Consider the following 144,179-nt stretch of genomic DNA (forward strand, 5'->3'; position numbering starts at 1 on the left):
TAGTCCATCTGCTTCAAAGTAATTAGTTCTCCCTAGGCCTAGCCCTGACTCCTTTTTCTTTTCCCTTATCTTTCCAAGGGAGCTACATTCATTGTACATCTTCAGCAAAATGAAATGGAGAACACATAGAAAGATAACAGAGAGGTAGGAGTTCAGGGGAAGCAAGAAGGGAGCTACCTGTCTCCTACCCTGCCTCCTGTGCTGTGCTGGTCTAAGCCCTGCGGGTAGGATAGAGAGAAGAGACAAGGCCAGGATCTAGGCCATCTCTACCACACTGGTGGCTTTTCAAGGACAAAAGCATTATTTTAATATTTTCTATTTCCACCATGCCTGCTGGCATGGATTCAATAAACATTTGATAAAGGGAAAAGAGAGGCAGAAGGCAAGATATATTAGCACTGAAATTACTTCATTGTATAAAAGAAAATTTCCCCAAACCTTTCCATGTCTTCATTTCAAAGGAATCTCCTCCTTTTCTAGTTATTTATTGCTCTTTCTTCCCTCAGGCTCTGAGGAAAATGTGTTAGTCTGTCAGTTCAAGAGCAATCCCTCCACCTTTGCCCTTGACCCTAGACTCTCCTGGGTTCTTCAGAATATAGATTCAGTAATCATCTTTCCAATAGTAATCTTCCTGACTCCTGGTTGCAGCCCTTCTCTGATTCTTTACTGATTGTTTTTGCTCAATCTGCTCATCTCACCTGCTACCTGCTACACACACACACACACACACACACACACACACACACACACACACACACTCCTAGACCAACACCTTCAGATTTTTATAATAGCCATTTACCTGCTTGCTTTTGCTGCCATTTGTTGTCTTTACTGCCTTGTTTGGTATTCACTCATATTCATCCATTAACTGAAAATTCATCTGCTGAAGGTCACCAGTGACCAATTTCCAAATCTATTAGGCACTTTTAGTATTTGATCTTACAAAATTCACAATAGCATGGGGCACTGATGGACATCACCCCATTTCTGGAACTTTCCTCAGCTGTCAACTATGAAACTGATCTCTGCTGTTTCTTTTGTGCCTATTTCTGCCAATACATGGCAATGTAGCAAAGTGATTTTTGTGAGCAGAGACTCCCCTCTCCCCACTACATTTTAAAGGGAATTAATACTGCCCTATCTCTGGGCAGGATCTCCCTATTTTGATATCTGAGCTATGTTGCTTTATTCAAAGAAGATTACTGACCACCCAATGTCATATCCAATAAAGAATGGTGGTGAGATCTAACCATGGGGAATCTGTGTCTGAAGGAACCAGGGCTCTGAAACCTGGAGGAAAAAGAGGTGTCATGAGGGACTAGAGAGAAAGGAACCTTTGGGTTCCAGCAGCTCCAAACCAGCAAGTGAACCACTGAACAGAACCAGTGCCAAGGAAAGTTTGGTCTCATTGTAGAAGAGAACTTCTAACACCTAGAAGCCATAGAACAGTTGGAAAGGGAGCCACATAAGGCCAGAATCCCAATAGCCTATATAACATTCTTATGTGAATTACAAAAATGTACTGACACAATGGCACCCAAGCTTTATCCATTGGCTGCTGTGGGTAGGTAGGTGCCCTATGCACAGCAAAGCCTGCACTGTCTCTTGTAGAAGGCACTCAACTTTCTGTCCCTGAAAGCATTCAGCTAGAGACTAAGTGGTAATCTGGTTTAGTTTTATAGAGAATGTCTCTTGTATTCCTGCTTATAATGTTCTTATCCTTATTATGAATATGTGTTAGAGACAGAGGGAAGATAAGATAAAGGGAGGAAAATGGAATTGTGGGAACAGAAAGGAGAGGAAGATGAGTGGGGAGAGAGAGATAGAGAGAGATTAATCTTTTACTCAAATCACATAGATGGTCACTGCTTTGTGAGCAAGTCATTTCTAGCAGTGTCTGCCACAGAATCTTAATCCCTGGACTTGCTTTTCCTGTCTTGCTTGCTACTTGAGTATTTGAGTCCCAATCATGTTCAAGGTGGCCAAAACCCGGCCTAGGCCAGTGATTTTCAACCTGGTTACACAGTGAAATCAACTGAAGAGTTCTCAAAAGCAAAAATATATACCTAAGGTTGAAACCTTTTTGTTTAAGGTCCAGTCGTGGGGCCTGAACTCTGGATCTGGGCGCTGTCCCTCAGCTCTTCAGCACAAGGCTAGCACTCTACCACTTGAGCCACAGCGCCACTTCTGGCTTTTTTCTTTTTTGCTTATGTGGTGCTGAGGATTCGAACCCAGGGCCTCATGCATGCAAGGCAAGCACTCTACCACTGAGCCACCTTCCCAGCCCAATTGAAACCTTTTGATGTGAAACCCAGACATCTACATTTTTTTTGGAGGGGGTGGTGGTCCAGTCGTGAGGCCTGAACTCTGGGCCTGGGCACTGTCCCTCAGCTCTTCAGCTCAAGGCTAGCACTCTACCACTTGAGCCACAGCACCACTTCCAGCTTTTTTCTTTTTGCTTATGTGGTGCTGAGGAATTGAACCCAGGGCCTCAGGCATGCAAGGCAAGCGCTCTACCACTGAGCCACCTTCCCAGCCCTGACATCTACATTTTTTTAAACTTCCTAGTCATTAAAACTTTAATTACTTCCTGGGTATTTATTATCAGTTTCAAGAGTCATTGGTTTAAGCCAGCCATGAGTACTCTTTCCATTTCACTTCCATTTCACTTCATTTCTCTATACCTGAAAGAAGCTGTATAAACTAGCAAATGGAGAACTGCTGGGAGGTTTCTGGAAATATATACATACATACATATATATATATATATATATATATACACACACACATATATATTATATATAATTTCTTTTATTTAAAAAGTAGCAGGCTGGGTGCCTGTGGCTCACGCCTGTAATCCTAGCTACTCAGGAGGCTGAGATCTGAGGATCGCAGTTCAAAGCCAGCCCTGGCAGGAAAGACCATGAGCTTCCTATCTCCAATAAACCACTAGGAAACCAGAGGTAGCACTGTAGCTCAAGTGGTAGAGTGCTTGCCTTGAGCTGAAGAGCTCAGGGACAGTGCCCAGGCCCAGAGTTCAAGCCCCATGACGGACAAAAAAAAAAAAAAAAAGTAGCAGATTTGTCTTTCTGGTCGTGAGACTGCCTTTTTTTTTTTTTTTAACCTGGTATGAGTGTGGACAAGCAGTCTGAATGCAATTGGTCTAAGCCTAATCACCAGCAAACCTCACACCAAAAGCTGAAAACAGACGAGTTCTAAAAAATGAGCCTCAAAATAACAGCAAAGACTGTAAATGGAAAGATGGAAAGGGCTTGAACTTTCAAACCAGAGGAGCGTCTACAGCATTGGCCTCCTGACACTTTCAGGCTTGTTTCCATGAGGAAACTGAATCTTTTTTTTTTTTTTAAGCCAATGCGAATTGAATTTTCTATCCTCAACTAAAAGCAATTCATTTGAGTATTTGATCTTTTTATGCATAATGCTATTATGACTTTTTAAAATCTCCTTGGAAACAAAAGAAGTATAGCCTAATAGTTCAGGCTAAAAATGTGCAGTGGATTTGAGATAAACTTGTTTTTTTTAAAAAAAAATTGCTATTATTATTGTGTGTGTGTGTGTGTGTGTGTGTGTGTGCACGTGCACATGCACGCCAGCCCTGGGACTGGTCTCAAGGCCTGGATGCTGTCCCTGAGCTTTTTTGCTAGAGGCTAGAGACTCTACCACTAGAGCCTCAACACCACTTCCAGGTGTTTTGTGTGTGTGTGTGTGTGTGTGTGTGTGTGTTGTTGTTGTTGTTGTTGTTTGTTTGAGTAGTTAATTGGAGATAAGAGTCTCACAGACTTTCCTGCCTGAGCTGGCTTGGAACCTCGATTCTCAGATCTCAGCCTCTTGAATAGCAAGGGTAACAGACATGAGTCACTGATGCCTGGCTTATTCTTTTTTTTTCACTTTTATGTTTTTTATTGTAAAAATACTGTTCAGGGGGGTTACAGTTACATGAGCAAGGTAATGAGTACATTTCTTATCAAGCATTGTTACCTCCTCCTTTGTTTTTCCCCCACCATCCCTTCCCTCTCACCTCCACAAGTAGACTTCCCCCTCCCTCCACCTAAATTGCAAAGTTTGTTTTTCAACACAGTGTCTTGTATATCTCATTGTTACAATGGGTCAACCTGTATCCCTATTTAAGCATTTTGTTTTTTCCCTTCCCCTCACCAAATTAGAAAAGTATATATACAAGATGATGGATCATGAAAATGTGTACATCTATATCTAGATAGAGATATAGAGATATATCAATATCTAAATATAGATACACAAAATGGAATTCTATGCCTCCATCAGAAAGAATGACATTGCCCAATTTGTTTGGAAATGGAAAGACTTGGAAAAAATTATCTTAAATGAAGTAGGCCAAGTCCAAAGAAACAGAGGTCCTATGATTTCCCTTATTTGCAATAACTAATATATGTCTGGGATAAGCAGAAAAGGTCAAAAGCTATGTGCATATGATCAGATACGATAATGTTAAACAAAATTAACCCCAAGATAGGAACACAAGTGGTTTTTTCTTTCTTGCCTGGCTTATTCTTACTTAAATATTTGTACTAGGTTGCTAGGACTGCTATACCAATGTGCAAAAGACTAGGTGGCTTAGACAACAGAAATTTGTTTCCTCAAAGGCCTGGAGACTAGAAGTTTGCTATTTCCTGAGGCCTTACACTTTGTAGATGGCTGTCTTCTGATACCATCATGTGGTTGTAACTCTGTGTGTGTCTATATCCTAAACTCCTTAAAGAATGCATAGAAGTTAATATTGATTGCTTTCAGGGATTAGGATGCTTAGGAGATCTTTATTCTGTTTACCACAAATATTCAGTGTCCCAGATACTGTAAACTCTGTAGGTTAAAAACAAAACAAAACAATGGTATCTACATCAGAACCCTCTTCTTCCCAATAATTACCTAGATCCAAAACAAGATGCATACCCTTTCTCATCTAGAAATGTTGCCCCAGTATAGATGAGTGTGAGAGTCAAAGAAATGTTAATAGCCCTTTGGGAACTTCTGTGTAGTTCCCTGAATTCTTATCTTTCCTGTAATGGAGAAAGTAAGGTTGAATCTCAGGAGGCCTTACACCAGGATGGAAATAATGCCCAATTCCTGCCATTTTCCCCCCCTCCAGTCCTTGGCCCTCAACTCAGGGGCTGGGCACTGTCTCTGAGCTTCTTTTGCTAAAGGCTAGCACTTTACCACTTGAGCCACAGCACCACTTCCGGCTTTTTCTGTTTATGTGGTCCTGAGGAATGGAACTCAGGGCTTTATGCATGTTAGGCATGCATATCTAAGCCACCTAGGCCACATTCCCAGCCCCCTGCAGGCAGTTTTTATCTAGGGTTCAGAATCTCATAGTGTGTTCTACTCTCATCATTTATTTTCCAAAAAGCAATCTGGCCTCTTATATGTCCGTTTTCCCTAAGACTGGCATATGAGAAGTTGGAAGTGGTTCTTCATTGGCTTGTTACTTTCTTTCTTTTTTTTTTTGTAGGTCGTGGGGCTGGAACTCTGGGCTTGGGCGCTGTCCCTACGCCTTTCATCTCAAGGCGAGCACCCTACCACTTGAGCCATAGCACCATTTCCGGTTTTCTAGTGGTTTATTGGAGATAAAAGTCTCATGGACTTTCTTGTCCAGGCTGGCTTTGAACCATGATCAGCCTCCTGAGTAGCAAGGATTACAGATGTGAGCCACCAGAACCCAGCTAGGTTTATTACTTTCTAAAATTCAGTCAGAGGAATGGCAATCTTTTTTTTTTTTTTGGTCCGTGTGTGAGGCTTAAACTCTGGGCCTGGGCACTGTCCCTCAGCTTTTCAGCTCAATGCAAGTGCTCTACCACTTGAGCCATAGCACCACTTCCATTTTTTGGTGGTTAATTGGAGATAAGAGTCTCACAGACTATCCTGCCTGGGCTGGCTTTGAACTGCGATCTTCAGATCTCAGCCTCCGAGTAGTTAGGATTACAGGCATGAGCCACTGGTGCCCAGTGGCTGAGTGACCATGTCTTACTTAGGGAGATAACTAATGTTTTACTACATTTTTAACAACATAATTGCACAATGTACACAATTCTACAATTGTAGAATTGCAATGGCCATTTCTGGATGTGTGTTATGACATATAGTTATGTAATACATTTTAAGCCAAAACACATTTTTCCGAAGGGGTAAAATTCACATTGTTTTATATAATTCTTATAGGGTGAATTCTGCAGAAGGTAAATCTATCAAGTGATTTCTGTTTATCTTTTAATCCAAATTATGGCAGAAATGTTAAATCATTTTTATTTTCTCTTAAACCTTCCATATTATTGTTAGTGATAAGTCTAGTATTCAGAGGTTTAGAAATATTCAACTTCAAAATACATGGAATCATCAACTTGAATGACAGGAATAAGCCTTCAGAAGCACAGACTTTTATTCAAATGCAAGATGACATAACATTTTATTATATATTCAATTCTATTATAATATAATTACTACTGTCATCACAATTTGTTGAAATTTTATCCTCAACTAATTGATGTTATGTCATTGACAACACTAAGCTAATACATAACACATTAGTTATTATTTTAGAGCAAAACAGTGCTTTCTTTGAAGAAGGATAGTTTTAATTTCAAATTCCTGCTTTGCCACATACTATCTATGGCCTCAGTTTACTCCAACCTTGTGAGGATAGAAATACTTATCTTGTAGAACTGTGCATAATATACAATTATGTTCAGCAAGTGTCTGGTACAGTACCTGATATATAATATCACTAAATAGTTGCTATGGATATTACAATCTTGTTATTAATAGTCTTACTGCTTACTGACTGTTGGAAATCAATTTCTTTATGGAGACTGAACATAGCTGAACATCAATAGTGGATTTTTTTTAAGATAAAATCTTCTGTCTAATCATCAGGCCAGTCTGAATTACCATTCGTACTTTACAAATACAAAGTAAACTGTATAAAAGAAAAAAATGCTCTAATTTATTCCCTCAAAGTATGCTTCCATACTTGATAGGATTTCTTGGAAAGATTAAGAGATTACATTTTTCATTTGACTTACTTCCTATAAAATTTCATACAGGATAAAAGGAGGGGATTACTGAGCAGTCAGTGCTGTTTCTGTCTTACCTACTACTTGCACTAAATCCTTGTTGGTATCATTAACTATAGTGGTACCATTCACCATGCTGCTAGCCAGGCAAATTCTGTGCCTGGGGCTTAGAAAATGGTAGTTGAATTTTTCTATGAGGTGAAATTTTTACGCTTATAGAAGAAGGACTTTGAAACCAGCCACAACATAAAATAAGTATGTTATGTAACCAGGACCCAGGCTGAACTGTGCATGTTTTTGTCCATAATATATTGTTTTAGAACAACTCAAAAAGTCTGAAGAATAGTTGGGATCCAAGCAATCCAATTCAGATGGGATTTCAAAAGACTTCCAACGTGGGCAGTGTTTATCTGAGAATATAAATGAAAAGAACATGATCCTGTTACCATGGAGCTTGTTATACATGGGCTTAGAACTTTGTTTTTTCCTCCCTGAAAACATGTGAAGTGGACCACATAGATACAGGGAAAGTAAGGTTTGAAGAATTAAAGCAATGTGCTTCAGGACAATGGTGACGATAGCACTGGACTCAGATGAGTCAGATTTCAAAGGCTGGACTTTCTCCATTGAACATTTTTGCCAGAGGAAGGCCTTTAGGTACAAAGTACCCTGGGAAGGGCAATGTCCACTCAACTCAATACGTTGGAAACTAAGCATCATTTACATGCTAAACTCTGTGTTCAGTCTAAAGAAAATTAAGAAGTGGTTACTCCACAGTATGAGTTTACAATCGAGAAAAGATGTAGACCAAATTACCTCCATTTTCCCCTTCATCTGTAGAAAGAATTAAAATGTTCAATTTTCCCCCATAAATAAAAGATGATTAAGTCTTTCAACCCGCGCTTCAGTGGAGAGGAGACTTCTTAATGATTGTTTTCTAACGTGTCACCTTTTCTTCAAATCTAGAATTTCTCAAACTGGAAAGTAGAAAAATGGTCAAACACATGAGCTGACAATTTATAATATAGTAGAAATGATAAACATAAAAAATATGTGCTCAGAATTATCAGTAATCTGAGAAAATCGATAGATAATATTTTGCATGTTGGGGGAAAGTTTAATAATGCTAATATTGAGGGAACTGGGGGGGTCATAGAGAAACCCTCAAACATGGGTGGTAGGAATATAGACTGGACAGCTCCTTGATATAAAATTTGAAATACTCATATTATATGAATTAACAATGTATCTCCCAAGACTCACTATGAAAAATGTAAAAGATCAAGTGTAAAAAGAAAAAATGTTTGCAACCTGCAGAACAGGCAAAGAACTATATTATCTGAGATGAGAGAATGCAATAGAATGCAATAGAAAAATCGTATGCTTTGCAATTCATTGCAAAAAATAGGAAGGTAAATGAAACCAAGCAATCATAATCAGAGATGTAAAATAAAAAAAAACACAATTAGAAATTTAGACTAGACATAGCAAATGACAAACATATAAAAATAAAAAGTCCAAGTAATGTCAATGTTAGAAAGGATGAAGAAAAGTGAACAGTCACATAAATCTGTACAACTCTGGAAAATGGTATGGTAAACATTGCCTGTTAAAGTCTCACAACAAAACCTGACTCTGGGTCAGTCCTTTCCTCCTCTAGCACATGTGCAACTAACAGGCAGATATGTCCTAGAATGTTTATAACTATTTGTTGAGAAGACCTAAAAGTGGAAACAGTACAGATGAATATCAAGAGTAGAAAGGTTAAATAAGTCAGCACGTCTTTTTTTTTTTTTTACAATAGGGTTAGAAAATAGAACACACTTGAACTACACTGCATCAACATTTGATGAATCCATATTATGTTGAGAGAAGCCAGTCAATGGAAAAATACAGTATTAATTCCACTTAAATAGCATTGCACCACTTTGGAAATTTGGACATGAAAGCAAAGGAAATCTTGTAAAAAAGGAGGGGTGGGGGATTTCTGGTGGTGATTACTTATAGAGCAAGAAAGAGAAGACAATGGTGCTGAGATTGTTCTGTTTCTTAACAAGGTACTAATTGCCCAGGTTATTATTCTATATGTTCTTCTTGTTCATATCATTACTAAAGATGGGCATGTTTCATACACTTCAGTATACGTAGCATGTTTCATAATAAAATGATTTTCACCATCTCTACAGCCAGGCCACTCATTTAGAGTTCAGTGTAAGCAATCTGCATTGAGATTCACACACACAAATGAGACAGGCCATTTCGAAGGGAAAAGAAACACTAAGAACCCCAGAGTAGGAGACTAGAAAGAGGCTCATGGGGACGGTTCAAGGTCCCCTTCTCAGAAGGCAACAACTGTTTTCCAGAGACTCTGGGCTGAGTCCCGTTCTGCCTCTGTCATGGACAAATCTCTAATCCTCAGTGTCTTCGTGAGGGTTCTGTAAAGTGCACTGTGAAATTCAAAGAGGAGGAGTCACAGGAAATAATAGTAATTGTTTTACAGTTGGGGAAACTGAGGTCGTAGTGACTCGACCACCGTCACCGCTTTGGAACTCAGAGCGGCTTTGTTCCTCAGCCCCGCGTCCTGATTCCCAGGCCGTCCAAGCTATTCTCTCTTCCACAGGACTTCGAGGCTTAGTTTGATGTCACAGAAGAACCACCCCGCCCCCATCCCGCCACGGTGGAACCACGCCCCCTCTGGCCCTCAAGCCCCGCCCAGCTTCCGCCGAGCCCCGCCCCGGCCTCTCGCCCCCGCGTGCTTCCGGCCCCTCCCCTCCTGGCTGCTATGACAACGAGTCCGGGCCCCGCGCTCAGCTGCTACTCGGGCGGGACCCAGGCTGGACCGCGGGCCCCGGCCTGGGGGCCACAGCTGCCACCGGCGCCGCCACCTTGTGTCTTCCCCATCCCCGCCCCTCCCCGAGTCTCCCCGCCTCACTCGGGCCCGTGGCCGGGGTCCCTCCCCGCCACCTCACCCCGCGCAGATGCCGAAGGTGAAGGCGTTGCAATGCGCCCTGGCGCTGGAGATCCGCTCTGTGAGTACCGGTCGGGCCTCCCGCCCCGGAACAGCTTCCTCTGGGACCGTCTCTTCTCCAGGGGGTACCTGAAAACTCGGGGTCCCTCACCCGCAGGTGTCCGTCACCGTCGGAACCAGTGGCTTCCGAGGAGCCATGGCGCCCGTCGCCACGTCGGGGCCTGCTCCCCGCCACGTCGCGCACCCCTCCGCGCCGGGCCCCGGCCTCCCCCCAGACTCCAGTGTGGTTGCTGTTCACTGATCTCTCCAGAGCTGCCCTTCTGGAGGGTGGGGGGCGGCGGGGTTCTCCTTAAACTCCTCCGCTGTGATTTTCGAGCTCCCCTGGCCCGGGTGTGAGGCCTGGTGGCATTTCCGTCCAAGTCACAAAGTGCAAGCCAGTTGGGACCGAGCCTCCCAGCCTCCAGGGAGGGGGTGAGGCCCTTTTTCCTTAGCATACAGTCCCCACCCACAACAACTGAAATGTGGCATCACCCCAGCAGTACTTTGCAATCCCCTTCCAGGAGAAACCGCGTTCCTTAGAAACCATTTCACTACCCCTCCCCCCCACACCACCCCGTGCCCCCCAGCCCCCCATCCCTCTGACTTTTAAGAGGGGGATTGGGATTCCTCCACATCCTTCCAATCAGTGCACAGAAATTCCGCTCAGCTTTTAGAGGAAATGTTCTCACTCTCCAAACTTGTAATGCCAACCATTCTCTCCAGACTGGTTTAAGAGAATCCTTTCCCAGCCTCTTGGTGGAAATACAGCTGAGGCTCTGCATTGCTGTGAGGACTCCATCATCCTGGATAATCAAAGCACTTCCAAGGAGTATTGAACTCCTTCCCCTCTTTATTTTCCTCTTTGGACGAAAGTTCCACAATGGAGGAAATCCCCTCTCCCAAATCCCCCTCTGGAAGCCCTCTCTCCCCAGCCCCCTTCTGGATCTCCCAGAGGATGCTTACAGGCCCATTCTCACTGGTCAGTCCTGGACCTCCCCCAGGAGCCCTCAGCATTTCCTTCCGGCTGCCATGCAGGCCAGGCTTTTGTGTCCATTTAACCCTGGTTTTCATCATCCCTCTCTTCCTGGGTGGTACTCCTTACTAGCTAAGCAAACCACCTTGGAGATCACAAAACTGGTTTAGGGCTTTAAGGAGCAGAACCTTGGGTGGAGCAGAGTATGGGACAAAGGGTGAATAGTTTCTAGGAACTCTTGGTTTCTGGGCAATCCTGCAGCGATTTTAATTGGAGACACTGTAGTCTTGGCTTGAAGTGTTTGTATCACAAGCTGGCTTTGATAACGTTTTGTAAAGTAGGATTAGTCTGTTAAAAGAATACACACAACTTCCTAAACCTCTACTCCCAGGACTTGGGGAAACAGTTCCCCAGATCCGCTTTCCTAGACTGTTATTGGCTGCTTCTTCCTCCCCTGTTAGCCAGTGGGGCTTGGCTTATTCTGCTGAGCACCACTCCCCTTCCCTGGCCAGAACTGTAACTTGCTAAAAGGAAGTATTCTGTTATAATTGATTGTCGCCTAAGGAGCCAGAGACACGCATTTTATTTCGTTATGTTGCACACAGAAAGTGAATAATTGCATACTGGAGCTTTGTTATTCATCAGTTAAAGAAAACTATGCAGAAGGAAATACTCCTTTTCTTTTTTTTCTTTAATAAACACTTGAGTTGCAGAGTTTTAGTGTTCTGAAAAATCTTAGAAGTCACCACGTTTCATCCCTTCTACAAGTGACACAGTAGAGCTGTGCCATGACTATTTGTCAAGGGTTACATAAGTGTTTTGGAGCAAATCTGTAACAGATGCTAAGTTTTCTAACTGTCAAAGGCCTTCTCAATGGCTCTGATAGGAGGAACAAAAGATCATTACTAGTCTTACAAGTTAAAGAAGCCTGATTAATTTGACTCTGATTGAATAGGGGAGATTTATGGCCAGGGAGATATCTATTTATCTGTCTTTCTATCTGTGCATAGATAGACAGATAGATAGATAGATATGCACATTTTTTAAAACGTCTTTCAACTTCACATATATACAAACCATTGTGCACTTGGCTTTCTTCTCTTCATTTAATACGTCCTGGAGATATTGTCATTGGAAATTAGCATCTTTTCTCCTTGACTTTTCAAATTAAAAAAATAAATCAACATTTTCAGACATGCAAGTAGTTGGGAGAATAATTTTGTGAATAACTCATATGATGTACATACATGAAGTTGGCTTATCTTTACACACATATTCATATATACATGAATATGTACAGATATTTATATTTGTCTATATGAGTGTTTATGTACAAATAAATATTTTTGATGAAAAATTGAAAGTAAATTGTTAACATCACAGGGTTCAGCTTTTTTCAAGACATCATTAATGTTAAGAATATTATTGTGCATAAGATAACATAAAATATACTTTCCTTTTTCCTTCCTTTTTGTGCTAGATATTGAACATAGGCCCTCAGGCATTTTAGGCAACCCTGATACTTAAACCACACCCCCATCCCTAGCTCTTTTGTTTGTGGTTTATTTTTAGTTAGTGTATTAGGACTTTGTCTTTGACTTTGTGACTTGGAATTCTTCATTGGGATGCCCCTGATTTTCAAGTAGCTGGGATTATAGGAACTCACTATCACTCCTGGCTATTAGTGATAATTTCTTATTATAAAGTCCATACTTGGATTTTTCAAGTTGTCATGTAAATGATTTTTATAATTCATCAAATCAAGATCCAATCAAGGTTTCCATACTGAAATTGTTAGCTCTTTTTAGTCCATTTTAATAGACACCAACTTTTTTCATTTCAATATCGTTCCTTTTTTCCCTTCTTATGTATTTTGAAAAATTCATATGTTCATGTCACCATTACCAAAGTCAAGACTTAGAATGTTTCTGCTCTACAAATTTCCCTTGTGTTCCCTTACAAATCCTATGTAAAAGGAAGTACCATTCTAGTATATTGGAGGGATATAATATACTTTGGTTGGCTCATCTTGTTTTTGAGATTCTGTTATATGGGAATTCAATTTCGAGGTACAAAGAAGCCACATTTTAAGAAGTCAAATTGGGAGTCTTTATTAGACAGGCAGTGACTGCAGCGGACACATGGCCCCAGAAAACTTGCAGCCTTGAATACACTAACACTGTAAGAAAACTGAGCCATAAGAGTAGTAAAGCAAAGACAAAGCAGAAAAACAATACCAATAAACCAGATCAACTCCAATGGAGAGCCAAAGAGGGATGCCTTGGTGACCTGAGGAGAGTCAGGAGACATGAGGCATGGTGTGCAATGGTGGCTGAGTTGGTTGAGGCCTACATAGGGTCATGGTCACAGGGGGCAGAGTCACAGGGAGCTTGAGAGTCTTTCCAGTTTATGGCACAGAATGGGCAGGTCCAGTAACATATTGTCCAAGTTCCTGCCCTTGCCTCTAGGAACTTAGGCACCACCATCACCCCCATCACCTAGGAGTAAGACTTCACCTTCATCCACCAAGAAGAACAGATAGCTAAGCTCAGTATCCATATATATATATATGGATATATATATATATATATAATATTTATTTATCAGTGGTTTGTTTCTTTAAACTTTGGAGTAGTTTATTTACATGTTTGTTTACTCATTCTATCTCTGTCTTTCTAAAATCTACAAAAGTATTTATATATGTATATATTCGTAAGAAATTGTACTTTTTCTGGAATGATATGATATGCCTAATAACTTGCTTTTAAAGAGCATCTACAGGATTATATTTCACAATACTTACACATGTAATGTTTAATACGTATCTTTTATAGAAGGCATGTTGACTGCTTCATTTTTGACCTTTTTATTATTATTTTAATTTTCACAAGACTACTAGGGAAAATAATTTCCTCCCAGCAGTATGTTTTCTTTCATATACTATGACTGTTGGCCAACACCAAATGTATGGTATGCCCAAAGCTTTCATGCTTGCTATGTTTTCACCTTCATAACATGATGGTATTACCATATTGCACAAAGATCACTACTAATACAAGAAACTAGAGTTAAGCCAAATGCCTAGGCAATGCAACTGCCCAATTTTCCATACTATAATACTGCCAGTGTCAGGTTAATGTAGAATTCCCAGTGTTTCTTCTCTATATTCCCTTTACCTAACATAATTCAAATAATTATAGCATTGGAATATTCTTTCAGTCACTACTCATCTGAACACTTATTTATCTACAAGATCCTTATATGTTATGGTCTTTGTAAATTTACCTGAAGTCTATACTTTAAAAACTTGATTATAAAGTACTTCAGACTTGCATTTTAAAAATAAAATATTGCACATGTAAATGCCTTCTTTGTACCTTTTTCTGCCCCATTTTCCTTCCTCTTTTACTCCCTTGAGTTTATATAACCAGTATCCTAAAATTGTAATGCCTTTCTTCATTCAGGTTTTGTACAATGTGTGTGTGTGTGTGTGTGTGTGTGTGTGTGTGTGTGTGTGTGTGTGTGTGTGTGTGTGTGTGTGTGTTGTGTATGCCAGTGTGTTCACTTAAATGTTACACAAATGGTATCATGTTGTATATATGCTGTCAGTTTTGATTATTGGAAATTGTAATTCATTTCTTAAATTGTTCTATGCTGTTTTTATAATAGTGATTTAAATTTGTTTCCCTCTTAATGGACTTTTAAATACCAGTTATTTCCACTTGTTAATTTTACTATGTTTCAGTTACTGTTAAGCCTGGACACTGTGCTGTAAGGAACACTGGAAATTCTTTGGGTGACCTTGGTTTCTGATGGTGTTTTGGGGGTCCAATTGGTAATGTTCAGTAATGTACTTGATTTCTCATTGAGTATAGTAGCCCTGTCCTTATCAGTGGAGTAAATCTTCTAAGACACCCACCCTGCCCCCCAGTGGATGCCTTAAACTGAAGATGGTGACACATGCTATATAAATTAATAATTTTTTCATATTAACTAAACATTTGTCATGTACTGTAGCTAGAACTTTTGTAGTCTGGAGCATGAGTACAACATTTCTTACAGATTTCTTTTCCTTCACAATTTCACAGGTAGAAAGTTCATTCTTACCAGAGAGCTTAGCAACCTGATCATACTTTATTTTTTCCTTTCCTTATTAACTCAAGAACTTTAACACTTCATTTAAAGGAAGCATGTTTATGGCTTCTCTGTGTATTTTTCTTGCTAACATCAGTACTTTTGAACTTTGGAGTAAAAATTAATTTAAAAAATAATTTCTTGAAACAGGTACCACTATGCCTTGACAGCTAATCTGATAACCAAGAAGTCTGCTAAGTGATTAATGTGTGGGTAGTGCATACAGCATAGATACTCTAGACACAGGGGTCAGTCACATCATGCAATGGATGGGAAACATGGTGATATTTCATTATGTTGCTTAGAAGGGCATGTAATACAAAGTTTGAGTTGTTTATTTATGAAATTTTTCCATTTAATATTTTTGAACAGTAGTTAACAATGGATAATAGAAACCACAGAAAGTAAAACTACAGATGGGGGCTACGTATAGAGGTGAAAAACATGTTTATTAGAGAATAATAACTGATAATTATTTTGTTTTTGAAAGACTTTTTAAGACAGTGAATATTTCAGGAATTACCATTAAACTTAAGGAAAAATATACTTTGTTTTACTTAGAACTCTCTTAAAAGTTTCTTTTTTTTTCTTGAAAATCATGGTACTAGTGCCAGCACTGCTTGTGTTGTTTGAGTTGCTTATATGTGACACCTTCATCCCACATTTGACATTCTGAGATTGTGAAAGCACATTGATGCTGTGCCTAGGTACAAATACATCTCTGATTAGTCCTACTCCAGAATTTACATGTATATATATATATATATATATATATATATATATATATATCATTATAAATTAGTTTCTCTTTCTTTTAGTTAGTACATTGGCTTATTTTTTTCAGTTGTGATTATAGGTAAAATGCATTTTTATATTCCTTGGGGGGAAAATAAGTGTACTCTGTTGCTGTATTGTAAATGTCAATTAGGTCAAATTACTAAGTGTTGTTTACATCATCTAAGTCTTTCACGATTATTTGATTGCTTGTTTTATCAATTACTGAGTATTTAAATTCAATTATATAGTTTTTGCTTCATTTTTTGACACTGTATAATTAGATGTGATTGCATTTAATTTTGTTACATCTTATCAATAATTTTTAATCAATCAGAAATGTGGCACTCCATCCTTGGTAATTTTTTTCTGAAATATACATTAGATCAAATTAAGATAGTCACTCCAGCTTTCCTATGATTAATGATTGTACAGTGTATACTTTAAATCATTTTATCTTTCATCTACTTTTTACATTGAGATGGAATTCACATGGTATAAAATCTACCACTTTAAAGTGGTAAATTTAGTAAAGTGTAAATTTAGTAATCTCAAAGTTGTGGTACAATAGCGTATCTAATTCTTCAACATTTTCATCACCTTGTGAAGAAAACCTATACCCATTGACAGTCATTACTTAGCCCTCCTCCTTCAAGCTCCTAGGGATCACTAAGATAATAGCCCATTGGGTCATCTCATGTAAGATAGAAATCACACACAGACTAATTCTGAAGCAAAAGCAGGCAAAGTTTACTGCAGACAAAAAGTACAATAGACTACTCCATAGGGAGAGTAAGTCTAGGTTGTAACTAAGAAGAAAACAGCAGCAGGCTACCTCCCAAAGCAGAGTAGCCCTGGGGTTGGGTGGTCTAGGTTTATAACCCTTCATATCCGCCTGTCTGGTGGTCCCATGTAGAAGTGGGGTGAGGGCCAGATATGTACAAAAGCTCATTTCCTCCTACATTACCTATCTCATGAACATCTTAAATCCCTATCCAATGACATACATCCTATTGTGATAATGAAGCAAAAGTTATTTTTCGGTGGGACGTTCTTGCACAGATACTCTTAACTTCTGGAAAGTTCTGATTAGCTGAAGTGAGACTTGCCCTTCTCCCCCTTATTCTTCACTCTCAGGGAATGGGTAATTGTCCCATTTGTTTATGGCTTGGGCCAGAATAGATACCTTTTGTAGTTTTCTGGTTCTGACTTTCCTCAGGTCTTTGTCACATTCTTCCTGCCTATTACATAATGTCATAATTATATCTTAGGAGTTTTGACTCTTCTGTATATTTCTTTTTTTTTTTTTTTTTTTTTGTCGGTCGTGGGGCTTGAACTCTGGGCCTGGGCGCTGTCCCTCAGCTCTTCAGCTCAAGGCGAGCGCTCTACCACTTGAGCTACAGCGCCACTTCCGGTTTTCTGGTGGTTTATTGGAGATAGGAGTCTCACGGTCTCTCCTGCCCGGGCTGGCTTTGAACTGAGATCCTCAGATCTCAGCCTCCTGAGTAGCTAGGATTACAGGCGTGAGCCACCAGCGCCTGGCTCTTCTGTATATTTCTACAAATGGAATAATTTCTCACTTCTCTTAGCACAGTGGGTGTAAGGTTTTATTATTTATGTTGTGGCATGTTATCAGTGCTTTACTCATTTTGTAGGGGAATTTTTATTCATTCACTAGTTGATGAATATTTGGTTTTATCCACCTTTTGGATATTATAAATAATACTGCTATATCTGTGTATACATTTTTGTGAAGAAATGTGCTTTTGTTTTTTGTTTTGATTTTTGTTATGAGGCTTGAACTCAGAGCTCCTAGCTTGCTGAGCTGGCATTTTACTGTTTCCAGCACACCTCCAGTCTGGGTTTTCCTGGCTAATTAGATAGAATCTTGCAGACTTTGAACCGTAATATTCAGATCTCAGCCTCCCAAGTAGCTAGAAGTATGAGAATGAGTCACTAGCACTCAGTGATATATGCTTTTAATAATCTAGGGCATAGACATATACATTGTTGGATTTTATAACATTTTTGGAGGAATTGTTAAGCCTTTTCTATGTGGTTGTATCATTTTATATTTCATTGTATATTTCTGTCAGTAAAGTAAGAGTTCCAGCTTCTTATTTATGCTTACCTTTTTGATTAATCATCCTAATGAATGGAAAGAAGTATTTCATTTGTGGTTTTTATACAAGTATTCCTAACAAATGATGTTGACAATGCTTCCATGTACTTGTTGACCATTTTCTGGAAATATTCTTGTCTGTTTTTTCTTTATGTATTTTAGACTCTGTTTATACATGTTTTTAATTGCTGTCTTACATATGTTTCTAATTGTTACATAATTATAGCTTTTCTTTGTCATTAGTAATCTTTGTTTTAATACCTGTTTTGATATTAATATAGTCACCTGAGCTCTGTTTGGCTTATAGCTTACATACTATACATTTTCCCATTTTTGTTTTTTTACTGTCAACTGATTTGTGTCTTGGAATCTGAAGAGTGTCTCTTGCAGACAGCATATTGTTGAAAATATTTTTGTTTGTTTTTTAAAGGCATGCAAATATATTAATTTACAAATTGGGAAAATGACAGAGTGTAGTTACCTATTAGAGCCGCAGATGATGATTTTGGAGGAAACTCTGTGGAATTAGAGAACATACAATGGCTTGGAAAAAGTATTTTTCTGTCCTACAAAAAGAGATCATTTTGCAAATGATTCTCTTTGGGACTAGAATGGAGGCTAGTATATGACAAAGTCTGTCTAGGTGTTGACAGACTCAAGTCTTTCTTCCTGTGATGTGAATTTACAATTTGGGAAGAAAGAGAATGGACTAAAGGTAATTTTTACTTCTTTGGTGGATTTGAGCAAATAAGGAAAATTTGCAGAAAACATCTTCCTGCCCTACAAGGGTCAGAAACAAGGGAAGTTCACTGGGTCTTGAATCCAAGGTACGGTCTAAGGCCTTTTAATTTACTTTAAATCATTGCTCAGTGTGCCAAAAGAAAAAGCCCTACTTTATTTAGTGTTTACCTATTGCTTGATCCTTGTTGCTAGAAAGCATCTCTGTGAGTGAAAATCAGTAAGTATGACCTTTTGTGTCTACCTTCTCTTTCCTTTATACAGATAAAGAATAAAAGGAAATAGAAATGAAGTTTGGAGAAGTTGAGATTCCAAAATCAGTAGAGGCAGTATATGATTCAGTGCTTGTAGCAGACAAAAAGAATTATTTCCTAACTCTCACAGTAGTCTTTGGTGTCTTCAGACAAAAGGAAAACTAAGAGTTGGAATGAAGATGTCACATGATGTGTATAAATTATGGTTACAGAATAGATATTTCAGTAGATTCTGGATGGTGTGTCCACATTTCTCTGAAAAGAACTGGTCATGACTTTATTCCTAGGTTATTCTGATGTTGAGCTTCTTGTTTTTATTGCCTATGATTTCAGTTCGCTTCCTTTAGTTTTTTTTTATGTTATGAACTAAATCTGTCCTATTATTGGAACCATGTTCATTTTTGAGCCTGTTTCCCTTCCTTTTGTTTTGGTCTGTCATGGGGCCTGAACTCTGGGCCTGGCTGCTGTCCCTCAGCTCTTCAGCTCAAAGTTAGAGTTCTACCACTTGAGCCACAGTGTCACTTTTGGCTTTTTGTGCTTATATAGCGCTGAGGAATTGAACCCAGGGCCTTCATGCATGCAAGGCAAGCACTCTACCACTGAGCCACCTTCCCAGCCCCTTCTTAAGTCCAAGTTTTGGCTGTGGGCTCTTATTGAGCAAGATGTTCATCAGTACAGTTTCTCAGTACAGTTTATTGCCTTAGGGTGCTTTTGGCACCTGACATCATCTAATCCAGTTATGTTCCTATGTTCAATGTAAGCAATAAGAAGCTGTACCATGTTCTGTTTTGTTGTTTTCTGTGGGTTCAAGGACTTGAACTTAGGGCCTGGAAGCTGCACCTTAGCTTGAATTTTGTTCAAGGCTAGCACTTTACCACTTGGGCCACAGCTTCACTTCTGGCTTTTTGGGGCTTAATTGGAGATGAGTCTCACTGACTTTCCTGTCTTGACTGGCTTTGAACCACAGTTCTCAGATCTCAGCATCCTAAGTAGCAAGGATTACAGGCATGAGCCACTTGCACCCAACTTGGATAGTAGCTTTTAGTCCATTCTTACTATCTCTACCTTTGATTAGATGGTTTAATCAATTTAGCTGTAATACGTAACCACAAGGAGATTTATCTCTGTCATTTTGCATTTCTTCTTCCATTTCTTCTTTGGTGTTACCTAGTTTATATTGTTCTACTTCTTATTTCTTTTTCTATTTTTTTGTTTTTTATAAAAGTAGCTGATTTGCAGTTTGCATCTTAATTTATAAAAATGTTTGATTAATACCAACTTATGTTTGGTAACACACAAAATCTTTGCTTCTGCTTTTGTGATTATTTTTATTAAGGATTCCTTCTAGTTGATGAATATCTGTTCTTTGTGTTTCAAGACTTTTTTTATAGTTTTATATTTTGTATTATTGGATGTTTATATTGAGCATAATTAGGAGTTTTAAAATCTTATACATCTCAAATGGACTTATTTCTTTTGTTTTTAATAGATATTACTTCTTTTTAAAACAGTTTTAAAACTATTCCCACCCCCTTTCATCCTGTTATTTTTTAGGTAGATTCCCATGTTTGTGTCTGGGGCTGGCCTGAATCTATGATACTTTCATCTATAGCTGTCCATAAAATCAAGATTGCAGGTGTGAGCCACCTCATACAACTCATCTATTAATATTAATATTAATAATAATAATAATGAACACTATTTATTACCATACATTAGTTTTACCAAAGGGGTTTATTGTGACATTTCTACACATGTGTACAATGTATCCCAATCAAACTCCCCCATTATTTTCTGAAATTCTTTCTGGGCTATTTCTTCTCTATATATGGGATTACCATTATATTTACTTTTCTCTACTTGATGTCTTGTACACCTTCATTTTGGTTTCATTCCTTCCCTGCCCCTCAGAATGGGTAATTCTTTGATAGAGCATATCTGTTCTTGAGTGTTTCTAGTGAATTTTTAATTTTAGTTTGGCACTGGGCTCTAGAATTCAACTCTAGAATTTGTTTTGTTCTTTTCTTGAAGTATGATTTATATACTTTATTGATGTTATCTCCTTGACAAGACAATGATGAATTAATTTTCTTTAGGTCTTTTTTTTAAGACACATTTATTCAGGGTCATGATCAGACTATTATGTTTAGCAATCAACAGCATGGGTGCAAAAAAAAAAAAAAGAAAAAAGTCTACATTAAAACCCTTTTGTTGGAATTCTTTACACTTTCCACAGAACAGAAACTAAAATAACCTGTTATACAATTAGTCACAAATACAGTCCTTGAGTTCTTTTTGCTCATACACATGAGTATTGTCTAAAACATGCCTTCTTTGTAGCAGCTAGGCCCTGCCACCACTGTGCTTGGCTGAGTTCACAAATCTGTTGTAACCTGTAGCTTCCCTGTCACTTCTCTGGCTCTCCTCTCCTGCTAAGCTTTGTTTCCTAGCAGTAATTTAAACCTCCTTCCACTGCCATAGCTACTGGTGCTGCTGGGACTGCCATAGCCATCTGGGGTTTGGCAAAGTATTGGCCTCTACCACCATAGGGGTGAGAGCTTCTGCCCCCAGTTTCCTCCCTTCATGGGTCCAAAATTTGAAGACTGTTGTCGTTGCCAAAATCGTTGTAGCTTCTACCACCTCCAAAATTGCTACCGTCATTACAAAATCCATTGTAGCCATCCCCACTACTGCCATATCCACCACCACCACAGCTGCCACCAAAGCCATCTCGACCACTTAAGTTTCCTCCACGACCAAAATTGTCATTGCCATCAAAATCACCTCCACGACTGCCACCAAAGTTTCCAGAACCACTTAGACCTCTTTGGCTGGAAGAAGCACTAGTCATCTCTTGCTTTGATAGGGCTTTCCTTACTTCATAGTTGTGGCCACTCACAGTATGGTATTTCTGAATGACAATCTTGTCCACAGAGTCATGTTCAAAGTAATCTCGTAAGTGGTGTTCTTCTGTGCCTTTTTAATGCCACCAACAAAAATCTTCTTCACAGTTAAGTGGGCACCTGGTCTCTGAGAATCTTCTCTTGAGACAGCTCTTTTTGGTTCCACGACTCTTCCATCCACTTTGTGTGGTCTTGCATTCATAGTTGCATCTACTTCCTCCACAGTGGCACAAGTTACAAACCCAAAGCCCCTGGAGCGCTTGGTGTTGGGATCTCTCATTACCACACAGTTCAAGAGGATTCTCCATCGCTCAAAATGGCTCCTCAGACTTTCATTGACCCTCTGATGAAGAGCTTCCACAGCTGTTCAGGCTCCTTAGGAGACATGACTGCAAAAAAGGGGTGGGAAGAGTCCCTTGAGCCATGCTTCCTTGGTCGCATCCACGAAGAGAAAGGTTCTTTACGTCTTTGGCAAGAGTTCCTTTATTCATTTATACATAGTTATAATAGATTTTAAGTCTTTATCATTAAACTCAACTTCTGGATTCCTGTGCACTGGCCATGCTTCTTATTTCTTCTTGTATCTTTCGGTGGAAACTCGGCATTTAAAATAATACAGTAAAGAACTCTGAAAATCAGACGTCCCCCATATCCCATGTGTATCATTGTCTGTTATTGGTAGTGGTATTTCTTTTCTGTATAGTCATTTTTGAACTAGTTGTACAAATATATTCTTCGCCATGTCTGGCTACCAGTCTTTGCTCAGTTAACTTTATTGTCTTCAAGTCATATTTGTCACAAACCAGTTGACTGGAATACTGGAATACTGCTGTGCCCTGATAGAAATTGTGGGTAAGCAAGAAAAAGCTTTGCTCGTGATTCAGGGCACTTGATGGGGTGTTTTTTTGGTAAGCCATGGCAGTGGATGACAAGAGGCAGTGGTGCCTACTGTGAGGTGCTCCTCAGCGTCGCAGTTCTTGGGCCTCCCCAGTTGTGGCATCTGAAATTGACAGCTCTCTTGTGCCTCAGCCTCAGGACCTGAAGCAGGAAGTGTGTCAGCTCTTTCATGTCTCTGGCAAGGTCTCACAGAAGAAAGTGCCTTACATGGCTCACCCTGATCAGCTGATACCAGTTTTACTTTAGCTTCTTTTGCTGCCATCTCTGCTGCCATGGATTTTTTTTTTTTTGGCCGGTGGTGGGGCTTAAACTCTGGGCCTGGGCTCTGTCTCTGCGCTCTTCAGCTCAAGGCCAGTGCTCTATCACTTGAGGCACAGTGTCACTTCTGGTTTTCAGTGGCTTGTTGGAGATAAGAGTCTCATGGGCTTTCTTGCCTGGGCTGGCTTTGAACCAGGATCCTCATGTCTCAGCCTCCTGAGTAGCTAGAATTACAGGTGTGAGCCACTGGCTCCTGGCTTGCCATGGATTCTTGACTGTGGCTTATTGGCCTTCACTCCTCATGACAGTCTCCACTGTTGTGAGAGCTGCTTGTCACTTCCTGTTTTGTAAGGAGGGAGGCAGCTGCCTTGCCAACACCCTCACATGTGCAAGCTACAGGTTTTTCTCTTTCTGTTGTTGATATTACCAGCTCAGCCTCCTCACTATCCATGACAGTCAGAAGTAGGCAAGGAAGAATAGTTTAGAGAAGCCTTTATTGACACTGTTGCAACACAGATAATATCTTCTGGCTGTTCAGAAAGTGAACCGAACAGCCTGATTATGTAACCAAAAAAAAGGATTGTGGCAAGATTGTCTGCACTGAACATGACTTTCTTTCAGTTGGGCTTAACATTTCCTTAAAGGACACAACCCAAGTTGAATGCCAGTGCCTCGTGCCCTAATCCTAGCTCCTCTAGAGGTTGAGATTTTTTTTTTTAATTTTATTTTATTTTATTTGAGAACATACTGTACAGAGGGGCTACAATTACATGGGCAGGATAATGCATACATTTCTTACCAAGCATTGCAGCCTCCTCCTTTGTTTACCCTTCACCTCCCTTCCCAGCCTTCCCCCTCCTCCCACCCAATTATACCCCCCTCCCCCCCACACACCGACATTGTAAAGTTGGTTTTGACATGACATTTTGTACTTCTCATTGTTGCAACAGGTCCACCCGAATCCTTAAACGACTTGTTTGTCCCCATCTCCTCCACATGTTATACTGACATCAAATATAGTGAAAGCGGGGGTTACACTGTGGGGGAGGGACATACAAAGCAACAAAGAAATAATCTTATAAATGCGTTAGAAACACATGCATTAAAGAAACGAAAACATTAAAATAAATATTTAAGGGTTCATTTTCCTAACATCACATTATCTGACCTTTTCTGCTTGACTCATACCTATACTAGATATTGCAAATAAGGGAAACCATGGGACCTAGAGGGAAGGCCACCCCTCCCCCCCAGCACCGGTGATCTCCATCTTGGATACCGACAAAGCTCGGAGGAGCTGCTAGCTCCAGCTCAGGCCTTGGAGGCTGAGATTTGAGGATTGTGGTTTGAAGCCAAACCAGGCAGGAAGTAACCACCAAAGACCCAGTAGTGTTGCTGTGGCTCAAGTGGTAGAGCACTAGCTTTGAGCATAAAAGCTCAGAGGCAGGCCCCAGACCCTAAGTTCAGGCCCCAGATTGGCACAAATAGATACATAAAATAAAATAAATGCCCTGAACTATAGCTTTTGCTAAAGATCTCTGTGTACATTTGGGGGCATGCTTTTTGTGCCCCTGTAGGCAGTTGCCAAACTAGTCTCTACTTCCAACTTACCCAGAGCTTTAATATCAGCTAACAGTGGGAGCACACAGCTTTCTAGCTCATTTCTGGCTGTAAGAACAACTCTGAACATGTTTATAGCCTTTTAAATTACTGAGAATAGGACTTCAGTTAACCACCTTGCTTATTATTTTCTACTTTTCCTCTCCGATTTTAAATTCTTTCTTGCTTTCTGTAAAGCTGCTGAGGTTTTCTTTTTTAATAATGGAAGAATTTTTAGCAGTGTAGATGAGAAAAACATCTTGTTTCTAGCCTGTGTTAGAGATTGGAAAAGGACCCAGTACTCAGTGATCACAAATAGATTAGCTTTGTCCAATAGATGTATGCTCAGAGTCTCAAATTTGAACCAAAGATACAATTTGAAATTTTCTAGGCTTACATAAAAAGTTAAAAGAAGTAGAAGAAATTAATTTTAAATGATACCTTTTACTGAAATCAATATATTAAAAATACTGTAATTTAATAAATAATACAAATTTTTTGAGATATTTTACCTGCATTTTATACCACATCTTCAAAACTCAATATGTATTTTACATTTGTAGCCCACCTGAATTTGGACTAACCATAGCTGTTGGTCTCAGTGGATAGCAGCTACTGTATGGAATGGTAGATTTAGAGGGACTCTGATAGTTTTGTTCTTAATGGTTAGTAGTAAGAACTGGACCTGATGCACTAGGATTTGCTGAGAACCTCGATGTTTGTGATCAGTTGTGAACATAATGGGGGAAGGGTAGAAAATATGGTAAAATGTAAATAGTCAACAATATCTTAACTGCTATGTACAAGGGGCAGAAAGTCTTAGTCACTTGTTGAATGCAATAGTCAGATAAGATGGCAGATAATTTATTCTAGCAATAATGGTATTGAGTACTATTGATGAGTCAGGCAATGCTCTAAGCACTTCAGATATCTTCCTTAATATTATGGTTCATTCACTTTGTGATCTTAAGTTAGTAGATCACCTAAACTTCCTTGGGAGTATTTATTGTTTCTCTCTATAAAATATCTGGAGATGTACTAGACAATCTCTACCCTTCTTAATCATGAAAACCCATATCTTTGGATATAAATGATAAAGAAAATAGAATTTCTTTTTTCAGGGACTTTATAATCAAACAGAAAGTGAGGTATATTTATTTCATTGAAATGAATCTGGATAATAATCTCATCTTAAAAGAGTTGTAAAATATTGACCTGAGTAGCCTCAAACTTGATGTGTAGTACAAGCTGGTGTTGGACTTTTTAATCCTCCTGCTTCAGCCTTCTGAGTGCTGGAATTATAGGCACTTTTCATTATGCCCAGCTTCCATATATACTTCAATATGTTGTTAGGGGATCAGACATATTTTATTTATTTTTATTATTAGTGTAAAGGTAATGTACAAATGGGTTACAGTTACAGAAGTCAGGTAGTGAGTACATTTCTTTTTGAACAGTGTTTCCCATTCCAAGACATATTTTAATGTTACTATGTTGGACTCAAATTTTGGGAACCATTTAATATCCCATTAGGGTATTGACCATTGACAGTAGAATATGGCAGGGATTGAAGAAAGGGCTATGGATTACATAGAAAGTGCAGATTTTCTGCCTATGCTTTCTGTCAAATCATAATAAGGCAGTTAAGTACTATTTAATATTTAAAAGTACTATATTAAGCAAGACACTTTCAATTCACCAGGTTTGAATTTTTGTCATGTTGTGTTTGAATATATTACCTATGAATTTCTATTTAGGGTGATGAAGATCAGATTTGTCCTTTTCATCTGCAATTTTTTGTTCTCTAATATGATGTTGTATTTCTGCTGAGTGTTAGTTAATCCTTTATGATTAAATGATGCTGAATAACTTTATATCAGCAATTCAGCAAAATTGGAGCCTAAGACTGCTTAAAATGATTAATGTCTGTCCGAAGAACAAGTACATAGTGTTTCAAATGTGGAACAAATAACCCAATGGAAAAGTGTAGCTTTCTCAAAGGAATGGAAATTATCAAGGCATTTAAAGTAAATTCTATGAATAGTAGAATTCTCTCTTTCTCTCGCTCTTTGTATTTCCATTTGAGTGCCAGACTGCTCTTCTTATGTAATATTTGGCAAGTTATTTTGGTAGGAAAGTTCACAGAATTTTTATAAAGCAGTAATATCCACTTGATTTATTTCAGGTAACTTGTCCAGGAGTGGTGCTGAAAGACAAGGAGGACATCTACCTTAGCATCTGTGTGTTTGGCCAGTATAAAAAGACACAATGTGTCCCAGCCACTTTTCCACTGGTCTTCAATGCCAGAATGGTGTTTGAAAAGGTAAGTTCAAATATTGGACCAAGTATTAGCAAACAAACACAAAAGCCAAGTGACTCCAGTTTTTTAGTAAAAGCCAAACTTATCATTGGACAAATTTTTATGTAAACAAATTATTAGAAATTTGCTGGCTCCATGCTTTGGATTAATCCAAAATTGTAAATAGAGAAGTTTCAGAATAAATATGCATTATATTATGCATTGAATCAGTTGCCTTTTTCTTGGTAAATAAGCTTGTTTCTATCATTGTCTTAGTGGGCTTTATGTAAAGCAATTTACCTTGAATTCTGAATTACAATTTTCACACAAGAAAAGAAGACATTAAGAAGTAAGAGTATGTCACATCTTGTTTATGACTACCTTGTAGTTCTTGTTTCTGTCATACTTTTTCCTTTGTTTTCTACCCAAATTGTTGCTTTGGGAGTTATTAATTCACTTTCATCTTTCCTACCTATTTCCTACTCATAATTACCCAGTACCTTCTCTATACCATAGGACAGAGCACTATTTACAGCTGAAGACCTATGCTAAACAAGGAAAAATGTTCTCCATTTAGAGCTTGATAGGTGAATAAAGAGAATTAAAGATCAAGGAGGTTAGAGAGATTTTGAAGAATGGTCAGAGAAAACAGTAACACTTAAACAGAGCCTGAGTGAGGCTATCAATTATGTGAAGAGTCTAAGAGGAAGGCATTGAACGTAGAGGGATAGCAAATATAAAAGCCTTTATATTTGTTAGGAATAATCTTGCTGAATTAAGAGAACACCAAGAAGGCCAATATGATCATGGTAACTAATAAAGAAAAGAGTTCTAACAGACGGGGTTGGAGAGGAGGCAGAACCAGCTATAAAATTTATAGTAGCATTCCTTTTTGGCCACATCCCCACCAGCATCTGTTATTGTTAGTTTTCTTGATAATGGCCATTCTAACTAGGGGAGGTAAAATCTCAATGTTGTTTCAATTTGCATTTTTTTATGGCCAGAGATGTAGAATATCTATGTATCTATTGACTATTCTTATGTTGTCTTCTGAGAAGTCTCTCTTTAAGTCTTTAGCACACTTATTAATTGGGTTGTTGTTTCTTTGAGGAAGCACTCATACAGTGAGAACAAAGGAGGATATTCTTAGGAGAGGATCACAAACGCTCAACTGTGAGCGTATGATCATATAAAAAGATGCTTATTGAAATGAACTCCAAGAAATGGAAACGAGGGTTTTTTTTATTGTACTATTTGAAGTTCTTTTTCTTTTGTTTATTTTCATTTGTCACTTTTTTATTTCTGTATCCTTTGTCTTATATGTAAGTTTATCTGATTTGGGGAAGAAAAGAGGAAGCACAGAAATAGTGGGACAAAGAGTGAACCAATTCAGCAGTGATACTCACTAGACACTATGTTGGAAATGAACTATACAACTTGGGGGAGAGGGAAGTCGAAATGGGGAAAAACTGGGAGAGAATGAGGGAGAGGGTTGCACTGTTCAAAAAGAAAATATACTCATTACCTGATTTATATCATCTTTACAATAAAATTTAAAAAATAGTGATCATGGCATCATGGCATGCAGAGAGGAATGGACAGTTCTTGCTAACACCGTAAGTTTGGTTGGGAAAGGAACGATATTCAGGGAATGTGAGATTTCAGAAGAAAAGTCATTACATCTTCCTTTCCTTCCTTCTTCACTTATACCCCTTCCTTCTGCTCCCACATCAGGTGTTTCCTGAAGCAGTAGACCCTGGAGATGTGGTTGCACAGCTTGAGTGTAAGTTTTTAGCTTTTTAATTCTTTATTTTAAAAGATCTTAGAATTTATCAACTCTACATTATTTAATACTTGGTTGAATAAAAGTTCAAAAGGATATACTAGAACTTCAGAACTCTTGAGCTAAATTTTTTTATACTTCTTGAATTTCAAAATATACCTGGAAAGAATTTTTTTAAAAAATTACTGAAAAGTATTTATCTTTCTGTTGTGGTCTATGGAAAATAAGACTTATTTCAAATTTTATTAGGAAATATACTGTAGAAATGTTCTAAGGATAAAAATTCATGGTAGACAGGACTTTGCCCTGAAAATAAAACTAGGTCTTTAAGTCAAGTAGGTGAAAAATAGAAGATCAAAGTAATACTAATTTACAGTACCTATGTTTTTTTCATTTTTGTATTACTTTCATTATTTATAAATTACTTTAGGGAGATAAATTTTCAAGGCTTTGGATAACAGTAATGTCTTCAAAGTACTAGGAATCAGATACAAATGATACAACTACTTGTATCAGCAGTGGTGAAGTGTACTCTCCTTCCTGCTCTGTTGAAACTCTAGCAAAGTGGAAGCATGGAACCATGTGCTATACTAGAATCGAATCATGTAGGGAGGAAACAGGCCCATGGGGCTTTCAAGTTAGTGATGGATGTCTCCAGAGAATATTTTGAGGCAAATGCCACATCTAATTAGTTAAAGCTGTTCCGGCACCTGATAAAGCACTTTCATGGTAGCACACTAGGTAGGTTACCATGCGCAGATGTTAAGGAATATATGAATTTTAATATGCTCTGAGTATGTTATTCATTATGTGAGAAACCAGGTATCTCAGAGAAAAGACAGTAATTTATTTTCTTTTGAAATTTTTCTGTAAAAAGAAACAAAATGTGTTGTTTCCTATTTAATTTGAAATTTTAGAATTACAAGCAGAATGCTTAGTGGTTAGTGTTTGTTTCTTCATTTCCCTGATTCAGTTTTTCTCTTGGGTCTCTATGAAACAAGTGATAGTCTACTTTCTCTGCCATATCTTTAAATGATGATACTCTATCGTTTTACTCTCTCTGGCGTTTTTCATTCATTTCTGTTCTGTCTTTATATGACACTCTACAAAGACTTGACTTTATATATTACACATGATAGGTGATTACTCATGATTTTCACATCAGTTTTTATTTCAAACCTTTGTCATGAATTTGGAGGTCTCTCTTCATTTACTTCACTTCCCCTATCTTTCCATCTTTGTCTAGTAACTTTTTCTAATACTAAAAGAGCACTAAAAGTAGAGTGGTAGTCTCACATCATGTTCACCCTGGCTCACATAAAACAGGTTCTGGAAAGTTAGGTGTGGGGGTAGACACCTAAAATCCTGGCACACAAGGAAGGCTGAGTCAGGCAGATCATGAAGCCAAGGATAGCCTATGCTACATAGTGAGACCCTATTTTGAAAAAGTTATTGGGTTATTTTAAAGCAAACTTTGTCATTCTATTGCAAATACCTTTAACAGGTAAAGGCTTCATAAAATATTAAGCAATCACTTTAGTATCACAAAATTAAAAATTCCTTAATAAAATCAAATAGTCATTATTCAGATTACCTCAGTTGTTCCCCAAATGCCTTTTTAAAGATAGTTTCTTAAAATCACAACCCAGGCAAGATTTGAAACAAGTATTATGTATGACTATTTATCTCTTTAGTTGCCTTTCTGTAATAATGTCTCCTACTTTTTTGTTTGATTTTATTTTTTTGGTGCCAGTCCTTGTGCTTTGAACTAAAGGCTTAAGTGCTGTCCCTACACTCTTTTTTAAAATATTTTTTTATTTAAGTAGTTTTACAAAGCAGTTGGCATTGAACAGTTCATGAACACAATGCCTCTTGATCAATGTCACTCTCTCAACATTCTCACATGCCCCTTCCCTCACTTTTCTTAATTTTGAGGTTATCTATTGAATTTCTTTTGTCATTTAACAAAGCAGTTTGTGTATACAATATATCTTGATCTGTGCCAACCCTTCAACATCTTCACTACCCTTTCCTTATTTTTCTCGATTCTGTAGTATATATAACACATTGTTGAATGCATTCTACTCCCTTCTTCCATTCATTTTTCCACCCTTCTCTCCATACCCCACACCAACTCCTTGCAAGTACCTATTTCTTGGTACTTATTTTGTTGGGTTTTAACTTAGTCTTTCTAAAGAATTATACTATTTGAGCCAGGCGCTGGTGGCTCATGCCTATAATCCTAGCTACTCAGGAAACTGAGATCTGAGGATCACAGTTCAAAGCCAGCCCAGGCAGGAAACTCCGTGAAACTCTTATCTCCAATAAACCACCAGAAAAACCAGAAGTGGGGCTGTAGTTCAAGTGGTAGAACGTTTGCCTTGAGCTGAAGAGCTGAGGGACAGTGCTCAGGCACAGAGTTCCAGCCCCACGACCAAAAAAAAAAAAAAAAAAAAGAATTATACTATTTACACTCTTCACAAAGTCAATTATACTTTGCTCAGGATAGCACTCTACACTTGCGCCACAACTCTACTTCTAGCTTTTTGCTGGTTAATTGGAGATAAGAGTCTCCTAGACTTTCCTGCCCAAGATGCTGTCCTCAGATCTCAGCCTCCTGAGTAGCTAGAATTACAGGCATGGGGCACCAGATGCTAATTAGAAGATGCTAATTAGGCTTTTAAGTTTGCTTAGGTTCAATATTATTTTATTTTGTTGTTTGTAAATCATCCTTGACAGTTGGTGCCCTGTGCATAATGTGTCTTGTCAAGTGGTATAAAATGTGTGCTTATCTTTAGCATTGCTAAGATTGATGATTTAGTTTCAGGCATAAGCCTCGTTCCTGCATTATAAATTTCCAATAAACCTTTTTCCTAATAGCTTTAGCAACCCCTGAGAGCCATCTTTTCATTAGGGCCATCACAAAATGATTGTTTTTATAATATTGTCATTTTAAAATTTAGTAGCTGGAATTTTATAAAGGAAAATTTTATTATCTATATTTTGGTTCTCCTGAAATCTGTTACCTATAGAAAAGGCAGCATAAGTATGTCACTCCCTTTGGCCCTTCCTTTATTTCATAGCTTTAGTAAGGTATGATCTACATATCATAACATTTACCCATTGTAACTATAGATAAATGACTTTTAGAAAACATACCCAGTATTGAGCCATTGTAACTATCCAGGTCACAATATTTCTGTTATCCCAAAAATTCCCTTTATACCTATCTGCAGTTAGTCCTTATCTCCACTGATTTTTGTAAATTTCTATAGACTTGTATTTCCTAGAAAATTCATATAAAGGCTGCATATTATATACAGTATTTTCTCTCTGACTTCTATCATCTAAAGTAATGTATCTGAGGATCCTTCATATTATTCTATATGTTAACAATTCATTCTTTTGTTAATCACCAAATAGAACTATTTTGTAGAACATTTTTCTTTCATTGACTATTCAGTGGCTGTTTGGATTATTTGGTTTTTGTAAACAATGTTGATATAAATGTGTGGATGTTTGTGCTAGGTTGTATGCTGAATATATATTTAAAATTTTAAGAAGCTGCCAAAATGTTTTTTAAAGTTATTAATAGCATTTTACATTCAAACCAACAGTGCTTTTCTCCATCAGTCCCAGAACTTGATAATGTCATTCTCTTTTTAACAGTGCTTGCTAAGTCATTCATATATCTGATCTTGTAAATGTTTATTCACATCTTTTGCACATTCTTGAATTGGGTTATTTGTGTTCATAATAGGTTTTAAAGGTTTTTCTTTGTCATCTAAGTCCTATATGAAGAATATGTTTTATAAATATTTTCTGCCAGATTTTGGTTTGTCAAAATGATCATGTACTCCTTTATTTTACTAATATGGCTTAGCATACTGATATATATTCCAATATTAATCTTTAACTCCTGGGTAATGCTATATAATTCTTCTTATATTTTCCTGGTTTGTTTGATAAATTTTGCTAACGATTTTATGGTCTATAGTTTTGTAATTTGATTTTTATTGTTTTGTTATGTAGGCATTATTGGCCTCTAAGAAGAAATTGTATAGAATTTATATTACTTTTAAACATCTACTAGAATTCCCTTGTGAAGTGATCTGGGCCTGGGCTTTTCTCAGTGAGAAGATTTTAAATTACTATCTAATTTTTTTATGTCTTTCTCTTCTGAAGTTAGCTTAGATATTTATATATTTATATGAATTTGTTCAATTCCTCTAAGAAGTTTACTTGAAGTTGTTCATTTTATCTTATGTTTCTTTTAATTTTGTCAGGGTTAGTAATGATGTTCTTTCTTTCCAGATTTTGGTAATTTGTAGTTTTCTTGTGAATGGTTTAGTCTAAAGTTTTATCAAATTTGTTAATAATTTTTAAGAACCAAGTGTTTGTTTTGATTTTTCTGTTATTTTATTTGTATTTCCCTGATGTTTAATTTGATCTTTATTCTTCCTTCTACTTACTTGACATATAATTTAGTCTTTTCTAGCATCTTGACACAGAAGCCTAGATGAGTGCTTGTAGTTAGTGATTCCGTTTAAAAATGAATTTTTAAAGCTGTAAGTTTCTCTTTTCACTGATTATGCTGTATTTCATAAATATTGAGTCTTGTTTCCATTAATTTCTTTTTTTCTTTCCCCTTTTTTTCTTTCTTTCTTCCTGTGTCCTTCTATTTCCTTCCTTCCTTCTTCCTTCCCTTTCTCCTTCCCTCTCTTCCTCCCTCCCTCCCACCTGTCTGCCTGCCTGCCTTCCTTGTTTGTCAGTATCAGAGTTTGAACTCAGGGTTAGCTTTGCTCACTCGATAGCTTTCTACCACTTAAGCCACACATTCAGCTCAGCTTTTTTTTTTTTTTTTTTTTTTTTGATGGGTAGTTTCTGCCTGTGCTGGACTAGAACCTCAGCCTTTCACTTTTTCACATCTCAGCCTCCTGAGCAGTAAGGATTACAGACTTGAGTCACAGGCACCTGGTTTGTTGTCATTAATTTCAAGATGGCATTTTTTTCTTTTTTTAATGTTATTTCTTTGACCTTTGGATTACAAAATATGTATTTTATTTCCACACATTTGGGGGCTTCCTAGATTTCTTTCTAATGCCAATTCTGTTTCAATACTGTTGTGACATCAGAACATAATTTATAGAATTTCAGTTCTTTTAGATTTATTGATAATTATTTATATTCTACATTAAAGTCTGTGTTTGCAAATTGTCTAAGAATATATGACACAAAATGTACTTTTGTAACATTAGTGAGTTATTTCTTGTCAGTTTATAGTCATTTATCTCTTAATGACAGGGATACATCCTGAAGAACACAAGATAAATGTTTTCACATTATATGAACATCATAAAGCATGCTTACACAACCCTGTATGGTATAGCCTACCATACACCTAGGCTATAAGATAGCCTAGGCTTATAGCCTTCCAGGCTACACATTATTGCTCTGAATACTGTAGGCAACTGTGACACAATGTTAAGTACCTTAACATAGAAAACTCACAGTAAAAATAGTAGGGGATTGCGCCAAGCACTGTTGGCTCATGCCTATAACCCTAGCTACTCAAGAGGCTGAGATCTGAGGAGTGCAGTTCAAAGCCAACTCAGGCCAGAAACTCTGTGAGACTCATTTCCAATAAAGTTCTCAAAAAAACCCAAAAGTAGGGTTGTGGTTTAAGTGGTAGAGCTCTAGTCTTGAGCAAAAGCAGCTCAGGAACTGTACCCAAGGACTGGGACGTACACCCACCCCCCCCCCCCCCACACACACACGTACTAGGGGATTGGAATCTTTCATCTTAATTATAATCTAATATAACCAGTTTGTTTTTAGTTAAAATATTATTATATGGCATCTATATGTATCATTTATATCAGGGAAGCTGATAATATTCAAGTCTTTTCTAGTCTGACTTTATTTTTGAGTGAGGTTTATTTTATCAATCACTAGGAAATGGTTATCTACACTTATAACAATGATTATTCTTTTCCTTCTCCTTTTATATACGTCAAGTTTTGTATCATATTACATTCTGGGTAGCAATTTGTATCGCTAAGTCATTATTGAATTTAATCTTGATTATTCTGTAAAACTTCATTTGGCCTTTAAATATAGCCTTGGCCACTAGAAGGCTCAGAATAAATATTGCAGGGGGAAGGATTTGCTTGCAGGTAGTTCGCTTAGGAGCTTCAGGGAAATACATGTTAATATGTATGAAATATATTGTCAATTATATTTAAAGCTATAGTAGGGCAATTTATATAGAAGGCATTCTCTTGAAAAGATGTTTTAATACTTAATTTATCAAGATAAAATTAGACATGCGTAGACTATACCCTGAGCACCGTTTTTGGACAAGGAAGGCAATGAAAGTTTTCTACTTCATAAACTTTTCTATTAGCCTATTCATAACCTTTTTCTCTTCAGCTTTTCTTACTGAACATTTACAGACTTTTTCCACATGTACATACATACACATATACACATATTACACAAACTACCACAAGTTTACTCCCTGTTCATCTAGATAAACATGTGTCTTGGGTTTTCCACTATTTCTAGTCACTGCACAAATTTATCATCATATTCAGAAAGCCCATTTCTTACTAACACATGTAATGTGTAAACTAGCTTCTCTATTTGCCAGTACTTCAGTGTCTCATTACTTTAGTGTCTCATATCTTCTCTCTCTATATATATGGATATTTTGATAGCTAAAAGTTATTGCTATAGTTTGCCTGTTGAATGTCATGTGCTGGGGGTTTGGTCCCCATTGTGACACTATTAGAAGGAGGTGGAACCTTTTCAATCCTTAGGTCACTAGGCTGTGTGGCCTTGAAAGGGATTGTGGGACTTCTCATCCACTTTCTGGCTCATGAGATCACCACTGTTACATGCTACAAGCTTATGCCATACGTGCTGTCTTCACAAGAGGCCCAAAGAGCTGTGGCTGCCATCTTGAGTAGAACCTCAGAACTATGCGTCTTTTCCCTTTATGTCTTTAGAAGTTTAAGCTAACAAGTTGCTAATTGTTCTGCCAAAACAAAAGATATAAAAAGGATAATATGCAGGGCAGAAAGAGGTGAAGGGTGTTCCTGATTTTCTTTTTATCCCTCATGGTGTTATTTATTTTTTTATTTTGTCCTGTTAAAAATACTTTTCCTATTTTGTTCACAGCTGTATCTCTAGAGCATGTAACTGCACTTGGCACATAATAGGCCTTTGATATCTAAAGAGTTAAATAAAATATAAATGTATCATATAACTGCCTTTCATTACTATTTTCATGACTCTTGGAGCTATCCTGTTGAGAGGAACCTGTTTGTAGTGTTATAAGACTTTGATTAGGAACATACTTTGTGTTTGAGACTTTAAAATAGATAGGTATTCCGAACCCATTCCTTTAACATTTAGATAAAGAGGAGACACAATCATTATTTATGTAGCAGTAGATTAGTAGGTAGCCCAATAGGCTCCTTGCCTATAGGGAAAAGTGGCAGTTTCATTAGAGCCACTGATTTTTAGTTTTTATGAATTAATGCTTACCTGGTGTTTGGGATATTTAAAGTACTTTTAGGTGTGGATTTGAAGGTGAGAATAAGTCCTTCAAAGTCAATGAATGTGAGTATCTCTGACTCAATCTTCACAAGAACTTATAGGATTCAGGATTCATATTTTAAATCTACAAATACATTCTAACCAAGTTATTTTTTAAAATTTATGATACAAGCAATTTATTTTTAATTATGTTAGTGAACTTAAAAAATTGAAAATATATATTGTTCAACCAGAAATACCTCATACATTCCTTCAAATAACTAGAAATTTTTATGTAATACTTTGTACTTTGAATATATTCTTTAACATTATCAAAGACATATACATTTTAAATTTTAGTAGGTTCTCCTACATTGCTATAGCATTTTATACATCAAGTTTTTTGTTTTTGTTTTTGCTTTTTTTTTGCCAGTCGTGGGGCCTGAACTCTGGGTCTGGGCACTGCCCCTTAGCTCTTCTTGAGACACAGCACCACTTCTGGCTTTTTCTGCTTATGTGGTACTGAGGAATCGAACCCAGGGCCTCATGCATGCAAGGCAAGCACTCTACCACTGAGCCACCTTCCCAGCCCCACACCAAGTTATTTTATAAGCATGTAAATAGACATTTAGAGGAAATTATTATAGCAATTTTTCCTGCTGGTACAAAGGGTTAGCAATAGCTTGAGCCTGGGCACTGGTGGCTCACATTTGTAATCCTAGCTACTCAGAAGACTGAAATCTGAGGATCATGCCTTGAAGCCAGGCTGACTTGGAAAGCCTATTAGTTTGTCCAGTTAACCACCAAAAAAGCCAGAAGTAGAGCTGTGACTTAAAGTGGTAGAGCACTAGTCTTGAACAAAAAGAGTTCAGGGAAAGTGCTCAGGCCCAGAGTTCAAGCCCCATAACCACTACCACCACCACCATCACCACCACCAAAAAATACCCAACATTCTGGCCCTTTCTTTTAAGGTATTTCCTGAAGGTTTTTGATTTGGTATACTGTATACTAGTATTTCTGGAGTGTTGTAGTCTGTCTCTAGTTTGTAATTTACACTAAAAATTATCCATGTAAATGAGAGTTTTTATATAGGAAGGAAGATAATTGTCCCTAGTTATAAAGGGCAGCTTTGTTAAGATGAGATTAATTGCATTGTACAATCCAGTAAGGTGAAATTTGTATCAACTTAATCTTCAGTTTCCAGCAGCACTTGTTCTCAATAAAGCTTTTCCCTTAATAATTGAAGGCTTTCTCTCTGACGTTTTTTTTTATTGTGGTAAAATATAGGTAGCATAACATTTGCCATCTTAAATCATTTTAAGTATACACTTCACTAGTATTTAATACAGTGGTATTTAATACTGTGCAACAATTGACACCATAACTTTATAACTTTATAACTTTTCATCTGGTAGAACTGTAACTCTACACCCCTTAAATAATAACCTTATTTCTCCCTTCCTTATACCCCTGGCAACCACAATTCTGCTTTCTATCTCTATGATTCTGACATCGTGTCTCATATTGGTAGAATCATATGGTATTTGACCTTTTTTGACTGGTTTATTTTACAGAGCAGAATGTGAAGGACATTCTGAAGATTCATTTGTAACATATGTCAGACTTTTCTTCTTTTTAAAGAATGAATTATATTCCTTAGTGTATTTATAGCAGTTTTTGCCTATCTATTTGTCAGTGTTAATAAGGTTGCTTCTACCTTTTACCTATTACAGATAAATTGCTGTGAATATGGTGTGCAAACATCTGAGTGCCTCCTTTTGGCTCCTTTATGTATGTTCCCAGAAGCGGTATTGCCAGATCATATAGAAATTCTGTTTTTCATTTTTCAAGGCTATGTTGTAATGCATTTCTCTAGTTTCAGCTATATAGGAAGCAGAGGTAGGATCATGGTCCTGAGGCATCCTTAGTTCAAATCCTAGTACTATCACAATTTTTTCCCCCTTTTTCTTAGAAATTGCCATACTGTTTTCCATTGCAGCTTGCCATTTTACATTACCGTCAACTGCACACGTGACTATCTGGTCACCAGCCTTTGCTGTTTTTGGTTTTAAAATTTCATTAGTAAATATCCTAATGGATATGAGGGGTTATCTTATTTTTGTTTGACTCTTCATTCATTCCCCTAATCCTTAATGCAGTTGAGAATGTTTTTTTTTCTTTTTTACTACTTTATTGTTGTTTTAGAGGTGATATACAGGAGGGTTACCTTTATGTATGTCAAGTAATTAGTACATTTCCTTCCTGTTCCCCCATTCTCTTCCATTCCCTCCCTCCCATCTCGACCCTCTTGCTATATGGTCATTCTCAATGTCCAGTGTAGTCAGTGGGCTCTGCTGCTGCGGTTTTTCAACTGCTTTCCACAGTTTCTGTTCCCTTCCCCCATCTTCCCCAGATATGCACACATATACACTGTGCATTGGGTAAAGAATACAGATTCATCAGAAAATGAAAAGAGAAATTAAGAAAAGCTCCTTTGTTTCCTTATCCTTGGAGTTCAATTTTATATATACATTGTTTTATATACATATGAAGAGGTGTTTGGGTATTACAACTTGATGATTTTCTCTTAAGACTGTCCTCTTTTGTTCATACTGTATGTGATATCTAGAATTCTGAATAATCCCATTGTGTTTTATATCTAACTTCCACATATTGGGGAGAACATGTGCCATTTGTCTCTTTGATCTTGGCTTAACTTACCTGACATGATTTGATCCATCCATTTCCCTGTGAATGACATTATTTTACCCTTTCTAATGGCTATGTAAATTTTCATTGTACATAGATAGTATATTTTTCTCTATCCATTCAATTATTGTGGTGCATCTGGGCTGTATCCATATCTTGGCACTGTGAATTGAGTGGCAAGGAACATTGGTGGACAAGTGTCTTTTTCATATCCTGGTTCATGATGAGAATATTTTTTATGTGTTTATCAGAGATTTGAGTGTCTTCTTTTCAGAAATGTCTATCAAGTCCATTTTAAAATTGGACTCTTTTGTTTTTTCTTATGTTAGTTTTCTATACATTCTGAATATTAATCTCTTCAGATACATGTTTTGCAAATACTTCACTTTATCCTTTGTGTACTTTTTACTCTGTTGGTAATACCTTTTGGTGTAATTTTTTAAGCTTTATGCAGTCCAATTTTTCTAGATATTCCTTTGTTACCTCTACCTCTGATATCTTATCCAAGAAACCATTGTTAAATTCAAAGTCATATCAAACTTGTCCTATGTTTTCTTCTAAGATTTTGTACTTTTTGGTCTTACATTTAGAAATATACTGCTTACGGGGCTGGGAAGGTGGCTCAGTGGTAGAGTGCTTGCCTTGCATGCCTGAGGCCCTGGGTTCAATTCCTCAGCACCACATAAGCAAAAAGAAAAAAGCCGAAAGTGGCGCTGTGGCTCAAGTGGTAGAGCGCTAGCCTTGAGCTGAAGAGCTGAGGGACAGCGCCCAGGCCTAGAGTTCAGGCCCCACGACCGGACCCAAAAAAAAAAAAAAGAAAGAAAAAGAAAAGAAATATATACTGCTTACATTTAGAGCCCTGCTCAAATCCTGAGTCTGTATTTAGCTCCATGAACTGTCACTGGGTGATCTGCATAACTACACTCTACGTCAAGAAACAGAACACTGCTATAGCCACAAAGCCTCCCTTAGTCTATCTTGCAATCTACTTCCTCCCTGCTTTGCAAAATAGTTTTTACCCAAACAACTAGTTTTGTAGTTTACTTTGCCTCTTTTTGAATACTAAATAACTGGAATCATCTGTGTGCATTCTTTTTTTTTTTTTTTGGTCAGTCATGGGGCTTGAACTCTGGGCTTGGGCACTGTCTCTCAGCTCTTCAGCTCAAGGAGAGTGCTCTACCATTTGAGTCACAATATCACTTCCAGTTTTCTGGTGGTTTATTGGAGATAAGAGTCCTAGAGACTTTCTTTCCCGGGCTGGCTTTGAACCGAGATCCTCAGATCTCAGCCTCCTGAGTAGCTAGGATTACAGGCATGAGCCACCAGCGCCCGGCTATGTGTGCATTCTTTTTGTTCTGATTGTTTGCTCAGCTTTTTGAGAAATTAATTCATGTTGGAATTGTAATTTTTTCATGTTTTTGCTTTGTGGTATTGTATTTTGGAGATTATTTAAATTTAGTTATTCTATTATTTTCGGCAGGTCAATGATGGTTTAGAGATTTTGACCTTTTGCTATTTTGAATTATATTTGGCACATTTAGGATGAGCTTGTAGGATTCTGTATCTTAATAGAAATAACATGAGTAGATAATGTCAGGATGTTTTCCAACATTACCCCAAGAATATGTATTTTTATTATGTGGAAGTTCTGTTTTCCATAACCTACACCTGGCACAGCCAGAAGTTAAAATTTTAGTCATTATGATGGGTAAATAGTTGTTTTTTCTGACATTTTCTTAAAGACAAATGAGATATATACCTCTTTATATGTTGAACATGCTTTCTAGACTTTTTTCTCTTTAGTTGACAGTCTTATGCCCATTTTCTTTCTTCTTATAGCGCTGGGGTTTGAAAACACAGGGCCTCACATTTACTAGGCAAGTGCTATACCACTGAGCCATGCCTTACATCTGACCTTGAACTCAGGGCCTGGACCTTGTCCCTTAGCTTTTTTTTCCCCTCAAAACTATTTTTCTACCACTTGAGCCACAACTCCACTTCCAGTTCTTGGTGGCTAATTGAAGGTAAAAGTCTCATAGTCTTTTCTGCAAGTTGTCTTCCAACCACAATCTTTGTATCTCAGCTCCCTGATTAGCTAAGAGTGAGTCACTGGTGCTGGTAGGGATTTCTTTTCACTCATGTGCCTTCCTTTTGAAAAATGAAATCTGTGTCTGTGACCTGTCCATGCTGCTGTTTCTCAGGAGTCCATTCTTTTTATTGCTCTTTTATTGTATGGACAAACAACAATGCAGTCATCTTCCTATTGGTGATTTTTTTGTATTGTTAATGACTAAAACTACAGTGAATAGTCTTACCAATGTCTATTGATAGACTTATGTTCCCTGTTCCCCTCACATACTCTTAGGAGAATTCCTGGATCAAAGGGTAGGTGAATACAGTACTTAGTTTCAGTTGATGCTGTTCTGCAGTTTCCCCTAAATAACTCTGTCCTTTATAGTTATACCTGAGGATTATGCGTTGGATGAAAAAGTTGAACATTATATATTGGATGGAAGTTATATCAGAAGTTCCAGATCTACAGTTTCAACCAACTTCAGATCAAAATTGCATTTTAGAATTAATTACTTATATTTGAAACAGGCATAGATTCTTTTTCATGCTGTTATTCCCTAAAGAACAACTATTTACATGGTATTTACCTTGTATTGGTATTGAGAGTACTCTAGAGATGAAGTTTATATGTGGATGTATGTGGGATATCTGTAAAAACTGCAATTTTACATAAGGAACTTGAGTGTGGATATGGTATCATAGGGATTTATGGAACCAGGCCTCCAGGGATTCTAAAGGATGACTGTAATTGGACGCATAACAGCTTGTTCTTTTTCCAGATAGGCTCTATGCTTGCCAATTTATTTCCCTTTTTTAGCTTCCAGCAGTGCAACAGCTTCCATTGTGTCCATCCAATGTTAGACCTGAGCTGACTTGAAACTCAGTTTTTTATTGTTTGGTTCATACCTTTAGACAGACTCGGTTCACAATGAGGATGCTATATGCAGGCCTCTCCATTGTAGTAGACCCCACATCCACAGTTTGCTTCTAGGTCTGTGAGACATTGTACATTGGGTAAGATTTTTGAGTCTTTCAGATGCTTTTTCTAGAATTAGTAGATGTTCTTAAGGAACATGAACTCCAGCATCTGCCTCAACTATCCCTAGTTTTTTCCTGGATCTTAATTCCATAATTCTTCATTCTCTCTGTACAAGTAATTAAAAAGTTTCTCCAGATTTGCTTGGATTTCTCATTAGAATGTGTAATTGTCAATATAGAAACATAAATGTTTTCTCTATTATTAATTCTTCTGCCCTGATCCTTTCTTTGTACCTTTGTTCCCCTTCCTCCACCATTATGTCTGTTTAATTATTCTAATTTTCTCTTATTGGGCAGTTTTTATCATTCACATTACTTTTTTTTCAGTACACACGACCTTATAGGCAGAAACTCTACCACTTGAGTCAGGTTTTCAGCTCTCTTTTTCTTTAAAGAAGGGTTTTGTACTTTTTGTCCAAGGCCTGCCCCAGAACTCATTCTTCCTACCTATGTTTCCTACCTAACATTACAAATAAGAACTACAACAAGTAGCTTGTTTTTTAGGATGAGGTTTCACTAATTTTTGCCCAGTTTCCCCTTAAACCGCTATCTTCTTGATCACTGCCTCCATACTAGCTAGGGTTACAGACATGAGCCATGTTTCTTTTTATGTGTAAACTTGAATTTTTTATGTGTATGTTTCTTTTTATGTGTAAGCTTTGAATTGTTTTTCAAGACCAAGGATGTATCTTTGAGATGAAATTTTGATTATATTTAAGGAGGATAATTGCCATTTTTACTTTATTCTTCCTATTCAGACATGGAATCTATATTGATTTATTTAAACTTACATTCTTTCAATCTCATAAAATTCTGGGGTGTGTGTGTTTATATTTTTCATACTATTTAAACTATGTTTATTTCTAACTACTATGTTTCTTGTTGTTGTGGGGAATAAGATCCTCACATGATTTGTTTTCTCTTTTCATTTTTGTGATTGATGTATGGGACCATGACCAAAAGTACTGATTTCCTATCCAGTCATTTTACTGAACCTACTGATTTCCTATCCAGTCATTTTACTGAACCTTTATTTTGAACATTACATATTTTTCATGTGATTTAGATATGTTGAAATTTTTCTTTTCATTTTGATCATAAGATTAGCTTGTAACACTTCTGATTCTTGAAATTTAATGGTTTATTTCCTGATCATGGAGGTTAGGAGTCACATATAAAACTGAAATAGGGCTGGGTGCCAGTGGCTAGCTACTCAGGAGTCTGAGATCTTAGGATCATAGTTCAAAGCCATCCCAAACAGGAAAGTCGGTAAGATACCTATCTCCAATAAACCACCAGAAAACTGGAAGTGGCACTGTGGCCCAAGTGGTACAATGCTAGCCTTGAGCTGAAGAGCTTAGGGACAGCACCCAGGCCCAGAGTTCAAGCACCACAACTGACAAAAAAAGAAAAAGAAAAACTGATATGGTTGTTTAAAAAAGGTGCATTCTCTGTGTTGGTTCTGACCCTTGTGACTTTCTTTACAAATCTTATTTTTACTGTACATCAGATATTACATGAGAGCTGACATATAAGAGACTTTATTTTTTTGTCAGTTATGGGGCTTGAACACTGGGCCTGAATGCTGTCCCTCAGCTCTTCAGCTCAAGGCTAGCGCTCTACCACTTGAACCACTGTGCCACTTCGGTTTTTCTGAGTGGTTTATTGGAGATAAGAGTCTCATGGACTTTCCTGCCTGGGCTGGCTTTGAACTGTGAGCTTCAGATCTCAACCTCCTGAGTAGCTAAGATTACAGGCATGAGCCACCTGCGCCGGCACATATAGAGATTTTTAATAAGTGCCTATTCCTCAGTCAGAACTACAACTTGCTTCCTTGCTTTTTACTAGCTGATTTTTAGTTACTGCCAGACTCTTGTGACCTGGAAATTGGTGTCATCACAATTGCTTTTTTGGTCTTTTTATATCTTTGAGCACTTTCTGTCTAATTTCTAAAATTGGTATTCTGAACACATCATTCATTTTTTTATAGCAGATGTCCCCTTGTTTAAATTAAACTACTGCATTCCTGAAATGAAGGGACACTTTGCCTCACTGATTCACTGAAGGCTTAGTGGTGAGCATTACTTCACTTTATTTTAAAAGTCACCAAGTAGTTGTCCATCTTTATCTTTCTTCTATGTCTTAGAGGATGGGGTGTCCATATTCTGCCTACTTGTGCTCTTTATGCACCTCAGAACTATGCCCATGATGTACCACAGATTCTTTAGTGTCCCTTATTGCTACTTGTTTATAGCATGCCAGATGTTCGATGTTCTATTGTAGAAATACTGTTTTCATCACTGCCCCTACCACTATTGTAAAGGGAAGCTTCCACATCTTCCCTTTATTTTATAAATCACTGCTTTCTAGTTCCAATAGAGTTGTTAGTGAAAATAGCTTAGGATTTGGACGCAGTTATACCTTATTTCACCAAGTTATCATTTTTGGGTAACATTACCCTTTAGACTACGTTTCTTATCTGTAAAGTAAAGGCTAGGAATGTTTTGAGGATTTGTGTGAAGCTCATAGAAGCTCAATCCCAACTGCAGATGATACAGTTAAATGGTAGTAAGTAATGCATATCCTTTAAAAAAAACACTTTCTCCTTTTAGTCATGGTTTTCCACTAACCAAGGTTGCAAAATAAGCACCAAGAAAATACAGTGTAATATGTATGGAAAACTTAAGACATTGAGCTTATCCTAAGATTATGTTTAATTCACTTAATTTCTTCAGTCATACAACTGAGCTGTCTTAGCTGCTTATACTTAATTTGATTTAATGGAAGCTCAGGTATTTTCTTTTTTTTTAAATAAGTTTTTATTGTGAAAATACCGTACAGAGGGGTTACAGTTACATGAGTAAGGTAATGAGTACATTTCCTATCAAGTATTGTTGCCTCCTCCTTTGTTTTTTCCCTACCATCCCTTCCTTCCCCACCTCCCCAGCTACTTGTACATCTCATTGTTACAATGGGTCCACCTTTATCCCATTAAAGCATTTTGTTTTTTCCCTTCCCCTCCTCAATATAGAAAAATGTATATACAAGATGCAGGGCACCGGAATCAAATACAGTGAAAACAGGGGTTATACTGTGGGGCAGGAACATACCAAAGAAACAAAAAAAATATCACATAGTACATTATTAATACATTAAAAACAATAGCAAGAAAGACAAAACCATTTGTGTCCCTATATTGGGGTTCATTTCACTTAACATCATCTTATCTGGTCATATGTACATAGCTTTTGACCTTTTCTACTTGTTAAGGCTAGTGTTCTACCACTTGAGCCACAGCTCTGCTTCCAGCCTTTTGGCAGTTAATTGAAGATGGGAGTTTCATGGACTTTCCTTCCCAGGCTTTGAACCACAATCTTCATGTCTATCTCAGTCTCCTGAGTATTAGGATTAAAGGCAGGAGACACTTGTACCCAGCATGCAGCTTGGTTTTTTTTAAATATTAAGTAGTATTTCTATATTGATGGATGTGATTTGAAAATATTTAGTTTAGGAATTTATGTTTACTAAATAGATGGTCATTTTCCTTTCCTGTAAAGTCCTTAATCAGATTTTAATATTAAAATTTTCTTCTGTTGCTGCTTCTATTTCCTGTTATTTTTCAGGGTTTTTTATTCCTAATTATCAATTTCCCTGTATACTCAGTTGGTTTTGATTGAAAGACAAATTCAGAGTAGATCGAAGTCGTATGTGTGAAGTCATGTTTTCCTTCAGATGGGTTTGTCATTGTTTTAGCAGGTTGCTAGGGGACATTGGGAATTTTGAATTACCTAAATTCAAACAGAATTTGAGATATCTAAATTTGGGGCTTAATTTACAAATGGTTATCTATTGTTTTATTTTACCCTTTATTCTTAGGATTTATTATCAGTGAACCAAAACTATAACCTAGTCAGTTCATTAGTCTATTGACATTTATATCCAGATATCCCTTCCTTATCTTCCCAAGGCCAGAAAACCTCAGTTTTTACATGGGTTTTAGAAAATAGAGAGGGCATAATTTATGTTTATTTTTATACCTTTATTACAAAATATTTCAAATTGTTATTTTAAAATATTTATATATTATAAAATATAAATTAAAATGTATTACTAATAATGTGACATTAATAACATAATATATGATGACATGATATATTAATATATTATACATGATAATATATGTATTAGTAATGTATGATATATTATGTTTTATGAAACATTTGTATTATACCCAGCAGTACTTACCACTTTGATTAGGAAATAGGCATAATATATATTTATAGAAATATGTAATTGCTAAGGTACAGCCATGCACATAGATAATACACAGTGATTTGACTTTTAAAGTAACATTGTTATTTGTCATTAATTTTTCTTTCACTTTTCAGATGACACAGCAGTATTTGAGTTGATACAGCTAGTTCCACCAGGTACTGTATTACATGTTGATAAAGTAACAGACCTGGGATATCACTTTAAGAGGGAGCAAGTTTAGACCATTTTTAAGCATGAATTAGAAAAATGTTCTTCATCATCAATCAAATGGCAGTAGACCAAAATAATATATACTAAATGATTGACATAAATGACATTTGAACATATCTTTCTTGAACACATTGAATTAATAGTAGTAGTTGAAAGTGGAAAATAACCTGTTACCATTTTCAGATATTTGTGACAGCCATAAAATGGTTTTCAGTTTTTGAAATTTTTCTTAAACGATATATTTTTATTGATAAAGCAGGTAATGACCTATTTTTGAGTGGAGTGGGAGTGGAGACAACAGAACTTCTTACTTATGTGGTAAACACCTCAGATTTCGGTAGGAGGGAGTTAGGTCATTAAAATATAGTGGGTGGCTTTATTTCCACTCATTTTTGTGATTATAGAAAAAAATTTGCCCTAATCAAATCCTTATTTTATGTGACAGTTGGAAACTTATTATTTACTAAATGCTAACAACTGGACCATGTGAATATTATGTGTCTTTATAATTCAGTTAGCCACATATTTTAGAAAATAACTTTTTTTATTTGAAAATATCTCTATTTTTAACACATGATTTTACATTTATTTTATTAGTGACAGGAAAAATGAGAGATAGAAAAAGCATAAGGATGGGAATTAGATGGGAATTTAGATATGTAAATGTTTATATCTTTACAAATGTCTTTATTTTTTAAAAAGTTATTTTTTCCCTTGGAACTCATAGTATTTACTAAGTTTCCATGAGTATCCTCATTCTCTAAATGCAGGGGACAGGTAGAGTGACTAATATGTAGCATACATGTGAAAATGAAAATGTGTTATCATATTAAATATATACATATTTTAATTTTCCTTTCATAGAAGATAAACATGCTCCTGAAGCAGGTTTTCAAATAAGGCATCAGGCAATATATATACATTATACTTGGTGATTTTGTTTCTAAATAGAACATTTTGTTATAATTTGAATCATAGGATATCTTTCTTATAGTGGGTGAAACACTGTCTACCTATGATGAAAATACGCGAGATTTTATGTTCCCGGGTCCAAACCAAATATCTGGACACCATGATTCAAATCGCCAGGTGACCATGAGGAGGATTTCTGGCCTAAGAGTAAGTATTAACTGTCTTCATTCAGCATTAGGTACAGAGTCACTGTCATAACAACCAGATATAGCCTTCAACATCATCAATTTGACAAACTCAGTACAAGTTTAACTTGTTTAAAACTTAAATGTAATGAAATGTAATGAAAAATACTTAACAATTTTCATGGATTGTGTCCAAAACTAACAAGTATTACATTGACTTTGGTCTTTTCTCTTGGTTAATATCAGTTATACAGTGAGGTGGGATTTCATTTTTACATCACACATGTTTGCACTCTACTACACTCCAATACTTATTCCATTTTTATAGTTGCATTGTCTCATACTTGTTGTCTCTTTTCTCCTCTCCATCTCTATCCCAACTACTTTTCTTTTCTCTATGTATATAAGAATTGACCACCAAACATTTGAATGATAGTCTCAATAGGTTTAGAAAATCCAACTTAGAGCAGACATCAGATTTTATTTTATATCCCTAAGATTGATCAACAAAATTAAATAAACTTGATATTAGAAGTATAAAATAAAGGAAATTTTGTTGTATTGGTATGCTATGCAAATTATAAGAATCAAAATTCAGATTTTTTGTTAACAGTTTTATAGCAGATGGTCTAGATATTCTCTTTGGTATACTAGAAGTTTTTATGTTTTTAAAAATAGTATTGTCTTTTGGTTGTTGCTTTGCTTTTTGCTTTGTGCTAGGCTTGAACCTAGGACCTGGGTGCTATTTCTGAGGGGTTTTTGTTTTGCTCAAGGCTATCAGTCTACCCTTTGGACCACAGCTCTACTTCTAGATTTTTGATAGTTAATTGGAGGTGAGAATCTCATGGACTTTCCTGCCTAGATTGGCTTCAAACTGTAATCCAAGCCTCCTGAAGATTACAGGAGTGAGTCATTGGTGCACGTCTGATAGTATTGTTAATAATAATGAAACATGAAAATGTTTGGAGTGCCAGTTAATACGAAATAGGATAGATAAATTGGAAAATATTTATAGAACAGACATATATAGCAAGGTACAGTGGCTCAAGCCACTTGGGAGGTGGAGATTGGGAAAGCTGAGGTTCAAGGCCAGCCTAGTCATAAAAATACATGAGACTCCATCTTACTCAAAGGCACAGGGGAAGCACAATGGCTGGGTACCCTTACCTGTCATCCCCAGCCATACTGGGAAGCACATATAGTAGAATCTTAGCCCAGGCCTGCTTGGGCATAAAGTTGGGCATAAAGTGAGACCTACCTTGAAATATAACCAGTTACAAACAAGACTGGAAGTGTTGCTCAAGTGATAGAGTGCCTAACTAGCAAGTGAGAGGCTCTTAGGTAAGTCCCCTGTACTGTCAAAAAAACCCCAAAAACCCAACATATAACACACACACACACACACACACACACACACACACACACACACACACACACACACACACACACACACACACACACACACACACACACACACACACACACACACACACACACACACACACACACACACACACACACACACACACTTTCATATACCTAAATTAAGAGCTGTGTTAAGGGACAGTTCATTCTCCTACCTTTTCCTACCTCTTCTTTCAACTTCTGTGTGCCCATTTTTTTAAACAAAACTCATCATCCCTGAAAGTTAATCTTCACTGAGGAAAGCTGAGAGAAGCCCATGCTATTTCAGAGAAGGAAAAGTAAATGTTGACTAGCTTGAACTTATTTGGACAAACATTTTTTTAAACTAACTATATAAATCTTAGAATAATGTGAATAAGGAGCAAGAACCAATGTAGTAGATGAAAGAATTTCACCTATAGGTCTAGATTTATGATAGTATCTGCTCAAAGAAATAGCAACTTCACCTCATCAAAAGCATAAAAAAGTTGACTAATTAGTAATTCTCTGAAATGTTTTCTCCTTTGGAATATTTTTGGCATACATTAGCCAGCTTTGGTACTATAAATTTCTTCAAAGATTATTTCGAGGTCCATATGGTAACCCAGAATGAAAAATGAATCAAATTTTAAATGTATGATCACTTAAAATGCTATATTATACTGAGATGCAATGTAAACTCAAGCATGGACTTTTGTATATATTTGGAAGATATTGGATTATTAAGGCCAAACTTATATGAAAAAATTTTGACTTGTAATAATGGTACTATGAAGATTTCCTGCACATTCAACAAGTATACAACTGGATAAAATTGTTAAAAACAATTTAAGGGCACTAAATATTGACCATCAAGTAGGACAAGACAAATGGAGTTTTCATGCTTGAAAAATTGCTAAAGTGCAAGGTAAACTTGGCAGGAATTTGTGGCTTTCTTGCCTGAGGTGCTTGCTCAGGCAAGCAACCTGTACCCTATTTGCTCAGTGACGAGTATAGCTTCATCTGCCTGTGGCTGGGCACAAACCCAGCAGCTTTACTTCCAGAGGGGTTAGACTCTCACTTTTAGGCAATGGGGTATATTGTATGGTTTGGCAGGTAAACCTGGCATATTCAGCTGGAAGCAGATGAAGAAACCCCACAGCTTTGCTAGGTCACTTTCAGTACTAATTGGGGTGAACAGCACACCTGCCAGGAAGTTGATGGGAGATCCTGGAGGCAGGACGCAGTAAGGATTTAGATAAGCTCTCCACCCCTTTCTGGCTGCCCAGGAAACTCCATGCTCAGGGGAGACAGTCAGATCCCAGCAAATAAATGAAATCCCAGGGAAACTGACTGTAGCTTTGAATGTAATCCCTACCCCACACACAGAATATGTGGAACTCTTAACAGTCCATTAGATCACTTCTTAGCTATGCATATACACATGTACCCCTAGAAAGAATCAAAGAATAATAAAGATGTGGAACATTTGTAAACTGAATAGAAAAATGGCAGATTAAATTCAGCCATATCAATACTTACATTTGCATATAAGTGGGAAATATTCTAGTAACTAGTCTGTGGTCCAGCAGACAAAAATGCAGTCTTCAGAATTTTTGTGATTCTGAGTTATCAGCTGTGAGTCCTAGGCTGTACTGAGCCCACCTCTGTGTCAGGGGTTCAGAGTATATCAGGGATCAATTCCTGGCACTATCATGAATTTACTGAGTAATATTGGGCAAGGCATGGTAACTGTCGATTATCACAGGATTCTTGGGTAATTAATGTTACCTTGTATGTAGTTATAGCAGTACCTGACTCATAAAGAAGATCATAAACCTGTGGATGTCATGGTGGTAGTGGTGATGGGATGGTGGGAATAATAATGATAGGTCTCCCTACACTGAAAAGTCCATAAAAGCAGAATTTGTTGCCTTCTCACTTTTGGATCTTAATCCTTAGCATAATACTTAGCAAGGAGCAGTACTTAATAAATACCTCCTAGTTAAACTGAATGAATGATATGCATCTTACTGTAGAATTCATAGAGGAACTGACATTTAAGGTGATAATTCGTTTATGTATCAATTTGGCTAGAACATGGGCACAATTGTTTGACTAAATATTAGTCTAAATGTTACTATAAAGCTCTTTGGTAGATTTGATTAAGATTTATAATCAGTTGGCTTTAAATACAGCATTATTTGTGGCAATGTGAATGGGCTTCTTATCAGATGACCTGAAGAGCAAAAACAATGCTTCTGTGAATAAGGAGGGATTATACTCCAGGAGGATAACAGAAATCCTGTTTCTGATTTGCCAACCTGCCCTACACATTTCACACTCAATATTGCTATCAACTTTTTCACAGTTTCTGCCTTTCTATCCTTCCCTTATGAATTTCAGATTTGCCATCTCCCACAACTGTGTGAAGTAATTAATTAAAACAAAAATTGATGCATGTATGCATATAGTCCTATTAGTTGTATTTCTTTGGAGATGTAACTAGTTTCTGAAAGGTTAGTAAAAATAATGCTAGCATATTGAGTACTTATATGTGACCAGCAATGTATGGGGAAGGTTAAGATGATACCATAGTTTGATAGAAATCATATTCAATGTAGCTATGTACTTAATCATGGCATTTTGGTAGGTGATGGACTGCATACACACTGGTGGCGAGGCCATATATAAGTGTAAAAAGGCCATACAGTCCAGGTTTGTAAACACACACACACACACACACACACACACACACACACACACACATTTACACTATAATGGAATCACATAATGGCTCATTTCTTGAGACATATCATTTGTTTCCATCATTAAAAGACATATGCCTACATGTCCAGAAATTCTTTGATATCTATCTCTTCCAAGAACAAAACTAGTTTCATTCCTGTTAGTCATGGCAGATAAATGTAACATAATAGATCAATAGTAGTGGACTTTTGAAACCAGGTTGTTGAAAATATTGGCACCTCCCTTTCTTAGTGTCTCTTACATCCCTTTTTTCAGCAGAAACCAGCTTTCTGTGTGAGGACACTGAAGAACTCTCTGGAGAGGGCAGAAGCTGGAAGGACTTTGTTAGGATGTTTGTTAAACCTTGAAAATCCTTGAAGAAACTGTCAGATATCCATTTGTGGAAAAGTGAGGTGGAGGTTATTGGAAGCTAGCCAGAAAGGGAATCTTTGCTGTGTAATGGCAGCAAGTATAACATCACAGTCACCTGCAAGAATGTGGAAGCAGTAAATAGAGGCTTTCAAACAGTGCTAAAGAAGTTGTCTGTAACCTTGTGCTGCTTATAGAACAGAAAGAGGTAAAGGATCTTAGTATTTCACATGATTCCTAGTTTTTCTTGCTGGCAGACATTGCTGAAATTAAGAAATAACTGCTGAGAAAATCACATTCTAGTCCACTTGCAGAAAACTTTGGTCTGATGAAGCTGAAGCTGCAACTGTAAAATTCTTCATTAAAACTTCATATTGCTTGGAAAATGTGGGTTTGCTACTGGGCATTATCTCTCAGGACTCTCAGAAGAATCCTACCGAGAAAGGTGTGCCCCAGTATAGATTAGATTGTGGCTTTGCTTTAATGGAGGGAACCCAACAAAGCTCACCATGCCTCCAAAAATGTTTTAGAGATAGTTTTTTCTGAAATGAAGAGAGGCATCACAAAATAAAAAGACCTTTGAATCCCGATATTCTATTGACAGGAACCAAGCTCAGAACCCTGGACAGCTCCTGTTGATCTATAATCACAATTCAAAAGAATTATGATTAGAGGATGGAAGAAGACTCCACACCATCAAGCCAAAAACCATGGATAGTTCTGAGAATAATAGGACCAAGCTCTAGTTAAGGAATGTCCAACATTTCTCTGGATTTCAGAATTTTTATAGACCAAGTGATTCCCGGTTATTTCCATTCCTCCCTGGTAAACAGGAATGCCTGTTGTGATTGTTCTTTGCTTGCCGCAAAGGTAACTTTTCTTTGATATAAATAGAAGCTGTACTGGCCCACATACCCCAAAAGCCTATCTATGTTAGGATTTGGTTTACATGTAAACATTGTAGAATTCAATCTGCCAATGTTTTCTTTCTTTCTTTCTTCACAATTCCTTTTGTTGGATGAGTGAGGGAAGCCAATCTATGCTACGACTTGGTTTACATGTAGACATTGTGGAATTCAATCTGCCAATATTTTTTTTCTTTCTTTCTTCACAATTCCTTTTATTTGATGGCTGAGGGCAAGTATGTTTTGCATGGAAGAGGAATTTGAGTAAATTGTTGCCAGAGGGCAGACTTTAAACGTTAACCTTATACATGAATACTTTGGAAATGCTCCTTTAGAAAGGCAGCCCAGCTCCAGTGTCCTGGAGTGTGATCTGTGCTTACCTGCCACAGGACAGAATGTCATAGATTTAACAGTACAGGACTCCTGAGACTTTATCACTGTAGCTTCTTTCATGTTTTGCCTTGAGGCTCACATTGGGAAACTTGTCACCATGTCATGAAGACACTCGAAAGTCCTATGGAGAGGCATTTATGATGAGTAGGTAAGTCTTTTTGGAAAAAGTAAGAAGGGACTTGAGGTCTCTGGCCAGCTGCAGTGGGGATGAACCTTCTTGAGAAGGAGGATGTCAAGCCCCAGTCACGCCTTCAGTTGACCAAATTATGCCTCGACTAAAATCTTGTGAAAAATTCTAAGCTAGAAATCCATAGCTCAACCTCTGTTAGATTGCTGGACCATAGAAACTCTCTGGGATAATAAATGTTTGCTAGTGTTTTATTTTTTTCTTTATTTCCTTGTACTGGGATTTTGAACTCAGAGCTTTACACTTAGTAAGCAAGCACTTTACCATTTGAGCCACATCTCAGCCTTTAGACTTTATTTTTCAGACAGGGTATTGCACTTTTTGTCCACAGGCAGCCTCTGACAGCAGTCCTCCTCCCTGTATCTCCCGTGTAGCTGAAATTACAAACATGAACCACTAGACCTGGCTTCTTTTCTGATATATGATCTTTCTCTTTTTCACCTGAGTTAGCTTTGATAGACAGTCTTTCTGCCTCCACCTTCCAAGAAGCTGGAATTACAAGCATAAACCACCATGCCCATTCTTTTAACTGATATTTTAAACTGCTAGATATGGAGTAATATGTTAGTTGTAGTAATAGATGTCTAACAATCAGGCATAGTAAATATTAATAAAACATATGTTTGCAGAAAACTATTTCAGCCCTTATGCAAATCCTATAATGGATAAAACATCTTAAACGTTAAACTTACTCACAGGCTAGATTTGTAGGGTTGGGTTGTTAGTCATGTCTGACTTCTGCTGTGGTAGAACAGAAGCTATGGGCAGGGAGTATTGGTTGGCATTAATAGATTTGAATGTGAAAATGTGAATTATACTACAGGGTGTACTATTTAAAAACTGCATACACAGGAGGCCTGAGGAGTTATGTTTGTGAGACTATACATATTTCATGTTTATAGTAATGCAGTATGGTCAATGTGTCTATGTATGTATGTATCTATCATCTATCTAGTGAAATGTCTTTATGAAGCTAATTAACATATTCCTTTCTTTTGAAAAAAATAAGTTTTAAACTCAGGAAATTATACTTAATAGGCAGGAGTTACCACTTGAGCCACAACCCACCCTCTCTCTTTCTCTCTCTCTCTCTCTCTTTCCCTCTCTCTCTCTCTCTCTCTCTCTCTTTCTCTCTCTCTCTCTCTCTCTCTCTCTCTCTCTCTCTCTCTCACACACACACACACACACATACACACATACATACACACACACTTTATTTTTTTTGGTCAAATAGTTAAATAGTTCTAACAGTTAAAAAAGTTGAGGATTGTACTGTAGATTAACAGTCTTCAGTTTGTTTGAATGTAATCAACAATGAAACTATTTCCTGCTAAGATTTAGCTTTACTATTTTGACTTTATCTCTAATAAAAAGTTCAAGCTAAGAGATGATTACCTTAGGCAGTAATTGCCTCTTTTAAAATTGAAATGTCTAATCCTGTCTTTTTAAATTCCAGGGAATTGCTCCAAAGCTGGAATTTTCTACAACTTCAGTTATTACTGAATGTCTGATAAGTTCAAGGAAGTGCCGCACTCAGGTTAAAATTATTTAAAATATTTAATAATTTTACTTGTTCATATCTGTGGCTGTTTGGCAGGCTTTATTCTTTTGTGCTGGCTGCAGTTCTTTTTACTTTTTTGTTCAGTCTTCAGGTAACACCACTAACCAAAATATTTACGTTTGGTTATACCTAAATAAATGTGAGATGAAATGATAGAGGATGCCATGATGTTTTTTTTGTCATGTTTGTTTATATGAATTTACTTTTTTATACAAAGGAACCAGGCTTCCAGAAAGATGTGATCAAGTAGTTTCATTGAAAATGATTTAAGGCTTCTGTACCTCTTATGGAAGTTACAGGTTACCACAGAAAGTTTCAAAGGATGCCTTTTAGCAGCTGTGACACAAGTTCCCAGTCTGAGAGGCTAGTTATAAATGTTTTCTTGTGTGTATATGATTTCTTAAGAGACTGTTGCTTAGTTTGGTCACCATATTGGTCCTATACAATCAAAGGAAGTTTGGACATTCAGCCTAAATACCTTCTGTGTTTCTGAAAATTACCTTTAATAAGCTATCTGGATCTACTGTTCTTTTCTAATTTCTTGCTAATTTCCAAGGTGGTCTTGTGATAGACACATTACCTTATCTATAGGTAATTTAATAATGGCCTGGCATCATTTACAAGCAGGTACATCAAGACCAGGTAACAATGACCTGTCTGTGATGAAGAGCCAGTGATCTATACAGCCCATACCCATCCTGTAAGCAATAACTTAACTTACTATGTTATTAGTTTTTCAAGTAATTTTACTGAGGATGTTATTGAGACAAACTAAGAAAGGTAAAATGTCATTATAGAATTACTGAAGGAACATTCTCATTTTGTTTAGAAAGATACCTAGTGTTTCAAAGCCAGAGTCTAGTTATTTATCTTTTAAAAATAGCTGTAAGAAATCTGACAAGATGCTTCCCAAATCCAGAGACCATTTACAACTTGCTTTTTAAAAAAAAATTTAATTTTGTTGTCAAAGTGATGTACAGAGAGGTTACAGTAAGGTAGTGAGTACATTTCTTGTTGAACTTGTTACCCTCTCCCTCTTTAAAAACACAACTTGGGCTTAGATTCTGACTTTTCTTCATTATTTGTAAGTCATTGTACAGAGTTGTCATTTAATAAAACAGTTTCCACTGAAAAAAAATTTTTTTTTTGTCAGTCGTGGGGCCTGAACTCTGGGCCTCGGCATCGTCCTTCAGCTCTTCAGCTCAAGGCTAGTGCTCTACCACTTGAGCCACAGTGCCACTTCCAGCTTTTTCTGCTTATGTGGTACTGAGGAATCGAGCCCAGGGCCTCATGCATGCAAGGCATGCACATTACCACTGAGCTACCTTCCCAGCCCTCCAGTGAAACTTTTAGCCAGACTATTGCTTTCTTTCTGACTAGAAGTTTCCCTATGTGTCATTTGATCCTTACTGAATATGGATGTGAGGGAACAGTTTTGCTATCAAACAATACTTAAGAAAATATGCTTTATAGCTGGGGATGCAGCTTAGTGGTAGAGCATTTGTCTAGCCTGCATGAGGCTTGGGGTTCAATAACCAACACACCACAAAACAAAAGAAAAAAATGTAGAAAATATGTATTATAAACAGAGAGACCTGAAACTTATAAGTTGTGAAAATTAGAGAATATATGTGATGTACCCATGTATAACACAGAATTCATGGATTTACAGCTTAAAATTTTGAGCCTATTTTTAAAACTAAGGCTATTTTAAAAAATCATAATACTTGGAGATATAAAATATAACAATTAAAATAAAAGGTAAGAGTGGGTGGGTGCTGGTCACATATGCCTGTAATACTAGCTGCTAGGAGTCTGAGATCTGAGGATTATGGTTCACAGCCAGATCAGGCAGAAAGTCCATGAGACTCAACTCCAATTAACTACCAAAAAGTCAGAAGTGGATCTGTCTCAACTGGTAGCGTGCTAGACTTGAGCACAAAAGTTCAAGGACAGTGCCCAGTCCCTGAATCCAAGCCCAGCATCAAAAAATATAAATAAATATATATATATGCTAAAAAAAATACTGCCTAGTAGAAACAACAGAGTATTTCACTTTTACACTAAAATTCTGAATGTTAATAGTCATTTATTTCATTAAGAATGTGAAAACCCATTTTTTCAAGTTTATATTAGTCACAATTAAAATTTCATAGATGTAAAGCAGCATTTTCAAACAATACAGCTTTTGATTTAGAGGAGTAAAGTATATTTCATAAAATTATAAAATCCTTATTCTCTTGTACTTTAGTTTCAGAATGTTTCATGACCCATTTAATGGACTGACAAGCATAATTTGGGGGAAAAGTACTTTTTCTTATTTAGTTACCTGCTGAAAAGTGAAATTATTAAAATTAAAAGATTGATGCCATCTTAATATGCTCACTCTTGACTTTAGTTTGTTATAATCCTCACTGATTTAGTGGCTTAAGACAGTAACACTGGATCTACTGGGGATGGTTTTTTGGTCTGGATTGGGGGTTAAAGCTGAGTGCTTTAGGGTGACTTCATGCCTGGCATTTGGCAGACATTTTTATTAGAACAAGACCTATGGTTTCTGATTATCTTTATTTCATCTGGGGCTTCCTAAGAGAAACTATCCTAGATGTGGCTAGAGGAAGTCATTTTGTGACCAGTGTAAAGGCGGCTATTTTATGTTTCATTAGCTTGCCATTTGTAGCAGATAATACGCAGTTTATAACTTCCTGTAGTAGTATAGAACAGTAAAAACCCTTAATAAAGAAGATAGAATTGGTTGCTTACGGTTTAGTCAGAGATAGGTGTGTAAGAAGGAACTTTAAACATTGCTGAAATGATTATTTCAGCCTGGACACTAAAAGCCTATGAAGGACGAGGGGAAAGAAACATAAGGACTAAGGTGGTAGCAAAAGTAATAAATTCCATGAAAATAAAAGTAGGCAAAGAATTTGAAGTTTTGATGAGGAAGAGATTTTCCTCCCAGTGAAGGAGACTATGGGTCTGATAGTGATGAATTCTAAAATACAGTAGAAATCAAGAATTCCAGCTAAGGGTCTTGGAAAGATTCATTGCTTGAGTATTTTGGCAGCCTCAAAGATCCTTCCTAGTGCTAGAATTTCCTCCTTCTGTGAGTCACTGCCTTCTGTGACACCCCCAAGTGATGTCACAGAGGTGGGTGAAGCTATAGAGGAAGGTCCGTAGGTCCTGAGGCTATTGGACATTCGGACAAGGCCCAGGAAGGATCACATCAAAGATGGCAGAAGAAAGAAAGAAAGATGGATGAAACAGTTTGGTTCCCACCGGGGCTGCAGGGAGCCACTAGACCTGCCTTCATTCCTGTATGTTGAATCTTCTCCCTTCAATTCATGTTTGGTTTTTGTTTCGATTTTTTTTTTTTTTAGAGGGGGGTGAATTGCGAATCTAGCAAAGGAAGTAGGATTGATAATTTTTAAAAGGATTAAAAGTTAGAAAGACATTTAAAGTTTTTGAACGACATTTTCAACTGTCCGTTTTTCCTAATTGAAAAGCTTCTTATAATTCCAATACATGAAGAAATCTTAAATTATTTACATATAATCCAACTCATAAGGCATTTATAGGAAAGAGTATATTTGGAGGGGGGAACTATTAATACAAAAATTAGAGCTCTTAAATTGATTTTCCTTCTCATTTTGCCTAAGATAAGATACTAAGTTGTTCAGGCTACTCTTCAACTTTAGGCTCCCAACTGGGTGGGACTACAGGCATGTTCCCTATCACACTCAGCTCAAATTTGTTTTTTCATCTTAAAATCTTTAGACTGGTAACCAGATAGTTGTTAAAGTTTATAACATGACTTTTACCCATTTTTGTTTTTTATAAAAATATGGGTCCAAGCTGGGTATCAGTAGCTCACACCTGTAATCCTAGCTACTCAGGAGGCTGAAATCTGAGGATCACAGTTCCAAGCCAGCCAGCCGCAGAAAAGCCTTGAGAGACATGACTTTTTTTTTTTTTTTTGTCGGTTGTGGGGCCTGAATTCTGGGCCTGGGTGCTGTCCCTCAGCTCTTCAGCTCTAGGCTAGCGCTATACCAATTGAGCCATAGCACCACTTCCAGATTTTTTTGTCTGCTTATGTGGTGCTGAGGAATCGAAGCCAGGGCCTCATGCATGCAAGGCAAGCACTCTACCACCGAGCCAACTTCCCAGCCCTGAGAGACATGACTTTTATTCATCTTCATGAACTGTACAACTTGTGGGGGGCTTGGGGGGGAGGAAAAGTGGGAGAGAAATGAGGGAGGGGGGGTAACAATGTTCGACAATAAATGTACTCACTGCCTTATGTATTATGTAACTGTAACCCCTCTTAACAATAAAGTTAAATTAAAAAATAAAATAAAACATTGGTCCAAGCCAGGCACCAATGGCTCACACCTGTAATCCTAGCTACTCAGGAGGCTGAGGTCTGAGGATCATGGTTCAAAGCCAGCAGGGACAGAAAAGTCTGAGCCTCTTATCTCCAATAAACTACTCAACAAAAGCTGGAAGTGATGCTGTGGCTCAAGAGGTGGAGCCCTCGCCTTCATCACAAAGGGACTCGGGGACACGCCCAGTCTCTGAGTTCAAGCCCCAGAACTGGCAAAAAAAAAAAAAAAAAAAAAAAAAAACCCACCCAAAAACCCTGTGGGTTCATGGGTTCAGATATAAAATGGTTGTCATTTAGTTGAAAATTTATAGCATGTAGAGAACCTTATAATTCTACTCATATAACTTACTATGTAATTAATTTAATTAAAATGTGTATCACCAAAGTTTACATTAATTTTTCCATATAATTAAGTTTATTGGACTTCTATTTTTATTAAGCCCTTTAAGACTTAAGAAGGAAGTTTGCTACTATAAACTGTATTCACTACCACTTACTATACAAGGAGTTGTCTAGGAGCACACAAATTTGACCTCCCCCAAGAATCAGCAGACAGGAGGGACTGGCATAGTTGGCTTTTGATAGCTTTGTATTTTTCTCTACCTGTAGGATGCCTTGAAAATGCTTTCTACCTAAGTTAATTTTTATTTTTTATGTTTAGGATAAATTTGTTTACCATTCAACTCCAGTTGAAAAATCACATGGCAGACTGCAAAGCAGAACATCAAGATCACAAAAGAAAAAATCCAAGTCACCTGATAGAAATAAGTATTGCATAAATGCAAAAAGCTACGAACAGCCTACAATTTCTTCAAAATCTCACTCTCCATCTCCCTACACAAAAAGACGCATGTGTGAGCTATCTGAAGACACCAGGCGGCGCCTGGCCCATTTAAATCTGGGACCATATGAATTCAAAAAAGAAACAGATAAGCCTCCATTTGTGATTAGACATGTAGGTGCTCACTTAAACATTTCCATTTCAAATGGATTGTCTTTTCTGCCATTAAATTTTTTCCAAAGTGACTTTCAACTTTTAGTTTATATAGTTTTCTTTCTTGAATTGTTAACCAGCAATCTAAAATAGAAAATTAACTTGAAAGTTTAAAAAATATGGAAGAGATCAAGCTCCATTATGAATCCTCTTAAGAACCCATTTCCTTTCTTATACAATGGACATAAAACAAAATTCTAAAAGTTGATCTAGGTTTTAATGGACATTAATATTAAAATGTCAAAGTAGGATTTTATAAACAGCCAAGTTTTCTTGATGAAAAGGGAGTCCCACACCATTCCAACTCTTTAGGGAGTTTTTAAAATTTAAAAATGTTTTTTTTCCCCTGGTGGCAGTAGAGTTGAACCCAAGGTATCGTTCATTCTGGGCAAGTGTTCTAATTCTGAGCTCTAAACCAGTCCTGTTTCATTCAGTGGATATAGAATGGTATCTAATTGTGGTTTTGATTTACTTTGTTTAGTAACTAGTATATATACCTTAGTAGTTTTCCCGGAACTAGGATATTGGGACTGCGAACAGTTAAACTCTTTTTGCTTCCAAAATTCTGTTTCCCTTAGGTTGATCCTCCAAGTCCCAGGGCTGATGCTGTGTTTGGATCTTCTGGCAGAGACTGTGAAAGAGATGGATGGGCCAGAATGCACAATGGTAAACTAGAAGTTATCTTCATTATTTTGTCTCAACTGCAGCCAGGGCCTCAACATGGCACTGATCAAATGAAAACAATCTTTGCTGCATTATTAACAACATGGTGTGAAGTGTAGCTTTTTACAGCTTATTTAGGATACCCACATAGGTGCTTTCTTAATTCCCCCTAGCTTCTCAGGAGGCTAACATCTGAGGATCATGGTCCAAAGCCAGCCTGTGAGAATCTTATCTCTAAGAAAAAGCTGGAATGCACTGCAGCTGAAGTGGTAAGGGTGTTAGGCTTCAGCAAAGGAATCTCGGGGGCAGCATCCAGGCCCTGAGTTCAAGCCCAGGACCAGCTAAGAAAAAAGATTCCTGCTACAAACCATACTGTTCTTTGAGATTCATAGTAAATTTTAACATAATACCTTCTATTCAAAAAACTTGATTTTGTTTCTAGACATCTTCTAAACTTGCCTAAGGAACATCTTTCTCACTTTACCACATTAGGGAAACACTAGTGAGAAGAGCTTTGGGTTAGGGTTTGGGACATATATTTAGACATATACTTGAATCCTGTCTTTACCACTTATTTATAAACTTGGCATCCTTGAAAAAGCCATTTTGACTACTGTGATAATTAGTTTATTAATTAATGAATAATGGAAATATTACCATATAAAATACCTTTGCACATAATCAGTAAACATAAACTTTCCATATAATTATAAAATGCTTATATTTCAAAAAAAGACATGTTGCAAGGGTTTAACCTCTATGAATGTATTTTTATCTTTAACTTTTAACATAAGTAGTAATAGTACAAATAATTCTTATATGCTTTTCACACTTGAAAGACATTACTATAGACTGAATTGTATCATATAAATATATGTTGAAACCTTAACCCCAAACTGATATGTTGAAAATGGGGCCTTTAGTGATTAGATTTATATGCACTGTGGTGGGCTTAAATGCCCTTGTAAGAAAAGACTAGAGAACTCCTATTCTCTATTCCTCCCTCCCCCCCACTCCCTTTCTCCCTTCCTTCACCCTCTCTTCCTGCCGCTTTCTCCCACTTTCCCACTGTGTTTTCTTGTATGTGTGTTGCTATCTCTCCATGATACATGAGGAATTAGCTAGAAGGCAGCTCTCTATAAGCCAGGAATAGCAATTTCACCAGTGATAGTAACATCAAAGGTAAAAACAAATACTCTCCTTTATGTTATATTTATATTTTATTTCTTTTTCAGACCATTCCCATGTTGGCTGTTGTCGTGCCAAGGATTATAAGGTTTGTCAAATGAATGACAGAAACATAATTGTCCTAGATTTTAGACAATAGCATAAATAGATTTCTCATATACAACTACACGAGGATTATCATATTTATTTAGTAAAAAATACAAAAATAATTGTCACATCATGGAATGTCATTATTTTGGCTGTTATGTCAAGTGGATCAAAATAGTCAGTCCTTTAACAAAATGTTTTCGAACAAGTCTTTTGTGGATTTGATTATTCATTTGAATTAATTATTCAGTGTTTGTGTTCGTATAAGAGAAAGAAGAGAGGTTAATTTTAACTCACAGTATTGTTTTGTTTTTTATTTACTTTTTATCTCAGTATTATAAATTAAAGAGCAGTGTCATATTTCAATGGGTTCTAGCCTTGAAAAAGATATAACAATGCTACTAAATCCTACCTAGATATTGGTATTTGCCCAGACTTTGTTTGAGGTATGCTCTCTTCTTTATAAGCAATGATAGAAATACCACACTGACTGAGGATTTCTGATTAAAAACTTGAAAAGCTCAGGTAATTTTCCTGATTCAATGTTATATAGTGTGTTTTAATACATCCATACATGTATTATACATACACACACTACATTTTCTGTGTACATTCATATATTGATGTATGCCAAAGCTGATTTCATAGCTTGCTGTTTTGTGGAAGGTGCTGCAATAAAGGTTATATAGAATATATATGTTATAACTCTCAGTATCTTTCAAACTTATCTCCAGAAAGGGTATAGCTGGATTGTAGGGTAGCTGTATTTTTAGTGTTTAGAAGAACCCCATACTGTTTTCCACGGTGGCTTTACAGTCCCAACAACAGTGTGTAAGGATTCCTTTACTTCCACATCTTCTATTGAGAGTCTTGATGGTGAGGAAGAAACTCAATATATTTTACTTTGCATTTCCTTAGTAGCTAAAGATAATGAACATTTTTCCATGTATTGTCCATTTGTACTTCTTTTCAGAAGCGTCTCCAGGTCATTTGTCAATTTAACTGGAGTGCTTATTGGTTTGTCCATAACTTCTTTGATACCCTTACTTATTCTTGATTAGTCCACCATCAAATGAATAGCTGGCAAAGCAGTACTTTCATTGTGCTTGACCATGATAGGTATATGCTTTAAGTCTGTCTCTCCTTGCCTGAGAAAGTAATTCTTCTATCTTTCTGTATTTGTCCATTCCCAGAACAAATGAAATGAAGCTTAAGTAGGCTATCATTTACTTTATGAATATGTGTTCTTTTTTTATATATACCCACCTTTATGCCAACCCTATTCAAAAACCTTTTGCATACATAGGAGATATGTAGATACACATCTATGTAAATAGATCTAGATATAGAAACATATATACATATTTTTAAACAGGTTATCAGGACACCCCATGGAAGAGACTTCGATGACTCTTTAGAAAGGTGTGAAGACTATTTGGGCTCCAGGCCATGTATGAAGCCCCAGCATTCAACGAGGACCTTACTAGTCCACTCAGCGCCCTCATCAGTGCCAAAGCATTGCCCAAGCCCCATGTTAAATCGAGCTTCTCTTAGGGAAAGGTAATGGGTAGTCTGTTTTGACACTAATCCTTTGAATAGTCTAATAGAAACAGAAAACATCTGCCTGTTCAACAGTTATTTCTTTTTCTATTTCTTTTTTTTTTGGAGGATATGGGGCTTGAACTCTGGGCATAGGCACTGTCCCTGAGCTCTTTAACTCAAGGTGAACACTTTGCCACTTGAGCTACTTCCAGTTTTCTGGTGTTTTGTTAATCCAAGCCAGACACTTGGAAAATTTGGATATAAATGAAATAATCTCTCTTCATATAAGTTTTTCAAAAGCAAAGTAGGAAATTCCTTGCCTCATCACAGTAACATAGAAAAGGTTATTTTAAATTGTACATAGGAATTGAAGAACTGAAATTTTCATTTTTTCCCCACTTTTTACAAGCTGAAAATTTAGCATATTTGCATGGTATACAAAATCTAGAGTTAGCCATTAAATCCTATAGTATATTAAGGTCATTGGACATAATTAATAATGAATATATGAAAAGTACAGCTCAAAACTGGTAACTTGAACAAGAGTATGTTTGGCTGCTATATTGAAGGCACCCTTTTACAAACAGATGATTTCATCTATTTACCTTCAACATATATGAGACATATTAGCCATCCAAAGTTCAAAAGAAACTGGTTGAGTGCTGGTAGCTCATGCACGTAATCCTAATTACTCAGAAGGCTGAGATCTGAGGATCCAAGTTTGAAGCCAATCCAGACAGGAAAATTTGTGAGACTATTATCTCTACTAAAACTACCAAAAACTGTGGAAGTGGAGCTATGGTTCAAGTGGTAAGTGCTGACCTTGAGGGACAGTTCCTAGGCCCTGTGTTCGAGTCCCAGGATTGGTACCTTTTCCCTTTCCTCCCACAACTCCCCTTTCTCCTGTTTTCCCACCCCTCTCTCCACTGCCATAAAAAAAAAAATGAGAGCTTTCTTGCTGAAGTCTGGTATTCCCTGATTTTGAATCAGGGAATGGCTTTTGTTGATCAGGTCCTTTCCAATTATAAAACCATCACAATACTACAGTGGTAGCCTCAATTTTATTCTTTATCCTCAATTTTAGTCTCGCTACATGTTCACAATTTCATTCCATGTTTGGCTTCTGCCTTTTTCAGTTTGAGAAAGCTTTGTTGAAGTTATGATCTAGCTAAAATCAGCCAATCTCTTTATATTTCAATGCTGGGGATAACTCACAATATCACATTTATACCATATTTTTATGCACACTTTTTTTTACTAGAATAAAATGGGTGCTTTTAATGATAAACAGAAAAACAACGTCGTTGTTTTTAAAATAAAAGAATATAATGGCAATGTAGTTTGGAACTCATTTAAATATATCTAAAATTCTATTGATATATTCTCAGGCACACACATTTTTTTATTTTCACTACAGTAAAACATCTGTGTGCATCTTCATAAAATGATCTAGATTTGGTGTATTATAAAATATATCTTTAATACATTACTTAAATACAACAAACATTTTGTTTTTCAATCCTTAGTACCTCATCTTTAAATACAAAACATTCTCTAATTTTTTTCCCAAGGTAATTGGTAGTATATTTGCAGGGTGTTTATATATAACCTCTGGAATCAATAAACAATTTAAACTGACACAAATATATATTTTATATACCAGGCAAAATTGTAACTTTTGCCTAGAAGCAATATGGCAAACATAACCATAAGAGTTTATCTAAATTAGAAGTAATTTACTTAATTTCAATGAATATTTATGCAGATAAACTCTTTTAGTAGTAAAATGATAACTCCTTAATCATGTCTATTAATAAACAAAATTTTAAGAAACATTTATCAATAGACATAAGCAATTGAATATTATAGTGAAGGTGCTTTCTTGAGCCTTTTAAAAATACAGTTAGCATACCACAAAATTACTTTAGTTTTGTTTCAGAATTCTATTTCTTTGAAGAATAAATATTAATATTTTATGAATTGAAATATATCAGACTTCACAACTCTTAAGAAACATTGGCACACCTAATTAGCTCATATACTTTTTGCATCATGCTTAGTTTTTATCTTTATAAATCAATTTAATGAGTGATAAACATTCCTTATACCACAGCACAGACTAGTGGATTCTATAATAATATTGAAGAGTTCCACTTGGAGCTGCATAGGTAGATCCCTTATTTCCAAGATTTGTTTTTTTTTTTGTTGTTTTTTAAATTATTTATTTTTTAATTTTAATTTTTTTATTGTAAAAATACTGTACAGAGGGGTTACAATTACATGGGCATTACATTTCTTATCAAGCATCGTAGCCTCCTTTGTTTCCCCTTCCCATCCCTTCCCATCCTCCCCCCACCCCCCCACTCAATCCTCCTGCCCCCCCCACCAATTTCCAAGATTTGTTTACAGAGATTATAAACAACAGTCTCCCATTGTATTTGCATAGATGCAGTTGAACTTCCTTTCACATATGCAGGAGACTATTCTAAAGTGAATGCTTCTATGCTTCTATCTTTAAATTTATTATAAAGAACTAATCATTAAATCACACAAGGGTAAGACAAAAATCACACAAGGGTAAGAAAAAAAAATCACATGTCTCTGAAATTTGGGAATAATATGTTTCCCTCTAATATAAATTTCTTGTTTTTAATGCCTACAGATTCCATTCTGATTGGTGTTCACCAAACTGTGATGAGATCCACGACCGGGTAAAAGATGTCTTGAAATCACATCAAGCTCATCAAAGGCATTTATATGTTAGTTTCTAAACTTTTCTTTTGAAAGCTTTCTATAATTAGGATAAGAAAATTACCTGAAGATCAAATCATAAGCCAGAGATCCCTGGTGACAGACTGAGAATTCTAACTTTAGGATAAGACTACAATTCTCAAAATCCTTATACCTAGTGAAAGTGAGCTAGTGATTGGGCTGGTGTGGAAGGCTGTCTTTGGTCAAGAAAGATTCTTTTCTTTTCCTTGTATAAAGGCCTTACTCTTGGGGCTTGAAAACAAGGAATAGTCAGTTATGGCTCAGAAAGTCTCCTGTTATAGTCTCTGAGTTGGAGTTTATGGAGAGGGAGAAAGTCTGACAAGAAACCTGCAGAGAGCTTCAAGTGTTGAGGAGCATGAGTGCAGTGGTCAGAGGTCTGCCCTCCATGATGAATAGTGAAGCTAAATGTCTGAGGGTTTCAGGAGAAACAGTGCTGAACAGGTGGCTGGCATAATTCAGCCTCTAGATCCTGCATTCTGGCCACACATGTTGGCTTCAGGTTAATCTGAAATACCTGACTTCAGACTCTGAATTATATGATCTCCATAGCTTCCTAACCCCATGGAGACATGAAGTGCTAGGCAGGGTCTAAGCACTCTGTAGCCTCCTCCAGCTGTACGAAACTCCAGGTAATTTTCCTCATTCTGATTACTGCTGGAATTCAAGCCAAAGTGTCCTAAACATGAGTGACCCTTAGTCCAGTACCTCCAACCCCTGCTATAACACTATACTGCTAGAACACTGAGAATGTTTTAACTGAAAGACCGATTAAAATTTCCAAGAACTTGGTCTCTGTTGTACAATGCAGAAACAAAAAAAAGCTGAAAAAACAAAGCAACATTATTCTACCCAAACTCAAGAAATGCAAAACACTAAGGATAGTGAAGTAGATGAAATCTTAAAGTAAAAAAATTATATAAAGATGATTAATAAAAATAGGTATCTGAATTAACTCTACAAGAATGGAAAGAGCTAAATGAAATTAAGATACTGTATAAAATGAAAATATAGAAATTCTGTAAACAAATGAAGTTCTGGAAATGAAAAGTTCAAAAACAGATGAAAAAACTGAGTTGAGAAAAAGAGAAACTTGGTTCAAAGTCTGCCTGAACAGAAAAATTGATCTCAATCCATAGCTGAGCAGAGCAGCACACACCTATCACATCTTAAACTACATGAGAAGGTCACAAAGTAGCATAAACCTGTGATCCTAATCTCCTCCCCCACCCCAAAGTGACAGATCCATTGTACAGGCCATTCCTTGAACTGAGAAAAACAAGGCTGGTGGTGTGGCTCAGTCTTAACATAGCAAGTGCAAGGCCCTGACTTCAAATCTTTAGTACCACCTGTGTGTGTTTATAATATTATTATATATTATATTATATATATTATATTTATATGGCTGAAAGTCTCTCCAGTGGATTGTATCAAATTTAAAACATTAAGTTTTATGACAGGATGTATTAGGACATTTAGATGAAAATAGAGATAATCTGAACATGCAAAATCTGAGCCATTATTAAAAGACAAAACATACAAATCATGGATGTAGAAGATGGAGAAGAGATGTATAAACCAAAAGCATAGAAAATATGTTCAAGTAACAGCAGAAAACTTCCTAAATCTTGGGAAAGAGATGGTCATTTAGATATAGAAGGTCATTTAGGATTCCAAAAAGGCAAGACCAGAAAATAACTTGAAAGGCATGTTAAAAGATTAGGTATAAAGAAAAAGGAAAGAGTATTGAAAGCTGTTAAGTCTTGTCAAGTCACAGAATTAATATTTTGAAACTATTTATATCTAAAATAATCTACAGATTCAAAGAAATCTTCATAAAATCTGTCATCTTTACATAAATAAAATCCCAAAATTCATATGTAACCTCAAAATACTCAAAGAAACATTTGCACATCAAAAGATAGGAAGGAGAAACAAAGGAGGAGGCAACAATGCTTGATAAGAAATGTACTCATTATCTTGCCCATATACTTATAGCCCATCTGTATTTTCACAATTAAAAAAAGTAAAACGTAATCTATAAAATGATTGAAAATATTTGCCAGAAATTCAGCAGGGAAAGGATTAATATCCAGAATGTATAAGAAGCTCTAAAATTTAACCATTTAAAAATGGAGAGGAGACGGGTGGCTATAATCAAAGTACTTTGTATGTGTGTATGAAAATAGAGTGAGACCAACTAAAAAGGAAGGCAACATGCGGGGCAGAGGGAATGGATTTGATCAAAGAGTGGATTTGATCAAAGTAGATTATATGCAGTGAAATCCCTTTATACAATTAAGATACATTAATAAAAATTATTCAATTAAAAAGTTCTCAAGAGTATAAGTAACACGGACTGAGGAATTTGTCACAGATAAGAGGAGATTAGGAGAAATGTAGACTAAATACAACATGTTCTGAAAAGTAAATTTTTGGAAAGAGTAGAAAATAAAATTGTGAACTAACATAATGTTAGTTACCCATGTTAATGTATCATCTATAAGATGTAACATTAAGAAAAGATCTGCACAGGAGCGCTCTCCATATCCCATATTTAAATATGTATTCCAAAGTGAAAACTTCAGAACACTATTGAGTTCTTTGTTTTAGCTCATCATGTGTTTAACCTAGTTTTACTGTGATTTCAGGTCCTTGCTGGCATGGTATACATTACTTACCATCTCAGGCAAGAATACATAAAGCATTCTCCTGTCTTACAGAGGCTTTCAACTTAGCCATTGTTGGCTCTCTGCAGTTGCAGACATTCTATGTGAATCTTAGTTTTTTAATGTTAATATATATATAGTCTACTGTAAAGATACTGTACTGTACAGAGGGGTTACAGTTGCATGAGAAGATAGAGTCCATTTCCTCTCGAGCATTGTTACATCCTCCTTTATAGTTTCCCTACCATCTCTTTCCTCCCCACCTCCACACCTCCTCCCTTGCCTCTCCCACTCTCTCACCCCCAATCTTGATGGAAGCTAGCTCAATTTGCACCCATCATGTACCACTGGAGTCTGACCTCTTAGATCTTTAATTTTTCTGCCTAGTATCATGAGACTGCCAGAACCTTGCTGCTTTGGACCTGTGGTTGAACAAAGCACTGATATTCTTGACATTTGTTCTGTGCTCTCAGCATCTACAAGGAAAAAGCCAGCTATAGACCATTAGCTCTCCTCTTGAGGTTATCTCCTCTTAGGAATGTCAACACCACTAATATTGTCTAAGCAGACTTCTGATGCTTTTACTAACAGGAATCCTGTTTCTTACAACCTTGTATATGTCTAGTAGAAGTTTAAACATGTTGCCCACCAAGGAAGGAATGCAATGTGTCTTCATGTCAACTGACTTGCCTTATTGCATGTTACCTTGTGATGAACAAACCTAAGTTATTGCCTTTGTAGTTATAAGTACATGTTTGAATCCACATAATTTAACACATCTTGACATGGTATGATTTTCATTCATGTGTTGATGAAGAAGTGTATATAATGAAATTATAGTTTTATTCAAAGGGATAATTCTCAATCTTTTTACTTCCTAAGAAATTTCCTAAGTATTTAACACAATTTCCTAAAATGAAGAATATTTCCCAAAGAAGCAGAAGCATCATGTCAAAAGCAATGAGAAAATGAATGGCCTATGTCTTTTAAATTTTTCAGGATGAGCGAGACCCAGAGAAAGATGAAGAACTGGAACTGAAAAGAGGTCTTTTATACAGAGACTCTGCCTACGACAGTGACCCTGAGTATAGGTATGTGTTTGGGTAACTGTGTAATGACCTTCCCCACCACCGACACAAAAATCACTAGCGAGACGTTTTTACTGACAAGTTTGTCAATATTATTTGTCAATATGTAAGAAAATTCTTTTCTAGCTCAAATTTCAGGATGTTAGTGTAATATTTTTGCATGATTATACTAGCAAATTCCATTTTGAAAACTGTCACTAGCCATAAAGTTCAGACTTAAAACAACAAATCATGAGTCAAAGCTTCCCTGAATCCTTGCTGCTATACCACTGATTATTATTACCTTCCTGAGATTCCTGAGGAACAGATACAAGAATTCCAAATAATGGAACATAGAATGCATTATATTCTCCCAACGTTTCAACACTAGCACGGGGCACTGGCACTCTGCCTCTTGACTCACACCTCCAGTTCCAGTTTCTTACTGGGTACTTGAAAATGAGTCTCACCTATGATTATGTAGGGGCATCTTCCTTTACTACATGCCCAAGAGCATAAATGTGAGTGTGATGTCCTTTTCAAAAGTTGTTCTACCTGCTCAGTTGGTAGAGCACTTGCTTAGCATGTGTGAAGTCCTGGGATGGTCCCAATCACTACAAACAACAGATAAACAAACAAAAACCAAAGTTGTAGGCATTGCAGATGGATTTGAAGGAGAAAATCCAAAGAGAAAGAGGAAAGTTCAGAAAGCACACATCTTACAGGAGATTGTTTTTAATTTTTATTGTTCTTTCTCAAAGCTTTATTTATCATCCTGCTTTTAAGTACTTAACCTATATAGTTAATTCTGACTGGGAAGTGAGGAGTAGAAATAGGGTTTATACTGGAAAGGCTCTGATTTTCAAATTTTTGACTACCTCATTACCTGAGTTACATTCTGCATTCTACTCCTGTCCCCATGTATTCTGAGAGCTAAAAGTCTTCATTGAAGAATTGCCATGGATGATTATAATACAGGTAGTATGAGGACCACATTTTGAAAAGCACTGCTCCTTAGTTAAAGTTTGCTATAAACTACAACATTGATTCTTTTTCCAGTTCACCAAGCAATGTTAATGACTGAGCCTTTGGATCCCTTAGGTCTCTATAATAAGAGTAAAGCAGAGTACCAGAAAAGTTCTGTTTGCACTTTTTAGTAATTATAACCCTTGCTTTTTCTTTTTTTTTTTTTTTTTTTTTTTTTTTTTTTTTTTTTTTTGTCGGTCGTGGGGCTTGAACTCTGGGCTTGGGCGCTGTCCCTCAGCTCTTCAGCTCAAGGCGAGCGCTCTACCACTTGAGCTACAGCGCCACTTCCGGTTTTCTGGTGGTTTTATTGGAGATAGGAGTCTCACGGTTTCTCCTGCCCGGGCTGGCTTTGAACCGCGATCCTCAGATCTCAGCCTCCTGAGTAGCTAGGATTACAGGCGTGAGCCACCAGCGCCCGGCTACCCTTGCTTTTTCTTGTGTGCATACTTGGATGAATAGGATGGTTTGTCAGTCCTTCAGAAAACCTCTTTCTAAAAGTTCTTTTTAATACATTAGCTGCAAAAGCTGCTAAAATCAGTACATTATTTTAGTTTTATCCTTAATTCCTATGATATACAGGCAAAGATGTCACTTTCATGTTTTTTCAAAGCTGAGAGAACTCAAAGAAATTACCCCTTTGAGAGCCTTGAGGTTCCCATCAGTGGAAGTCCAAGCAGGAAAACTGGACATTATCAATTTCAGAATTGTGGGTTTGTCTGTCCTGAGCTATTTTGATCAAGGCTAGCATTCTACCACTTGAGCCACAGCCCCACTTCTGCCTTTTTGGGGGTACTTAATTGGAGATTTAGGTGGTTAATTGGAAAGTCTCATGGACTTCTTGACTGGGCTGGCTTTGAAATTTGATCCTCAAATCTCAGTCTCCTGAGTAGCTAAGATTACAGGTGTGAGCCATTAGTGCCCCATTAGAAATGTGGGTTTTGACAAAAGACCTATAACAAATTGAGAAGCATTCGGCTAGAAACACCCAGAACAATGGGAGTCTATGGCAACCTGCTGCTTCCATCCCTTAGTCCAACAGCTCCATAGCACAAAAATTTTACTAGTAGACAGTCATATTGAAAGACCATTTAGTTTCCATCTCACCATATGCTGCTAAATAATAATCTCTCTCCCTTTGTAAGTGTGCTAATCATTTCTTGCCCTTTTCCATAGCTCGTTTCAGCGGCCACGTGGCAATCTCCATTTAGATGACAGCGAGTACTGGTCCAACAGGGCAGCTTCTTACAAGGGAAAATCCCACCGACCCATGTTTGAGAACAGCATGGACAAGATGTACAGGAACTTATACAAAAAGGCCTGTAGCTCCGTTTCTCATACACAAGAAAGCTTCTGAGACCGCCCACCATAAACTGTATGAGTGTCCATGTTAGCCTCTTAATGAAAAATTTCATGTGATCAAAATCTGTACTCCTTTCTTTAAAAACAGGTGGTTCACTGAGTAGTTAGACTTGAATCAAGTACATACTTTCGGTAGTAAATTAGCTTAGGCAAGCCTTGTTATGACAGAAGATTGTGCTGTGTCTAGATGTCACACCTCGGCAGCACATCCCAGCTTTGCAGTCTTTGGCAAGGATTCTCCACAGCCTGCATCTGACACCACCAGCTACTGATAAGAGACAAATCCTCTCCAGAAATGTTCTGCCTTTATCACCTTGTAATTTTCCTTTCATCTGCTGGGCTGATTATCTTGTATGGGAAAGAATTAATATGAACTCACCTTTCTAGATAATATGCAAAAGGACATACTCTATAGAAATGAATCTCACAAGTTGAAACCCTGTTTAATACTATTCACTTTTCTTTCTCAGAAAAGCAATTTTTATATTGTTAGCCCATAAAAATAGCTTTCTTTTTCAAGGTCATCTAATCACTCACTCCTCCTTCTCTGGAAGGACGGCTAAGTTATTCTAAATATCTAACCATTAGCTATGAAAAGCAATGGCCATATATGATCCAAAATATGAATAAATAATTCTTCTTCATAGATTTTCATGCAAACAAAATTGGAAACTAATCCTTGCTAGTAAGTGAGCAGAAACTCAAAAAGAATGAAGAATTTTATTGAAATTTTCCCTCATTGGCATTTTCATAGTTATGCCCCAAGCCAATAGCACTCTCACTTTAAAGGACACTTGGAAGGATTTGCTGGTGCTTGCTTACCTGTAGGATCATTGTTTGAGGTCACCCAGGCAAAGCTAATGAAAGACAGTCTCAAAAACAAAGTAGAGCATGATGGAACTTGACCATAATTCTACCTGTTCAGGAGGTAGAGATGGAAGAAGCACAGTTTGAGGCCAGCCAGGGAAAATGTAGTCCAAGACTTACCTTCCAAACACACACACACACACACACACACACACACACACACACACACACACATACACACACACATACACACAGCAAAAACTACTGGAAATTTATCTCAAGTGGAACACACACACACACACACACACACACACACACACACACACACACACACACACACACACACACACACACACACACACACACACACACAGAAGAGAGAGAGAGAGAGAGCAAAAACTACTGGAAATTTATCTCAAGTGGACTATACCTAGCCTGAAAATACCTTGACCCAAGTTCAAATACCAATACTAGCCCCTAAAGAATAATAATCAAAACCCAACAACATTTTTTAAAGAGGACCTTTGGAACCACAAAGAATAAAATAACATAGCAAGGTGCTTTTTAAGAGGCACTCAAAAATCTTTTGGCTGGTTAAAAAATTAGGTACTCATCCTTGACCCCAACAAACACCTTTTAAGCAAGAGACACATGGAAAGTATCAGAAACTCTAATGAATTTATGAAAAGGGAATCTCAAGCTTAGAGTTCTCTTTAAAATGTTTTCTCATTGACTCCATTATTCCACAGTTATGATTTCAAAAAACAAAAGAGCATTACTTACACTTTATTGCAATGAAATTGGAATGTGACACTAGTTGGCTTTTATGTTGAGAAAAAAATTGAGAAGAAAATATATGCATATATATTGTTAGATCAAAAAATGATATCAGAGATAGAAGCTCTAGGAGTCATAGGCTTTACTTTTAATTTAGTCTCTTGAAATTCATGATTAGTCTCTTGAACTTCATGGTCTTTACTTTTCCCAGATATCAAATGAAGAAAATGAAGTAAAACAAATTGAGTTCTATGAACCAGAACCACAGTGATATGATTGTTGTAGGAATATAAATGTCACTTTTATTTGATGATACCAGAGTTTGAACTCAGGGCCTTATGTTCAGTTAGCCATTCAGCTGTTGATCTACCACTTAAGCCATGCCTCCAGCCATATTTTTTACTGGCTACTTTGGAGATGGAGTCTTAGACTTTTCTACCAGACTGACTTAAAACTGAGTTCTTCTGGATCTCAGCCTCCTTTAGTGGCTAGGATTATAAGCATGAGCCCACTGGTGCTCAACTAGATGTAATTATTTTTTATTGGTCATATAAGTAAGGAAAGGAGGTATACTATTAATGTTGGAGCAATGCTTATAAGCTAGCATTGTCCAGCAAATTAGGACATAGGGTCCCCATAGTCATCGGACTAGCTTATGCAAGAAGCTGTAGGAAATCACAGTACTGTAGTGACTGGTGATTCACTTAGTAGCTACTTGTGAGTCTTGAGATTTCTGCCAGGCCAGCCCAGGCCAAAAGGTCAAGAAACATCCCTTCTGAAAGTGAGCTAGGAAGCCTAACCATAAACCTTTGCAAGAAGCAAAATGTCATCCCAAAAATAGCCAAAAAAAACTACAAAACCCAGGGCTGCATGTATGGCTCAGCATTAAGAGCATCTACCTGGCAAGCATTAAGACCCCAACGTGTAGACCCTAGCCCCACCTAAACAACAATGAAGAAAAAGGGAAAAATAAATCATGGTATAAACATTTGCTACTATTTAGTAGTCTGGCACTAATCTTAAATATTTATTGCAATAACCCAGAATTTTCTAACCTACATAGACCATGTAACAGTATTTGTAATTGTAGCCTCCACTCCTGGTTGCTCTAGTTCCCCCCAAAACACCGACTGACAAAAGCAATACCCCATGAGTACTGAGTTAACCTCTGATGTAGGTATGTGCTAATGTTTTGTACCATAAGCTTTTGAAGGTCAACATTGAGTAGACACATTAAGGGACATCAGTATGTTTTGCTGTGGTTAAAAAGTTTTTTGCATTTAGAATTTGCTGTTAGGTGCAAAGAACAAATAATATGTCCTACCACAGAAACTCTCCATTGCTCCTATGTCTCCATGAGCTATGGCAAGAGCTCAAAAGGTAGCACTCAAAACTTGAGGAACGTATATCCTGAAGATCCGTTAGCATCTCTGTGCAGAAGGGCAAAAATTCACAGACATGTAGCATCTTGGATAAATGTCTGATTATTTTTCATTCCACAGGGGAAGGTCAGGTTTTGCCATTGCTGTGAGTAGTTATGCTTGTATTGTCTTGAAAAAAGTAAAAATTTAAGATGGAAACAGAAGGGAAAAGATGTTTATCTCCTCATCCTTATGCTGCATTCCCTATCAATCTGGTAATAGTATTGGACTAAATATGAAAATTGGGTAGGCTTTTCATGTATTTTCTTTTCTAAAATCATAAAATTTAGGCAAAATACTGTTAAATTCAACAAAGCAATAAATATATGCCGTTATACTGAAGGTCTTATTTGTGTCTGTTTACATAACCTTATCATTGATTTTTCTTGGAACTTGGTTTTCTCACATATAAATGATCTTTTTTTTACATTCCAGTATTTTTATAATAGTTGATTAGAGTAGATGATCAGGAAGTCATTAATCTGACTTCAAACATTAAACTCAATGAAAAAAATCAGGAACAAATAGTTCTCATTATATCTCATTATTGAGACCCCTTAAAAGTATAGAGTTAATTCTTTTAGTATATCCATCACATCAAAACATATCATGGACCCCACAAATGAGTGTTTCTGGAAAGCACTTATCAACTTAGTCTCTGCCTATTCTGGAATTCCAAATAATTGAAATTACTCACTATGTGACCTATTTTATTTAGCATAATGTTTTCAAGGTCCATCTTCTATGGTTCAATAATTTATTACTTTTTAATAATAATCTGTTGTACAACTGTACCACTTACTGTTTATCCATTTAGTTGATGAACAGAGCCTCAAAGTCACCACCCTGGCTGTTATGACTCCCCATGGGACTGTGTTAACACCTTCATGGACCCCCGTCTAGGCTTCCTGCTTCCTTCTAGTTCCATTGTGAACACCCTGATACTGGTTTTCAGTGTAGTCTCTACATGGATGCCTGCAACTGGTTGCCCTGACCCCATCACTTGTCCTAGTTTTATGCAGTTTGTATGCCTGTGACCAACTCTCATGGCTATGTACACCATGCACAAATATATAGTCACTGAATCAGAACTGGATCCGTACATAAGGAAATAAAGGTGTGGTCTGATGGCTTCATGGGTAAACGATACCAAATAGCCAAAGAATAAATAATACCAACTCTTCTCAAACTTAGAAAAGGAAGACTCTCAAAATCATTTTATAAAACTAGCATCATCCTGATTCCACATTCAAAGAGTACATGAAAATTTTATTCAAATTTCTAATGAGGAAAAATACAGAAATTCTTGGGACAATATGTTATCGAGTGACTTCAACAGCACTTTAAAGGATTATACACCACAGCCAAGTAATATTTATCCCTGGGATTCAGTCTGTGATAGTTTAATATACAAAAATCAATGTGATACCATAGTTAAAGGATGAAATACAAAACGAAATACAAAACCATAGGATCTCAATAGATGTAAAAAACTCATTTGTCAATATTAACCTTTCATGATAAAATATATATATAAAGTATATACAGAAGCTATTCAACACAGCGAAGGTCAAGCCTGAAAGCCTCACAGCAAACATCTGTGCTGACTGCTTACGTTACTCTCTCAAAATATTTGGACTCTACAAGCATGATTGATTGGCTCGTTTTTATTTTTTATTTTTTTGTGGTGGTAGAGAAAAACTGTCTAGCTCATGAGTATGATATGTAAAAACAATGCAATTCAAAGGCACACCCCTAAAAGGACACCAAATCTCCTGCTAGGCCCACCTCTTTTCAATAGATCTGAGAATCCTTGAACTATATGTATACAGATTTTGTGGGGAAACAAGACACAAACTATTGCATCATCAATGGGAAAATATGGAAAACATTTCCTCTAAGATGTAAAACAAGGCAAGAGGCCCACTTCCTCCACTGGGAATCATATTGAGAAGAAAATATTTGCCAACTATTTCCATAATGGTTAGTACCCTCAATATAAAAGGAACTCTGGCAAAGAACATGGAATATACACTCCTCAAAAGAAATCAAGTAACCAGTAAAGATATGAAAAGATGCTCAACATCTTTTGCATTTTTAATGCAAACTAAAAATATCACTTCACACATTTTAGCATGGCTAATATCAAAAATAATGAACCAGGTTATTCAGGAGCCTGAGATCTCAGGATCAGTGTTCAAAGCCAGCCCATTGCAGAAGAGTTTGTGAGACACTTATTTCTAATTGGAACACTCAGGAACAATGCCCAGTACTAGAATAACAACAACCACCAAAACCCCTGAGGAAACAGCATGAGAAAAAGTAGCCTTTATATACTACGTAAATCAGTTTAAAAGTTTCTAAAAAAAAAAAAAAATAGAATTACCGCGTGTTCTCGTGCTCTTACCTTGGGATATATATCCAAAGAATTTGAAATTAGGATTGCAAAAAGATACCTGCAGGGTCTGGGAAGGGGCTCAGTGGTGCCTCACATGCATGAGGTCCTGGGTTCAATTCCTCAGCACCACATAAGCAGAAAAAGCTGGAAGTGGTACTGTGGCTCAAGTGGTAGAGTGCTAGCCTTGAGCTGAAGAGCTGAGGGACAGTGCCCAGGCCCAGAGTTCAAGCCCCATGAACGACCAAAAAAATACCTGCACTCCTAGGTTCATTGTAGCAAAATTCACAGTATTAAAGATAAACTGACAGCCAGGATAAGGGAAATGAATCAGTTTGAAAGTTTCTAAAAAAAATTAAAAATAGAATTACCATCTGTTCTCATGTTCCTACCTTGGGATATATATCCAAAGAATTTGAAATCAGGATCACAAAAAGATACCTACACTCCTGGGTTCATTGTAGCAATATTCACAGTACTAAAGATAAAACTGACTGCTGGGATAAGGGAAATGTGGTATATCTGTACAATAACATACTACTCAGTATTTGTGATCACATTTGTGATCACATCAATGGAGCTGGAGGACATTATGTTAAAAACAGCAAGACTTAGAAAAATGCTTTATGATCTCACATGAGAATCCATAGTGGTCAGATTCACAGAAGAGAGTAGGGTGGTGGTTGCCAGGGAATAGAGGGAGAAGGAAATGAGCTCAGATTGGTCAAATAGTGCCCTTTTACCTATGTAATGAAAAATACCTAGAAATCAAATATTGATCATTAATGAACTATATTGTACTTTATATTTGCTGAGAGGGTAAATCTTAAATCTTCTCAACACACCCAAATGTTAACTCCAATTGACGATTGTTAGCTTGATTGACAGGATCATTTTGTACAGTGTGTGCCTATATAAAAGAACATCAAGTTGTGAGTCAAATATATGCAATTATATATTTCAATTATATCTCAGTAAAGTTGTTTTTAAAAAGACAAGTGAATTTTGCTGTATTTGTAGATGACTTTCATATATATCATTTCCCCTCATTTTATAGAAAAGTTTTAGGATAAAATGAAAAATATATGTGGATGGTCTCTAACATATATTAGGCACAATTACACTTAAAACCTGCCTTCATAGATGATTTGGGATATGGAAACTGTAGTCTAAAAAGTGTTCCATCTGGCCTTATAGTAATATTGTTGCTTCTAGCTTTGAATAGACCTGCATTTCCTGGTCTAAATTCATCACTTCTGTGTGTGTGTTAGCCTTCATGAACATGTCTTCTGACCTGGAAAGGAGAAGGTATTTTCACAGGGTTGTAAGTAATGAGTCAATATACATGCAGCCCCTAGTATAAGGTTTGATTCTCAATAGAGTTTAGTTATGATTAAAATTCCAAGTTATTTTTATACTTTTTTATTGTAAAAAATACTGTACAGAGGGGTTACAGTTACATGAGCAAGGTAATGAGTACATTTCCTATCAAGCATTGTTATCTCCTCCTTTGGTTTTCCCCTTCCATCCCTTCCCTCCCACCTCCACAACTACATTCCCCCCACCCCCGCCCAATTGTAAAGTTTGTTTTTCAGCATTGTGCATCTCACTGTTACAATGGGTCAACCTGTGTCCCTATTTAAGCATTTGTTTTTTCCTTTCCCCTCCCCAAATTAGAGAAGTGTATATACAAGATGCAGGGCACCAACATCAAATACAGTGAAAACAGGTTATATTGTGGGGGAGGAACAAAGAAACAAAAAAAAATCACATGGTACATTATAAATACGTTAGGAACAATAACAAGAAAGAAAAAAACCACTTGTGTCCCTATCTTGGGGTTCATTTCACTTAACATCATCTTATCTGGTCATATGTACATAGCTTTTGGCCTTTTCTGCTTGTCCCAGACATAAACTCATTATTGCAAATAAGGGAAACCATGGGACCTATATTTCTTTGGGCCTGGCTTATTTCACTTAATATAATTGTTTTTCCAAATCTTCTCAGTTCCTAACAAATGAGGCTGTCATTCTTTCTGATAGAGGCAGAAAGAATATATCACATTTTCTTGACCCATTCATCTACTGAGAGTTGTCTGGGTTGGTTCCATATCTTAGCTATGGTAAATAATACTGTAATAAACATCATTGTGCTGGTAGCGTTAGTGTGGTCTTGTTTGTGATCATTTGGGTGAATGCCCAAAAGTGGGATTGCTGGGTCATAGTGGAGCTCTATGTGGAGTCTTTTGAGGAACTTCCATACTGCTTTCCAAAGTGGCTGAACAAGTTTACACTCCCACCAACAATGCAGTAGTGTTCCCTTCTGGGTAAGGTGGAATCTCAATGCAAAATGATTTGCATTTATTTTATAGCTAGAGAGGTTGAGGATTTCTTTAGTAGAGCTAATACTTTGAAAGAGCTTAGTTTGAGAAGATGGATATGATGAGCTATGTAAATAAATGTAGAAAAATCTTTAAGAGGTGAGCCAAAATTTTTCAGTTTTTTTGGTATGATCATTTAAATTTACTTGTTAATTTATGTAGATTGTATAATACAATGGAGCAGTATGTAGTGGGGCTTGAATCTGTACTATGATGATACCTGGAGATCTTGAAACTCCATTCCATTATCTATAAAATGGAATAATATCTGCCTAGGATAGTTGCTGTAAAGAGTATTTGTGGTGGGGCTGGGAAGATGGCTCAGTGGTAGAGCGCTTGCCTTGCATGCATGAGGCCCTGGGTTCAATTCCTCAGCACCACATAAGCAGAAAAAGCCGGAAGTGGAGCTGACTCTCAAGTGGTAGAGTGCTAGCCTTGAGCTGAAGAGCTGAGGGTCAGTGTCCAGGCCCAGAATTCAGGCCCCACGACCGACAAAAAAAAAAAAAAAAAAGTATTTGTGGTAAAAGATGCAAAGTGATTGGTATTGTACCTGAGAAAAAGTAGATGCTTATAAAATTAAGTTCTTATTTTCCCGTTAATAATTTTCACTGTTGTATGCCAAATTTACACAGACATTAACAGCTACCTCACCATTATTTCTGTTGATAAGCATTCCGTTAATTTTGTGTACCTTGTATATACTGTATTTTAGTAGAAAGATTGGTTCTATGTAGATTTTTACAATTGAAGCTAAACTAAATTTGAAGGTATGTTCTGTTAAGACCAGTTTGAACTCTAAGAAGTTCATTTTGTCTTTTGTTTAGCACAATTACATTTTATAAAATTAATGATATCCCTCATTTGGAAAGTGTTGGAGAAAGAAGTTAGACTTAATTACCCTGGTTAAGCTGAAGTGATCCAAGATCATCTCTAGATGAATGTTTCCACAACTCAGAGGAAGTGAAGTGGTGTGTCTGAGTGTGTGTGTACATACCTATAAGCATTATATTTGAGCTATTATATCTTACTACATATGAATTACCACTGCCCAGAGAAGCAGCCTATTGGTAATACACATAGCTTGTGGAATCATACTGTTATATTCAAATCCTCATGGAACCACTTGGTTATGTGAACTTAAATAGACTGAATAACTCTTTGAATCTCAATTTGCGTATCTGTAAAATGAATATATTATCAATACCATGAGGTTATTCTGAAGATTCATGAGTGATGGCTAATTGTTCTTTTTTAATGCTCAGCACATGGAAAGAGCTCTGAGAAGTGGGGGGTCCTTGTTGCTCCTACATAGCTATTAAGCTCATCTAAAATAGTGTTTTGAAGTAATGGTTGACTATGGCTTTCTTCTTTCTATTTTAATACATTCTTCCATTAAATGGGAAGTTACCTTAAAGAGGAACCTACCACTCTACTCGACATGAGCATTTCCCTAATGGACAGTCCTCATCTTGCTCTTGCGTTCTTCTTTATGGCCTGCGTTGAATCACATGAGGTACATTCCTACAACTGTGATACATAGAGAACGTGATTTGGCATAGATGTGGAATAATCTGGAGAGGTTTTTTTAAAATTTTTATTTTTATTGTGAAAATACTGTACAGAGGGGTTACAATTACATGGGCAAGATAATGAGTACATTTCTTATCAAGCATTGTAGCCTCCTCCTTTGTTTCCCCTTCCCATCCCTTCTCAGCCTCCCCCCGCCCCCCACCCACCCAATCCTCCCCGCCCCCGCGCCAAAGTTGTAAAGTTTGTTTTCCACATGACAGCTTGTACTTCTCATTGTTGCAACGGGTCCACCTGTTTCCTTATTTAAACGACTTATTTTTCCCCTTCCCATCCACAAATTATACCTACATCAAATACAGTGAAAGCAGGGGTTATACTGTGGGGGAGAGACATACAAAGCAACAAAGAAATAATCGTATGCGTTAGAAACAAATGCATGAAAAAATACATATCTTAGTGTTCATTTTCCTAACATCACCTTATCTGACCTTTTCTGCTTGACTCATACATATACTAGATATTGCAAATAAGGGAAACCATGGGACCTATGTTTCTTTGGGCTTGGCTTACTTCACTTAATATAATTTTTTCCAAGTCTTTCTGGAGAGGTTTTTTATTGTTGATAATCTTTAATAAAAGTAGTCAAAATCAGTTCAGTTCCATTGGAAACTCACAGGGAATTTTTTTTTTTTTGCCAAAGGAAAGAAGAGAGTTTGGAAGTATTTTCAAGTGTGGATGTTGGGGGCATGGAAGAAATGGAACATTTTATTTGACTTCAAGCCTTAGAGAGGCTACTTGTGTTCAACTTTTATATAATTGCATGGAGTTTATATAGTCAACAGTTTTCAGGCAGTTTTACATATTTCATTGCATTGTGAAATAAGTAGGGGAAATATTATATTTTACGTTTCCTACAAATGAGAAATTTCAAGGTTGGGTTATGTGTCTCCTGTAAGTCCAATGGCAGGGGTATCAGAGACTGAAGTAGGAGTTAAGTTCAAATGTTCTTATTTTTCTCACATATACCCTATAGGCCTTCCTTTGACTATTATTCAATTTTCCTTAGGTATTGAATTTAATACTGGATTTTAAGAGATGACATTTGACTCTTAATGATTTATCCATTTCTTTAATGAGAAGGCTTGTTTCTATTATTCAGAACATTTTTATATGCTTGTGAGTAGCTCCAAATATTTGCTCACCTTCTGTTCATGATGATCCATTCACTTTCTTATAAATCCATCTCTACTATGTTGAACAGAGAGGTGGTAAACCAATAATTTTGTAACTCATAGTACTTCTCCTAGATAGTTTTACTCGTGAAGAATAAATGTGACTTTACAGCGTCATGCTGTAATTTCCAATAGGAAATTATGATTTGGAAATCACTTTTCCTCAGGATGTGATTCAGAGCTGTAATAACAGACATAATTAATATTCACCTCAGTACTGAATAGTGAATGACTATAAACATCTGGGTTTAAAGCCGGGAAGGTGTGCACTATTTGTCTTCAAAGTCAGTGGTTTCAGATCACAGCTGATCAGAATCATTCAGAAAGTGTGAAAAATCTGAACCTCTGGAGACCTGGAAACAGTAAATCTAAGATCTGTACCTTAAGAATCTCTCTAAATGATTGTAATGTTTGCCCAGGTTTGAAAACCATGAGCCTAATACCTATTATGGCCTCTTCCCGTAGTAAGAAGTTTGTGGGACTTTTCATTTTAATTCCTCCATCTTTTAAGATGTCTTAACCCAAATCAGTATCTGAATGGATTCTTCTTTCAAATTATTCATTTATTAAAGAAATTGGCCCTAGGTACTGGTGGCTCACACTTGTAATCATAGCTATTCAGAAGTCTGACAACCACAGTTTGAAGCTAACAGAGGCAAGAGTCCTGAGAATCTTATCTCCACTTAATCACCAAAAAGCCAGAGTAAAGCTATGGCTCAAGTGGTAAAGTCCCCAGACTTCAGTGAGAAAGCTAAGCGAATTGTAGAGATGGGAGGGAAGGGACGGTAGGGGGAAAACAAAGGAGGAGACAATAATGCTTGATAAGAAATGTACTCATCTCTCTGTTCTATTCTAGCTCTCTCTGCTACCTATGTCCCTCTCTGTACCTCTCTCTCTCGCTCTCCCTCTGTTCTTTTCTTGCTCTCTCTGCTCTCTCTGCTCTTTTCTAGCTCTTTTCTCTCTCTTTTCTCTCTCTCTTTCCCAGCCACATGGAGTGCCAACCTTGCCTGGTCCCAGGAGGTCTACTGAATAAACCTACCCCTTATCTGAAAAAAAAAATGTACTCATTACCTTGCTCATGTAACTGTACCCTTTGTACAGTAACTAACTCCTCTGTACGGTATTCTCACAATAAAAACTTATTAAAAAACAAAGACAGCTAAGGAACAGCATGTAGGCCCTCAGGTTAAGCCCTAATATTCACACACACACACACACACACACACACACACACACACACACACACACACACACACACACACACACACACACACACACACAGAAAGAAAATTAAAAATATCAAAATGCCTTCAACCCTAAAGAGGGAAATGGTTGGCCTTTGATTTCCATGAAAACTGTTTACCTATCAGGTAATTCAATTGCTATCCTTTAAACCCTAAGTTTTCCCTTTAAGCAGTTAGCAAGGCCATTCATTTACTTATGCATTCATTAAGCAATGTTGAGTGCCTTCTTGAAGTAGTAGTATAACTAGCACTTGGCAAATATAAAAAAGAAGGAAAGTCAACTTTTTATGAAGTTAGAATATTATATATAAATTAGTAAACACATGAAGGAGATAGGTGGGTGAATATGAAGCTACAATTTCTTGTTCTGTTTTGTTTTTGTTTTTGTTTTTGTTTTGGGTTGGTCGTGGGTCTGAACTTTGAGCCTGGGCACTGTCCCTCAGCTCTTCAGCTCAAGGCTAGAGCTCTACCACTGGAGCCATAGCATCACTTTCAGCTTTTTCTGCTTATGTGGTGCTGGGGAATCAAACCCAGGGCCTCATGTATGCAAGGCAAGCACTCTACCACTGAGCCACTTTCCCAGCCTGAAGCTACAACTTCTTTAATGAGTGAAGAAATATATCCCAGAAAAAATACCAGCCCTTCATCTTAAGGGATGGTTTTATCAGAAGAGGAGAGGTAAGGCAGCAGATGTGTACAAATACATTCTGGGAAACAAAAGAAATGTAGCAGCACTATAAAGGCATATGGTGAAACTGGATTCCAAATGAGGTTGAAATGTGTGTTAAATGCTATCAAGGTCCTTTTTTTATGTCACATTCTCAGTGTCATTAATCAGATGTACCTGATATACCAAAGGTTGTATTAAGGGTAATGGCAAGAATTCTGTAGTCTGTTTTTCCAGCCACTTTTCATCTTTGTGTGTTTATTGAAAACACACTGAATTTACTGAGAATTTGTGCTTCATACAAAACATCAACCTCTTAAATGTTCTTATAGGACTTGTTCATGTCTAGTTTAGCAGATGGTATGACCACTTGCAGAAACTACAGTAAGAGATCACAAAGGAGTTTGCTGAGGATTCAATGAGTAGTTTGAGCTCAAAGAGTGGGAAAACTACAGTCATTTAGCTGAAAAGGAACAGAGTATAGGGACCATGTACAGCCTGAAGGATGGAGTGGATTGGAACAGGTAGATAATAAGAAAAATACTTTTATGGAATAATTGAACAGTGTGGCATGGCATGCAAACAAAGGTCAATGAAATGCACCTGGGAAAGCAAGTTGATCTCTTGCCTGGGGCTTCACTTTCATGTAGGAGAACACATTAAAGGGTTTTGACAACAAATAAACATGACTTCTACATGAAATGGAACCTTTAGTAAACCTTGCGAGAAATGCTGCTTCTGAATTGACTTTTAATCCATCTTTAAGAACTCACAGGAAAACTCAAACCTCAGCTGAACACTAAAACATAAATATTTGGTAATATAAAACTATTTTCTGGCAGCAAGACACTTTTAAACACTGAACTCATTGCCAGAGTTGTTCTAGCTTAAACCCATGCTGTTTAAATGCATTGGAAAGGACTTCAGATAGCTTTTTATGTTTGGTTTATATGGTGTGGGGTTTTTTTAAAGGAGAAAAATGGGAAAATATAGCCACTGGCCTGTGTTCACAAAAAGCATTACTGTCACGTCATCTGCTCTATGCCTGTGATTTTTATTGAAGAAAAGTTATTCACTGCTTGCATATAGCAAGTAACTTTAGAGACAATTTCATCTTGCCTTGAACTAAGAAAGAAGCTACACAGACAAGGGCTACCATTTCTTAGACATCAAAAATCAATATGTATTTTTTATAAACTTAGTACCATTATTTTGTACCAGCTTTTCCAGGTACATATTTCAACCTTAATTGAACTTTCAAAGGACATTATTTGATGATTTTATTTAAAAAATTGATAGACTCAGACAGGGGTTCTGTGAGAGTAAAAAGGCTGAAATATTACTGGATAATTTGTATATTTTACTGCAGTATTCTAGACATTCTTGCAAAGTTTGTTTTTTATATGGTATACCTCCCTATTTTGATGTCCATATTCATTTCTACATATTTCCATTTGCTAAAATAATATATGCAGATGTTTCTTACTGAGTAGCTAATATTTAATTGCACATCAATATACCATAAGATAATTAGCCATTCAAATTATTTCCTCATGGTATGTGTGCATGTTTAAACAGGGAGTAGTGTGTTTGCGCCAAAGGTAGATCACACTATCTACTCATGCGGTGACACAAAGAACATGGTGGATGGAAGGATGGTTCTTCCTTGTTTGTTTGTACCATACATTTGTTGACATACATTTTTAGCTTCATTGCCATTTTGAGAAGCTTTTTTATTTTTTTGCCTCGCTTTCTTTTTTTGGTTTGGATAAAGCTTAAATATAAATTCCATCTGTGAAACATATTGTATATTCACATTGAACACTAAAAACCCATTTTTAATTAAAACTTTATTCAGCACTCACAGTTCACTTTGTCCTGATTTTATTATGAAACACTCCAGTCTTTTTCCTCAAACACATATGTCTTGAGCGTTTCAAGATGTTCCTTGTTGTTCGTGCAGAGTAAGTTTCTTTCTGCTGTCAGCTTCCTGCCATATGTCCCTGCTGTTCATTTTGCTTCCTTTTCTGGCATTTAGGGAGTAGCATCTCATATGCAATGCAAGTTTGTTTTATTCCCTTCTCTTTCATAAAACTTGTCAGAAGGTAGAATTGCAAACTGGATACATTAGCTAGCACTCTGGCTGGCTAGGTTATACATGATTATAAAGGACATCACAATTTCTTAAATTCTTAATTCTAAAATGAAGAAAAATGTGTCCAGTGATATTTGCTAGATGTAATTATGATGGAGATGTTATTGTTGATACTTGGCAACAATACACATTACAGAAATTGTAATTATTTACTATTAAGCAAATTGAAAAGACTATGAGTGGGAGAAAGAAACACAAAAATCAGGTCATCTCTTAATTTTCAACAACCCATTGTCTTCTGAAAATCTTTTTCCAGGACTGTCTACCCCATGAAAGTGGTTTTGAGAAAAGTTGCATTATTTCTCACGTTAGAGGGGTTACAGTTATATGAGTTAAGATAATGAGTACATTTCCTATCAAGCATTGTTACCTCCTCCTTTGTTTTTCCCCTACCCTCCCTGCCCTCCCATCTCCAAAACTACACTCCCTCCCTTCCCCCTCTCCCCCTCCCCACCTAAATTGTAAAGTTCGTTTTTCAACATAGTGTCTTGTACATCTCATTGTGACAATGGGTCAATCTGTATCCTTATTTAAGCATTTTGTTTTTTCCCTTCTCCTCCCCAAGCTAGAGAAGTATATATACAAGATGCAGGGCACTCACATCAAATACAGTGAAAATAGGGGTTATACCATGGTGGAGGAACATACAAAGAAACAGAACACATCACATGGTACATTGTAAATACGTTAGGAACAATAGCAAGAAAGAAAAAACCACTTGGGGTTCATTTTGCTTAACATCATCTTATCTTGTCATATGTACATAGCTTTTCTGCTTTACCCAGACATCTACTCATTATTGCAAATAAGGGAAACCATGGGACCTATGTTTCTTTGAGCCTGGCTTACTTCACTTAATATAATTTTTTCCAAGAAAGACAGGCTACTTTATAAAGTAATGGTGTTGAGCAATAATGTGTAATTGAGTAGAAAGAAAATTGTTGGTAAAAATAGGCTGCTTTCTCTACATTATAAAATCCTATAACAGTAAAACCTACTCTAGGTGAACTAAATGGATGAATTCTGAATATCTGAATTCATTTGTTGCTGTATTTAACTGGAATATCTCCTGCTTAGCACATATTTCGTACTCTCTGAAACATACTGAATATATGTTATTGTTCAGCTGTTTTGAAATATAATTGAAAAATGAAAATTGTATATACATAGGGACTATAATGTGATGTTTTGATACAGGTGTATGTTGGTGGCTTTGGCTTGACATTATAAACAGTTACTGTATCAGTCAGTACAAATGAAGGCCTCATCTCTTAAGAATGACTCCTGCATGCTAATATGCCTGTTTTGTTTTATGGTTTTTTAATTTATAGTTTTTTTTGTTTTATTGTAATGCAATCTTTGGGCCAGGTTACCAAGTTGATATTAACTAACCTGCTTCAATTAATTCTTATATCTGATGGCAGATTAGAAGGAACAGTGTCATGTAAGAAAAGCCCTGGACTTTGTCAAGTCAGTCTGATTTGAGTCTTGTCAGCATTATACAACAACTGTGAATTGTGCCTCCTTTATCTTACCTGAAAAGGAAAATAACACATGACCGCAGGGCTGTCAGGCTGTACTGCAATAGTAAGAATGACTCAGACTGAGCCTCAGACCGACTAGGGAGATTAAAATCTATTTACACATAGAAATGTTTTGCGCAGTGGCTGGGATGTAGTAGGTGCTCAATGAACATTAGCCACTGTCAATCATACATAACTATAAACAATTATTCACTTGAAATTCCATCTATAAAATGCACCTCTGTCTTTGTGAAGCAATGTGTGTTTCTGAGATTAAGTAGAAGGAAAGCTATCCTTTGCTTATTACTGACCACCAAATTTTGTGTAGGATGCCTACAAAGACAAAAAAAAAAAAAAAAAAACAAAGAAAAACAAAAGAATGAGTTTCTTAATGCATTTCGAATGAACAATTTTCCCCAATCTTGGTCCATTTGATTCAGACTATTGCAGAAAAGCCACAAATACATATTTTTTTCTTTCTAAAATATTCTCTTCTGTAACCATCCAGGTCTTCTACCAGGAATATTTTCCAACAGTTTTGTGACCCTGACGCTTGAAGAGATTTGTTTTTTTCTTCCCCTTTTATATCCAGGAGCAAGGCAATTTAGAAAGGGTTAGTTGATTAGAACATCTGACCCAGAAAATGGGACAGCCATGAATTTGGCTGAAGATTCAGAAACATGGCTAGGGGACAATGATTATTACCAGACTTCAAATGTCAGCAAACACTTCAGGGTTGCAGGAAAGAGAAAATAAAACACATAAGGCTTAATGGCTTCTGCTATGGGAGTCTTTGGGGCAGGTTGGATGGAGTTATTTGCTGAACACATGAATGTCTTTTTGTTACTTGTCCAACTGGATTAATTGAAATCTGTTTCCACTCTATCTTGTAAAACCAAAAATAGCCATTAGCTACTCCCCAGTATATGTGGAAAAAATGGAGAAGTTTGTGGTTTAGTCTGTCTTTAAAGATCTAGTCAGCATAGTTTGGGATTCTAGCAAGTATTACAAGCAGGCAAATTTGAAGAAGCTTGGTTCACTGTAATGGGATATTACAGATGAAGACTGGAGTCTGGAGTGCAGGGTGCTGATCAGAGGCTACTTTGGATCCATCCAGTGGGATGGGAGTAAAGGAGGAAGGGCAGCGCTGAGAAAGCAGTTGCAATGTAGGCCTGATAGTGGCTTGGGAATCTCCAGGAGCTCTATTACAAATACATCCATTAGTTGTCTCATGAGAGATTGAAATGGTCAATGGCTTGTAGTCATTAGATTTTTTAAAAGCTGGTTCTGGGCTTGAATTCAGGGCTCTTGTGCTCAAGGCTAGTGCTCTACCACTTGAGCCACAGCTCCACTTCCTCTGTGTGTGTGTGTGTGCGCGCGCGCGCGCGTGCGTGCGCGCACGTGCTTAATAAGATATGAAAGTCTCATGGGCTTTCCTACCTAGGCTGGCTTTGAACTACAATCTTCAGAGCTTAGCCTCCTGAGTAGCTAGGATTACAGGCATGAACCACGAGTGTCAGGCTAGTCATTGGGTTTTTGAACACCTTCTCTCTAGTGCAATGGCTGTGAAGCCAAGGCCATCCCTGTTGAAACTGACAGGTAAAGGCCACCTCCCCACAGGATTCTGCCAAGCAGCTACAGGCACCACATAACTTCCAGAAGAACCTGGTGCCACATCATTTTCTATTGATCACCTCTGTGTTACCACCAAATGTGGTTATAATAATGTGATCCAAACCCATTCTCAGAAACATAACTAGATAGGAGTTTCATGCTCTTCCTCTCTCACTTCCCTGCCCCAACCCCCATAAAATAAACCTTCATGTATCTATTTCCCAAATTACCCACAGCACTGAGCAATGCAACCTCAACCACTTGCAACATAACACCATAGTTCAATACTAAAAATGCACAGACACAAATAGCTTTGTGGCAGCAACAGCCAGGATATTCCAAAGGTATCTCCAAACCAATGTTCTCAAATCAGAACTCAGCATTTTCTTTTTTTTCCTTAAGACTATCTCTATTTTTCTGCATTGTAATGCATTAAAGTGTCTACTCTCCAAGGTCTGGAGCTTGGGGACTGTTCTTGATCCCTCAGCTCTCTGAACTCACTAATCTACAGATGTTATTTCATACAGGCCTTTTAAATTTAGTTCTCTCCTTTCCTTTCCTAACGTCCTAATTCAGGCTCTTGTTCAAAGGAAGTTATCCTTTTATAATTGTGATATGCTTTTAATGTTCCATTTTATTAAGTTTATTTTTAATGGAGACCTTAAACCAGAAGGTTATATATTAATGAGTCCCCACATAATAATTGCACTAATTTTTAAAAACCAAATTAATGTATTCTTTTGTTAACGGTGTGGGAAAACTTATGATAAAAATCACTGCATCTATTTTTACTCCTGGCTGCAGGTCTACCCACAATTATGCTTTATACCCAAACCCACTCATAATCCTTATTACAGGTTCTACCCACTCAGTATCTCCCTCTTTCCACTCTCCTTACTCCCTGGAAACTTATACTTCCTGTTTGAATTTACTTTCTTTCTGAATGTATCAATTCTACATACCTCCTATTAGTATATACATTCGATATTTGTCCTTTGGTGTCTAATTTATAAATTATATTTGACTATTTCATTCCCTTCCATGGCTGAATAGTACTCTCCTGTGTTTTTTTCTCACCTTTCCAACATCCCTCATATATTTACATCCCTTTGCAACCTCTAATTCTATCATTTATTCTACACAAATGATGTTGAGAATGACATTAATAACTTTCCTTGAGCTGAAGAGCTGAGGGACAGCAACCAGGCCCAGAGTTCAAGCCCCATGACCAACAAAAAAAAGAATGACATTAATAAAACAAATCAGATGCTGTTGGTACTTACGTGTTGCCTTTTCTTCCTTCTACACTCTTCATACTACATGATGCTGCCCAGTTTATTGTGGCTTTCAGGGTCCTTAGTACTGCTGCTTCCTCTTTTCGAGGCTCACCTCTTTCATACACCTAATTGGCTATGCTTCAACTACATCAGCCACTTCTTTCTTACTCCCATAAGATATTGTCCCCTGCACTTGTCTTAGTTTATAACTTTTTTGTATAGAATATGATCTTTGCAAACATCTCTACTTGCAAAGTAGAATTTAGAATTCTCCTGTGTAGCCTTCCCCAATTCTCCCAGGTGTTTGCTCTTTCTTTTTCCTTTCAAGTCCTTATTGCAGTGCCTTGTAGTAACTGTTTTTTATTTGGCTGCAATGTTTGGCTTGGTTTTGTTTCATTAGGAGTGTTTCTTTTTGGGGGGAGAGGGGTAAAAGTGGGGATGGTCTTCATTCTATAAACCTAGAAAAAAATATCCACAGAGAATGCTGAGTAAGCAAAGAGTTCAGTGGTGACAGTATCAAATGTGACATCAGAAGTCTGAGTTCAAGGATCCATCTGGTCATTAAGTGACAGGATTGGACACAGTCCTTTACTACTCTGTTTGTTTCTTCATTTGTAAATGACTCCACATCCCTGAATAAAGATGATAACTAAGCAAGATGGCTGATGTACTCTTTTAAGCAAAATGTAATTTTTTTTTGGTTGTGTTTTTTTTGTTTTGTTTTTTGTCAATTGTCAATTGAACTCTGGGCCTGGGCGCTGTCCCTCAGCTCTTCAGCTCAAGGCTAGTGCTCTATCACTTGAACCACAGTACTACTTCTGGTTTTTTATGTTTATGTGGTGCTGAGGAATCAAACCCAGGGTCTCATGCATGCAAGGTAAGCACTCTACCACTGAGCCACCTTCCCAGCCCAAAATGTAAATTTAAAAAATTGTCAATGTTATTAGTCTAGAACAAGTGTCCAGTTTCATGAGTATATTCCTTTAGGAAGAAGTCACAAATACTGGGGATGTCATTTTGAAGCAAATAATTCACTTGTAATCTTTTCATATTGTTCGGTTTGTATGTGGTTGGAATTTGCAAGGATGTCTAGTTTAGCTGATAAAAGGAAGAATTTTCTAATTGGACCAGTGATAGATGCTCTGTCTCAGAAGGTCATCAGATCCCCATTCCAGGAGGTAAGTAGCAGAGGCGGGGCTAGAACCTGCCCTCTAGGAGCATCCATTCAGACAAGTTCTGACCAGGGCTGGAAGAAAACAAGGGCTACACTAACCACTTCTGGGGCTTCTCCCATTCTGAACATCTGTAACTGTAAAATTTACATACAAACCAGACTGAGAGATGGACCAAAGATTTTATATTCTATTCAGGAGGTGAGATATAAAAGTGGAATTTTTTTTCTTTCTCTCTGTAAGTGAAAGTTGCAGATTTAATATAAGACCACAATAAAAGTCTGACATTTCTACTTTGTGAATCTGGGCTAAAGCTGAGATTTGATTTTGAAATATGAAAGCCAACTGTAACTACCTCAATTTAAGTCTCTAGGATTTATATTTATATATAACCTTTAAAGTTCTCAACTTTTCACCCTGAAGAAAGGAAGAAATTACAGTCATCTTATGGCCAGAAATGTACAGCGACACTCCTCTGAGGTTAATGGAAAGCCGACACTGCTTTTGACTAGGCTTCTAGCACTTTCTGCCTGCTCCTGACTGATGGAACTCTCACACCCAGGGACATAGCTGTAGGTCTCTTGTGTTAAACTGAGTGCTTTTGTGGCCCAAGCTCAATTGCAAATCACTTTAAAAAACATTCCTTTGTGGTATTTTTAAGAGCACTATTTGTTTTTAAACACCGTCCTTTCACAAGCCATGGCTGCTGTTTAATGTTTTTATTGCTCATGGCAAATCCATTTCAATTCTCTGAAAAACAACTTTTCAATGTTTTTCTGTTGATGCTGTTGCCACTCCAGCTGACACCTGACTCACTTTCTGCTACATGTCAACTGCCACCAACCCACCTTCCCTCTTGCTACCTTCAAATCACTGAGGAATCAAACCAGAAGCATAGGATGCTATGCTGAGAAGGGTCAAAACTTTATACCCACCCTGTCACTGAGGAAAGAATGAAGCGTCACAATGCAAGTAGCAGCAAAATTAAGCTTAGAGCTGGGCAGAATTGCGCATGCCTGTGATTGTAGAGACTCTAAAAGCTGAGACCTGGAAGATGGAGCCAGCCTGGTTAGAAAAGTCTTCAAAGTCCTTTCTCTCATTAGCCAGCAGAATTCTGGATTGCAGCAGTTCTTCATAACTCCAAAATCTATGCTGATCCCGCCCATTATTATTTACTTTGGTGGCAAGAACTACAGGTGACTATATAGGGAAAATTAAATTTTACTCCTTCCTTAGACATTTATTGAGCACTGTCCTTATATCTCCTTCCAAATGAATTCCAAAACCCTGTTCTTATGGTCCACTACTGTAAAACAAAGCTATGAGCAAATACTCTGCAAGATGGTTGAAAACAAGCCTCTGAGTTTATACCATTTGAGGACAAGAAACCAGCCAGGCTTCTCCACCAACCTCATTCACCATTGGTTCAGAACTGTGCCTGGTTGTGTGAGCTCCCAGCCCTTAACAGCCTGTTTTATTCTAGAAGTTGAGCATCACTCAGCAAAACCCTCAATAGTGTTGCAAAGGATTTCAAGAGGAAATCAAGGCAAATAGGACTATGTGTGCCTAGTGGATACAATAAAAAGCACTGATAGTGTGGCCAAATGCTCATGCTTTCCCATCCCTCATCAATCTCACAGCTCTGTCTTCAGAGAGAAGAGACTAAAACAAAACAGGACTTACAAGGGGAAATTAAAGACATAGGGATGATGTTTACAAATTAGGCAACATTCCTATGTTATGGGAAAACTGTTACCAACTTTTATTCCTTAACATTTTAGCACATGCTGTTCCAAAACCTTCTTCGACTTCTTTGAGAAAACTCCCATCCTCCAAAGTCCAGATCCAGAAATTCCCTTGCCTAATTCCCCCCAGTAGCATTAACTGCTACCGCTCTCTGCTCTGACAGCAAGTTATATTAGCTCCAAAATGGAATTACTCTGTAGTGTCATGCCTCCCTGTGTCTTCTCTCACCTGCTCCTAATGGCAGGAATAATCACTAATGTGTAGTAAGTGCTTCAGTTTCATGCCAGGCACCTTTTAAAATACTCTCTTTTTGCATTAACTCATCTCATCTTTACCACAACCCTAAGAAATAGCTGTAATTATCATCTCCATTTTGTAGATGAGAAAACTAGGGCAGAGCCTCAAAGCAATGTCCCCCAATTTCATGAGGTTAGCAAATGGCAGAGCTGAGACTTTGTTCCAGAAGGCCAGTCTTCCAGACTCCTCCTTAACCACTGGGTGGCATGGACACTCTGTCTGGAGTGAACAAGAGGACTCAAATCCTTGGAGTTATTGTAGCAGTTCTTGGAAGTCCTTATGCCCTAATAGAAAACTTCATCTATAGAGAATCTTAATTGGACAATACATAAGATTTATATTATTTTTAGGAAGATCACTTTTCTATAGCAAGCAATTAGAAAAGGAGAGACAGAAAGCAGAAGGATGAGTTGAGGGGCTGATGAAATTATCTGGTAAATGATGGTAAAGACCCAAATTCAGCTAAGAACCTGGTCCCTGAGCCAATGCCTGCTTACTTCTTAATCACTGGGCCACCAGTGTGTAGGACTAAGCATTGACATACCTGACTAGGGACCCATGAGAGGGGTGTGTGGTGGGGGGGGGGGGGGGAAGTAGAGGAGAGAGAAATGAGCCTGATCTCCAGCTGAAACCTATAACCCTGTAGCAAAGAAGTATATCTGCCATGAAGAAGGATACCTTTGCTCACTGGTACAAAGAGACCATAAAGACTGGTGATGACTTTGTCCAAGTGCATTCTTCAGCCATAGCCAACTCATTTTGTTCCTAGTATGTCAGGATTTTCCACCTTTGTGTTTTGGCTGTTTTTCTCTCCATTCCTCCTCCCCTCCCTCCCATTCTCTCATCTCATTACTTATTAATAATATAGCATATATTATTTTAGCACCCACCATGGATCAGGTACCTTCTGTGGGGAGCTCACAATTTAGGAGATGAGATTAATATCAATTAAATAGTTATACAAAACCCTACTCTGACAGCAGCTTAGAAGGTAGTCAGGGGAACATGAGATGGTATGTGGGGTGTTGGAAACTCATCTACTCTGAGCTTCATGCCTGGGACACTACGGTCTCTCTTGGGACAAAAGAGCTGAAATGTGAGGATTACTAGGAATGCTCCAGACAAAAAGGATAAAGAAGGAGATGGCTGTCCTTCCTGTCATCCTACTCTACTCAGCAGCATGCTCATGAAGCTTTGGGTCAGATGAGGTAGGTGTGGAGACCCAGCAGAGACTCCACATGATATGAAGGGCACCTGAGTACAAGGTCCAGAAGTAGAGAAATAAGGAAGCAGAGAAAATCTACAGTGCTGCAGGAGGGTAAAAGCCCCCACCAAGCTGGAGAAAGAGGAAAAACCCATAAAGAATCCTTATAGCAGGCTACTGAGGACTACTGAGAAGTAGAATGACTATATTCAATCTTAGCTCGTGCTTCTGTGTTTTCATCCCTTCATTACAGTCTGTGACCGACAAATGGCTGCTGTACACATAGTTTGGTGGTGGTGGGGGAAGTGGGCAGGCCGGTGGGGGGTGGGGAGAGAAGCTGAGTTCTGGGCCAAGTAGACAACTGAGGTGAGACACAGGTGGAGACCTAAAGGTCAATGGAACCCAAAATTTGGAGGTAGCGGCAACAACAGGCAGTATTCAGAGACAAAGCTGTGTCTGTGCCTCAGAGGAATAGAATATATTCTGCCTGAAGTCACGATGAGCAAGTAGTTAGCAAAGATGATCAAAGGCTATGAGGGTTAACAAGGATCAGAGAAGAGCAGGAGTAGCCTATGCATGCATTTGGGAAGGAGAGGGGGGAAAACCATCCTTACCTGGGTCTTTATCATTGGGCTCACTCCAGATATTTCTCTATTGATTCAAATCCCTTTGGAAGAGTCAGTGCGAAGTCCACAGGGCTTGGGAGAATTTATTAATTCAGCAGAATCAGATTGGTACTTGATAGTACTGGGTACGAGGTCACTTCGGTTATGGTTGTTGGTAGCTGTGCCTCCTTGGAGGACACCATGCAGGAGGGAGATGATATTACAGTATAGTGTGAGACCTTGACCCAGTTTAGGGCACCTTTGCTTCATGGAGTCAGCCACTTAAGCCATTAAAGTATATTCAGGTGCACATGGATTTGTGGCAGCAAAGACAGGGGCAAAAGCCTTCGTGAAGTGGCTGCTAGGCTACCAGTACCTCCCTTGCAGGGCCTTCCACAGGCATAGAAGAGAGTGTCTTGGTTCCTCTTGCTTTCAACAAGTCTTTTCTCTCCAACTGGAATCTAAGGTTGAGGCCATGCAAATTTTGTGCATGTTGGGTTGGAGAATAGAAAGAAATGGAATTTAATTAGTGCCCAGGAGAATCCCAGGTCCAAATGCTCCCTGCTCCAAACACTATCTGCCATCACAAATTCCATCACTCACACCTTGGATCCAATGAGTCGCCAATGAAACTTATAGGCCCTCATTGACAATAGATTTCTGGAGTTGATATGCATACAGAGAGAGGTAGGAGAATGAGAAGGAAAAAGCAGACAAGGGAAATAAGAGAGCACAGATACACTTGGAGTTTCACAAAATCTTATTACTTGTTTTTTATTTTAATCTGAAGACACACATACAGAGTAGATTCTTGAGCAGACTCACCAAGACTGTGGAAATAATGTTTCAGAGGTAAGAATGTAAGACAATGTAATAGCCAAGGTTGAAAAACCCAATGTGAATGATGTTGTGTGGTGCGAGGCAAACTTAGTGCCCTCTCTGGACCTCCATTTCTCCACGTGTTAGGCATGCTGAGTTAGATGCTCCTCAGGGGATCTGACATTTTTGACCTCGATAGTTTCCAGGTTAGATAGCAAGGTAAGGAGGAGAGGCTGTCTTGGTGGTTGGTAGGGTTTGGGTTGTGTAATCAGCCTGAGCTGAGGCCAGGTCTATGAAGTTAAGCAAAATAGCCCCAAAGAAAGATGTCGACCGCCAGCAAGAGGATGGCATTGATGTTGCAGACACTTCTCCAGAGCGGCTCCTCCTCAATGCTGGTCAGCTTCTTCTCTAGTTCCTCCTTTTCTGCTGAGCTCTGGGCCTGTGGTGGGGTTCCAGAGAGCCCACAGAGCCAGCCCCAGAGCTGCCTTCCCCAGGACCTGCATGGGGCTGGGGGACAAAGGCAGAAGGGGAAGGGGAGGGTGAGTTGGGGAGAAAGATAAGAATGGAAAAGGAGTGAGAGGGGGAAGATGATGAAAGGGGTGGAGTACACATAAAGATGGAGGGGGGCACTTTGTGCAGGACCACAGGCTCGGTGCGCAGCAGGGGACTTCAGGCTGCATTCTGAGTGTGGCCATAGGATCCAAACTAACAACATGGCAGAAGCTTCTTGCTTCAGGCAGATGGTGTGTAAAGGTGAAAGACACGACCATTATCTCAATTCAGAGCACAAGTCAAGAATGAGGACACACAGAGGGATCTTTCTCTCCCTTGGGAAGGGGGAAGCATTTGACTGGATGATTGCCCCTGCTATGGAGCAGGGCCCTGTGCTGGAGGCCAGGAACTGGGCCCTGGAGCCAGCTAAAGCTTCAGATGAGTGTGAGGTCGTATGCAAACAAAGCTCCTCAGGGTGGGCAGAGGGTCTGATCTGAGGGTGAAAGGAGCACAATTCTCAAAAGCAAAGTTTCAAGTAGTAATATAGGAAGTAACTGTTTGCAGTGTTTAAAGTTAGCAGATAGCACAGTAAGTATAAAATTAATATTTTTTATTCTTTTTTTTTATTTGGATCCGGTTGTGGGGTCTGAACTCTGGGCCTGGGCACTGTCCCTCAGCTCTTCAGCTCAAGGCTAGCACTCTACCACTTGAGCCACAGTGCCACTTCCGGCTTTTTTCTTTTTGCTTATGTGGTGCTGAGGAATCAAACCCAGGGCCTCATACATGCAAAGCAAGCGCTCTACCACTGAACCACCTTCCCAGCCCCCCCAAATTAATATTTTTTTAAAAGCCATTCATGGAGACTGGAAGGACATCCCTGAGACAGAGTGCTTTGTTATCAAATGGCTTGGGAACATGGTGCCTTGGGGACATGGTACCTGGTGAGTTTAGCATACCAGAGCATCAGAGAGTCCAAGAGTTTTAGTGCCCATGTGACTTGGCTCCCCCATTCTGGAGGACAAAAAATGGCTCAGAAAAAGGAGGAACCAGCTGGGCACTGGTGGTTCATACTTGTAATCCTAGCTACTGAGTAGGCCAAGATTTGAGGATCATGATTCAAAGCTAGCCCTGGAAGAAATGTTTATGAGACTCTTAGGTACAATTAACCACCAAAAAGCCAGAAGTAGAGGCATAGCTCATGTGGTAGCACTCTAGCCTTGAAGGAAAAAGCCAAGTGAAGGTGAAGCTCCTGAGTTCAAGTGCTAAACCTGGCACAAAAAGAATAGGAAGGAAGGAAGGAAGGAAGGAAGCAAGGAAGGAAGGAAGGAAGGAAGCAAGGAAGGAAGGAAGGAAGGAAGGAAGCAAGGAAGGAAGAAAGGAAGGAAGGAAGCAAGGAAGGAAAGAGGAAAAAAAGGGAGAGGCCTGCTTAAAGTCACATACCTGCAGAGCCCACATAGCCTAAGTTGTTATGAAGTGGAATGCAGTAACTCATTATCGTCTAAACATTAGATCTGGAATGTATGTACTTCTTTCAGGTTTACTCTATTTTAACTTTAAAAAACTTTAAACATACAAATTTCTACTCTATGACCTACACCTGCCTGCCCCCTCTTTAAGGGGGCTACTTCTTCCCTGTTCCTGATGTTTCTTTCAGCAGGAAGGAGCCTTTGCAGAAGAGCTGGCATCTCTGTCCTTCTTGGAAGTGATTGGGATGGGCGGGGATATCTGTCATCCGACAGCTTGTTTAATCAGATGCCCTCTTTACCTCTTTGGTGAGCAGCCATCTATAAGCAGCAGTTTCCTTTCTGCTGCTCCTGGGGTGGCTTTATCCTGGGCATGAAGACCAGCAGGGAGTAGGTTTGTTTGTGTCACTGCATAAGTCTGTCCAGTTCTGGAGTGCAGCCATGGCAGTCCCTCCTGTTTCCCTCTGGGAGACACTTTCCAGCTTCCTTCTTTCCTTTATCCTCCCTGCCTTGATGACTGTCTCACCTACACAGAGCTTATGATCCCAGGCTGGTCTTTCCAGGCCATCAGCATTAGAGACCTGGACCCGATCCCTGCATTTTAAGCGGAAGAAGTAATTTTGAGATGCCAGCATCTGCTGCAAGAGCCATACAACTTGAATAGGTTGCCAAATAAGCTTGAACAACTGGTAAGAGCCAGGGAGGGGACTTTGGTCTTTGGGACAGTGCTTTCTGAAGTGAGGCCACATATGTGAAACCATGGAAGTTTGTGAGTGTTTACAACAGCTTTGTAGACAGCTTCTTATCCATAGGCCTTACTGAAGCTCTGAGCCTCACACCTTGATGAAATTCTGGAGGTTATAATGTCATTCATAGGCTAGTGGCTGTCTAGAAATGTGGTAGCCTGCTCAGGCCTCAAGAACAACATAGGATCCAGCAAGGCTGAACTGAGCAGTAGAAAATCTTGCAAACAATGCTGATTCTCTTGTCTATGTTCTTTTCTTTTGTGTTGGTCATGGGGATTGAACTCTGGGCCTGGGAACTGTCCTTCAGCTCTTCAGCTCAAGGTGAGTGCTCTACCACTTGAGCCACCAAACCACTGCCACTTCCTTGTCTATGTTTTTAATTCACTGAAGTTATAGAAAGCTGGTCATCCCAGGGCTGGTAGAGAACTTTTTTTTGAGGCCTAATAGAGCTTTGCCAACCTTGATGCCAAGCACTGGGTACAACTATCCAGGCACACAAATCGTCTCTGAGACAGGAAACAAACTCAAGACTTGAATTTCATTGACTTTTCCAATTCAGAAGGACAAGAGAAATTGACTTGGGTTTTTAAGTTGCAAATGGATACCACCATTTAGACTCCCCCCCCCCCACCCCCAGAGAAAGAAACAATTGAGAAATCTCATAATGTCACTTTGTCATTTGAATATCTGCATGTTGGTGTTTAATCTCATGACAGGAAATTATGGCTTCATTACGTATACAGGGGCCCCATTAGGTCCTAAAGTTTAGTTTATGTTCTATGCTAACACATTTAAGAGCCTCCAAGATGCACACTGAACATGACCATCAGCAGCTCAAGGACACCCACAGAGGAACTGTCATGGCTTTGGAGCAGTGTGTGGAAACATGAGGGACAATCATGCTTCTGTGTGACTGTAGTTAGATTTGTTAAGCCTCTTCGAATAAATGAAGTGGCAGTGGGGACTCAGGGCCCATGTTTCTTTGCTATTTCTGATGTTTCCATGTGGTGGGAACTCAGTAAATGTGATGTTCTTTGATTTTTCTGCAATAGGTTCATTTAATCCAGCCAAGTGATGAAATTTTTCCCATGGATAGGTTTGACAAGGGGAAGAGGCAAAGAGTTCCTGTTGGGCTCAGCCCCACTGTCGTTTAGAGGTGGTGCTGTTGGTGGGGTCTGATGGTCTGATTAGAATTCTGTCTAATGCACTCTGTCTAATGCTAGGCTCAGTGTGAGAAAGTGTACTTCCTACTTATGCTTTATTAGTTACATGTGTGCATGTATTTGTGTGTGTGTGTGTGTGTGTGTGTGTGCATGCATGCACGTGCATGCAGCACGCCACATGTGCACCTATAATAGGGCTTGAACTCAGGGTCTTGCACTCTCATTGGCTTAAGTCTGTTACTCTACTATTTGAGCCACACCTCCATTTCTGGGTTTTGGCTGGCTTATTGGAGATAAGAGTCTCACAGACTACTTTTCCATCCAGGCTAGCTTTGAACTACAAGCCTTGGATCTCAGCCCCCAGTATAGTTAGGATTACGGGCATGAGTGCCAGTGCCCAGCTTACACTTTACCACTTCTGAAGGCAGTACTTTGGTTCTCATCTGCTTTACTCAACTGTCTTATCAAACAATTCAACGGTCATGTAGAAGTGGAGGGAGGGTGGCTTTCGTTGGGTTTCTGGAGACACCTCTATCCAACATCACCCCAACATGAAACCTTGGGAGGCCTACACTGGGTCTGTCCTCATTGCTCCTCTGTGAACCCTTCTCTCAGGCATGCTCTCAGCTTACCTCCATGCTGCTCTTGGTCCTGACTAGAGCTCTTTTCCTCTCCTCCTGCTTCAGAGCTCACCCTAGATGGTCTTTCTGCCAACCCTGGGGTGTTCTCCTTGCTCACACAGTCCTCTTTCTCCAGCTCAGATGTGGGGTATTTCCGTGTCCACCAGGTCAGGCGAGCAAGCTGGAGGGAGAAGAAATGCTGGCTGGTGTCAGTGTCTCTGGAGAATGTTTGGACATAGAAATAGAGGCTCATTCACAGGAGGCCATCAGAGCTGCAGCAACTGGGGCTTAGGAGTCAGGCATCAGATTGTGTCCTTGTCTGTCTGCCATTTTCTTCTAATATGAACTTTTCCTGAGTACCTATCTCCACCAGATCTGTGCTGGATGCTGGAATAGAGACCTGGGAACTCACAGAATGAGGCTGGATAGAGATGTAGCTGCCTTCTCATGAAAGCCTTTGAAGTTTAGGCAGGGGAACTGATATGAAAACAACAACAAAAACAAAGCTTCTTAAAGGCCATGGAGAATCACTACAGACTGAAGTGAATTTTTCCAGACTTCTCAGGGTAGATTAAACAGGTCTAGTCTGGAGGCTGTTGGAAAAGTAAAGCAAGAAATAGTGCTTGAGCTAATGGGTAGAAAGGAAGTCTTTTTTCTTTTTCTTAGCGAATAAATTCAGATTCAAGGTGTCATGCATATTAGGCAAGTGCTCCACCACTGAGCTACATCCTCAGTCCAGGAAAGAATCCTTATGGATGCTGATGAGTGACTGAAAGAGCCAGGTGTGGGAGAGGAAGAAGGCTCTGGTTCCTTCCTTGGTGGTGGTGGTGGCCTTCCCAGGACTGGAGGTGCTTGCTGGTGAGAGAGTTAGTGGACAGGGGTGCGGTGGAGTAGGGAGAGAGAGGCAGAAAAAGAGAAAAATGCACATGCATCTGTAAGTCAGTGTTCAAGGAGTTGGAATTCAATAAGCTTGAGGGAGGTATGTTTGATCTTCATGTAGTAAATTCTCTTTCTTTTCTCATTTATCATTTAAAAAATGCCCCTACTCTTCCAAGGTCCAACTCAGAATGATCTTGTTGGTGCATCTACATTTGGGTCCCACATAGAAACTGCCCACCCTGCTGTGCCTGGTCCCTCCCCCCTTGGACCTGGTCCTCTGCATTTCCTCTTCGTATAAAAAGTGTTTATTGACACATGTCTTTGTGGTGGACAGTTACTAGCATGAACCATTCATCTTCTGTAACCCCAGCACAGACATGCAATAGGAACTCGCTGAGTAATTTTTGAGTGAGTTCCTTTTTTCTTTCTTTCTTACTTTTAGTGGTATTGGTGTTTGAACTCAGAATCTGACGCTTGCTAGACAGGAACTATACTACCTAAACCATATGCCTCACCCATGTAAGAGTTTCCTTTCACTTGGGAATCATGGCCCAATTAGCTTCCCCTCCCAAGGCCAGTCATGTAGCATCAGCAGAAAGGATAGCCCAGCAAGGTAAAACCCAGAGGTGGATTCCAGGCATGAGCACACCACTTGCCTTTTCTTCAGGGATGGGCGTTGTAAAGAGGCTGATGGTGACAATGACAATGGCAGTGAGCCCACAGAGGAAGAGGGCGAAGTACAGGTAGTGAAAGTCCTTCAGAATGGCTGGCCTCTTGTCTACCTCTCCACAGGCTGGCGCTGGGTATGAGAACTCCAGGATCATGCGCAGAACTCCAGCTGCCAGACCAAACATGAGGCCCCAGAAAGCTCCCTATAGAGAGAGGGTAGACAGAAGCAGGAGTGATACGCAAGATGGGAAAATCCTAGGAAGCTAAAGGATGCTCTGTCCCTAAGTTTCCCTCCCACGGGCTATGACACTGTTCAGCAAGTCTATCTTTGGGTGCTCCTCATTAATATAGTCTGTGTCTGACTTAAAAGACAGGTAGAGTTGTGCACTGAAAGGGTGTGGGTTTCAGAACTTCACTAGGATTGAAATTCTGTCTCTATGTTGAATGACTACCCAATGCTTCAATCTGGCTAGGTTGGAGTGGTTTTTTTTACATGCAATGAAATGGGAAATGGATAAATACAAGCAGTAGGTATTTAACATCTAGATAAAAGAGATACACTTTTGAAATAAGCAAGACATGCTAGGATCCTCTTTCCAGCTTTCTATAGTAGGTCAGAAATCAGAATATAGGCTTTCTCTTCTAAAAAAGAAAAGAAAAGAAAGAAGAAATGAGATCTTCCATTTGTTATAGTTCCATTTATCCCTAACCTTTACCTATTCCTGGCATAAATAGATCAGATAATTATATTTTAAACGTGAGATATTGAGCCTGGCTTTAAAACTCTAAAATAAGTAGTAACATTCAGAATTCATCTGGGTCCTTTTATGTGTCATAATTATCAGCAAGATCAGACCTCTGCAAACAGTAGACACCTCTCTTGGGTGGTGCCTCAAAGAACCACACCACCATGATGCCCTTTGGGGTGACCTTGAGCTGTCACATGTATGTGTGAAGGCATGTCTACGATACCCCTTACAGTTCATCCAGCTGATTTAGGCCTGGCTCTTCCTCCTACTCTGGGGAGTAACCCTGGTTTCAGTTCTGATATCTCTGGCTTCCTCCAAGATTTCTGCTAGGTTTTAATGCAGTTACATTAAACCTTGTAAGTTTACACATCATCACCTCCATTGCCATGGTATGACTTTGCTTATACAGAACAATATAATGTTGGAGGTGGGACAGAGATCCTCAAAGTGTCTAGAATTTCCACACACCATTCCTTCTGTCCAGCACACTTTCTCCTTCCCATTAATCCTTCAAATCTCAGACCAGATGTCATTTCCTCCAGGAAGTCTTTCCTACTCTCCTTCCTGGATTCCCAAAGCTATGTGCTCTGTACTCTCCCAACAGATGATGGCTTATTTAATCATCTCTCCTCTCTGCTTGCTCATTGATGATGACCTGCATGAACCTTCTTAGCCACCACATCCCGCAGTTGCCATAAGGGGATTGATAAACGTTTGTTAAGAAAAGGATGAATTTAGATCAGATGACAGTAGTTAAAGACTGGAAGCTTAGGGAAGCTCTAGGCTTGCCCAACGTCCCTCAAACCAGATGACCCACAGATCATCAACTCCAGTGCCCCTGCTGTACAGCAAGAGAGGAGGAGAAGCAGGCACTCACAGGCTCTGTGACCCTCTTGCAGAAGATGGCCAGCAGGAAGAGGGCGGTGATGGGAGGGGCCAGGTAGCTGGTGACAGCCTGGATGTAGTCGAAGAGCTGCCCACTGTTGGAGCTCTGGATGATGGGGATCCAGAGGATGCTGATGACAACCAGGACCACGATAAACACCCTATGGGGACAGCGCGAAGCACTGTAAGGCTCAATGTGCTAGGCTTGGTGCAGGGTAGAATGAAGGTCATGCAGAAAAACCAGGAAGGAAGAAAAGAGGGGTGCATAGCCACTGGAATAGAAATCTCAGACACTAAGAGGTAGAAATTTCAGGCTGCTAAAAGACCCTAGAAATCAGAATTCCAGAATTAAAATTTTAAAATGCTTATGTTTATGTAATGGATGACTGCAAGGTTGTACTTCCTAACTATTCTTCAAGGGTTAACCAGTACCTTCCATCCATTCACCAGCCAGCCACTGAGTGATCTCTGGACACTGTCTAGGTTCTCTTTCCACTTCTGCCTCCCAGCCCTACTCAAGACAACTCCTTTCTAGGGAATGGTTCTAGCCTTACATTGGCACTGAGTTTAAGCAGTGTCTCCACCTCTTCTCCAGAGTCCCCTTCAACTGGTCCTCACTCAAAACTAAGTCTGCAAGACACTCTTGACGTATGATTTTATAAATGCGCAGAATGAACAAATTCACGAAAAACTTGTCTTGGATGTGCTGGGTGCTATAACACAGCTATCCAGCAGAGGACGCCACAATCCCACCAATTGATTTAAATAATTGCAGCAACGTCAAGCAGACGGTGTGCAGAAATAAGGGGGTCCTTCTTTTGGAAGTTCTTGTCCTCTCCTCTCTCTTTTTTCCCCTCCCACTTTTCTTCTCTCAGGATTACCCAAGTGACAGTCATCTTCCTAATCTCCCCATCCTTGTTCTACTCATATCCAGTGATGAGCCCTTCCTCTACCAGAGCACAGGCTACAGAACTTCATGAATGCAGAAGGCACTCAGGTGGAAGGAACACTGAGTACACATCAGGGCGATAAATGAGATGAGGGAGAATATGGCCTTCAGGCAAGAGACTAAAGTAAGGGGTGGGCTTAAATTATGAAGTAGAGATTGCAGAAAGGACCCCTTAACCCTTAAATACTATATAATCTAAAAACCCTGGCCTATAGAGAATAAGAAAAGGTATCTATCACATTGTGCTTTTAAAAGCATAAGATAACATTCAAATTCTACTTCTTTGTGTTCAAGGCTCTGCATCACTGGGAGAAGACTTTCTTTAAAACAGATCCCCTGCTATTGTTTCTAATGTATTTATAAGGTACCATGTGATTTTTTTTGTTGCTTTGTATGTCCCTCCCCCATGGTATAACCCCTGTTTTCACTGTATTTGATATTGGTATAATTTGGGGAGGGGAAGGGAAAAAACAAAATGTTTAAATAGGGATACAGGTGGACCCATTGCAACAATGAGATGTACAAGATGCTATGGTGAAAAACAAACTTTACAGTTTAGGTGGGGTTCGGGGGTGTAGTTGAGGAGTTAAGGGGACAGGATCATATGGGGAAAAACAAAGGAGGAGGCAACAATGCTGGGTAAAAAATGTACTCATTACCTTGCTCATGTAACTGTAACCCCTCTGTATAGTATTTTCACAATAAAAAACTTATTTTAAAAAAAAACAGATCCCCATCATGTTTTCATCTTTCTCTTAGGTGCTGGCAAAATCCTGGTCAAAGGGCACATGGCCCATCCTGTGTTCCCACCACAAGGGTGTGGCACATGGGTGGACTAAATAAGTAAAATTCCCCAGCTGATCCCAAAGTCCATTGTAATAAGCTATAAGCTGACACTCTTCTACACATTTTTACCTCATACTGTGTCATCTCCCATTCCCCTATTCATCCATTCTGAGTGGAAGTGGTCTGGAGGTGTGGGTCATAAAGAAAGTCATTTGTAGAATGACCTGATGCTCTGACTGCCAAGCTGGAGCCCACACCTGGCTGCCTGTGGGAACCCAAGACAGAGGTAAGGGCCCTACAGGGAAGGTTCACTCTGGAGGATGGAAGGATGGCCAACACACCTGCCCACCACCATCAGCTCCTGCTCTGTCGCTGTCTTGCGGAAGCGATGCCAAATGTCGATGGCAAACAGGGTGCTGCTGCTGTTGAAGATGGAGGTGAGGGAGCTCATGAGAGCAGCCATGATCACGGCGATCATCAGGCCCCGTAGACCTAGGGAGACACAAGGCCTGAGTGAACAGCAATTAGGATCCTTCTCGGATCACAGAAGCAGCATACAGAGCCAGAAGTTGGGGATGAGGATAGAATGAAGAAGGCATTGGGGAAATTCCTGTTCAGTTCAGATAAGGAAGCTGAAAACTCAGAAAGCTAGACCCGGCTCTGCCTTTGCCTTACCTTGTGGACTTAAGTAACTCCTCTATACTCCCTGGGCCTCAAATTTCCTCACCTACTCCACATAGTGTGTGCACCTAGGTGATCTTTCTGATCCCTCAAATGCATTCAGTCATCGGCTCCTTCCAGTGCAACCTCACAAATATGTCTAAATGCCTTCTTTCCAATTCTAAAGCTATAGGCTTGGTCACGTCACTAATGCCATTTACCATTGTATCTCCTTGCCCTCACCCCAAGGCTTTTCCTCACTAACCTCCGTGTTCTTCCAAAGTGCAAAGCCAGTCACCAATGCTCTGGTTTGAACATGCCCACTGCTCTCCATTGCTTGTTTTCCAGCATGGAGATATTCTACTTTGCTGCTGAGCATGCCCTTGGATTCTCTCAGCTCACACTGTGTGGTATCCTTTCCCTGAGGATTTGCACACACATCTCTCTGCAAAAGTGTTTTCCATGACCCTTTGCTCTGCCCAAGATGTTCCTTGGGACTCAACTCCACTTCTTCTCTTCCTGACAATCCTCAGACTATGCCTATTTGGAGCTTGCTTAGTCCCCATCAGGTTGCTACATGAGTGACTTTCTACTGTTCTCTACATGAATCTAAAAGGATGCATAAACCTGGGATGAGGGACCTGCCTCTTATCCCTGCATCACCAACACAGCATTTGTATAATGCTTGAGGGAGCGTGACTCTGTGTGTGTGGGGGATACAGAAGTTGTCTTTCTCTTCCCCCTTCTCATCTCTTTGTATTGCAATCCCTCTTGGGTCAGGGATGAGAGGAGGCAGACAGGTGAAGTGAAAGGCGGAACTCACCCACAGGCATGAGAGCCATGACCAGCTTGGGGTAAGCAATGTTGGAACATCCCACTCGGGTCCCACAGACTGTTTGGCAGACATCAGGGTCCACACAGCCCACTTCATCTACAAGAAAAGGGAAGGCAGTTGGAGCTGCATGATCCTGTGCCTGCTAAGACTAGGCTGACATTTGCTTTCTGACACTTAGGAAAGTGTTCACTGGAGAGTCTTGACACAGTTTAGAAGGTCAAGGGGCGAGAGCTCTTGCAAATTTCTTGCTCATGTACCACACTGCAAAGCTTGATGGATTCTCTGGGGTTTTAGGACTTGGATCTTGGTAAAGATAAATATCCTCAGACAGGGTAAAAAAGTCTTAATTTTTTCCATATAAAGAAGTGATAAAGGATTTTCAAAAGGGTATTCAAATACAACTTGTTTTCTACTTCAATAGTTTTTAAATGTTTGGCCAGCAATGTCTTATTTATATAATTTCCTCCATCCCTCCCTCCCCTCTTTTCCCTCCCTCCCTCCTTCCCTTCTTTTCCTTCCTTCCTTCCTCCCTCCCTTCTTTTCCTTCCTTCCTTCCTTCCTTCCTTCCTTCCTTCCTTCCTTCCTTCCTTCCTTCCTTCCTTCCTTCCTTCTTTCCTTCCTTCCTTCCTATAGAACTGGGGTTTTGCACTCAGGGCCTTATGGTTGGCAGGTAGGCACTCTACCACTTGAGCCACACCTTGAGCTTTTCTTTATGCTTTAATTTTTCAGGTAGGCCTTGGGACTATTTTCCTGGGCTGATCTAGACTTCCTGAGTAGCTGGGATTGTAGACATGGCCCTTCATATCTAGACTGTTTTCTGGGAGAGGGTCTTACTATCTTTTTGCCTGGGCATGACCTTCCTATTTTCACCTACCAAGTAACTTGGATAACAACACCAGATCAAATAGTATTTTGAGATCTTTCATCATCATTTTGTCTGGTGTGACCTGGAACTGCAATCCTTCCATCTCCACAGACATGTCCAGCTGTTCTTATGTGATCTTAAGGTACAGGCTTGCTGGTCCCTGTTCTGATCCATCTTGCCTCCTAAACACCTTCTCTGGAAACCCTTCACAAGGCCTGCATCCCTGTGCCCAAAGAGTAAGACGATACTTTACCTGGGTACAGGGCCCTGCTGATCATGCCAGGCATGACTATGAAGAACATGGGGAGGATCTTCAGGTAGCCCCCCAGCACTGAGCCTCCCTTTGCATGCGACAGATTCTTGGCAGAGAGAGACCTCTGCACAATGACCTGAAATGGTAGTGGTGGAGGTGGCTGCTCAGTTGAGATAGGATCACGATAAACTTAAATTAAGTCCAGATTTCGGCGTATCCAGACAACCACTCCACTTTCTGGTGTGCCAGGACAAGCCTACCTAGGAGCATTACCTGGTCTGTACACCAACACCAAGTGGCCAGCACTGTCAGGCCAAAAATGAGACCAGGCCAAGGGATATCCCCATTCACAGGGTCCCGGAGCATGTGGAAGGCATCAGGCCTGGGGAGGTGACACGTGGTGTTGGGGACTGTGGCATTAGGGATGGCCTGGTTGTATTGCTGCTGTAAGCCATGGTACCAGCCCACTTCCTGAAAGCCTGTGGGAAAGACACCGTGAGAGAAAAACCCCTGAGCTTGTGCTACCTGCCCCAAGTCCCATGAGGGCTCTGCGGGGAACTGATATGAAGAACAGGAATGAGGAAGGGCGAGGGAGTTTAAGCTTAAGACTCAGGATTAGGAGTAGAGAAATCTCTACTTCTAGGAATCCTGGCCAGAGAAGGGACATGACTCTGTGCTCTAGAAAGTTCCAGGCATGCCATGAAGGTGGTGAAGACAGATCAGAGAGTAATTTAGGGGCGAGGCTGAGATAAACTTAGATCTCTTTCTTACCCAGAAACATGAGGACCAGGGCTCCACCCACCATAATCACTGTCTGCAGAGTGTCTGTGTAGATCACTGCCGTGAGACCTCCTGAAGACTCAAGGAGAAGACACACCGGTCAGCATCAATGAAGGGTCCTTTCTAGCAGCCTACCTTGTGTTTGGCCATTCTGGGGAGACCAGAGAAGACACAGAGCCTTCTTAGTAGTGGTCTGTGTCACTGGCCTTATCATACTCTAGCCCACTCTGGGCAAGTAGATGCTGACACCATCTGGTTTGCTCAGATGTAGTGTTCTGTTCCTAGAGCATCTGCCCCAGAGCCATGGTGTCAAAGCTTGTTGCTAGTGATAGCTCAAGTCCACTCTTTGAGCTGTGCTGTGAGCTCCACCAGGAATGTTCTCTTCGGTTCCCTTCCCAGACCTATCTAATCACTCCCATCTTTCAAATCCAACATAGCCATAAGCAAGTCTGTCCTGGGCTATTTTCCCTGGTTCTCAGCTTAGTGTGAGCTCCTTTGAGTAGGAAAGCCTGGGTCTGTAGCCCTGGCCAGTGTGGTGCATGGTGGTTCTAATCCCAAGAACAGTTCCCTGATCCCTCCCCTGCCATTCTCCCTGGTGTGGCTGGTCTTTGGTCACACCTCCTAGCATCTCTCTACCCTTGCCTATGCCTGCCTCTGTTCCCCCATTTCTCCTTTCCAACCTCCTCTTCTCTCTCACTCTGTCTTTTGATTTGTTCCTTTTTGTGTTTTTCTATTTTTGCACCTCTCTCTTTCAGTCCCTCCTTCTTTCTCAGGATCTGTGTCTCTATGTCCCTTTTTCTGCTTCTGTCCCTCAGTCTTTCCCTCTATGTCTATTCCAGTCAATAGTTCTTTTTCTATTTCGCTCTGACTCTCCATCCTAAAGCAACCTTCTGTCTGCCTTACCTGCGATGGTATAGATGGCTGTCACGAGCAGCAGGATTACTGTGGAGAGATAGAGGTTCCATCCCAAGGCCATTTGGATGAAGAGGGCTCCAGAGAAGATGTCAGTCTGCAAAGAGCCAGGACCCATACATCCAGGCCACCCCAGGTCCTCAGCATGGCTCCTCTAGGTGCCTCACTTACCTGCTTGACAAACCAGGTGCCCTCAGCCTTCATCACACAAAGACTCGGAGCCTGAAGTACCCTACTGAGGAGTACTTGACCCTACAGATGCTAAAGGGCCACTAATACTTCAACGCATATTTAAAGAATATTCTGAAGCTAAGAAAACCACAAAGGCTTGATGAGAAATAAAGTTGAAGGCTGAGGAGGTGAAGGTAACGCTAGGGTGGAGAAGCAGAAAGTTGGGAGTTCAGAGTAGGAACTCAGCAAGTTGCTTCCTGTCACACACAGGCTCAGCCAGCCACTCCCTGAGTCCACAGCTGACCCAGTATGGAGGAAGCCTTAGAGGACTTCAGAGTGAAGCCCTTCCCCAATCTGAAATCACATTATCAGTAACACTACCATTCTAAACAATTGAGGAACAGCTGCTGAAAAAGAATCAATAAAAATATAAGGGAATGAAGGGAATGTTCACTTAAATGCCTAGCACTAAATTTTTGACTTCCCCATTGCATGCATTGAAAGCAGGTAGATCTTAGTCTCCTTTCTTCTATCTTTCTTTTATTTCTCTCCCTCCATTCATCTTTCTTCCTCCTCCCTACTTCCTCCTTCCCTTCCTTCCTTCCTTCCTCCCTTCCTTCCTTCCTTCCTCCCTCCCTCCCTCCCTCCTTCCCTCCCTCCCTGCCTTCCTTCCTTCCTTCCTTCCTTCTTTCTTCCCTTCCCTTCCTCCCTCCCTCCCTCCCTTCCCTTCCTCCCTCCCTCTCCTTCCCTCCCTCCCTCCCTCTCCCTCCCTCCTTCTCCCTCCCTCCTTTTCTCCCTCCCTCCTTTTCTCCCTCCCTTCCTTCCTCCCTCCCTCCCTTCCTCCCTCTCTTCCTTCCTTCCTTCCTTCCTTCCTTCCTTCCTTCCTTCCTTCCTTCCTTCCTTCCTTCCTTCCCCACTTTCTTCTATCCAATCTGTGATTGTCAGCTTCCTCTCAGTATTAAGCCTTTGATACGCTAGTCACCTTGGAGTGTGGTACTCACCGATATCTTGGTGAAGATGTAGAGGATGAGAGACAGAACAGACATGTACACCTGTATCCTCTGGCCTCCAAATCGCTTCTTTAGGTACTGTGGCATTGTGACCACACCAGCTGCGATGTACACTGGAACAAAGATCCAGCCTAGGGCCAAGAGCAGACAGGATGCCTGGGAGAACAGGGAGAAGAAGGCATCCAGATTGTTGTAGATGGCAATGGAGGAGTAACCTCTTACTGTGGAATAGCCCTGAGCAGCAAGGTAGAGAACCTGGAACCTGATCCCTGGCCTACTCGCTGACTTCAGGTGAGTCTGGCTCCTCTAGGCCTTGTTTTCCTCATTTCTTAAATGGGTTCTCTATAAAAGTTTCTCTCAACACTGAGGCCAAGGAAGGGGCTGGGTTCAGGTCCTCCTTATCCAGGGGCAGCTAGGTCTGTTTTCTTACATTCCACTCGAAGCCTCCTACAGCCAGGCCTCCGGCAGCCCCTGTCCCCGCCAGACCGATGAACAAGCCGCTGCCCACATTACTGGACATCAGAGATGCTCCAATCTGCAAGGCACAGTGGGGGTCCTAGGTCAGGGGCCAGAGTTAATGTGAATCAATCTGGAAATCAGGACGACAAGCAGTGAGGAGGAAGCAGGGGGCTGACATTTATTGGGCATTGTATGAGACTTTCCATGTGCTAGATATACTTAATATCCATCCGAATCTGAGGAAGGGGTGGTAATCTTCCCAAATTACACCAGTCCTTGTGCAGATCCTAATGGCAACCTTAGGGGCCCCTGGCCCCATTACATATGCATTCATAGCCACATGCATGCAAGTACTTACATGCACCTGTTCATATATGCACTCACACCCACGCACACTCATGCATGCACACCACCTTGAACATATACATGCACCTACATGCCCTCACTCCCTCCTTCACTCCAACACCCTCAGGAAGAGCTGGATGAAGCACTCACCACAGCTGAGAGCTTGGGGCTCGCTTCCCCCTGGAGCAATGAGACATGCCCACCTCACCCACCAGCCCATGGCTTCTTGTTCCCAACTCTTCCCAGGACTTCTGGGTCTCAGCTAGGTACCATGAACAAAGTCAGAGGAAAATCCTGGGAGAAGGACCCCTCTGGTCTCTCTTGAGCAGGAGTGGCTTCCTTGACCTGTTTCCCAAACATATACTCCCTTCAGGGCACAGTCCCAGGACTGGATGACACCTAGACACACAACCCCAGCACTGCTCCACTGAGCTTCCTGCACCAGTGCTGCTTCTGAATGTGGCCTTAGATTGGCCCATGTTTTTGATGCATGTGGCCCAGTTCACAGTCTGGCCTACCTAAAGGTAGGCAATGCATCCATGCTTCTCCACAGGTGTCTGTACTGGGTTTGGGGGGTGTTTACCTAGGCCCCCTTCTTCTGCACCCTTTTCCTGCTTACCAGCCTGTAGTTTCCTCAAACCTCCCATGGGACCCAGAGTTCTGTCCTCTCTGAGTGGAATGGGCCGTCAGCCTGACTCGTGGGCATTCTCTTGAACTGGACAGAGGAGTCTGCTTCCTCTTGGGCTTCTCTCCTCATCTTGACTTATTTCCAGAGCCATGATTGTGATACACTGGCTGAGCAGAGCCATGATGTGTGAGCAGGAGTGTGTAGTTGCAGTGTGAGTATGTGAGCATGTGAGTGTGGGAGAATGTGATCTGGGTGGGACTGGATTGTGAGGGAACTTGCACCTGTGAATGGATGTGAGAGAGAGCACAGGTATGTGAGACTTGTGAGAGTGTGTGCTATGTGACCGTGTGGGTGTGTAATTGTGAGACTGTGCAAGTATGAGTGTGTGAGTGTATGAGCGTGAGCATGTGAGTGTGAGGGGCTGCAGGTGAGCATATGAGTGTGTGGTCATAGAATCTGCATGCATGCATGTGAACGTGGTTGCATGTGAGGGTGTGAGGGTGGCGTGTATATATCAAGATCAGAGGCTTCTTCCAAGCTCTCCCAAGTTCCCCAGCTCAACTTGGGCCAATGTTGTTCTATCTCCCAGCTTACTTGGAGCTTCTCTAGAACAAGGACATTCCAGACCCATATCTGTAGGTCCAGTGCCTGGCATTGGACCCCCTACCACTACCTTGGAGGTGCCCAGGGGAGGCCTGAGTGTGAGCAAGGCCACTGGGGTTCCTGGGTGACTGCGGCTAGAGAGGAGTCCAGCATTGGGAGTCCCAGTGGGAGATGTCCTTAGCCAAGGCAAGAGAGAATAAGAAGAGGAGTGGTTAGGGAGCGGGATCTGAGCGTCCCCACCCCGGAAGAGGAAAGGAAGGTCAACTCACTGGCCACCAGCTCATCGACCTCCCTGCCAGGAAATAGCCACCAACAGTCCCTCGGCTTGCACGGATGGACGACTGGAAAGGAAATGGTGAGAGGTCAGGACTTCTTGTGGTTCTCTCTAGCTTTTGCTAGAGATCCCTTGCCTATTGGTACAGACACTGTGGGGACTCAGAAGACGAACACTGGCATGGAACAGGGCTGGCAGCTTCACCCCTTTTAAGTTGTGAGCTTTTGGAAAGTCACTTTGTCTCTGTGAGCCTTGATACCCATCTCCCAGGGCTGGTGTGATCAAGGATGATGAAAAAAATAAAAGGAGATAAACCATGTCAAAAGTCTTCACAAATGGCAAAGTGCCATTTAAGTGTTTCTGATGGTAATTACTGTCCCCTTTAAGTTCACCCCCTGCCCCCCATGTTTGCTCTTAGGAACTGGTTTGGAATCTCAATCTAAGGGTACAATGACAGGCTCTCCCTGGGCTTGTCCCTCTCCTCCTCCTAGCCAGGTTTCTGTGATGGAAGCATTGGTTGTTCTGACTGCACAGCTCTAGGCTTCCTTTGGCTGGATGGGGGTAAGAGCCCAGCACTGAGCCCCACCCAAGGCCTCCAGCTCAGAGGAAGGAACCCAAGAGCTTTCTTTGCATGGGGTGAGGGCTGGTGCTGAGTAGTGAGAATGAATTGGAAGCAGTTACAGTACTCTGATAACTGGAAGGCAAAGGTCTCCGATTAGGTCTGGGTTAGGAGAGATCCTTGAAGGAGAAGAAGTGCAGGAAAGGAAAGTCATTAGTCACTAGGAGTGACTAGCATGTGTGGAGCTTTTGCTTGAACTCCCCCGTGTCACTTACAATCCTCTTGGAGGACATACAAACAGCACAAATTATTTCACGGATGAGAAAGTTTTTGCCCCGGAGCTCCTCACGCTGGCTGCCTCCCAGAAGCTGCTGAGTACCTGTCTGCTCAGGAGATGTCACCTCTCCTTGCAGGGAAGGGAACGGGAGCCCACAGAGGGCTCCTGACCTAGGCACAACTCAGGAAGGAATCAGCTAGGGCTGGGCTCCAGGCTGCCTCCCAGCAGTCTGAAAGTGCTTGCCTCTGCTGATGGTCTACTGATGGCAGAAGCGGTTTATTGCCCATCAGCTGCATGCCAGGCACCGTGCCAAGTGTTGATATGTCCTGTCGCAGAGTGAGCAGAACTTTCTGCAGTGTCAACCTTACTTTCTCTGCCCACAGGAGAAAACTAAGAGACTTCAGCATCCTCAGGCCCATGTGGTTCTGACTGCTGGGGTGGAGATCTGGGCTCAGGCGCTCCTGACCTCAAAGTCTGTCACCAGCTGACAACACTACAGCTCATGGAGCAATAAGGAGCAGAGGGCCCCTGGGGCTTGCCTGGTGGCCTTCACCGAGAACACATGAGCCATAGCAACTTGGCCAAGACACTAAAAGGACTATGGGATATCTTCCAAGTTAGGATCTTGAGATAGAGATATGGGCTTGAAAGTGAGGCTCAGGGGTTTGGAATGGTCGAGGCCCCAAGTGGTAGGTGTAGATACAGGTGGTGAGGAGTCAAGGCTCACTGTATGGTTTCCAGCAAACATCTCTGGGCCTCATTCTGCCCTTCTTCCCTGTGCTTCTGCAATTTGCTTCCTTCGGCCCTCTTCCATGTCCTATTTCAAGGTAAAAGTTGGCTTCTGCCTCCCTAGAAGGCCCAGGCTCAGGTCTCACTTACCCAAATCCCCACAACAATGACGAAGACAAAGTAGATGACCACCACCACGATATCGTAGGCATGTAGACTCGCATCAGAGCCCGATGCTGAGCGCAGCATTGTCCCAGGTCTGACTCCTTTCGCTGGGGCTTCAGGATCCATGGCTGCCATCTCCTTTCTCATCTGTGTCAGTTCTTGGCAGGCTGGACTTTGAGGTGGTTTCCTTTAATGATTAAACAGCCCCACACACCATTAGCCTTTGAGAAAGCTGGCATGTAAGATCTCTGCCACTTTTTCCCTAAATACAATAGTACCCTATCCTCCAAGACTCCCTCTCTTTCCCTGCTGGCAGTACACATGCATGCACACACACATGTAAATACCTACCTCCATGCATGAAGACACACCTTTCCTATCTTCAGAAGAGCAGGAAGAGGAAAGGAGCAGAATTCTAGCAACTCAGAGTGGGAAGGACTTTAGGAATTAAGGGGCTCAGGTTCCTCCTGTGTGCAGGGGAAACGGAGGCCCAGAAAAATACAGGTGGATCTGGGACTGGAAACCAAGTTTCTTAGTCAATGTGATTTTCCTTCACCCAGTGGATTGGCCAAAGGGAAGAAGAAAAAAGAGTTTGCCTACACTATTGCAAAGTGGCTGCAGCTTCACACAATCCTACTTCTAACCCAGTGAGATGTCATGGTTCTCTTCCCTGAGTGCCCCACCCCTCACCCCCGTGCTCCTTCTTCATGAATACAGTAGAATGAGGCCTTGGAGAGAGCAAAGGTGATTCCAAGGAACAGAGCAGGGCCATCTGAGACAGGGCTCAGCAGAATCTAGTACCCACTGAGTTAGAGAAAGACAGTGAGGTAGATTTGTAGAGGAAATGTCCTTCATATACATTTAAAGGTGAATGACAGTTTATCAGATAAATGAAAGGGATAAGGAGATCAAAGTTAGGGTTACCCTCATCAGGAAGATGTGAAGGACCAGGGCCTTATGGTCCTTCTGACAGAACTGGGGGATAAGGGTGTGGCAGCAGGCTGGCAGATCTGTGTTAATCCAGGAGGAGCCAGAGACAGGTCTGAGCTCAGGCCACTGAGAAAGCCACAGCATTACTCTTCCAAGGAAGGGAATTGGAATGTAACAAGGAGACGAGAACTGAGTCCTTCACCCCTTCTTGCCCTCCTTACCAAGAAGGCCATATGGACTCCTAGGGTCCTTCCACCTGTACTCCCCACTCTGGGTCCCCAACCACCTTCTCACAGATGACCGGGGTTCAGAGCCCAAACCATGTACAGTTTACCTAATCCTAAAACATCAAGTTTGAACAAACAGCAGCCACTTCCCAAACTCATCTAAGACACATCTGTCAGCTTTCCAATTGAGTTGGCTACCTAGAGCCCCATAGTATCAGGAAAGAAACGAAGTGGCGTTAAAATAGACAAGAGAGATTTTCAGAAGCCCCAATCTCTGACACCTCAGTGAGTCCTGCCTTTCCTTGCTCCCTCCCCTTGCAGGATTTATTCAGTTTTACTTTACCTAATACTTGGTTATTTGTGTCTCAGCTCACTATAAGTAAGAAACAATAAGTGAACCACAGGAAATGGTATGGGCAAAGCTGCACGGGTTCTGGAAAAATGCACTGATGGGTTGATAGTAAAGGAATGTCATCCGAACCAGAAGAAGCTGAAAAGATGATCCCTTGATGGCCAGCTTGGGACAAATAGACCTAGAACATAGGGGAGATCTGTTCTCAACCAAGGACATACTGAATATCAGCCAATAATCCATAACCACGATGACCCAGAATTGCCGGGGAAAGGTGACTTGGCCATGATCAACTTTCCATGTAGAGGCTCAGGATTACCATTACAAAATTTAGGAAGTAAATTGTGATGATATGGAGAAACTAGAACCCTTGTGCATAGGGATTATAAAATGGTGCAACCACTATGGAAGAAAAGAACAGTAAGGTAGGGCCTTCAAAAAAATACAATTATTGTGACCCAAAAGTCCCACTTGGGGTCTATAGAACTAAAGCCAAGGTCTTGAGATATTTTCACACTCACATTTATAGCAGCACTACTGATGATAGCCAAAAGAAGAGGTACTCAAGTATCTATTAGTGGAGAGCCAAGAGAGGGAATGCATGCACAGAACTGATTATTATTCAGCTTTAAGAGCTTCTTAGATACACTAGCAATGGATAAGCCTCAAAGCCTTCATGCTAAATACAGTCGCAAAAAGATAATTGTCAATTTATTCAACTCAAATGAAGTACCTAGAGGAGTCAAGGCCACAGAGAGGACAAAGACAAATGGTGGCTTACAGGACCTGGCTAAAGGGGCATTAGGAATCTGTGCCTAGTGGAGGTAGAATTTTCAGTTTGGGAAGATGAAAGAGGTATGGGGATGCACTGGTTGCACAGCATAATGAATACAGCTCATTCCATTGGCATCTACCTCATATCCTCCTACAATTAAAAAGTACAGAGAAATATAGAAAACTACATGGAAATGCCAGAACAAGGTGCAGATTTGCAAAGGGAATACTAAAAACTGGATTTTCAGATCCAAAGACCCTGTAAGAGGAAGATGAAAAGATTCTGTACATGTTTCTTTAGGCACGTTTCTTTTGTTGTGTTTTCCCCCAAAAAAGGAGATGGGCATGGGGGCTGCATGTGTCTGTCCCCATGTTTCAGCTTGATGGATCTCACAGGGAAAGATGGGGAGCTTGGCTGTTCCCACACAGTGGGACTCACTGCGGACCATGGTCTGACTCAAACCTGAGCCCTGGGAAGGGGGGGAGCCTGCGGCTGACTCAGGGTCCAATTATGGTGAGACTGGGGGGTGGGGGTTGCTGCTTTGTGGTTGGCTTGCATTCTGGAGTTGGGCAAAGTCTGTGCGTGTGTGTGTGTGTGTGTGTGTGTGTGTGTGTGTGTGTCTGTGTGTGTTTATACACTACATGTAGGTCGTGTCTAGAAAGAAGATTGTGGGGATCATTGCAGGTCCAGTCCCACAGGCCACTTCCAGTGGGACTGGACCTCAGCTGATAGAATCTGTTAGCAAACACCAAGTTCCAGAAGCAGGGGAAGTATTGAAGTGGCCAATGTATCAAGGACCCAGTGCTGAGCCCAAGGTGCACAGGAGCAATCCCCAGGCTGAGAAACCCATGGGAGCAGCCATGAGAAGCATCAGCCTTTCCTGTCCCCCCAGGAGGAGGAAGCCCCATTCAGGCTGCTGCCTGTCCGCTCCTCTGCCCCCTTGTAGCACCCCTCAGCCCAAGAATAATCCCGTGTACCTCCCACAGGCCTCCACCAGGCCTACCAGTCAAGTCCTTCCTGAAAAACCACTCTCAGCCCAGCTTCTGCCAGGAACTTCCACATCCAGAACAATAAGGAGCAAAGAGATTAATGTTTGTGAATATGTGCCAGAAGTATTGGCTAGATCACATCACAGATGGGGTTTCAATACACCATCAGTTATTATTATGTGTGAGGCTTGTCTGAATTTTGAGTTTGGGCTAAGCTCTTTCTAAAGCCACTCTATACCATCATCCCTTCCCCTCGGACCACGGGAGATCAGAGCAGGGCTCAAAAATGGTTGGACTGAGAACAGGAGGCTCCCTGAGTGTGAGCTACACTCACCCCCCATTCCCTGCCCTGTCACTACCCTACTAACCTGCCGATCTCAGTACCTGGAAATGCTAAATTGGCACATGTCTGTGTTCAACTGTATTCAAAGCCAAAGACAGTGATTCTCCTCAGGCACTCACTAAGCACCATCAATGCTAGGCTGCCAGGCTGCCCAGGCTACAGAACTGCACAGCTTCAGGGTCACCACTTCCCAGAGTACAAGACAGGCCACACACCAACTTTGTAGAAGGCTCCCCTACTGGGGAAAGAGAGAGAAGCAAGGCCAGGTCCTGCAGGGGGAAAACGGACTATCTAAGGAGGCAGGGCAAAACCTGATGTCTTCCTCTGTGTCCTCTTCCCAACCAATCAGACTGCCAAGCACCTGGGGGCTCTCACATCCAGATCATAGTTTGCACAGGCTACATGCTTAATTCCCATAGAAAGGAGGGTTGTGTCGGCAAATGGTGGCAGAAAAGAAAGGATAGAGAAAAGACAGGAAGGACAATGTAGGGGAGTTACATGCTCCAGTCACTAAGAACAAATCCTTGTCAGAACAGGTCTAACTCCTACCTGTGTGTTCCACCCAGACAAAACCTTTCAAGTTCTTCTCAGGCAGCAGCTCTGAGGCATGGTGAAGCTCTGGTCTGGCCTGACAGCCACTCTGATCCCCAGGTAAGGCTGTAGATGAGCCTTGGCTCCACCCCCACAGTAAGGGGCAGGGGAGGCCTGATACCTCACTCTAATCTGCAGGATTTGAAGTTCTGGGAGACAGTTTTATCCCTGCTATCAAGTATTGCTCTGGAGGACAGAGCGCTTTCTTTGGCCTGTGAGTTCTCTAAGCTTCTTGGGTCAGGTGGGGAGGGAGATAGCTCAGTGTGAGTGAGGTGTTGCTCCCACCTACCTGGGCAAACAGGTTTATCAAGACAGGAGTAGTTCACAGGCTTTCAACTGCAAGGTGGAAGTCTGAAGCTCTGAAGTACAGTATGCTTAACAGAACCATATTGTGTCTTTGAAATTTGCTAAGGCAGGACAGTCATAATATTCTCTCTCTCTCTCTCTCTCTCTCCCTCTCTCCCTCTCTCCCTCTCTCCCTCTCTCCCTCTCTCCCTCTCTCCCTCTCTCCCTCTCTCTCTCCCTCTCTCCCTCTCTCTCTCTCTCTCTCTCTCTCTCTCTCTCTCTCTCTCTCTCTCTCTCTCTCTCTCTCTCTCTCTCTCTCTCTCTCTCTCTCTCTCTCTCTCTCTCTCTCTCTCTCTCTCTCTCTCTCTCTCTCTCATTTAGACCAGCAGGTGGCAGACTAGTTGGAAGTTTAACTTGGGAGATCATAGTTGCAGTTTTTGGCTGTTTTCCCAGTGTGGTTTGGGGACTTGAAGCTCTGATTATAATCTCCAGTAAAGGCTTTCTAGGTCTGGACTCTCAATCCCCAATCCCACTCACTTCCCACTCAGTGTGTGGCATTCCTCCTTCTCCCAGCTCTCCACCAACTCATACTCTGGTTAGCTGTGTACTATCCCTGTTGGTTTTCAGGGTCAGATACCAGTGTCTCAAATTTCTTCAGCATTTCTATGGGGCATTTGCTGTGTAAATAGCAGTTCAATTAGGTGCGTCAGGGAGGGGGATGCTGGGTAATATCATTCAACCTCTAGCTTGCTCCTTTGTCTTGGGATTAAGTTTGATGGTAATATCAAAGCTAAAAGTACCTTAAACAGATTGTTTGTTGGTTTTAGTTTTTATTTTTCATGTTAAGGTTGAGACGGAAAGAGCAGGACTGATAGAGTGGGTTCAAACATTTTAAGAGGTTTTATCTACTTTTACCTTGCTGCTCTCTCATTTTACAGCTTATATCTAAGATGGTTGCTTAAACTCCAGCCATTGCCTCCATAGCTCAGTGAACACTTTCTGCCTATTGAACGTAACGTGACATGTCATTAATATTCTGTTGTTCTGAACTTGTGTGGTACTATCTGGCTACATGGAAGACTAGGAAATGTCATGCTTTGGGGCATCTTGTGTCTTGTCAAAAATACATTTGTTTTAGTCCATGGTTTCCCTTTTTCTTTGGTACTGGGGGCCAACTCAGGGCCTTGCTCTTGTTAGACAGGCACTCTACCACTTGAGGCACACACCAAGTCCTTAAAAAAAATTCGCGAGCAGAGAATAAATTCTGGAGGACACTTTATATTCTATTAGCACACTTCATAGTCTAGGTGACACAATACCCTCGTTACTGTCTCCCACTGTACTTGCGTATTATTTAAGGAGGGGAGGCATTACTCCCACTCTCCAGTTGAAGGAACTTCTGAAAAGTCAGCATATTTTTCCAAGGTCTTAGAGTGAGTTTATGGTAAGACTTAGATGGACCCCCAAGGCTTTCAGGTATCAGATTAGAACTATTCCTTGGTCATCATCCTGTACCTGAGCTTCCTGGGGACGGGCAGAGTCTGAACTTCTTTCTTATAATTCCCTCCACAGGTGGTGAGTGGAGATGCTTTGTGAGTAGTAGGGCTCAGAGACCACTGAGACTCTATACTTGTCAAGATCATACTGTCTGATTGAGGAAGTTGCCTATTCTTCAAACAACTGTTTAGAACATTAGGTAATAAATGATGTAAGAATGTAAGCACATGCAACTCTCTGAACCCCAAAGATAGGAAACTAACCCTTGAAACATGTACATGACCCTGTGTTAGCTTTCTTCTGGCTTTCACATGTCATCTGCGACAAGAGTCGGAACTAGAGAATTTGGGCTAAGTCATGACCTTGGGAGAGGAATTTTATGCCAAGCATGTTGGCTTAACCCTGAAATCCTAGCTACTCGGGAGGGGGAGATTGGGAGGGTCATAGTTCAAAGTCAGCTTCAGCATATTCTTGCGATATCTCAATCAGTAAAATAAAGCTGGATGTGGTAGGATGTACTCATTATTCCAAATGTGGGACGTACAAACAGGAGGGTCATGGACCAGACTATGAGATCTGAAATTTTAATGTGAGAATTTACATATATAAGGTGAGAAGCTATTTGAAAAATAAAGTATAAAGGACTGGGAGGGGGTGTGTCAAGATCACACCTGCCTAGTCAGTAGGCTGGCCTTGAGTTTAAACCCTCAGAGAGGAGGAGGAGGAAGAAGGAAAAAGTACTACTACTACTACTACTTCTACACTGCAACTACTTTACTGGTTCATTTGATGATGTGGGTTTGTATTATACCACTAACATTACGGACTTTGAAATCAGAAAGCTTTGTTTCTCTTCTCACATGAGTAACCCCATTTTCCAGGGTTGGGAAACTGAGGCTTAGAACTTTCAAATCACCTGTCCAAAGTCATCTGTGTGACAGGGTAAGGCTTGAACCAGGTCTCCTGACTTCTGTGAGCACTGAAGTGAGATTGTTTATGTGGCATGCTATGTGGCTCTGATCAGGAAGAGGGAAGAGGGTGAATACCCTGTGACTTGTGATTTTCCATGAGATGGAAAATGAAGAAGAAATCTCGGTGTGTTTCATAAGCTCTCGATGTGGAGAGACAATGATTAGGAGAGTGTGTTGCTTCTTAAGGTGCTTCGTGGATGCTCACAGCACTCGTTCCTTTCCAACATTTCCCTGGAACTATGGTTTACAGATATTCTTACATTGACATGTAATAGCAAGAATGAAACACAAGATGGAGCCATGAAGCAGGCTTCACATTGAATGTCAGGAGAAAAACCTCAGGTTCTATCTTTACATTTAGCCTATGCAAAATCATCCTGAAGAAAGATGTCCTACTAGGATTGGGATTGGTCTTTTTTGCTGGAAGGATGAGCATTCAGAGGTGGCTATAGCTGAGTTAATACATTTTCCTCTAAGCTTTGTGTTAATAAATCATACATTTTAGCTTGAATGAAAAGTTAGATGTTAATATAAATGTATAAGGGAGTATAGATTTGACTGAATTTATTAGTGTGCACATGATCAAAATATGTATGACCACTAAGTTTCAGCCCCAAATAACTCCCAAAGGAAGCAAGCATGGTACCCAGAGGCAATACTTCTGCCAATAATTCTTTTTATATTTTTATTTTTATTTTTTTATTGTGAAAATACTGTACAGAGGGGTTATAATTACATGGGCAAGATAATGAGTACATTTTTTATCTAGCATTGTAGCCTCCTCCTTTGTTTCCCCTTCCCATTCCTTCCCATCCTTCCCCTGCACCCCCACCCAGTCCTCCCCGTGCCCCCCAAGTTGTAAAGTTCATTTTCGACATAACGACTTGTACTTCTCATTGTTGCAATGGGTCCACCTGTATCCCTATTTAAATGATTTGTTTTTCCCCTTCCCCTCCACAAATTATACCAACACCAAATACAGTGAAAGCAGGGGTTATACTGTGGGGGAGGGACATACAAAGCAACAAAGAATTCATCTTATAAATTTCTGCCAATAATTCTGGAGAAAGAAAACCTGTAGTTTACTCTTAAACTTTTCCTTGGAGTATGTAGAGGACACTGCAGAATCATCTTTCTGCATTGCATTTTCCTGCTGCTGGGAATAATCATGCCTTTGTCCATATTTTAGGGACAATTTGGGTTCTTTAAAAAACATTTGACCTTTCTTTTTTCTTTCTTTTCTTTTCTTTTCTTTCTTTTTTTTTTTTTTTGGTCAGTTGTGGGGCTTGAACTCTGGGCCTGGTTATTATTCCTCAGCTCTTCAGCTCAAGGCTAACATTCTACCACTTGAGCCACAGCACCACTTCCAGTTTTCTGAGTGGTTTATTGGGGATAAGAGTCTCATGGACTTTCCTGCCTGGGCTGGCTTTGAACTGTGATCCTCAGATCTCAGCCTCCTGAGTAGCTAGGATTATAGGCATGAACTACCTGCGCTCAGTGATCTTTCTTTCTTTAACACTTGGGAAGATTCCAATTTAGGATATCTGTAAAAGAATCTGAGGATCTGTACTTTCATGCAAAGATGTGAAGTAACTATATCCTTAGTACAAACATAAGACAGTTCAGAGAATACATGATTTGTTCTTTATCTCATGGTTCAATTCCAAAAGCAATAATCAGCTTCCCAGTCTCTCTCTTATTTCAAATAGATCAGATTTATCTTCAAGTCTGTTGATTACTATTCTCAGAAAACTATTATTTAGTCCATCCATTGAAATGACACACACACACACACACACACACACACACACACACACACACACACACACACACACACACAGATAGTGAGAGATAAATGAAAAATATGAAGAAACAAATGGAAGATTTCAAGTTAATAGTAAATCTCAGTCATGTAAGCGGGGAGGGGGGGACTTTTCTGCCCTAGCTGGCTTTGAACCACAATCCTCATATTTCAGCCTCCTGTGTAGCTGGATTATAGGTATGAGCCACTAATGCCCATCTTCTCACTGTATTTTTATATGTCCTTAAATGAGTAGTTTCTGGCAGTTTTCTAATCACTGATTTCTGTATCATTTCTGATTAAATATGATTCTCTTTGTCATGAAACAAATTTTCCTCCATGGAACCAGGCATTTTTCTGGTTGCTGAAGATTGGGAATTATTATGTCTCCAAATATATTAATTTAATGGTATTTTATGGAGTGCTAGGCTTTCGTTTGCTAATAAAGTCTATATTTTCAATTTAGTTAGATTTCTCAATGTCCTGTTTTCAAGTTTGGTATGGCAGGGGCTATGAAGCTAGGGATTATTCAAGCCCCATACTAAGGTATAACCTTTCCGAGAACCCCTCATGTTTTCATAAAATATTCTATATAGTAGCTGGTTAAATTTCAACTATTCCTCTGCCTTTTGTGAGTTCTGCTGACTTTTGGCACATCATTTGTTGGGTTTTTTGAAATGAATTTTATAAGCTGACTTTACTTCTTTACTGTTTAGCAAAATCTACCTGTGTCTCTTTAGTTCAGTCAGGCCTGAACTGGGATTTATTTTGAGTTCTTTGTTGTCTGACATAAATAATTTGCTATCAGGAAGAAAACTGAAGAGGTCACAGACACATGCTTGGCAACCTGTCTAAGACTCAGAGAAAGGCTGTGAGGGGAATAGATGTAGGTGAGGAATGAGGTAAGGATTGTGTCCATAAGAAAAACTGTGATGCCATTAGGAGCAGGTGAAATCTGGAGTCCTTAACAAACTCACTATAAGATTAAGAAGTGCATTGGGTGGAATATTGTAGGTGCTCTGAGCAGTCCTTCACATCTCCCTCCAGGACTGGGACATTTCTTCCTCAATGCTGGCAGCCCTGGTAGATACAATTTCTTAGCTAAATGACTCTGCGAAATGTCCTCCATTGGCAAGCTGCCTGATCAAAATGTATGCATCCTCTTTATATGCAGGACATTTTATACCAAAGACAGGTTCTCATGGGGGAATAAGAGTTTATTTCTCCCCTTTTGGCTGGACTAGGCCAAGGGGCCAGCTTCATTTTTTCAGATTGTCTTAATTTCTTCTCCATTGTAATCCTCAGATTTTTTTTTTTGCTGATAAATCCTACTTCTTTTGCTTGCATTTAAAAGTATATTTTACTATCTTAAATAGTTGTACAAAGAAGTTCCATTCAATGAAGTAGTTATGAATATATTGTGTCAATGTCCCCCCTTTAATGCTTACACTTGAATTTTTGTCTTGATTCTTAGTTTACACACTCAATGAAGATCCTGCATAGAATTCTTAGTTGGTTTCCTAGGAACCTTATCTTAGACAAGTTTTTTCTTATGTGAGTTCCACAAAGGAAAACCCTTAATGGCTAACAGAAGTTTTTATCATTGCTAGTAATCACATAAAGATGACCTAAATAAGTTTAACAACATCCGTAGATCAGATTACAAGCCTCAAGATGTCAGCCATCTTCAATTAAAACCCTAGAAATTGGGCTGGGAAGGTGGCTCAGTGGTAGAGCGCTTGCCTTGCACGCATGAGGCCCTGGCTTCGATTCCTCAGCACCACATAAGCAAAAAGAAAAAAGCTGGAAGTGGCGCTGTGGCTCAAGTGGTAGAGCGCTAGCCTTGAGCTGAAGAGCTGAGGGACAGCGCCCAGGTCCAGAGTTCAGGCCCCACTACCGGACCCCCCCCCAAAAAAAACCCTAGAAATTATCAAGTAATTCTGATGCTTCTATTGATGAGAGAATAAAATGAGTAATGAGAAACTCAGGTCTTCCTAAAATTCTCAAAGAAGACTTGCAACAGGACTATCTTCCAACCATAAGTGATCTCTTCTTGGGATGTAGGTAGAACTTGGTGGTGTGAGTGAATAACTTTTTTTCTTCTTAGGAATATATAAAATCTACCCCCACTCCCGGCAATAACCTTTCACTATTATTAAAGCAGTGACTTACAATAGAAAGAAAACTTTACTGATCCTCCAAAGGTCAGGAATTTTCTAAGGAATAAATCTACATGTTCCTATTTTCAATCACTCAGTAGCTTAACCAAGAGATGGCTTAAAGGATATGAGTTAGCTCAACAGCAGAACACTGGCCACAATGAATGTGGCTCAGCCATGTTCAGGCTAACCACAGATTTCTAAGGTGTATTGAGAAATCAAGGGTTTGTCTGTCATTCTCTGCTCTTCACATTGCAAATTTTGTTCTGCATATATCATTTTATATCTGCATTTTGTGATACTCATGCCCCTTTTAGAACAAAATAAACAATTATCCTTATGGGTAACTTCCTAAACGTTGACAAGGTTCTGCATCTTTTAAAAATTACATGCTCTAGAATTATTTCCAAGTGCTTCCCTGTGTCCTCCCCTAAACTGTAAGCACAACTTTTTAGAATAAAACAGAACTGAAATAGAAGAACATAGAAAAGGTGATATTTAGTACTTCTGGAAAAGGAGAAAATTCTAAATGATGTTTACATTGGTGATTTAGATAACTATTAACATGAGTGAGGATTCCCATAAGTCTTTGCCATCATTAGCATGTTAAACAAAGACACTGGAAAGATACATAGACAAAAATGTCTCCGCTCAGATAAGGTCCTAGGCATCCACGTTGTGTTCAAACAAGACTGTGCAAAAATGATATATCCATGTCTCAGGTGATGCAAGGTGTGCTGAAAAACATATTTGAGCATTTGAGATTTTATAATGTGTAAGATAGAACCTTGCTCTTTTCTCTGTGAAGGATATCAATTTAGAATAGAGGAGAGAAAAGCTCAGTGGCAGGGAACAAGTAGAAACTCTGGTAAATAAGTGTCTCTGTCTCAGCCTCTGCCTCTGCCTCTATTTCCCTCTGTCTCTTTGTCTCTGTCTCTGTCTCTGTCCTTGTCTGTCTGTCTGTCTGTCTGTCTGTCAGTCTGTCTTTCCCTCTCTCTGGCTTTAGTAAGGGTGTGACTGATAGTCAAAGTGGGAATCTTGCTAAACCACCTACAGGCTTGAAGGAGCTTCATAAAGGACCTGGAAAGAAATGTCTTCTGAATTCTAGAGCTCAAATAAGTAAATAAATTGCAGATGGTGTTTGGGGACAAAACTACTTCTGGACAATGTAAGTGCAGCATTAGGGCTTCTTTAGTTCTAACTCCATAATGAACTGACAATCTTGGAAACTTAGAAAGCTAACAGGCAGTGAAGTGATTCAATAGAGTTCAAGAGAGGCAATCTGCTTTTAAATTTTATTATTCATATTGCATTATTTTTTGTGTTCCAGGAATTGTCTCACTCTGACAGCCTCTTTATAAAAGAACTCAGAGGAAACATAGAGTAGTACCAGAAATTTATTCTTTTTTATTTAATGTTATTGTCAAGGTGATGTACAGAGTGGTTATTACATACACAAAGTAATAAATACATTTCTTGTCAAACGCTGTTACCCCCCTCCTTCATTTGTATCCCAGTTTCCCTCCCCCCCATCTCCCTCCAAGTTGTAAGTTTCATTTCCAACATATTGTCTCATGAGTATCGCTTTTGAATTGGTTCTTAAAATCACAATTATATAAATACATACATATATAAAAACACACACACATATATGATTTGTATATCAGACTGGATTTATCCCTTTAGACTGTGTATACTCTTGATTTTTTCTATTTCTTGTTTTCTTATCACACAATTTATAAGTTATAGATGATGTAATTACACTTTATGCTTATACATGCCCTTTTCCTAAGTATTTACTGTGGAACTTCAGTTAGTCTAACCAAGAGTAAAGCTAGAGATGAACCCTATTCTTGTAGGAGCCCTTAGTATAATAACTAGGTTCCAGGCAGCTCCAGCAATAGCTACTTTCCCAAAGCATCTACTTTCTAATCCTTTCTTATAATTTAGTCTACCTATTTGATTTTCAATCTTGTTTTTGTTTTCAGTGTCTGGCGAGAATATACTTTTCCCAAAGCCCTTCTAAACTATATTTATTATATTATTATTATGCTCTTATTGTTATTTAGCACTTGTTAGTGTTTTGGGGTTGAGACTTTTCTGATTACTTGCCTAAGTCTCAGCCTTAGTCCTGCATAGTGTCTCAAACTTAAACTTTTCCTCTTTCCCCTTTTAGATGCCATGCTAGGCTAAGCATGTGTTTGTATTGTTCTACTTCTGGTATGGATGTGATGTGTCCTTCAATAATCCAAATGTTGGAAACATTTTTAGTGTGGTAATGGGGCTTTGAAGACCTAGGGCCCAAATAAAGGTTATAAAGAGCAAACCTTATGAGTAGACGAAGACCATCACACAGCAGCTGGTTAGGTGGTATGGGCTGGCTTTGTTCTTATGCCAATAAGACTGAACAAACATCCTTTATCACAAATGAGCCATTCTCAGGTATTTTGATATAGCAACATAACACGGACTAAGACATCCATCCAAGTTAAAGGTTAGGTGTTTGTTTTTGTTTTCTCCAGTTCCTCTCCACAAGCTACAGTAAGTTTCCTCTAATGCCTAAAGAATGAGTTTTGGGTGCACTTCCCTTGGATTTTAAGGTTTTAATTTTGTAGGGAAGATGGATAAAGACAGGATGGGGATTAGATTGTGACCCTTATTCCTGTTTTCAGCAGCAGGAGAAAAATTGTTCAGAATTCTTCCTAATCCAAACTGTCACTGCTTGAGTTCCTGAATGACATAACTATAAGTAAACCCAGTGTGCCTACAACATGTAGTAATTTGTTTAAGCGTGTGAGTAAATCTCATTGCAGATTTATGTAGCTCCTTTCTACATTTTAGCAATTCTTTAAGTCATGTTTCCTTTTGCAGGCATTTTTCTAACTTTAAGTTAGTCATTTGCCTTTAACATTAGATCTCAGATGATTTTTGTTTGTTAAATTCAGTAGTTAGCTTGGTGCCAGTGGCTCACACCTATAATTCTAGCTACTTAGCTAACTGAGATGTGAGAATTAAGGTTCTAAGCCAGAACAGGCAGACAAATTCTCAAGACTCTTTTTCCAATTAACCAACAAAAAGCCAAACTCGAGATATGACTCAAATGGTAGAATACCCTAGTACCAGCACCCAAAAATAAAATAAGCACAATAAAATAATCTGTAATATATCTAGTTTTCTTTCTGTGTAAGCAGATGAGTGCCACCTTTTCTAGCTGTACTATCAGAAAACTACTATCATATGTCTAGAGTCCAGATTCACTAAAAATTTACAAAAATAATTCAGCAATGTCTAATTTTTTGAGATATATAAATCACTAGCAAGCAATTTTAATTCAACCACAATTTGGCCTCCTCTCAATTGTTCAAGAACACAAATCTAAACATTACTGAACCTTGGCTTCATTTTGTGTATCTAGACAAGAACATATCTCACTTTCTATAACCTTATTCCAGGAACTTTTCTAAATGTGATGAAGCCTAAAGTCTCTTCTCTATCTGTGTGTGTTTTCTTTTCCTGCAAGTGATGACAGAGTTCTCAGGTAAGAGCAAAATGTACTTCTTCTTCAGTGATAAAGAATTTGGGGTTGACTGCTAATATTCTGTCTAGCACTGAGGAGCTTAGCATCCTTCCAACAGATTATCAAGAAAAATATTGAAAAGAAGATGCTGAAAGTCGGCAACTCTTCTCTGGTCCACAAGAGAAGGACAATCATACAGCACAGGGCGAGAGGGTGAATAGAGAGAGGAAAGGGAGAGGCAAATGCAGTTATAATATTCAACGTACATAGATGAAAATAGAACTAGATACATTGAGGGAATGGGTGGGGTTTGGAGAGATGGGTGAGAAAGATGAGAAGTATGATATTGATCACACACTGACATATAACTTGAAACCCTTTTGCACAACTACTTCAAGATAATAATTTGAAGAAATAACTGCTCTGAAAATTGGAGAGAAAGAAATGTGTAGAAATCTATGTATAGCAACTTCTGGTAGTACTAATACTAGAGTAGGAAACCCAGAACTCTAATGATTGAATTGCTGGAGGTTCTGTGTGGACCAGTAAGAGTTAAAACCTCCAGAGAGCTGGATGACACTCTTTGGTACCTTTTACTTCGAGAGTTTCAACCAGTTTCTCATAATGAATAGTTGGAGAAATATTCCTTTGTACTTCCAACAAAGGGAGGAAAAAAGTAACCATCTGGAAAATTAAAATTTATTCTTAAGAGAAATTCTCCCACAGGCTAACTTACTACTAGAGTTACATATCATAGCCTCGCTAATCTGGGGGAAGGGAAAGATGGAACTCCAGCCACCTCTTTCCTTTTACAAGGGAGAAACTGTGAGAAGATCACACACACCCCAAGTGGGTGTCACTAAGAGACTACAACCAAATCATGGAATTATAGAATACTTTTCCTTCCATCACACCTTATTACTACATCACTAAAATCCTCTCTCTAATATTTCTCTTATTCATGACATCATATTGGACTTTCAACAAAAAATCAAGCTATACTGAAAAGCAAAAATCACAGTTTGAAGGAACTAATGACCAAAACCAGAGACATGCTCAGGATGTTGGATTTATCAGGTTCAGACTTAGAATGAATATGTTATAGAATTTAAATGGAGTCTAAAGGAACAAAGAAATGACATGTAACATGTAAGCAAAGATGCAGAAATTGTAGAACAGAACAAAAGTCATGTAATAGATTAGAAAAACACTGTAGCAGAAATGAAGAGATGGGCCCTTTGGTAGACTGAGTGGACATGGCTGAAGGAAAAGTATTTGAGTTTTGTGATTAATAAATAGAAATTTCTAAAACAAACAAAAATAGACTAAAAATTTTGGTTATTTATTTATTTATATTTTACAGGGTCTCACTATACAGTCCAGGCTGATCTGGAACTTACTGTGTAGCACAGGCTGGACTCAAACTCATGATACTTTTGCCTCTGACCTCATAAATGCTGGGATGACAGGAGTGTTTCACCATGCCTGACTGAGGTGAATATATTCTAAAAAGAAGTAGCGTTTTTTTTTCTCAAATAAGATAATTGGCTTACATTTAAGGAAGTATAATCAGAACCTGACCTTTAGATTAGCCAGATAGGACAGACAAAGGGACATACCTTCCAAGCAAAGTCTAGCACCAGTGATGTTGTTGGTTTCTGGTTTATTTTGATTTTCATTCTTCCTCCATAAAGAAGTTGATTAAGGCTATTCCTATGGGAGCTTGGCAGTTAAAGCAGGAGGTCAGGCTGAGCTCAGCTGTCAGTTGCTCCCACCACACAGTGCAGAATGCAGAGATTCGTTGGTTCAGGGGTAACCATTCTTGGCCCATTCACAGAGATGGCCATGAAATGAATAAAGAAGCTATCCCTGAATAGAGGAGTCACATGGAGTTCGTGAAAGAGGCCATTAGAGAGGGCAAAGTGACTCTTAGAATTCATAACATCAGCATTCCTGATGATAGATCATGGCAGTGTTCATTTAAAGACAGTAACTTCAGCAATGAGGCCAGCGTGAACCTAAGTATGGCAGATAAATCTACTTGTGGTACACCGTGTACCATCGCTACTGTGAAGTAAGAAGCTAAAACATATGAAAATTCTCTCTTTATATATTATATATAAACAAATATACATACACACATATAAATTATCTCACTGTATAGTCTCTCTTCATATATATATATATGTAAAATTAGTTATTTCTTGGCTTTTTCATATTTAACATTTTTCAAGTATTACAAGTAGCAAGAGAAAAACTCACATCCATTGCAAAAGTACACACCATAATAAATTGGCATTGCAGAGTAACCTATGTGTCTAACTTCTAGATGAAATACAGATTATTAGATTCACACACCTGAGACTGCAGAACACACAAGTAAGACTTTTCCTTTCAACTGTCTAGTCCAATCTCAGTCTCTTGGACTTGAGACTTCTTTTCCCTCAGCACTGGGCTTGGAGACACAGATCCATGTTCAGGCTCCTGGTATTCATGGAGTGGTGGAGTGTAACTCGGAAGGTTGGTTCCCATGGCCTCAACACGGAGTGGAGAGACAGCTGTGAGCCACTTGTTTCACATTCACAAAAACTGCTCACAGGATGGAGCCAGATTATTCCATGTGAAGATGACTTTCCTTCTGAGAAACCTGTGTTATGTTTCTAACTCTACCAGATAAAGAGAAGCGAACAAGTAAGTTTGCTAACAAGTGTTTGCTTGTCCTGATTTTAGCTGTCATCCTGGAAACATAAAGAGAAGTTTGATGAGATCATTTATGTTAAAATGCCTACCGTGTTACCAAGCTCCTTTTGAATCTTTAACATGATTATGGGTTTGGTGATACAGAAGTTGTCAGGTGCTAAGAGGATGACTACATTTTTTGTTAATGTATATTAAAAATACTACAGGGTTTTGTTGGGGAATTTTGGCATGTATTTTTATCATACCCCATTATTCTCTCTTATTCTTACTACCCTCTTTTAATGAATTTTAATGATGCTACTATTCTATCTTAGTAAATGTATATAATGTATTTTAATCATAGTCGCTTCCTAAAAAGAGGGCTTCAGAAGAAAATTATTATGACAGAAATAATGACAAATCACAATTAATATACATATTGCCAATTTATAATGTTCCTTATCTCCTTAGACTTCCGTGCTATTTATTTGTAAGTTTCAGAAGACTGTAGCTCAATAGCATAAATGGTACCATTGATCTTTCTTATAGTCTTCTCATCTTATTAATGAATATAATCATGTATGTGTTGCTTTTCTATGGCGAATTTCCCATAGTTAATGGAAGCAAAAGCTCTGCTCAGTCTCCTATAATATTCAGTTCTAATAGTATCACTTAAATTTTTTTTTTGAAAATTCAATGAAAAGGGTTTTTGTATGGCCATTGAGAAACTGGTAAAATAAGCAGTAAGTACAATATGGAAGGAAAATACATTTCTCTCTCTCTCTCTCTCTCTCTCTCTCTCTCTCTCTCTCTCTCTCTCTCTCTCTCTCTCTCTCTCTCTCTCTCTCTCTCTCTCTCTCTCTCTCTCTCTCTCTCTCCCCCCCCTCTCTCTTTCTCTCAGCATGATGGATGGATGACCTTTCAGGAATAGACTGCATCTTTTACATAACAAAGATACCCATAGCCAGCATCTCCGTGGACAAAGTCAAGGTTCATTGTGGAAGTAATCATGTGAAGGGGGCAGGGGACAAACGTGCCTTCAGATGTCACTTTATCATAGAGTCTTTTTGTAGTCTGGCTTTTCTCTTAAAAACTTCTCTAATACTCTTAGATGAATTATATATCTTATGAGATATAAAATTAATAGTTCCCTGACAAGATAGGCTTATTTAATAATGATCTCTGCTATAGTAGAGAGGAGGTAAGAAAGGTTGGGTAATTTCTGTTTACTTCTATGAGTCAACATTTTTGTAAATTGTTGCTTCTTATTGTAGTAAAATTCACCTAACATAAAATTCACTATTTTAGTCATTTTAAATGTATGATCCAGTGTAGCTAAGCATATTTACATTATTATCAAATCATCAATATCATCTCCAGAAAATTTTCAGCATCCAAACTCAATGTACAGGTGTTTTTGTTTGTTTGTTTAGTATAGCAGCATCAGAGGTGAGAAACTCAATCTGTGTTTTAATAAACTTGCTTGTGGCTTATTTGAGTGCTTTCTCGTCTCTAAGTCCCCTCATAGACCTTTGGTATAAGAACTCCCCTGGCCTCATCACTCACTTTGCATTTGGGAAAACAGAAGCAGACAGGCAAAAAGAGCTTCCAAAGATCAGGGAGGTGTTAGAAGTAGGTCTGGCCTTGAAGTCAAAGCAGACACTCTGAAAACATTACAGGATGGAATAGGAGAAACCCTAGGTCTCCTTGGCTCAGGCCGAAATTTTCTGAATAAAGACCCGGAAACACAACAAATCAAAGAAAGGTTGGACAAATGGGATTGCATAAAGTTGCAGAGCTTCTGCAGGGCAAATGACATAGCTAGCAAGATCAATAGAAAGCCTACGGATTGGGAGAAGATCTTTACTAGCCATACAACGGACAAGGGTCTCATATCTAAAATATACTTGGAACTCAAAAAATTAAACCCCCCAACAACAAATCCGCAAAGAAACAACTGCCCAATAAATAACTGGGCGAAAGACTTAAAGAGAAACTTCTCTGAAGAAGAAAGAAGGATGGCCAATAGACACATGAAGAAATGTTCAACATCCCTAGCCATAAAGGAAATGCAAATCAATACAACATTGAGATATCACCTCACTCCAGTTAGAACGGCAAAAATCAAGAACTCTAACAACAACAGATGCTGGGGGGGATGTGGACAGAAAGGAACCTTACTTCATTGGTGGGAATGTAAACTTGTTCAACCACTTTGGAAAGCAGTATGGAGGTTCCTCAAAAGACTTCACATAGAACTCCCTTATGACCCAGCAATCCCACTTTTGGGCATTTACCCAAATGTTTACAAACAAGACCACACTAAAGCTACCAGCACAACTATGTTTGTTGCAGCATTATTTACCATAGCTAAGATATGGAACCAACCCAGATGCCCCTCAGTAGATGAATGGATCAAGAAAATGTGGTATATATACACAATGGAATTCTATGCCTCCATCAGAAAGAATGACATTGTCCCATTTGTTAGGAAATGGAAAAACTTGGAAAAAATTATATTAAGTGAAGTAAGCCAGGCCCAAAGAAACATAGGTCCCATGGTTTCCCTTATTTGCAATATCTACTATATGTATGAGTCAAGCAGAAAAGGTCAGATAATGTGATGTCAGGAAAATGAACCCTTAGATATGTATTTTAATGTTTTTTTCTTTCATGCATGTGTTTCTAATGCATCTATACGATTATCTCTTTGTTGTTTTGTATGTCCCTCCCCCACAGTATAACCCCTGCTTTCACTATATTTGATGTCAGTATAACTTGTGGAGGAGATGGGGAAAAACCAGTTGTTTAAGGATACAGGTGGACCTGTTGCAACAATGAGAAGTACAAGTTGTCATGTCCAAAATGAGCTTTACAACGTCGGTGCGGGGGGGGGGGGGGGAAGGGGGAAAGGGGGAAGGAGAAGGATGGGGATTGGGGGGGAGGGGGGAGGCTGGGAAGTGATGTGAAGGGTAAACAAAGGAGGAGGCTGCAGTGCTTGGTAAGAAATGTACGCATTATCCTGCCCATGCAATTGTAACCCCTCTGTACAGCATGTTCACAAATAAAATAAAATAAAATTTAAAAAAAAAAAAAAAAAAAAAAAAAGAAGTAGGTCTGGGACTAGAACCTGGACTGGTACCTGGTCCTTTCCACAGACTCACTTCTCACAAGATCCCTTCCATGTCTCCTATTTTTTTCTACTTTAAGTAGTTATGCAACGGGCCTTTAATTCCACAAGCCAGATTATGAATGCCATGCCTCTTAATCACTGCTACCCCTTCCCTTGTTCTCCCCCCTCTTTTCCAATCCCATCTATTCCTTCAAGTTACTTGGTTCTTTTTTTGTATAAAGTACATTGAATATAATAACTTTATTTACCCACCCTTTGTCCATTCATCTGCTTCCTTCTCCCTTTGCCCTCTCCTTGCTAACAAAACATGTTTTAGTTTCCTGGCATTCATGTTTATTTTAAATGACATTTTTATTATCTTTAAGTAATTGTGCAAAAGGTTACCATTCAACAAATAAGTTTATGAGTACAATTCATCCTGATCAGTGTCACTCATTTCATCATTCTCCCCCAGCCCTCCCAACCCAATTATTCCCCTTCATTTTCCAAAGTTCATAGGATATGCATTGAATATTATGAATCCATTCTACACCCCTTTCTCTCTTCATTTGTCTATTATCTCCTCTTCTTGACCCCTTCACCAAATTTCAAATGCTAGTTTTCTAGTATTTGTTTTGTTGGACTATGAATTCATTTTTTCCTAAGGAATTATACCATTTAAGTTCAACCCCTGAAAATACCACAGTTTAGTCAATATAATTGTGTGTACTTGTATATAACCTATATGTGTTTGCTTATATTTATAAAGTAAATCTATCTTCTACATATGAGAAAAACAAACTTAACCTAACTTTAAACCCAACTTAACCTAACTTTAACTTACCATGTTAACTTCACTTAGCATAACTTTTTCCAGGTTCATACATTTCTTTGCAAAGTGGGTAAGGTTTTAAAAATATTTTCAAGTAGTGTTGATGGGACATACCAATAGATTTGGTGTATGGGGAAAAAAACTAAAGGCAAATAATCAAGTTTACAGAGTTATAAAATCGCGTAATAAAAATTACTTTTTGCCTGCTTGGGAAAATATACAATAATCACTTATTGGAAATAAGACCATGTATGTAAGACATAGAAGTAAAAATGCTGATTAGGAGTTAGATAACATGAGCTTAAAGTTCTGTAGAGGAGATCAGACATGAGATATAAAGTAAAAGGCTTTAACCTATAGAGAATATTTGTAACAATGATACTGTCCATGATCACAAAAGTTGTAAGAATTGACCCAGTGGTTTTCTTTTATGATCAGAAAGCATTTGAAATAAAAATCATTTATGGAAGACAGGGGAATTTTTTCAAGTTAGTACTGTCATTGTAAATTCTATCCTCAAGATAAGCTTAAAATCATATTTGCTCTGTAGTTGCTATTAAACCAGGTCCACCAATGTCTAGCCCTAATTTATACACATAAAATGCAGGCTCGTAGGCCTTCAATGTGAAGACTACTTTAAGATCAGAAATTCCAAATCAAATGGGCCTACAAAAGAAATATATTGTATACAGAAAATAAGCAAGTAAATATAAGTGAAATACTAAGGTACTCATCAAGCATTTTTTTAATGAGCAAAAATAAGACTAAAATGAAAGGCATTGTCAAATAAAGCTGGGCATCGATGCCTCACCCCCGTAGTCCTAGTTATTCAGAAGGCTAAGACTTAAGGATGGTGGTTTAAAGTCAGCCTGGGCAAAAATGTTAAAGAGACTCTACCCCCAATGAACTAACAAAAACCCACACCTGAGAGTGTGGCTCAAATGGCTCAAGTAGTAGCTATGAGCAAAGAGCTATGTAAGACTGCTAGCACTGTGCTCAAGCCCTAGTAATGACACCTACATGTGCACACGAATATGTGAGTGAAGGGATATATGGATAGACTATAGACATAGATAGATAGATAGATAGATAGATAGATAGATAGATAGATAGATAGATAGATAGATAGATAGATAGATAGCAAGAGATTTCCCACTAAGAGCACCTTAAGGCAGTAGCACTCTAGCATCTTTGAGAATACATAGGACCCACACAACAATTCTCTAAATTGCATTGTATTCAATGGAACCAGTGTTTTTTGGACAAATAACTGATTCCAGATTCAGAGCATGAAAAGATGAATCTAAACTAAGAATAAGATGAAGACATAGAATCTAGGGCTCCTACTAGTTAAACTAGGCTAATTTAAGCTAAAATAAGTAATATAACAATGATATGTACCTGTTCAAAATGACCCATGAATTCAAGCTGATCTAAACTATGAATTTATGTAAATGGGGAGGTAGAACAGAATGTCAACTTAGAATAAGAATGACAAAAAAAATGAGGAACAAAGCAATTGTGCACATGCCACTAGTTCTTTCCAGTCTGCATTCAATTAGTAAATGAGAGGTGCTACAGTAAATGCTGGGGATTAAACTTAAAAACTGAGAGAATTCCTTTGACATGTGCCAAGTCTTCCTCAATCCAGGGCTGTGGCACAGGAAGTAACACCAGTACTTGCTAGAGACTCTATTGATTGTATTGTGCTGACCTCCTAATGGCTGGACAGCAGAAGAGAGAGGAGAATAGTCTCTTGACTAAGGAGCTAGTATATAAAAAGAATTTCCCAGTGAACCAAAAAACTGGCAATTGGGACTGTAGAACAGGGCAAGATCTCTCAGTGTTCAGAAGATGGCAACTAGACGGTAAAGCTCACTGGCATTCCTTGCAACTTCTGAATGCTCAGCTCTCTGGCTCTCTGTGTTTATCCTGAAGATCAAGAAAATGTGGTATATATAGATAATGGAATTCTATGCCTCCATCAGAAAGAATGACACTGCAACATTTGTTAGGAAATGGAAATGGCTTGGAAAAAAAATCATTTTAGGTGAAGTAAGCCAGACGCAGGTCTCATGGTTTCCCTTATTTGTAATAATTAGTATATGTCTAGGATAATCTTAGCAGATGAGCAGTAAAGCTCAAAAGCTATGTATATATGACCATATATGATGATGCTAAGCAAAATAAACCCCAAGATATGGATACAAGAGATTTTTCTTTGAAGTTGTATTTTTTAATGTACTATGTAATTTTTTGTTTCTTTTGTATGTTCTTCCTCCTATGGTATATCCCCTGTTGTCTCTGTATTTGTATATACATTTATCTCCTATATACATTTATCTAATTTGGGGAGGGCAAGGGGAATAACAAAATGCTGAAACAAGGACACAGGATGACCCATTGCAACAATGATACTCACAAGACACTAAGCTGGAAATGAACTCTACAACTTCGGGGAGGGGGAAAGAGTACAGGAAGTAGGGAAGGGAAGGGATGGTAGGGAAAAAACAAAGGAGGGGGTAACAATGCTCCATAGAAAATGTACTCATTACCTTACTCATGTAACTGTAACTCCCCTGTACAGCATCTTTACAATGAAATAAACTTTAAAAAAAAGCTTCTGGAACAAGTAGTGAAATTGATTCTAACTACAACTGAAACTGCCTAGACATAACTTTAAGTCAGATTAGATTGGTAATAGCTAAGTTAGATATATAGCTATACTTGCTAAAGTAAGTAAAGAATTTAGGACTTATATCATGAAGACTACCAGACTTTGACTAGAGAAAGACCCATGTAAATGAAAAGCTGTATCAAGTTAATAGATTGATTCTGTATTATGTATAAAACTACTTTCAAGACTTTTCTATAAACCTGATCTCAATGTCTAAGCAGGTATGCCAACAGGAAATTGACATCATACATATATGCTTTTATGAACAAGTTCAGGATATAGATTTTTTTAAGAATTGAATTGGAAATTTAACATTATTTAATCTTGTGTATATCTGAAAGCTGTAATAATCAAAACAGTGTTATAAAGCCAGAATAATGGAATTGTACTGATTACTGATTTTTTTCTAAGACACGAAGTGTGAAATATTTGGTCTATTTCTTGACCCTCTACTGTTTCACTAATCTATATATGTATCTTCACAGAAGCAGCACATTGCCTTAGTTTTATTTTATATTGAGCCACAAAATCAGATCATCCAACTGAATTTCTTCTTCAAAGACTTGCCCTGCAACTCTGTCCTGCCTGGCTATTATGGGAGAATGCAGGGGTAAGAGTTTGTGTTGAGTCTCAGAAGGGACTTCTGCCATGGCCAAGAAATATTGAAACTGTTGGAACTTCAGAGACTCTGAGAGGTGCACTAATACATTTTGCACTATGCAATGCATAAGAGCATGTGTGGTCCAGTGGTGTACTGTTGTGGTTTGGACATGAAGTATCCCACTGAAAGGCTCATGTGGTGAGGGATTGGACCCCAATCATTGAGAGAGAATTACATTATGAGTGTTCTGGTCTAATCAGTGGAGTCATTTATTGGGTTGATTCACAATTTGATGGCATCATTGGGGTGTGTTAGAAACTAGAAGGTAGGGTATGTTAGAGACTAGAAGGTAGGGCCTTGTTAGAGGAAATAGGTCTTAGGTGCATAAATTTGAAGTCTATAATTTGTTCCTAGCTCTTTCCTGTCTCTCTCTGCTTTCTGGTGGCCATAAGGCAGCAGCATTCTTCTGTCATATCTTTCTACCACGTTTCTACCTTGCCATAAGCCTAAAAGCAATTAGGCCAGCCAAACACGGACTCTGAAACTAAGAACCAAAATAAATCTTTCTTCCTTTAAAAATGTTTCTTTCAGGTATTCTGACACAATGTTCGATAAGTGACATTTGAAAATAAATGTTTCTTACTTTCCTTCAGGATAAGCAGATTGCACAGCAAAACAGCTTATAGAGGACAATGTGATACCTAAGGAAGGTTCTGGAAGGCTTCTAGAGTTGGAAACTGCTACTTCAACTGAATCGTTAAAGTTATTTCATATTACTGTTATAATAGCAAACTTTCTTTTCGTTAAAGATGAGATAATAAGAATTTAAATCTTTTTACCTTTCATTTATTTTTAAGTTGTATGGGGTGTTTTTGAGATAAGGTCTCACTATCTGGCCCAGGTTAGCCTCCAGCCCATGATCATTTTTCATCTATCTTCCAAATGCTAGAATTACAGACATAATTATACATATTCATCTTAATTATGACTTTAGCTGTATAAGCTTATGGGATACTCTATAAAATTTCAATACATGTATACTGTGTATATGATCATATAAGGTAGTTGACATTTTCATTCCCTTAAACGATTTATTTATTATTTATTTAGGAGATATGATCTGACTGTTGACTTGAATTCCATGGCTCAAGTGAACCTCCTGCCTCAGTCTCCCAAGTAGCTGCATCTTTCCATTTTTATCAACCATGAAACTGTACATGTTTTTGGTGTACAGTATGGTATTTCAATATACTTAGACCACATGCACTGATATTTATGTTAATTTTGCCATGAATATTTTTACTTAGTGTTACTACTCATCCTGGTCCTTGTAGTGGAGAAGCATGAACAGACAATAGTCCAATGAGAAAGTTCCAATACAAATTTATTTAGAGACACTTAAAAAATAAGCATCATGTAAGTATCAAGAACTTTAGGTAAAAGGCAAAACACTATTTGCAAATATCTATTCTCCTTTTGAAAATCAGCTTCTGGATTACCACTGGATTCTGAGTGATACAACCACCTAATAATAAAATACTAGATGAGCATGAAGATTGACATTATCTCTTTCTTGGAAATCAGTTTGTAGGTTGGTTAGTTTGTCAGCACCTTGGAGTGACAGGTAGTGCAGGAAATGTAAACATACCTTTTAAGATGAGCACAAAGTATGATTATACTTGTGAATTATTTAAATGCTTATCCAAAATTGCTTATTGGAAAGGAAACTTTAATCCTGAGGAAACTATGTACTTTCATCCTTTGAATGTTAATCAGCCTATGTTTGGAACAACTCTAGTTTTGTTTAATGGGATCATGTGTAAAACAAGTATGATGATGTGATAAAGTTCAACAAAATATATTTTCCCTCTCCACTACTTTTTGTGCCTACTGAAATCTCAGATTTCACAATTATCAATGGTATTGATTAATCACTAAACCTCAGAGTTTCAACCATTATTGACTCATTATATTGGACCCTTTCTACTATAGAGGAGCAAGGTGTGTTCACTGAGTTAGATAATCATTCTGTCTATGTGCCTGCCTTCTTAGGCTACAACACTTCTGCCAACAATTCAAGCACAGACTGATAACAAAATCATATTGTCACCATAGTATTGCACATCAAGTTGTTTCTGATCAAGAAACTAGCAAAACAAGTATAGAAGTGAGTTCTCACTTATTGACTTGACAGGTCTTACCATATGCTGCTCTGTACAGAACTAGATAATCATATAGACCACCGGGGTAGACTTGCTTTAATTTACTTTTACATTATTTTAAGTAGTTGTACAAAGGGTGTGCCAATAGGAGTGCACAATCCACAAAGATGCAACACCCTCCCTAAAGATGTAGCCCTTTCATAGAAGCAATGATTAATATGTGGTGCTTTTTTATTCCATTATCAAAATTCATAGCTTCTAGACATGGTGAGGAGTTTCTTACCATTATGCCAAATAATCCATCCCCTCAATATTTAAATTATGTCAGGTCTAAATGTCTTCCCAAAGAAGGAATAACTTCCCATGAGTAAGCAACATTTATCTAGGTGACATGGAAATTGAGCAATGCCAAATTGGGCAGTCAGTGCCATTCAATTAACAAGCAAAGAAAAAAGATTGATCTTCAGTTAGCAAAAGGAGTTAGACATGGACAAAGCATGGATAACTATACCTGAAGTCTAGGGGATTCTGTTGTACAAATATAATTACTTCGGGTTTGGTAAGAAATGTTTATTAGATGCTATAGTAATGCAACAAAAAACTGGACAAAAGTAAAGACTCCAATACTATAAGAAGTAAGATTTGACTCCCTATCCAATAAGAAACCTAATCAGCTGAGGTACCACTGATAGAAAGGGGATGCTGGATCAGGGAATAGAAAAATGTTATAAATATTAGTTACAGCTTTATGATGAGTTATTGAAAGAAGATTGTAGTAACTATGCTTATATTTTCTCTTGTTGAGGAGGTATTACAGGCATAGCTTGCATTGGGAGCTA

The 144,179-nt window shown here is 39.0% G+C and overlaps 2 protein-coding genes, 1 long non-coding RNA gene and 2 pseudogenes across 4 annotated transcripts; 2 read left to right on the plus strand and 3 right to left on the minus strand.

Annotated features, from left to right (window-relative positions):
* Positions 1–6,507: 6,507 nt before the first annotated feature.
* On the minus strand, positions 6,508–10,465 carry LOC138814728 (uncharacterized). The gene is made up of 3 exons (XR_011368064.1): positions 10,037–10,465; positions 7,884–8,044; positions 6,508–7,477 (listed from the first exon to the last, which is right to left on the minus strand). It is a non-coding gene; the product is annotated as an uncharacterized lncRNA (long non-coding RNA).
* LOC138814727 (spermatogenesis-associated protein 6) lies at positions 9,866–73,109 on the plus strand. Of its 2 annotated transcripts, XM_070003849.1 has the most exons (13): positions 9,866–10,096; positions 26,912–27,049; positions 28,760–28,808; positions 46,559–46,600; positions 47,650–47,774; positions 55,194–55,274; positions 60,344–60,637; positions 61,255–61,342; positions 62,575–62,615; positions 63,990–64,174; positions 66,819–66,915; positions 70,594–70,685; positions 72,861–73,109. In XM_070003849.1, the coding sequence occupies exons 1-13, from the start codon at positions 10,046–10,048 to the stop codon at positions 73,039–73,041; spliced, it is 1,464 nt and encodes a 487-aa protein (XP_069859950.1). In that variant the 5' UTR covers positions 9,866–10,045; the 3' UTR covers positions 73,042–73,109. The 2 variants fall into 2 exon arrangements, with proteins under 2 accessions (XP_069859950.1, XP_069859951.1); XM_070003850.1 differs by lacking the exons at positions 9,866–10,096; positions 26,912–27,049; positions 28,760–28,808; positions 46,559–46,600; positions 47,650–47,774 and adding an exon at positions 52,991–53,122.
* On the minus strand, positions 21,502–22,359 carry LOC138814732 (heterogeneous nuclear ribonucleoprotein A1-like; annotated as a pseudogene).
* Positions 73,110–97,870: 24,761 nt separating the features above from the next.
* Positions 97,871–121,205, minus strand: LOC138814729 (sodium/glucose cotransporter 4-like). The gene is made up of 15 exons (XM_070003851.1): positions 121,006–121,205; positions 116,826–117,027; positions 115,106–115,177; positions 113,232–113,336; positions 112,793–112,957; positions 111,612–111,717; positions 110,700–110,780; positions 110,202–110,407; positions 109,929–110,064; positions 108,799–108,906; positions 107,657–107,807; positions 105,573–105,741; positions 103,934–104,149; positions 102,411–102,579; positions 97,871–98,421 (listed from the first exon to the last, which is right to left on the minus strand). The coding sequence occupies exons 2-15, from the start codon at positions 116,985–116,987 to the stop codon at positions 98,213–98,215; spliced, it is 2,055 nt and encodes a 684-aa protein (XP_069859952.1). The 5' UTR covers positions 116,988–117,027; positions 121,006–121,205; the 3' UTR covers positions 97,871–98,212.
* Positions 121,206–131,282: 10,077 nt separating this feature from the next.
* Positions 131,283–133,954, plus strand: LOC138814725 (selection and upkeep of intraepithelial T-cells protein 8-like; annotated as a pseudogene).
* Positions 133,955–144,179: the final 10,225 nt, after the last annotated feature.

The sequence above is a fragment of the Dipodomys merriami genome, unplaced genomic scaffold (genome assembly GCF_024711535.1).
Source record: "Dipodomys merriami isolate MVZ:Mamm:240054 unplaced genomic scaffold, mDipMer1.0.p SCAF_604, whole genome shotgun sequence".
Lineage (NCBI taxonomy): Eukaryota > Metazoa > Chordata > Mammalia > Rodentia > Heteromyidae > Dipodomys > Dipodomys merriami.

Excerpts from the sequence above, each read along its gene's own strand:
- LOC138814729 (XM_070003851.1), bottom strand. The coding sequence starts at position 116,987 with ATGAGAAAGGAGATGGCAGCCATGGATCCTGAAGCCCCAGCGAAAGGA. Across the intron at positions 110,408-110,699 it reads CCTGGTCCTCATGTTTCTGG|GCTTTCAGGAAGTGGGCTGG; the intron begins GTAAGAAAGAGA and ends TCTTTCCCACAG. Across the intron at positions 110,065-110,201 it reads GGTGTTGGTGTACAGACCAG|GTCATTGTGCAGAGGTCTCT; the intron begins GTAATGCTCCTA and ends CTACCATTTCAG.
- LOC138814727 (XM_070003849.1), top strand. The coding sequence starts at position 10,046 with ATGCCGAAGGTGAAGGCGTTGCAATGCGCCCTGGCGCTGGAGATCCGC. Across the intron at positions 47,775-55,193 it reads GGAGGATTTCTGGCCTAAGA|GGAATTGCTCCAAAGCTGGA; the intron begins GTAAGTATTAAC and ends TTTAAATTCCAG. Across the intron at positions 70,686-72,860 it reads GACAGTGACCCTGAGTATAG|CTCGTTTCAGCGGCCACGTG; the intron begins GTATGTGTTTGG and ends CCTTTTCCATAG.